This window comes from Elaeis guineensis, chromosome 8, assembly GCF_000442705.2.
Source record: "Elaeis guineensis isolate ETL-2024a chromosome 8, EG11, whole genome shotgun sequence".
NCBI classification, from domain to species: domain Eukaryota; kingdom Viridiplantae; phylum Streptophyta; class Magnoliopsida; order Arecales; family Arecaceae; genus Elaeis; species Elaeis guineensis.
The window spans coordinates 11,380,157-11,524,335 of record NC_026000.2 but is presented as its reverse complement, the minus strand read 5'-3'; the positions used below and the strand labels follow the sequence as shown (position 1 = coordinate 11,524,335).

The following is a 144,179-nucleotide window of genomic DNA, read 5'->3' as shown; positions in this document are numbered from 1 at the left end:
AGATGTGATATTACTTCAATTTATAAGATTAAAAAAATAATCTATTTGATCTTTTGACCAAAGATCTTTTAAAAGCTTTGATATTTGAGACATCGAGGGGAATGGGGCTTAAGCCCATATATTAGTCACCAGAGTGGATTCCTACTTTTACGATTGGAGATCCCAAGATCAAGATTCAAAGGGTAATGATCTTTGAGGTGACATCTGAGAGCACTGATTCTTGGAGTTTGTCTCTAATCCATCCCAATGGTGTAATGCTCTGTGGGTAATGATTAGGTTGAGCATAGCTCTTAATAGATCCAAGGTTGAATGTTCAGCGAGGTATGATTTCATTATACGTACCCTTAGAGGATCTATCTTAGTGAGAGTAGTTGTAAGGCTGCGACTATGGAATTAGAGAGAATCCCTAGTAACTCTTATAAAAATCAAAGCAAACGTATGGCCTAAATAGCACTACCCCGTATTTTGATCAGTTCGTCTTCATACTATATGTATTTTTATACTAAATGCAAGTTCAAATCCAGAAGGTATTTGTACTAAGCACAGTAAAAGTCCAAAAAAAAATATTTGCTGAATTTAAATATTGTTTCGTAAGTTTTTGAAACTTGCAGGAGATTGTTGATTTTTGAAAGTTTCAAAAACTCTTTTCCAAAACACAAGGCCATTCCGCGTGAGATTTGCGCAAGGCCGTTTCGCGGCCGTTCCGCACGAGATCTGCTCAAGGCCACTTTGTGGCCGTTCCGCATTAGCTCTGATCGCGCGGTCGTTCCACTCCGCGAGCACTCCGCGTGCAGACAGACGTTCTGCGAGTGCTCCATGAGCCAGTGGCCGCTTTAAGCCTATAAAAAATCTTTTTTCTCATTTTTCTAATTATTCAACCTGAGAGTTCTCTTTTCATGCAGACGAGAGTTCTTCCTTTTTTCTTTTTAAATTATGTCAAAACACACACACTCTCTCTCATATTTTTTTTGTTTAATTATTTGGACTGAGGACGAATTTGATCGATGTCTGTTCGAAATCGTATCACTGACAGACGTTGGAGTACTTGGCTTTTGGATTATACATTGGAGGAGGATGTGCGGTCCAAATCTTCGCACGAGAAGGGACTGAAATCTTTTTTAGGACAGTGATTTTATTATTTTCCTGATCAGATTCTATTTTTTTTATTTATCACATCAATATATTATTTCACACATATCACAAAAAAAAAAAACCGACATCTGAACATCAAATAGAACCTTTTTTTTTTTATTATGAGTCTATTTAATATTTTTTTTACCTAAACACTCTTTTCAATATAATTTTTTTTTAACTGTTTATTTTTCTGCCATTCAACTTTTATGGTAGTTATACTTTATAATATTCGATAACAGGTTTTACTTCGAGGATGCTTATGAAGAATAATTGATTCCAACAAGCAGCAAGTTGGCGATGGAGGAGGAATTGGGGGGGGGGGTGGAGATAGAGAGAGAGAGGGGGGCGGGGGGGTGGGGAAGGGAAGGAATGAATATGGGGTAGGGAAGGAGTCCAAGAGAAGGGACGAGTGCGAGGGTGGGGTGGGGACGGGGGGAGTCGTATTTGAAGTCGTTACCAAATGCTTCGTGTTGCTGGGTCTTGAAGGAGTCCGTGTATCGGTTTTGATGAGTTGGAGGAGAAAACACGTTTTAAAGTTTTGTTTGTTGACTCCGGGGGCTGGAGTCTGGGCGGAGACAAGAGAAGGGAACGGTTAACCGTTGCACATGGGGTTCGTGGCTCTACTCGGTGACGGGTGATATGCTTCCAGGAAGTGCGAGAGGCAGAAGTCTGGGTCATTACTCATTGGCATGTACGCGGGGATGGCAACAGATAGGGAACTCATAAATTTTACCCTATCCATATCTGAATTCGATTAATCTCTTGACTATCTAGATTCATCCCAAATTTAATTATAAAATTAATCTAAATTTTCAAACCCATCCTACAATAACATCAAAATACCCGCCAGGTATCCATCCCATTATTAATTTTCAAAAATCTACTTCTTATAGTCTCCGTATGATAATATAGAGAGACAAAAAAAATAAACAACTGAGAAAAAAATTCAAATTCCACAGTCCCCCACCCCCTCTTAAAAAAAAAAAACAGAAAAATAATATTTTTCTTGAATGTTTCCCATGATTTATAATTGATGATTCAAATTAAACAGTCAGAAAAATGATGCAAAATGCAGATGAATCCTTTCAAACAAAAATCTCTATAAATTAAAGTTTTGATTCATCAAACAAAAATCTCTATAAAATAAAGTTTTATAGCCAAAGAAGAATCCTTGCAAACAAAAATCCCTAAACCTTATAAAACATCATGCTTCTACCAAGATTAAGCTCTCAAACTCCAAGTCTCAAAAGAATCCTCCAATTGATCTTGTGCTTTCTTTTCTCATAGAACTCCAAAATAGGAAATCCAATGATAGGAAAAAGAAGCAAAAAAAAAAAAAATCATGGAAAAAAAATGAAAACAATCTATGTGGAAAAAGGTCTTACTTTTAATTTGTTTTCATGATTTCTTTGTTTTCGTTTCATGATTTTTTTGTTTTCGTGAAATGTCTGTCGATCGAGTGGGACGGAAATCGTATTCCACGGTTTCACTATTTTTTCCATCCTCTATAAGAGTCTCAATCAGGTGGGAGACTATGGCTTAGAGAGAGTTTGGAGCAGTAGAAGAGAGGTGTGTGTGTGTATATATATATATATATATATATATATATATATATATATATATATATATAGGTCTTACTTTTAATTTGTTTTCATGATTTCTTTGTTTTCGTTTCATGATTTTTTTGTTTTCGTGAAATGTCTGTCGATCGAGTGGGATGGAAATCGTATTCCACGGTTTCACTATTTTTTCCATCCTCTATAAGAGTCTCAATCAGGTGGGAGACTATGGCTTAGAGAGAGTTTGGAGCAGTAGAAGAGAGGTGTGTGTGTGTATATATATATATATATATATATATATATATATATATATATATATATATATATATATATATATATATATATATATATATATATATATATATATATATATATATATATATATATATATATATATATATATATATATATATATATATATGGGTTCGGATAGCGGATACCCGAGAGATGAATCCCAAATCTGTTCCAAATCTATTCAGATTTTAATGTTAAATTTTAAATCCATCCCAAATCTTATAGGATATGCTAAATGGATCTTATTAGGATTTGGGATGGATCAGATACCCGAAAATAACTGTCCGATTGCCTTCCCTACGTTTTGTTTGAATTGAGAGATTCAGAGGAAAAGAAAAAGGAAAGATTTTCTTTCTCTTATTTGGATATTAATTTTTAAGGGAGGAGGAAAAGAGAGGGGTACCCCTCTCCCTCCTTTTTCATCTGGTAAACTAGTTTCTTAATTCCTACAGGTGCAATCATTCTACCATTGCTATCTTGGATAATAAATCCTGCTCTAGCTGTATTTCCTCTCACAATATCATCGAAATTAATCTTCGAAGAATCAGGATGTGGGGGCACCCCACACATAAGATGCATCTTAGAGTTAAGAGAGTTGTTTCCTTGGTTAAGAGGCTTTGTGGATGCTATGGACCATACCATATATTCCTAAGCATGGTTGCCATCTGGATAATCTTAGCAGGCCATTGTCTAATACCTCAGAAAAGGTTCAGAGTTCTGTCAATTCCAGATCATCCATAGCAAGCTGGATGACACGTTCTTTGCATGTCACTCTGTTAGCATTATAAAGTAGGGGAAGTAAGGCATCTCAAAATCTGACCAATGAAGTTGAGAAGCATTCATACCATGGTTTTACGTCCCGGCCATCTTGTCCCTATGAGAAAATAGGATCAGGACGAGCTCAAGACTCCGAAACCCATTCACATAGGGAGAGAAGAAGAAAGGAAAGAAGGAAAGGAAGAAAAGATGAAGAAAAGAAAAAAAATGAAAGGAAAGAAGAAGAAAAATATATAAAAAAAGAAAGGAGCAGAAAAAGAAAGAAAGGGGAAAGAAAAGAAAGAAAGGTAGAGGAAAAAAAGAAAGGAAGGAAAAGAAAGAAAGAAAAGAAGAAGAGGAGAAAGATGGAGGATATTCATCAGGATACATGATCAAAATTGTTGTCGAGATGGGATGGAACAGCAGGACTTCCCGTTTCATGGAAAAACCGAGACACTTTTGTACCACAGGATTTAAAACGTTGATTCATACCAAGCATCCTCTATGTGTTACCCATTCCTAATATTTTTAAGTCGGACAAGAGAAGAGAGCATGAATGACATTTTCTCTGTCCAAGTTACACCTTGAGCAATATCCCTGATCAAGGCCTCTCGCAGAGAGCACATCAGCACAGGGTAATTTATTCGATGATAGTTTCCAACAGAACAATTGGACTCGAGGATGCACATAAACCAGTTGTCATTCCAACTATTTCCTGTAGGATAGTACTTAATATTTCGTTGTATGCACCTCTAGCCACAATCTGAGTCTTATAGGCCATACTCCCACATGGCCAATCAGAAGTAATGTGGAGAGGTCTCGGTTTAGAAGGAAGTTGGGCAACCATACTTCTAGGAAAGATTTATCTGGTCTGAACGTGCCACGTTATTCAAGTTAAAAATTTGAAGGTCACAATGGCAGATATTTAAGTTTGCTTCTCTACAGAAATTTATGTAAGCTTCTTGACAGAAATTTAAATAGGATTCTTTTATCATGGCTTTATCAAATTTAAGTAAAATTTCTTGGCAGAAATTTAAGTAGGATTCTTTTGTGGTGGCTTACATGACCAAGATTTATTCAATAAGAGTTAATGGCTGTGATTTCTTCTTGACAAAAACTTATTGGCACTTTTATATATGGTGCATAAGATAAATATGGTAAGATGTTTTCATGTCAAGATGTTCGTTCCCACATTACGTGTCAAGGAGGCTTTTAATCTTCACTGGTCTTTCATGTTCCAGTTGTAGGCTTTGTATAACATTGATATCTTAAGAAGCTCTCCGATAAAAAGTTAAACATGTTATTGAATTATGTGCATTGGTCATGAAAAAAAGGGCATCCAATATATTTACACATTTCACACTCTGAATTTAATTCAGGATACTCCTTTTAGATGTTCTTCAGTTCTTTTCTTTCTCCATTTTAAGGGATAAGATTCTATGACTGAATGCATTATGAACCTCTCTGATGTAGTAGCCTGAATTTAAATTACAGGTAAGGAAGTCAATGTGCCGGATCAAACATGTTTTGACTGAGAGAGCCATTGCTGAGCCTGATCCGAGAAGGTCTGCAGAGATGAAGAGGATGATTAATATCTTGTGATGCCTTATTGTTTTCCTTCCTCCAAGTTTTAAATCATCTCAAAGTGTTGTTTGTAAATGAGATGCAATTAGTGGTAATAACTCTGGTTTACTATTCTTTCTTTCGGTTGGGATATATTTACTTCCTAGAATGAAAATTATCGCTGGACATGTGCAGCGGATTTGAATGGTATCTTGCATTTGAGAAATGATGATTTAGTGCAATTGAACCATGCTCAGAAACAACACCTACAGTCCTTGTATTAAATGTTGATCCGGCTTTTTCTGTTCTGAAGTAGATGGCAGAGCATGTGGTTGCTCTGAACATGCAGCACTGCTGGTAGTTCTTCTGATGATTGCCGATAAAGAAATGCTAGTGATAGCCGGTTGTACAATTTTCTTAATCCATCCACCAAGCCTTCTCAACTTTGTGTTTTCTAAGCAATCTGAATTTTTCTGAAACCGTGTTATCTTCCGTGAAAGCTGATCCTGTTTTGAGCATACCAGTTTATCAAATTTTGGATGTACTTAATGTAGTTGGCCAAAGAGATGAGGCTTATTTTACCAGATATATAAGCATGAAGGATAATTGGTTCCAACGCAAAAGCAACAGTTGGGGATGAGAGTTTTGTTGACTTTTGGGAGCTTCAAAAACTCCTTTCCGAGGCGCGAGGCCGTTCCACGTGAGATTTGCGAGTGCTTCGTGCGTCAGCTATTCTTTTCTCATTTCTCTGATTATTCAACTGGGAGTTCAGTCGAGAGTTCTTCTTCTTCTTCTTAAATAAATTCTGTCAAAATACACGTACTCTCTCTTATTTTTTTTGTTTAATTATTTGGGTTGAAGACAAATTTAATCGCATATGTTCGAGATCGTGCCACCGGTAAATATTAGAGTACTTAGCTTTCGGATTGTATCTTGAAGAAGGATGTGCGGTTCAAATTTTCGCACAAAAAGAGACCAAAATCTCTTTTAAGACAGTGATTTTACCACCTCCTCAGTCAGATTCTATTTTTTTTATTTATCACATCAATATATTATTTCCAACACATCACAAAAAAAAAAAAAAATTGAATCGGCATCTGAACATCAAATGGAACCCTCTTCTTTTAAGTTATTGTGAGCCTATTTAATGTTTTTTTTTTTACCTAGACACTCTCTTCAATACAAATTTTTTTTAGCTGTTCATTTTTCTGGTATTCAACTTTTCTGTAGTTATACTTTATAATATTTGATAACAGTCTAAAAGAGATTTCATAGATATTTTTTATAGTGCATGCGTATTTTCTATATTAAATATAATTATTATACATAATTATGGTGTTCTCTGTATAATTTTTTTTAATTATCTATGGCATCATTTCTATTGTGCAAGTTAATCAAAGATCCCCACAAAACTTGTATTGTTGCATGCTCAACCTTTAATAAAAGTTATTAAGTCACACTAGTTAATAAAGCAAAAAAAAAAAAAGAAGAAAACTAATAAATTTTTTTCAAACTTCAGTCTGCTTCTCTGAACATTACTTGGACCAAATGGCTACCCTTAGAGATGAAACCATTAGCCTTAAACCTGATAAATTTGACGGAACCAACTTTAGAAGGTGGCAAAACCAAATAAAATTTTGGCTAACCACTTTGGGGCTCTGGTCAATTTTTGACCAATCCTCTGTCTCCTCTAGTTGTTTTGCTACTCCTAAAGCAGTCTATCTTTGTAAGGATAGAATTTTAAGTGCCTTTTCTGATTCATTCTATGATATCTCTCTATCTGCAAAAAGTGCAAAGAAATTATGGGATAATTTAGAGTTTGAATATGGCCTTGATGATGCTGGGGTTAAACGGTTCAACATTGCATCATTTCTTAGATTTGTTATGATAGATGACAAACCTATAAATGACCAACTCCACTAATTCCAAAAATACCTTAGGAAGCTTCAAACCAATGGAACAGTTCTCTCTGAAGAATTTAAGGTCTCAAGCCTTCTTAATAAGTTGCCTCCTTCTCGGGACGGCTTTGCCAATGGTCAGCTCCATAAGCAAAGAGAACTAACCTTAACTCAACTTCTAAATTTAATCAGGATAGAAGATTAACACAGATCCAAAACTCAGCAAACCAAAGTTCCAGATGCCCAAGCTAACTTAATCCATACCAAATCCAAATCAAAATCTAGATTTCAATCAAACCAACAATACCAGTCAAATCAACCTAACCGGTCTAACTCAAATAAATTCAAGCCTAAAGGTAAAAACTTCAAAGCCAATAACACTGGATCTAACAAGCTTGCCCAAGGTCCAAGTGATAAATTTTGCTTTGTGTGTGAAAGGACAAACCATCTTGCAAGAGACTGTTTTCACTGAAAGGAGCCCTTTCCCAAACCTTCTGGTTCCTCGAGACCTCAATCTCATGTAGTTGAAGGTCCAGAAGACACCATCTTTAAGTCAATAAGTTTTGACCCTGAAGTTAATATTTCTTCCTCTAACCTTGATTGGTGGTTGGATTTAGGAGCTAATGTTCACATTTATTTTGACCGCTCCTAGTTCACTACTATTCAGGACTCAAGCGGAGGAGGTATAATCCTTGGGAACAATACAACCGTCAGGATCAAGGAATAAGGACGAATTAACTTGAAGATGACTTCTGAAAAAGTTCTTATCCTGACGGATGTATTATACATTTCAGACCTTAGAAAGAACCTAGTTAGTGGGTCTCAGCTGATTCAGAGAGGATATAAAATTGTCCTTGATTGTAATAAAATTGTGATAACTAAGAATAATGCTTTCACAGGAAGAAGATATGTAAGTGAAGGCTTGTTCAAATTGAATGTAATAAATTATTTTATTAATAAAGCTGAGAATCAAGTTTATTTTGTAAATAAATCTAATAAAAAATTGTGGCATGATAGATTGGGTCATGTACAATTAAGAAAAATCAAATACATGATGGATTTAAAGCTTATTCCCAAATCAATGTTAGATACATCTAAGTGTAAAATATGTGCTGAATCTAAACAGCCAAGAAAACTATTTAAATCAGTTGAAAGAAATTCTTCAATCTTGAAGTTGATACATAGTGATGTACTCCTCTAAAACTGCAACCCGTGGTAGCAATAGGTATATAGTAATCTTTATAGATGATTTTTTCAGATATTGTTATTGTTACCTAATTAAATCTAAAGATGAAACCTTCAATAAATTCTAAATTTATAAGAGTGAAGTAGAAAATCAACAAGAAGAAAATTAAGATTCTTAGGTCTGATAGAGGAGGAAAGTATACTTCAAATGATTTTTTCCTGTTCTGTCAAGAACATAGAATAATTTATGAAGTAACTGCTCCTTGCTCTCCATAGTCCAATGGTGTGGCAGAGTGTAAAAATTGTACCCTCTTGGATATGGTAAATGCTTTGTTGATTAGTTCAGACCTATCTAAGAACTTGTAGGAGGAAGCTCTTCTGTCTTCTTGCTTCATCCTAAATAGGGTCCTGTTAAAGATAGTGATAAGACCCCTTATGAATTTTGGAAAGACATGACTCCTAACTTGAATTTTTTCAAAATGTGGGGGTGTCTAGTTAAGGTGAATATTCTTAAACTCAAAAAGAGAAAGCTACGATCTAAAACTATAGATGCTGTCTTTATAGGCTATGCATAAAATAGCAATACCTATAGATTTTTAGTGATTAAATCTGATATTAGTGATATAAGTTATAATTCAATCCTTGAAGCTAGAGATGCTTCTTTCTTTGAAGATATTTTTTCTTTTAAGACTAAAATTTCTAGATCTCTAATATGTGAACCATCTTCTTCTAGATCTATAGAATTAAAATTTGAAATTGAAATTGAATTAAGAAGAAGAGGAACAAAATTGAAAAAAAAATTGGAAAAGAATTATTTACATACCTTATAGAGGGTGATCCTTGCACATATGATGAAGCTATGTCATCATCAGATTCATCATATTAGAGGGAAGCCATAAATAATAAAATCAATCAATCCTAGAGAATAAAACTTGGATTTTATTAGATTTACCTCCAAAAAATAAAGCAATAGAAACTAAATGAATTTTCAAAAGAAAATTAAGACCAGATGAAATAGTGGAAAGATATAAAGCTAGGCTAGTAGCAAAAGGATACAGTCAAAGGAAGATATAGATTATTTTGATACCTATGCTCCTGTAGCTAGGATAACCACCTTAAGAACCTTAGTAGCATTAGCATCAATTCATAAATTAATGATTCATCAAATGGATGTAAAAACTGTATTCTTAAATGAAGAATTAGAAGAAGAAATTTATATAAACCAATCTCAAGATTTTATAGTCAAAGGACAAGAACATAAGGTATGTAAACTAATTAATCACTTTATGGATTAAAACAAGCTCCTAGACAATGGCATATTAAATTTGATGAAATTATCCTAGGTGATAACTTTAGAATTAATGAACATTATAAATGTGTGTATTATAAAAGGAATAACTCAGATTTTATCATGTTATGCCTGTATGTAGATGATATTCTATTATTTAGAACATCATTAAAAATAATATAAGAAACTAAAGATTATTTGTCAATTAATTTTGAAATGAAAGACTTAGGAGAAGCTGATATAATCTTAGGAATGAAATTTAAAAGAATAAATAATGAAATAGCAATAAACCTAACAAATTCAATAGAAAAAATACTTAAAAAATTTGAATATTTTGATCTAAATCCTGTCTCTCCTCCATTTGATCATAGTTCTCACTTAATTAAGAATTTAAGAGAATCTGTAAGGCAATTAGAGTATTTTCAGGGGATAGAATCACTATTATATGTAGCAAATAGAACACATCCTGATATAGCTTATGCAGTAGGTAGGCTAAGTTGGTATACTAGCAATCCTAGTGAAAAATATTGAAAAGTCCTTGAAAGAGTCTTTAGATATTTGAAGGGAACTGTAGATTACTCTCTTTTGTTCTTCAGTTATCTAGAAATACTAGAAGGATATAGTGATGCTAACTGAATGACAGATAATTTAGATGTTAAGTCTACCATAGGATATCTCTTCATGTTTGGAGGAGGTACAGTATCTTGGGAATCATGTAAACAAACAATAATATCAAGAAGCATGCTAGAATCTGAATTAACTGCTCTTGACACCACTTGCATTGAAGCACAGTGGCTAAAAGATTTAATTAATGATATTGAAATTCTTTCATTTAAAATATCTGTAATACTAATAAATTATGATTGTAGAGCTCTAATAGATCTGTTAAATCAACAGATATCAAACAAAAAGATGAACAATCATATTCTGATCAGATACAAAATTGTGAGAAATAAAATGAAAGATGTGATATCACTTCAATTTATAAGATTAAAAAAAATAATCTGTCCGATCTTTTGACTAAAGATCTTTTAAAAGCTTCGATATTTAAGACATCGAGGGGAATGGGGCTTAAGCCCATATATTAGTCACCAGAGTGGATTCCTACTTTTACGATTGGAGATCCCAGGGTCAAGATTCAAAGGGTAATAAACTCTAAGGTGACATCTGAGAGCACCGATTCTTGAAATTTGTCTCCAACCCATCCCAATGGTGTAATGCTCTATGTGTAATGAATAGGTTAAGCATAGCTCTTAATAGATCCAAGATTGAAAGTTCAGCGAGGTACGATTTCGTTATACGTATCTTTAGAAGATCTATATTAGTGAGAGTAGTCGTAAGGCTGCGACTATGGGATTAGGGAGAATCCCTAGTAACTCTTATGAAAATCAAAGCAAACGCATGGCCTAAATAGCACTACCCCATATTTAGATCAGTTCGTCTTCATACTATGTGTATTTTTATACTAAATACAAGTTCAAACCCAGAAGGTACTTGTATTAAGCACAGTAAAAGCCCAAAGAAAATTTTAAAATATTTGTTAAATTTAAATATTGTTTCATAAATTTTTGAAATTTGTAGGGGATTGTTGACTTTTGAGAGTTTCAAAAACTCTTTTCCAAAACACACGGCCATTCTACGTGAGATTTGTGCAAGGCCGTTCCGCGGCCGTTCCGCACGAGATCTGCTCAAGGCCACTTTGTGGCCGTTCCGCATTAGCTCTGATCGCGCGGTCGTTCCACTCCGCGAGAACTCTGCGTGCAGGCAGACGTTCCACGAGTGCTCCATGCGCCAGCGGCCGCTTTAAGCCTATAAAATATCTTTTTTCTCATTTCTCTAATTATTCAACCTGAGAGTTCTCTTTTCATGCAGTCGAGAGTTCTTTCTTTTTTTTTTTTTAATTCTGTCAAAACACATACTCTCTCTCTCATATTTTTTTTGTTTAATTATTTGGACTGAGGACGAATTTGATCGGCATCTGTTCGAAATCGTATCACCGACAGACGTTGGAATACTTGGCTTTTAGATTGTACATTGAAGGAGGATGTGTGGTTCAAATTTTTGCACGAGAAAGGACTGAAATCTTTTTTAGGACAATGATTTTATCATCTCCCTGATCAGATTTTATTTTTTTTTATTTATCACATCAATATATTATTTCACACGTGTCACAAAAAAAATAAACCAACATCTGAACATCAAATAGAACCTTTTTTTGGATGCCATCACAGCCAAGATCATTTGGATGCCATCACAGCCATCTGATTCCCATCACGTGCACTGCAGGTGTCCAACTTTGGTAGTTTATAAACACACTTCCGCTTTAATTCCTGTACTCCAATCATTTCTACCTTACGAGGATCGACACGCGGAGAACTGAATCAAAGGAGTGCACTTTCCAAATTACGAAGATATCTATAGGGGGCCATCAAACCTAAGCCACGTCTATAGGGGGCCATCAAACCTAAGCCACGTGTAAAGAGACCAGCAACTCTACGGACGAGATGAAGCAGCAACTCTACGGACGAGAGGAAGCAGCATCTCTACGGACGTGATCGAGCAGGGATAGCTAAGTGGTGCTCCGGGCCCGAGCTTGGGCCTATATATAGTCTACCACGGGAGAAAACGAGGGTTTTCGAGGCATCGCTTCTGTTGTTGCGGCTGTGCTTCCTTTGTCGGGAGATATAACCCTAGCCTCCTCTCCGTGATTTCCCCTTGCATTTTTTTTTCTTTTGTTCGAAATTTTGTATTTGGATTTATTTGCACTGTGATCTGGATTCGTTTTATCGAGTTCTTTTGGCGATTTTTGCGAAATTTTCGACTTCTTTGTAAGAAAGCAGGATCGAGATCGATCTACATGGATAGCTTGTGTGGAGTTTATCCGCGGCTTAAAGCAGGTTGCTTTGTTAGGTCTATTGATGGATTAGAAATTTTATTTGTAACTATAGATCTGGATTTTTTTTGGTTTTGATGCTGATAGAAGTATAATTTTTTTGCAAACAGTTGAACTATTTCCTTACGTCTATTTGTGATATTAGTTTGCATGTGGCTTGGTTGTTTCAGCTCCTGGATCTATGTTCTTTACTGTCCTAGAGCCATGTTTGTTATTTAACTGGGGCTCTGAGTTGGGAGGGTTTATTTGGATCTATATATGTTAGTAATTCATTATTGAAATCGTTTTCTGTGCTAAGTTCTACTAAGAAATCGGATTAGGTTTCAATTATTATCGGACTAACGGAAACAGGAAACTAAGTGAGATCTTGTTGATTTTATGTCTATGATATTTCTTCGAGTAACTGTCATAGTTTTGGTGGCTAAGAATTAATTTTATGTATATAGTTGTTTAGTAAATCCGATTGATCCATTTCTAATTATGTTATTTTGAAGAGGTAGTTGCATTTTCCTGAGAAAAATTATCAGTTTTTTGTAGGGGAGTTTGGCGCTCCATATACTAAAGTGAAATGTTTTAGAAATTTTTGTATTGAAACTTTCAAGCATTTGTAGTTTTAGACATGCTAAATGACTTTCCTACATGTTTGTAGTGCTGTGAAGATGGTTCTTGTTCAATCCAAATTCATGTTTCTTCTGACTTGTCTTAACAATCCTTTTGACACTTTTCCCTAATTTCCTATGTGGAACTTGGGCCCCAATTTCGTTGTTAAATAACCTTGACATGTCAGGGATGTATTGAATTCATGACCAGGAGATTCGCTTTTGCAGTATTTGTATTTTCTGTATGTACACATATATATATATATATATATATATATATATATATATATATATATATATATGTATGTATGTATGTATGTATCTATGTACATATATATATATGTATGTATGTATGTACATATGTATCCCACTACTCCTAATCCTAACCCTAACCCTAACCCTAACCCATTTCTTGAGCATGTATTTCGCTTTTGGGAGCCAAGGGCAACGCCGCCGGCGAGTTTCCAAAGGAGGCCATGGAGCCCAACAAAGCCGAAGTGAAGGCAGGCAGGCTCGGGCTGGTTTTTTTTCAAAATAATCGGGCCTAATGTCAGTCCGAAGCTTGCAAATTTTTTGGACTGGGCTTGGCTTGGGGTAGAGCCCGGCCCAGCCCAGTCCAGTTCCAGCCCTAGACTATCAATGCTACACCGGTCCAATTCGTTGAGTCAATTATTGGGCCGGCCTAAAAAGAAGGTAAGGATTGAGTCGAACCGGGGGTACTTCTGGTTCATAGCTCGATCCAGTTCGGAAAATAGTTCACCTCTCTCCACATTAAACCCTACACCATTCCGTTCCCATCGCCTCCTTCCTCCACTCCTCATTCCCCGTTCGCCGTGCACTGGGAGCCGGTGATTCGTCGCCATCTCGGTCATTGGGCTCCGTCAAGCCCCTCCTTTTTTTTTTTTTTTTCTTCTTCCTTCCGAGTGGTAAAAATACGAAAACGCTTCCCATTTACCATTACGAAAGTGTTCCTGTTCTCTTCCTTTCTCATTTATATATGCATTCAAAAAGTTTTCTAGGATCACCTTACTCATAGAACCCTCCTTTAGTATGATTTTTCATTTTCAAAAAGATACGCTTTTGTAATCATCAGGAATCACCACCGCTAGCTGTTGAGCTCTTGGGCTGTAATCTTAGAAATTTCATTCTGATTGGCTAATTGGAATATTTGGAATAATATCACTGATTTAATTATGTAGAAATTAATCGCATGCTGTCATACAATATGCTGCCTGAAGCTTGATTTATTATGTTGAAACTTCTGATGCAGACACCTGATATATCATCATGTTCGTGTCCCGGATTTTTGGAAGAGTTCTCTATGCAGCAGCCAAATCAGAGTCTTCTGCTGCTGCTGCTGCTGCTTCGGCTTCTGCTAAGAAATTGCACAATCCTCTTGAGGAATTTTTTGAGGTGGATAGAAGAACAGATGATGAAAAGCCTGTTGTCTATGGTATATCTCTTATTCTTTTGCTTTTAAATTTTGAGATGTCTCAGAAATATTTCTCTTTTTTTTTTTTTCCCCTAGTTCTTAGATGGGCCAGCTATTTTATCTATCATGGGATGGGGCATTCTCATTCTATATGGCACACTTTATCCTTGTAATCCTTTATTGTACTGCTTTTCTTGTAAAATTATAAATTGAAAGTACAAGTGGTAGCTACTTTTTACTGAATATGGATCTGAAAAATATTTTTTATCTAGGTTCACATCTATCAAAATGGTTAAATTGTGCATGCTGCAAGAATCTGAGTTGGGAGCCTAGAAGTTATTGACTAGTTGATAAGTTTAGTCGATTGTTTGCTGGTGGTGGGACTCACAAAAACCTAAGGGATGAAGGATGTGACTTGGTGAGGACAGTAGTACATAGCATCGTAGAAAATTAGAAGTTGATACAGTTTTATTAATGCATCCTTATAATATTTTATTTCACTGTTACAACACCCGGACATATTCTGAATTTTAAGTAAAAGACATACCAGACCTTTCCAGAGTTAACAGAAAGGAGGTGAAGAGGCTGATTCTCTATGCCATCTACTGATTGATTGATAACTTTGGTCAACTGTTTGCTGGTGGGGGATTAGTAAAAACCTAAGGGATGAAGGATACGACTTGGTGAGCAAGCACAACAGTGCATAGCATCATAGAAAATTAGAAGTTAATACAGTCTTAGTAATGTACCCTTATAACAATGCATTTAATTGTTAGAACACTAGGACATATTCTGAATTTAAAGTCATACATACCAAACCCTTCTAAGGTTAACTAAGAAAAGAAGTGATGAGGCCTGATTCTCTGTGTCATCTATTAGTTGATAAGTTTAGTTGATTGTTTGCTGGTGGTGGGATTAGCAAAAACCTAAGGGATGAAGGATACGACTTGGTGAGAACAGCAGTACATAACAACATAGAAAATTAGAAGTTAGCACAGTTTTGGTAATGCATCCTTATAACATTGTATTTAATTGTTAGAATGCCTGGATATATTCTGAATTGAAAGTAAAAGGCATACAAACCCTTCCAAGGTTAACCAAAAAGAGGGGAAGAGGCCTGATTCTCTATGTCATAGATTGAAGTTTCTCTTTGAACTCTGATACCAAAACCAAAACTGAAAATCTTTTGGTTTCAACCTGAATCACCATGTCAATACTGGGGTCAGTCTTTTAGTTTTGGTTGACAATAACTTATGGGGACAGGTTTATTTTATGCATGAGAAACCAATTAAATCTTAGGTTCGGATAGCTCTGTAAGTTTTTTATTAAGTTTCACAAGAATTTTTGCTGACCTACTTACATAGCCTTTAAATGCAAAGTGATGTATTACATACAGAATGTTTTTTATTTTTATTTATTTTAAAAATTTGGTTGTTTGTGAAAGCATACAATCAGAAGGCCCCAAATAATATAATATCTTTGAGATGATGTGTAACTTATTTTCTTGAACTATTTTGTTTTTTTTTTTTTGTTTCTCCTAATCTTGATTTATACTTTTTTTAAACTTTTTATAGTTTCAGCTGAAGCTAGACCTGAAACCATGGAAATTGCTAAACCAACTGAATTTGAAACTCATTTGTTTCATTGAAGGGGAAACTGAGTTTTTGAAGCTTGCTATACATGCTTCGATCGTGTTTGATTGTTGCTTCTTGATTCTAGGTCTTTCTTATTTGGGGTAATGTGGGCTGTGCCACAAAGATTCTCATTGATTAGATTCAAGGTTAGTTGTCCTGGTGTTCTATTCTGGTACCATACTGGTGTAGTGTTGGTACGCCCAATGTTGGGGCCTGTTCCGCATGCCAAGTCTTGGAACCCCCTCTCCCAGTACGATGGCATGTACTGTTACGGCAAACCTTGATTAGATTCAAGCATGATGTAGTAAAGGTTCTAAAGAATGGGATGTGAACCTCACCACCTGGTATTGGCAGCCTCAACACAACAAAAGGAAAATAGAATTGATTCCCATGGGTGGTCTTTTTTTTTTTGTGCCCATTTTAGCTGTCTCTCCTGAAAATATTGGAAACATATTGCTATAATTACCCATAGGTTACTGATTGGCTCTTAGCCGAATGCTAAATCTTTGGTCTATAACTGTAAACACAATTTTCTAAGGGTCCGTTTGGTTGCCCCTAACTGGGCATCTGAAATCAGTTCAGCCTAGCAGAAGCCCACTTCGGGTGTTTGGTTGGCTCGTAGTGGAGACAAAGTTGGACCTCAACATGGCCCATGAACAGGAGAAATGCCCCAAAGTGACTTTGTCTGGAGCCGAGGTCACTTTGGTGAAGTGGGCTACCACTCAGCCCACTTACAACAAACCAAAAAGGTCTTACTTGTTGGTCTATGCTTGGGGTTACTGGTTGACCAACTATATGTTGATACAATTTAGCAAAATCATTGTGTTATTGCAGCTTCCTGGCATGTTCTTCTTAATCACACTTCCACAGTGGTTGGAAAGCTTGATTTGGAAGACATGGTGAGCTTATCTGCTGTGATTTGCGAGAGCTATATCACTGAGGTGGCTCATTGTTGATTGGAGGCTGTCTTGACTATAAAACTACCAAGCTCAACAGGTATTGCATGAGAGGTTTAAAAGCACAGCTTATTGTTTCCAGGATGATATTCTAGGGATAATCAGTAACAACTTTTCTTTCCTTTCTTTTTTTGTTGAAATGATCTGAAAGTTTCTGGCTTGGTAAGAAATGGAATTTTCTAGCTTACTCTCAGAAATAAGAGTCCATGTCCCTTTCAATTTAACTTAGTTGAAAAATACATAGCAGGACTGTTTCAATTGTATGTTCTATATTGCATCCCTAGTCTTGCAGCAAAAAAAAAAAAAAAAAAAAAAAGGAGAAAGAAAGGTTAGCTTCCTTGACAAAATAGGACACTGGGCATTAGCAATAACCAACATACATAGTCTTGTACATTTGTAGGGCTCCTAGCCAAATTTATGTTTTCAAATTCAGTTTTCTTATACGTGCTGGCCTTTGGTTGCATATTGGAAATTTGATAGCATGAATAGAAATAGTATGAACGTGTGATGTTTCTTATATGAGCTTAGTTGATGTTTGACCTGTGCAGTCACTCACTAATTAGCTGGTTCATGCCAGTATTATGAACTACAAAGTGCTTTAAGAGAGTTTAGCCAAAAAAAATCCCATTCTTATAGTTTTATCCTTTCCAGGTCGTAGCTGGAAAGCTTCTGAATTGCGTCTCAAATCCTGGGATGACCTTAACAAGTTATGGTATGTTCTCTTGAAGGAAAAGAACATGCTAATGACTCAGCGCCAGATGCTTCATGCTCAAAACCTACGTTTTCCTAACCCTGAACGCATTTCCAAGGTATGGAATACCTTTCTCTGTTAATTTCTTTATATCCTTTTTTTGGATATTTTTTCCCAAAATGTTGGATTACCTGTTTATGGTCTTGATCTCATAATGTAAATTAAACATCCGATGTGTGGCGCATTGATTGTTGATGTTATAATCTTGCTTTGAAACTAACAACATTTTTTCTTAAATCTTATAAGAGAGTTGACTCTGGAATTCCATATTTATTAAGAAGATTGTCCTTTTCTTTCATAGAGTTGTCTTAATCTGGTGGCTTTGGTTGTGGGAGCTCCTATAGCATTGCAGTTGTTGATATGCAAGGGACATACTTTGTTGCACTACTGCAATGACATTTTAATACATAGATCATTTCAACGTCTTTATAACCATGTTTAAGCATGTTTGTGAAGGAATGTCTTAGTTCTTAACTAGTCAAATGAAACATAGCATTTCAAATGATCCTTTATGTTTTTGGTTGGAATTTAATTTGTGCAAGACATAGTTTCAAAGAAAATAAATTTATGCATTGATTTTTGCACGTTAACTACATATATGATATCAACAGGCTTAATGGTCTTTTTGGATGCTTGTATAAGCCATACGTAGGATAACTTCCCATCAGCGGGAAAGTGAGAAGGGGCATATAGGTCAGCAAAGTGATAGATAGTCTACGTTGTTTTGGAAGATTAAGATTATCTAATCCCTGAATTTTAGTGATAATGTTAATCACCTCTTAGAAGGAATACTAAATTCCCAAAATTTCAAGATAAGGGAATCTCCACACCCACAATTATCCCACTATCCTGCCTTGATTCTCTAGGATTTGTTCTCATTTTTCCACCCAGCAATGATTTCTGATGGATTAGGGATGCGAGTATCCAATCAGGCCCAAAATTTCGTGGTAGAAAGTTACATTAGATTGACATGTAAGTTAAACAACATGTGATGCTAATGATATATTAATGTTACATAGTGTTTGCATATAAATGTTTTAACAAACTAATGAAAATGTATGTGCAAATGCATGTTTAAGAGAGGATGACAGAAACCAAAAATTATTTTCTTAACTTTATCAAGAACTACATATGAGCCAAATTTCACCAAACTATTCATATTCAATCTAAAAATGAAAAAAAAAAAAATCAAACAGTAGCAATAGTTTGAAGTTGTAATTCTACAATTTTAAAACATCACATTGATAATTCTGCCTAAAGAAGCATTCCACTCCCTAAATATACCATATTCTGCTCAAATTATCACTGTTACCTTGAGTATTTGGTGCTTATTGATTGCTAATTGCTGTATTTTTTACTTGATTAGTAGCAAAAATATTTAGGCGTGCTCTTGATATCACAAAAAGAAGAGAGAGAGAGAGAGAGAGAGGACTGATGATTGTCCTCAGCATAATATTAATACTTTTGGTTTCCTTTGAAACAAAGACAAAGCAACCTAGTAATCATACCCTTCAATCCCAAAAAATATGTCTTTGACAATGGTAAGAAAACTTTCCATAGACAAATCTAACCAAACACATGGAACTAAAATGAAAATTTCCAATAAAAAATGGATCTCCCCCCCCACCCCCCCCCCACCCTGCGCCAAAGGAAAAAAAAAAAAAAAAAAAAAAGCACGCGCGCACACACACACACACACCAAAAAAAAAAAAAATGTTGGTCATATTCCCAGAAAAATAAAAGAGAAAATAACTTAGAGAAAATGTAAACCATGAGAAATTTTCTAGAATACAAAATGAAAATTAATATAAACATTATAAGGAATTAGAAAATCTGGAAAACTTTTTTGGATATACGAAGAAAGTTTCATGGAAAGAAATTATTTAACACAAATTAAAAAATACTTTCTCCTGGGTTTTAGTAATGTTGTTTTGTAAATGTTCAGATGACTTAGGCCACCTATAAAAAGTTGTGAAAGGTGAATTTGGTCCCTTTCACAGAGGCAGTCTCTCATAAACTGTTTTCCATTTGATTATGTGCATCTAGCAAATAAGGATGCCATGAACCTGATTTCGTCTGAGTAACCCAAGATAACTGTAGATGAATCCCCTTCTAAGTAACCATACATCAGACCTTTACAAGCTGTAGCAATGCAGCATAAGCACAAATTTTGCATGAACTAAGCATACCACAGGTGCAATCATTCTACCATTGCTATCTTGGATAATAAATCCTGCTCTAGCTGTATTTCCTCTCACAATATCATCGAAATTAATCTTCGAAGAATCAGGATATGGGGGCACCCCACACATAAGATGCATCTTTTAGAGTTAAGAGAGTTGTTTCCTTGGTTAAGAGGCTTTGTGGATGCCATGGACCATACCATATATTCCTAAGCATGGTTGCCATCGGGATAATCTTAGCAGGCCATTGTCTAATACCTCAGAAAAGGTTCAGAGTTCTGTCAATTCCAGATCATCCATAGCAAGCTGGATGACACGTTTTTTGCATGTCACTCTGTTAGCATTATAAAGTAGGGGAAGTAAGGCATCTCAAAATCTGACCAATGAAGTTGAGAAGCATTCATACCATGGTTTTACGTCCCGGCCATCCTGTTCCTATGAGAAAATGGGATCAGGACGAGCTCAAGACTCCGAAACCCATTCACATAGGGAGAGAAGAAGAAAGGAAAGAAGGAAAGGAAGAAAAGATGAAGAAAAGAAAAAAATGAAAGGAAAGAAGAAGAAAAATATATAAAAAAAGAAAGGAGCAGAAAAAGAAAGAAAGGGAAAAGAAAAGAAAGAAAGGTAGAGGAAAAAAAGAAAGAAAGGAAAAGAAAGAAAGAAAAGAAGAAGAGGAGAAAGATGGAGGATATTCATCAGGATACATGATCAAAACTGTTGTCGAGATGGGATGGGATGGAACAGCAGGGCTTCCCGTTTCATGGAGAAACCGAGACACTTTTGTACCACAGGATTTAAAACGTTGATTCATACCAAGCATCCTCTATGTGTTACCCATTCCTAATATTTTTAAGTCGGACAAGAGAAGAGAGCATGAATGACAGTTTCTCTGCCCAAGTTACACCTTGAGCAATATCCCTGATCAAGGCCTCTCGCAGAGAGAACATCAGCACAGGGTAATTTATTCGATGATAGTTTCCAACAGAACAATTGGACTCGAGGATGCACATAAACCAGTTGTCATTCCAACTATTTCCTGTAGGATAGTACTTAATATTTCGTTGTATGCACCTCTAGCCACAATCTGAGTCTTATAGGCCATACCCCCACATGGCCAATCAGAAGTAATGTGGAGAGGTCTCGGTTTAGAAGGAAGTTGGGCAACCATACTTCTAGGAAAGATTTATCTGGTCTGAACGTGCCACGCTATTCAAGTTAAAAATTTGAAGGTCACAATGGCAGATATTTAAGTTTGCTTCTCTACAGAAATTTATGTAAGCTTCTTGACAGAAATTTAAATAGGATTCTTTTATCATGGCTTTATCAAATTTAAGTAAAATTTCTTGGCAGAAATTTAAGTAGGATTCTTTTGTGGTGGCTTACATGACCAAGATTTATTCAATAAGAGTTAATAGCTGTGATTTCTTCTTGACAAAAACTTATTGGCACTTTTATATATGGTGCATAAGATAAATATGGCAAGATGTTTTCATGTCAAGATGTTCGTTCCCACATTACGTGTCAAGGAGGCTTTTAATCTTCACTGGTCTTTCATGTTCCAGTTGTAGGCTTTGTATAACATTGATATCTGAAGAAGCTCTCCGATAAAAAGTTAAACATGTTATTGAATTATGTGCATTGGTCATGAAAAAAAGGGCATCCAATATATTTACACATTTCACACTCTAAATTTAATTCAGGATACTCCTTTTAGATGTTCTTCAGTTCTTTTCTTTCTCCATTTTAAGGGATAAGATTCTATGACTGAATGCATTATGAACCTCTCTGATGTAGTAGCCTGAATTTAAATTACAGGTAAGGAAGTCAATGTGCCGGATCAAACATGTTTTGACTGAGAGAGCCATTGCTGAGCCTGATCTGAGAAGGTCTGCAGAGATGAAGAGGATGATTAATATCCTGTGATGCCTTATTGTTTTCCTTCCTCCAAGTTTTAAATCATCTCAAAGTGTTGTTTGTAAATGAGATGCAATGAGTGGCAATAACTCTGGTTTACTATTCTTTCTTTCGGTTGGGATATATTTACTTCCTAGAATGAAAATTATCGCTGGACATGTGCAGCGGATTTGAATGGTATCTTGCATTTGAGAAATGATGATTTAGTGCAATTGAACCATGCTCAGAAACAACACCTATAGTCCTTGTATTAAATGTTGATCCGGCTTTTTCTGTTCTGAAGTAGATGGCAGAGCATGTGGTTGCTCTGAACATGCAGCACTGCTGGTAGTTCTTCTGATGATTGCCGATAAAGAAATACTAATGATAGCCGGTTGTACAGTTTTCTTAATCCATCCACCAAGCCTTCTCAACTTTGTGTTTTCTAAGCAATCTGATTTTTCTGAAACCGTGTTATCTTCCGTGAAAGCTGATTCTGTTTTGAGCATACCAGTTTATCAAATTTGGATGTGCTTATTGGCCTTTGAGCATACCAGTTTATCAAATTTGGATGTACTTATTGGCCAAAGAGATGAGGCTTATTTTACCAGCATGCAAAAGCAACAGTTGGGGATGAGAGTATTGTTGACTTTTGGGAGCTTCAAAAACTCCTTTCCGAGGCGCGAGGCCATTCCATGTGAGATTTGCGAGCGTTTCATGCACCAGCGATTCTTTTCTCATTTCTCTGATTATTCAACTGAGAGTTCAGTCGAGAATTTTTTTTTTTTAATTCTGTCAGAATACACATATTTTTTCTTATTTTTTTTATTTAATTATTTGGATTGAAGACAAGTTTAATCGGCATCTGTCAGAGCCACCGATAAATGTTAGAGTATTTAGCTTTCGGATTGTACTTTGGAGAAGAATGTGCGGTTCAAATTTTTGCACGAAAAGAGATTGAAACTCTTTTAAGATAGTGGTTTTACCGCCTCTCCAGTCATGTTCTATCTTTTTTTTATTTATCACATCAATATATTATTTCAAACACATCAAAATTTTTTTTTTTTTTTTTGAATCGGCATCTGAACATCAAATAGAATCTCTCTTCTTTTATGTTATTGTGAGCCTATTTAATGTTTTTTTTACCTAGACACTCTCTTCAATACAAATTTTTTTTAGCCGTTCATTTTCCTATTATTCAACTATTTTGTAGTTATACTTTATAATATTTGATAACAATCTAAAGGAGATTTCGTAGATATTTTTTGTAGTGCATGTATATATTTTATATTAAATATAATTATTATACATAATTATAGTGTTCTCTGTATAATTTTTTTTAATTATTCATAGCATCATTTCTATTGTGCAAGTTAATCAAAGATCCCCACAAAACATGTATTGTTGCATGCTCAACCTTTAATAAAAGTTATTAAGTCACGCTAGTTAATAAAGCAAAAAAAAAAAAAGAAAAACTAATAAATTTTTTTCAAACTTCAGTCTGTTCCTCTGAACATTACTTGGACCAAATGGCTACCTTTAGAGATGAAACCATTAGCCTTAAACTCGACAAATTTGATGGAATCAACTTTAGAAGGTGGCAAAACCAAATGAAACTTTGGCTAACCACTTTGGAGCTCTGGTCGATTTTTGGCCAATCCTCTGCCTCCTCTAGTTCAACCACTTTTGCTACCCCTAAAGCAGACTATCTTTGTAAGGATAGAATTCTAAGTGTCTTTTCTGATTCATTCTATGATATCTATTTATCTGCAAAAAGTACAAAAAAATTATGGGATAATCTAGAGTCTGAATATGGCCTTGATGATGCTGGGGTTAAACGGTTGAACATTGCATCATTTCTTAGATTTGTTGTGATAGACGACAAACCTATAAATGACCAACTCCACTAATTCCAAGAATACCTTAGGAAGCTTCAAACCAATGGAACCGTTCTATCTGAAGAATTTAAAGTCTCAAGCCTTCTTAATAAGTTGCCTCCTTCTTGGGACGGCTTTGCCAAAGGTCAGCTCTATAAGCAAAGAGAACTAATCCTAACTCAACTTCTAAATTTAATCAGGATAGAAGATTAACACAAATCCAAAACTCAGCAAACCAAAGTCCTAGATGCCCAAGCTAACTTTATCCATACCAAATTCAAATCAAAATCTAGATTTCAATCAAACCAACAATACCAGTCAAATCAACCTAACCGGCCTAACTCAAATAAATTCAAGCATAAGGGTAAAAACTTCAAGGTCAATAACACTGGATCTAACAAGCCTGCCCAAGATCCAAGTGATAAATTTTGCTTTGTGTGTGAAAGGACAAACCATCTTGCGAGAGACTGTTTTCACTGAAGGAGCCCTTTCCCAAACCTTCTGGTTCCTCGAAACCTCAATCTCATGTAGTTGAAGGTCCAGAAGGCACCATCTTTAAGTCAGTAAGTTTTGACCCTGAAGTTAATGTTACTTCCTTTAACCTTGATTGATGGTTAGATTTAGGAACTAATGTTCACATTTGTTTTGACCGCTCCTGGTTCACTACTATTCAGGACTCAAGCGGAGGAGGTATAATCCTTGGGAACAATACAACCGTCAGAATCAAGGAACAAGGACGAATTAACTTGAAGATGACTTCTGAAAAAGTTCTTATCCTAACAGATGTATTATACATTCCAGACCTTAGAAAGAACCTAGTTAGTGGGTCTCAGCTGGTTCAGAGAGGATATAAAATTGTCCTTGATTGTAATAAAATTGTGATAACTAAGAATAATGCTTTCACAAGAAGAGGATATGTAAGTGAAGGCTTGTTCAAATTGAATATAATAAATTATTTTATTAATAAAGCTGAAAATCAAATTTATTTTGTAAATAAATCTAATCAAAAATTATGGCATAATAGATTGGGTCATGTACAATTAAGAAAAATCAAATACATGATGGATTTAAAGCTTATTCCCAAATCAATGTTAGATATATCTAAATGTAAAATATGTGCTGAATCTAAACAGTCAAAAAAATTATTTAAATTAGTCGAAAAAAATTCTTCAATCTTGAAGTTGATACATAGTGATGTACTCTTCTAAAACTGCAACCCGTGGTAGTAATAAGTACATAGTAACCTTTATAGATGATTTTTTCAGATATTGTTATTGTTAATTAAATCTAAGGATGAAATCTTCAATAAATTTTAAATTTATAAGAGTGAAGTAGAAAATCAACAAGAAGAAAATTAAGATTCTTAGGTCTGATAGAGGAGGAAAGTATACTTCAAATGATTTTTTTCTATTCTATCAAGAATATGGAATAATTTATGAAGTAACTGCTCCTTACTCTCCACAGTCTAACGATGTGGCAGAGTGTAAAAATTGTACCCTCTTGGATATGGTAAATACTATGTTGATTAGTTCAGACCTACCAAGAACTTGTGAGAGGAAGCTCTTCTATCTTTTTGCTTCATCCTACATAGGGTCCTGTTAAGGATAGTGATAAGACCCCTTATGAATTTTGAAAAAACAGGACTCCTAGCTTGAATTTTTTCAAAATGTGGGGGTGTCTAGCTAAGGTGAATATTCCTAAACTCAAAAAAAGAAAGCTAGAATCTAAAACTATAGATGCTATCTTTATAGGCTATGCATAAAATAGCAATACCTATAGGTTCTTAGTGATTAAATCTGATATTAGTGATATAAGTTATAATTCAATCCTTGAAGCTAGAGATGCTTTTTTCTTTGAGGATATTTTTTCTTTTAAGACTAAAATTTCTAGATCCCTAATATGTGAACCATCTTCTTCTAAATCTATAGAACTAGAATTTGAAACTGAAATTGAATTAAGAAGAAGAGGAACAAAATTGAAAAAAAATTTGAAGAAGAATTATTTACATACCTTGTAAAGGGTGATCCTTGCACATATGATGAAGCTATGTCATCATCAGATTCATCATATTGAAGGGAAGCCATAAATAGTAAAATTCAATCAATCCTAGAGAATAAAACTTGGATTTTATTAGATTTACCTCTAGAAAATAAAGCAATAGAAACTAAATGGATTTTCAAAAGAAAATTAAGACCAGATGGAATAGTAGAAAGATATAAAGTTAGGCTAGTAGCAAAGGGATACAGTCAAAGGAAGACATAGATTATTTTGATACCTATGCTCTTGTAGCTAGGATAACCATCTTAAGAACCTTAGTAGCATTAGCATCAATTCATAAATTAATGATTAATCAAATAGACGTAAAAATTGTATTCTTAAATAGAGAATTAGAAGAAGAAATCTATATAAACTAATCTTAAGATTTTATAGTCAAAGGATAAGAACATAAGGTATGTAAACTAATTAATCACTTTATGGATTAAAATAAGCTCCTAGACAATGACATTTTAAATTTGATGAAATTATCCTAGGTGATAACTTTAGAATTAATGAATATTATAAATGTGTGTATTATAAAAAGAATAACTCAGATTTTATCATTTTATGCCTGTATGTAGATGATATTCTATTATTTAGAACATCACTAAAAATAATATAAGAAACTAAAGATTATTTGTCAATTAATTTTGAAATGAAAGACTTAGGAGAAGCTGATATAATCTTAGAAATAAAATTTAAAAGAATAAATAATGAAATAGCAATAAACCTAACAAATTCAATAGAAAAAATACTTAAAAAATTTGAATATTTTGATCTAAATCCTATCTCTCCTCCATTTGATCATAGTTCTCACTTAACTAAGAATTTAAGAGAATCTGTAAGGCAATTAGAGTATTTTCAGAAGATAAAATCACTATTATATGTAGCAAATAGAACCCATCCTGATATAGCTTATGCAGTAGGTAGGCTAAGTCAGTATACTAGCAATCCTAGTGAAAAATATTGAAAAGTCCTTAAAAGAGTCTTTAGATATTTAAAGGGAACTGTAGATTACTCTCTTTTGTTCTCCAGTTATTCAGAAGTACTAGAAGGATATAGTGATGTTAACTGAATGACAGATAATTTAGATGTTAAGTCTACCATAGGATATCTCTTCATGTTTAGAGGAGGTACAGTATCTTGGGGATCATGTAAACAAATAATAATATCAAGAAGCATGTTAGAATCTGAATTAACTGCTCTTGACACCACTTGTACTGAAGCACAGTGGCTAAAAGATTTAATTAATGATATTGAAATTTTTTTATTTAAAATATCTATAATATCAATAAATTATGATTGTAGAGCTTTAATAGATCTGTTAAATCAACAGATATCAAACAAAAAGATAAACAATCATATCCTGATCAGATACAAAGCTGTGAGAAATAAAATGAAAGATGTGATATTACTTCAATTTATAAGATTAAAAAATAATCTATTTGATCTTTTGACCAAAGATCTTTTAAAAGCTTCGATCTTTGAGACATCGAGGGGAATGGGGCTTAAGCCCATATATTAGTCACCAGAGTGGATTCCTATTTTTACAATTGGAGATCCCAGGATCAAGATTCAAAGGGTAATGATCTCTGAGGTGACATCTGAGAGTACTGATTCTTGGAGTTTGTCTCTAATCCATCCCAATGGTGTAATGCTCTATGTGTAATGATTAGGTTGAGCATAGCTCTTAATAGATCCAAGGTTGAAAGTTCAGCGAGGTATGATTTCATTATACGCATCCTTAGAGGATCTATCTTAGTGAGAGTAGTCGTAAGGCTGCGACTATGGAATTAGGAAGAATCCCTAGTAACTCTTATGAAAATCAAAGCAAGCGCATGGCCTAAATAGCACTACCCCGTATTTTGATCGGTTCGTCTTCATACTATATGTATTTTTATACTAAATGCAAGTTCAAATCCAGAAGGTATTTGTACTAAGCACAGTAAAAATCTAAAGAAAAATATTTGCTGAATTTAAATATTGTTTCATAAGTTTTTGAAACATGCAGGAGATTGTTGATTTTTGGAAGTTTCAAAAACTCTTTTCCAAAACACAAGGCCATTCCGCGTGAGATTTGCGCAAGGCCGTTTCGCGGTCGTTCCGCATGAGATCTGCTCAAGGCCACTTTGTGGCCGTTCCGCATTAGCTCTGATCGTGCGGTCGTTTCGCTCCGCGAGCACTCCGCGCGCAGGCAGATGTTCCACGAGCGCTCCATGAGCCAGCGGCCGCTTTAAGCCTATAAAAAATCTTTTTTTTTTTATTTTTCTAATTATTCAACCTGAGAGTTCTCTCTTCATGCAGCCCGGGAGTTCTTTCTTTTTTTTTTTTTTTAAAATTCTATCAAAACACACACACTCTCTTTCATATTTTTTTGTTTAATTATTTGGACTGAGGACGAATTTGATCGATGTCTGTTCGAAATTGTATCACTGACAGACGTTGGAGTACTTGACTTTTGGATTGTACATTGGAGGAGGATGTGCGGTCCAAATCTTCGCACGAGAAGGGATTGAAATCTTTTTTAGGCCAGTGATTTTATTGTCTCCCTGATCAGATTCTATTTTTTTTATTTATCACATCAATATATTATTTCACACATGTCACAAAAAAAAAAAAAACCGACATCTGAACATCAAATAGGACCTTTTTTTTTAATTATTATTATGAGCCTATTTAATTTTTTTTTTACCTAAACACTCTTTTCAATATAAATTTTTTTTAACTGTTTATTTTTCTGCCATTCAACTTTTTTGGTAGTTATACTTTATAATATTCGATAACAGGTTTTACTTCGAGGATGCTTATGAAGAATAATTGATTCCAACAAGCAGCAAGTTGGCGATGGAGGAGGAATGGGGGGGGGGGTGGAAGGAATGAATATGGGGTAGGGAAGGAGTCCAAGAGAAGGGACGAGTGCGAGGGTGGGGTGGGGACGGGGGAGTCATATTTGAAGTCGTTACCAAATGCTTCGTGTTGCTGGGTCTTGAAGGAGTCCGTGTATCGGTTTTGATGAGTTGGAGGAGAAAACGCATTTTAAAGTTTTGTTTGTTGACTCCGGGGGCTGGAGTCTGGGCGGAGACAAGAGAAGGGAACGGTTAACCGTTGCACATGGGGCTCGTGGCTCTACTCGGTGACGGGTGATATGCTTCCAGGAAGTGCGAGAGGCAGAAGTCTGGGTCATTGGCATGTACGCGGGGAATGGCAACAGATAGGGTACCTTTAAATTTTGCCTACAATTCGATTAATCTCCTGGCTATCTAGATCCACCCCAAATTTGATTATAAAATTAATCTAAATTTTCAAACCCATCCTACAATAACATCAAGATACCTGTCAGGTACCCATCCCATTATTAATTTTCAAAAATCTACTTCTTATAGTCTCCATATGATAATATAGAGAGACAAAAATAAATAAACAACTGAGAAAAAATTCAAATTCCACGTCCCCCACCCCCTCTTAAAAAAAAAAAGAAAGAAAAATAATATTTTTTTTGAATGTTTCTCATGATTTATAATTGATGATCCAAATTAAACAGTCAGAAAAATGATGCAAAATACAGATGAATCCCTTCAAACAAAAATCTCTATAAATTAAGTTTTGATTCATCAAACAAAAATCTCTATAAATTAAAGTTTTGTAGTCAAAAGAAAATCTTTTCAAACAAAAATCCCTAAACCTTATAAAACATCATGCTTCTGCCAAGATTAAGCTCTCAAACCCCAAGTCTCAAAAGAATCCTCCAATCGATCTTGTGCTTTCTTTTCTCATAGAACTCCAAAATAGGAAATCCAATGATAGGAAAAAGAAGAAAAAAAAAAATCATGGGAAAAAAATGAAAACAATCTATGTGGAAAAAGGTCTTACTTTTAATTTGTTTTCATGATTTCTTTGTTTTCATTTCATGATTTTTTTGTTTTCGTGAAATGTCTGTCGATCGAGTGGGATGGGAATCGTATTCCACGGTTTCACTATTTTTTCCATCCTCTATAAGAGTCTCAATCAGGTGGGAGACTATGGCTTAGAGAGAGTTTGGAGCAGTAGAAGAGAGGTGTGTGTGTATATATATATATATATATATATATAGGTTCGGATAGCGGATACCTGAGAGATGAATCCCAAATCCGTTCCAAATCTATTTAGATTTTAATTTTAAATTTCAAATCCATCCCAAATCCTATAGGATATGCTAAATAGATCTTATTAGGATTTGGGATGGATCAGATACCCGAAAATAACTGTCCGATTGCCATCCCTATGTTTTGTTTGAATTGAGAGATTCAGAGGAAAAGAAAAGGGAGAGATTTCCTTTCCCTTATTTGGATATTAATTTTTAAGGGAGGAGGAAAAGAGAGGGGTACCCCTCTCCCTCCTTTTTCATCTGTTAAACTAGTTTCTTAATTCCTACAGGTGCAATCATTCTACCATTGCTATCTTGGATAATAAATCTTGCTCTAGCTGTATTTCCTCTCTCAATATCATCGAAATTAATCTTCGAAGAATCAGGATGTGGGGGCACCCCACACATAAGATGCATCTTAGAGTTAAGAGAGTTGTTTCCTTGGTTAAGAGGCTTTGTGGATGCCATGGACCATACCATATATTCCTAAGCATGGTTGCCATCTGGATAATCTTAGCAGGCCATTGTCTAATACCTCAGAAAAGGTTCAGAGTTCTGTTAATTCCAGATCATCCATAGCAAGCGGGATGACACGTTCTTTGCATGTCACTCTGTTAGTATTATAAAGTAGGGGAAGTAAGGCATCTCAAAATCTGACCAATGAAGTTGAGAAGCATTCATTCCATGGTTTTACGTCCTGGCCATCCTGTCCCTATGAGAAAATGGGATCAGGACGAGCTCGAGACTCCGAAACCCATTCACATAGGGAGAGAAGAAGAAAGGAAAGAAGGAAAGGAAGAAAAGATGAAGAAAAGAAAAAAAATGAAAGGAAAGAAGAAGAAAAATATATAAAAAAAGAAAGGAGCAGAAAAAGAAAGAAAGGGGAAAGAAAAGAAAGAAAGGTAGAGGAAAAAAAGAAAGGAAGGAAAAGAAAGAAAGAAAAGAAGAAGAGGAGAAAGATGGAGGATATTCATCAGGATACATGATCAAAATTGTTGTCGAGATGGGATGGAACAGCAGGACTTCCCGTTTCATGGAAAAACCGAGACACTTTTGTACCACAGGATTTAAAACGTTGATTCATACCAAGCATCCTCTATGTGTTACCCATTCCTAATATTTTTAAGTCGGACAAGAGAAGAGAGCATGAATGACATTTTCTCTGTCCAAGTTACACCTTGAGCAATATCCCTGATCAAGGCCTCTCGCAGAGAGCACATCAGCACAGGGTAATTTATTCGATGATAGTTTCCAACAGAACAATTGGACTCGAGGATGCACATAAACCAGTTGTCATTCCAACTATTTCCTGTAGGATAGTACTTAATATTTCGTTGTATGCACCTCTAGCCACAATCTGAGTCTTATAGGCCATACTCCCACATGGCCAATCAGAAGTAATGTGGAGAGGTCTCGGTTTAGAAGGAAGTTGGGCAACCATACTTCTAGGAAAGATTTATCTGGTCTGAACGTGCCACGTTATTCAAGTTAAAAATTTGAAGGTCACAATGGCAGATATTTAAGTTTGCTTCTCTACAGAAATTTATGTAAGCTTCTTGACAGAAATTTAAATAGGATTCTTTTATCATGGCTTTATCAAATTTAAGTAAAATTTCTTGGCAGAAATTTAAGTAGGATTCTTTTGTGGTGGCTTACATGACCAAGATTTATTCAATAAGAGTTAATGGCTGTGATTTCTTCTTGACAAAAACTTATTGGCACTTTTATATATGGTGCATAAGATAAATATGGTAAGATGTTTTCATGTCAAGATGTTCGTTCCCACATTACGTGTCAAGGAGGCTTTTAATCTTCACTGGTCTTTCATGTTCCAGTTGTAGGCTTTGTATAACATTGATATCTTAAGAAGCTCTCCGATAAAAAGTTAAACATGTTATTGAATTATGTGCATTGGTCATGAAAAAAAGGGCATCCAATATATTTACACATTTCACACTCTGAATTTAATTCAGGATACTCCTTTTAGATGTTCTTCAGTTCTTTTCTTTCTCCATTTTAAGGGATAAGATTCTATGACTGAATGCATTATGAACCTCTCTGATGTAGTAGCCTGAATTTAAATTACAGGTAAGGAAGTCAATGTGCCGGATCAAACATGTTTTGACTGAGAGAGCCATTGCTGAGCCTGATCCGAGAAGGTCTGCAGAGATGAAGAGGATGATTAATATCTTGTGATGCCTTATTGTTTTCCTTCCTCCAAGTTTTAAATCATCTCAAAGTGTTGTTTGTAAATGAGATGCAATTAGTGGTAATAACTCTGGTTTACTATTCTTTCTTTCGGTTGGGATATATTTACTTCCTAGAATGAAAATTATCGCTGGACATGTGCAGCAGATTTGAATGGTATCTTGCATTTGAGAAATGATGATTTAGTGCAATTGAACCATGCTCAGAAACAACACCTACAGTCCTTGTATTAAATGTTGATCCGGCTTTTTCTGTTCTGAAGTAGATGGCAGAGCATGTGGTTGCTCTGAACATGCAGCACTGCTGGTAGTTCTTCTGATGATTGCCGATAAAGAAATGCTAGTGATAGCCGGTTGTACAATTTTCTTAATCCATCCACCAAGCCTTCTCAACTTTGTGTTTTCTAAGCAATCTGAATTTTTCTGAAACCGTGTTATCTTCCGTGAAAGCTGATCCTGTTTTGAGCATACCAGTTTATCAAATTTTGGATGTACTTAATGTAGTTGGCCAAAGAGATGAGGCTTATTTTACCAGATATATAAGCATGAAGGATAATTGGTTCCAACGCAAAAGCAACAGTTGGGGATGAGAGTTTTGTTGACTTTTGGGAGCTTCAAAAACTCCTTTCCGAGGCGCGAGGCTGTTCCAAGTGAGATTTGCGAGTGCTTCGTGCGTCAGCTATTCTTTTCTCATTTCTCTGATTATTCAACTGGGAGTTCAGTCGAGAGTTCTTCTTCTTCTTCTTAAATAAATTCTGTCAAAATACACGTACTCTCTCTTATTTTTTTTGTTTAATTATTTGGGTTGAAGACAAATTTAATCGCATATGTTCGAGATCGTGCCACCGGTAAATATTAGAGTACTTAGCTTTCGGATTGTATCTTGAAGAAGGATGTGCGGTTCAAATTTTCGCACAAAAAGAGACCAAAATCTCTTTTAAGACAGTGATTTTACCACCTCCTCAGTCAGATTCTATTTTTTTTTATTTATCACATCAATATATTATTTCCAACACATCACAAAAAAAAAAAAAAAATTGAATCGGCATCTGAACATCAAATGGAACCCTCTTCTTTTAAGTTATTATGAGCCTATTTAATGTTTTTTTTTTTACCTAGACACTCTCTTCAATACAAATTTTTTTTAGCTGTTCATTTTTCTGGTATTCAACTTTTCTGTAGTTATACTTTATAATATTTGATAACAGTCTAAAAGAGATTTCATAGATATTTTTTATAGTGCATGCGTATTTTCTATATTAAATATAATTATTATACATAATTATGGTGTTCTCTGTATAATTTTTTTTAATTATCTATGGCATCATTTCTATTGTGCAAGTTAATCAAAGATCCCCACAAAACTTGTATTGTTGCATGCTCAACCTTTAATAAAAGTTATTAAGTCACGCTAGTTAATAAAGCAAAAAAAAAAAAAGAAGAAAACTAATAAATTTTTTTCAAACTTCAGTCTGCTTCTCTGAACATTACTTGGACCAAATGGCTACCCTTAGAGATGAAACCATTAGCCTTAAACCTGATAAATTTGACGGAACCAACTTTAGAAGGTGGCAAAACCAAATAAAATTTTGGCTAACCACTTTGGGGCTCTGGTCAATTTTTGACCAATCCTCTGTCTCCTCTAGTTGTTTTGCTACTCCTAAAGCAGTCTATCTTTGTAAGGATAGAATTTTAAGTGCCTTTTCTGATTCATTCTATGATATCTCTCTATCTGCAAAAAGTGCAAAGAAATTATGGGATAATTTAGAGTTTGAATATGGCCTTGATGATGCTGGGGTTAAACGGTTCAACATTGCATCATTTCTTAGATTTGTTATGATAGATGACAAACCTATAAATGACCAACTCCACTAATTCCAAAAATACCTTAGGAAGCTTCAAACCAATGGAACCGTTCTCTCTGAAGAATTTAAGGTCTCAAGCCTTCTTAATAAGTTGCCTCCTTCTCGGGACGGCTTTGCCAATGGTCAGCTCCATAAGCAAAGAGAACTAACCTTAACTCAACTTCTAAATTTAATCAGGATAGAAGATTAACACAGATCCAAAACTCAGCAAACCAAAGTTCCAGATGCCCAAGCTAACTTAATCCATACCAAATCCAAATCAAAATCTAGATTTCAATCAAACCAACAATACCAGTCAAATCAACCTAACCGGTCTAACTCAAATAAATTCAAGCCTAAAGGTAAAAACTTCAAAGCCAATAACACTGGATCTAACAAGCTTGCCCAAGGTCCAAGTGATAAATTTTGCTTTGTGTGTGAAAGGACAAACCATCTTGCAAGAGACTGTTTTCACTGAAAGGAGCCCTTTCCCAAACCTTCTGGTTCCTCGAGACCTCAATCTCATGTAGTTGAAGGTCCAGAAGACACCACCTTTAAGTCAATAAGTTTTGACCCTGAAGTTAATATTTCTTCCTCTAACCTTGATTGGTGGTTGGATTTAGGAGCTAATGTTCACATTTATTTTGACCGCTCCTAGTTCACTACTATTCAGGACTCAAGCGGAGGAGGTATAATCCTTGGGAACAATACAACCGTCAGGATCAAGGAATAAGGACGAATTAACTTGAAGATGACTTCTGAAAAAGTTCTTATCCTGACGGATGTATTATACATTTCAGACCTTAGAAAGAACCTAGTTAGTGGGTCTCAGCTGATTCAGAGAGGATATAAAATTGTCCTTGATTGTAATAAAATTGTGATAACTAAGAATAATGCTTTCACAGGAAGAAGATATGTAAGTGAAGGCTTGTTCAAATTGAATGTAATAAATTATTTTATTAATAAAGCTGAGAATCAAGTTTATTTTGTAAATAAATCTAATAAAAAATTGTGGCATGATAGATTGGGTCATGTACAATTAAGAAAAATCAAATACATGATGGATTTAAAGCTTATTCCCAAATCAATGTTAGATACATCTAAGTGTAAAATATGTGCTGAATCTAAACAGCCAAGAAAACTATTTAAATCAGTTGAAAGAAATTCTTCAATCTTGAAGTTGATACATAGTGATGTACTCCTCTAAAACTGCAACCCGTGGTAGCAATAGGTATATAGTAATCTTTATAGATGATTTTTTCAGATATTGTTATTGTTACCTAATTAAATCTAAAGATGAAACCTTCAATAAATTCTAAATTTATAAGAGTGAAGTAGAAAATCAACAAGAAGAAAATTAAGATTCTTAGGTCTGATAGAGGAGGAAAGTATACTTCAAATGATTTTTTCTTGTTCTGTCAAGAACATAGAATAATTTATGAAGTAACTGCTCCTTGCTCTCCATAGTCCAATGGTGTGGCAGAGTGTAAAAATTGTACCCTCTTGGATATGGTAAATGCTTTGTTGATTAGTTCAGACCTATCTAAGAACTTGTAGGAGGAAGCTCTTCTGTCTTCTTGCTTCATCCTAAATAGGGTCCTGTTAAAGATAGTGATAAGACCCCTTATGAATTTTGGAAAGACATGACTCCTAACTTGAATTTTTCCAAAATGTGGGGGTGTCTAGTTAAGGTGAATATTCTTAAACTCAAAAAGAGAAAGCTACGATCTAAAACTATAGATGCTGTCTTTATAGGCTATGCATAAAATAGCAATACCTATAGATTTTTAGTGATTAAATCTGATATTAGTGATATAAGTTATAATTCAATCCTTGAAGCTAGAGATGCTTCTTTCTTTGAAGATATTTTTTCTTTTAAGACTAAAATTTCTAGATCTCTAATATGTGAACCATCTTCTTCTAGATCTATAGAATTAAAATTTGAAATTGAAATTGAATTAAGAAGAAGAGGAACAAAATTGAAAAAAAATTTGGAAAAGAATTATTTACATACCTTATAGAGGGTGATCCTTGCACATATGATGAAGCTATGTCATCATCAGATTCATCATATTAGAGGGAAGCCATAAATAATAAAATCAATCAATCCTAGAGAATAAAACTTGGATTTTATTAGATTTACCTCCAAAAAATAAAGCAATAGAAACTAAATGAATTTTCAAAAGAAAATTAAGACCAGATGAAATAGTGGAAAGATATAAAGCTAGGCTAGTAGCAAAGGGATACAGTCAAAGGAAGATATAGATTATTTTGATACCTATGCTCCTGTAGCTAGGATAACCACCTTAAGAACCTTAGTAGCATTAGCATCAATTCATAAATTAATGATTCATCAAATGGATGTAAAAACTGTATTCTTAAATGGAGAATTAGAAGAAGAAATTTATATAAACCAATCTCAAGATTTTATAGTCAAAGGACAAGAACATAAGGTATGTAAACTAATTAATCACTTTATGGATTAAAACAAGCTTCTAGACAATGGCATATTAAATTTGATGAAATTATCCTAGGTGATAACTTTAGAATTAATGAACATTATAAATGTGTGTATTATAAAAGGAATAACTCAGATTTTATCATGTTATGCCTGTATGTAGATGATATTCTATTATTTAGAACATCATTAAAAATAATATAAGAAACTAAAGATTATTTGTCAATTAATTTTGAAATGAAAGACTTAGGAGAAGCTGATATAATCTTAGGAATGAAATTTAAAAGAATAAATAATGAAATAGCAATAAACCTAACAAATTCAATAGAAAAAATACTTAAAAAATTTGAATATTTTGATCTAAATCCTGTCTCTCCTCCATTTGATCATAGTTCTCACTTAATTAAGAATTTAAGAGAATCTGTAAGGCAATTAGAGTATTTTCAGGGGATAGAATCACTATTATATGTAGCAAATAGAACACATCCTGATATAGCTTATGCAGTAGGTAGGCTAAGTTGGTATACTAGCAATCCTAGTGAAAAATATTGAAAAGTCCTTGAAAGAGTCTTTAGATATTTGAAGGGAACTGTAGATTACTCTCTTTTGTTCTTCAGTTATCTAGAAATGCTAGAAGGATATAGTGATGCTAACTGAATGACAGATAATTTAGATGTTAAGTCTACCATAGGATATCTCTTCATGTTTGGAGGAGGTACAGTATCTTGGGAATCATGTAAACAAACAATAATATCAAGAAGCATGCTAGAATCTGAATTAACTGCTCTTGACACCACTTGCATTGAAGCACAGTGGCTAAAAGATTTAATTAATGATATTGAAATTTTTTCATTTAAAATATCTGTAATACTAATAAATTATGATTGTAGAGCTCTAATAGATCTGTTAAATCAACAGATATCAAACAAAAAGATGAACAATCATATTCTGATCAGATACAAAATTGTGAGAAATAAAATGAAAGATGTGATATCACTTCAATTTATAAGATTAAAAAAAATAATCTGTCCGATCTTTTGACTAAAGATCTTTTAAAAGCTTCGATATTTAAGACATCGAGGGGAATGGGGCTTAAGCCCATATATTAGTCACCAGAGTGGATTCCTACTTTTACGATTGGAGATCCCAGGGTCAAGATTCAAAGGGTAATAAACTCTAAGGTGACATCTGAGAGCACCGATTCTTGAAATTTGTCTCCAACCCATCCCAATGGTGTAATGCTCTATGTGTAATGAATAGGTTAAGCATAGCTCTTAATAGATCCAAGATTGAAAGTTCAGCGAGGTACGATTTCGTTATACGTATCTTTAGAAGATCTATATGAGTGAGAGTAGTCGTAAGGCTGCGACTATGGGATTAGGGAGAATCCCTAGTAACTCTTATGAAAATCAAAGCAAACGCATGGCCTAAATAGCACTATCCCGTATTTAGATCAGTTCGTCTTCATACTATGTGTATTTTTATACTAAATACAAGTTCAAACCCAGAAGGTACTTGTATTAAGCACAGTAAAAACCCAAAGAAAATTTTAAAATATTTGTTAAATTTAAATATTGTTTCATAAATTTTTGAAATTTGTAGGGGATTGTTGACTTTTGAGAGTTTCAAAAACTCTTTTCCAAAACACACGGCCATTCTACGTGAGATTTGTGCAAGGCCGTTCCTCGGCCGTTCCGCACGAGATCTGCTCAAGGCCACTTTGTGGCCGTTCCGTATTAGCTCTGATCGCGCGGTCGTTCCACTCCGCGAGAACTCTGCGTGCAGGCAGACGTTCCACGAGTGCTCCATGCGCCAGCGGCCGCTTTAAGCCTATAAAATATCTTTTTTCTCATTTCTCTAATTATTCAACCTGAGAGTTCTCTTTTCATGCAGTCGAGAGTTCTTTCTTCTTTTTTTTTTAATTCTGTCAAAACACATACTCTCTCTCTCATATTTTTTTTGTTTAATTATTTGGACTGAGGACGAATTTGATCGGCATCTGTTCGAAATCGTATCACCGGCAGACGTTGGAGTACTTGGCTTTTAGATTGTACATTGAAGGAGGATGTGTGGTTCAAATTTTTGCACGAGAAAGGACTGAAATCTTTTTTAGGACAATGATTTTATCATCTCCCTGATCAGATTTTATTTTTTTTTATTTATCACATCAATATATTATTTCACACATGTCACAAAAAAAATAAACCAACATCTGAACATCAAGTAGAACCTTTTTTTTTTTCTTTTTTTTTTAATTTATTATGAGCCTATTTAATATTTTTTTTACCTAAACACTCTTTTCAATATAAATTTTTTTTAACTGTTTATTTTTCTGCCATTCAACTTTTTTTGGTAGTTATACTTTACAATATTCGATAACAGGCTTTACTTCGAGGATGCTTATGAAGAATAATTGATTCCAACATGCAGGAGTTTTACTTGGAGGATGCTTAAGCAGACTCGAGGAAAGCCATCAAAAGGTTGACTAGACTCTAATCTGTTTCACTGTTGAAGGTCGTCTTTTCGAGGAACCTCCTTTGTATCTATCTAACACCCTCGATAAATTATGTTTAATAATCTAATATCTAACACCCTCGATAAATTATGTTTAATAATCTAATGTTGATGCTGCAAAGTCTCCTATGTGTTAGATGCAACCCATTTGATGCTCGATGACGTGGATATAGGAAAAAGAAGGCGACAGCCTGCTAATCAATGGTAGCTTGGAGAAGCGATATCCTAGGTACATCATTTCAATTCTCAGATATTTGCCCGCACCGGCTAATGTTGCACAACCTAAGAAATTCACATCAAATTTTATTTAATTTTAAAATAATTCAATAAATTTATATCAATCATCTAATTCATGATAAATTTTATTTCAAATTAAAAGATCGATAAGAGATATTGTAATAAATAGAAAGCGTAGAATTGACGTTCTTCTAGATGAAATATGAAATATTATTTATTTTTTATTTTTTTAATTATTATTTCATCTTCTATCAAAACACTGTGGGGAAGAAATGCAAACAGCGTATGCGAAAGAATGATCACGATTAGGGAATTGATTGTTGACAAAAAGCAACTCTCGTGAAGTTTTTCCCATGCAAACGAACAGCAAGCGTAACGTGTTGCAATTAGCATTCTCGGCTTGATATTCCGTTAGCGACCTCCCCTCCTATCATATCAGACGTGGGCCACGTGGCCATTATCAGCTTGGATGCTGGGACAGCTGGAATACACTGCAAAACATCCATCACCTACGGCCCCACCCTCCTCCTTGATTAAACCGCGTATGGCGACAATTCTGCTCCACTATTTACTCGATTCCGGAGAGCGTTGGCTGTCTCCAGCCTGTACGAACGGACCTACTTAACCCGTCGGGCACCTCAGGAATCCAAGAAGAACTTTCCAGCTCATGAAATCAAAGAGATCTTTTTTATTAAACAATCCAGATCAATTCGATTTTAATATTAATATTATTATGCTTACAAACACCAGCTTTTGCGATCCATCATCCAGATTTCAAATCGAACAGCAGAGAATTCACCAACCGTGGTTGGCGAGCATCAAACTCCACCATCCCTCAACCCATCTATCATCAGAGGATGAAAATAGTTTTTTTCCAAAAGAATTCAAGAAGGATAACAAACTCAAAAAATTTTTATCGACAAGAAATCAATCGAACTCATCCCTCTCTCTACACATCAATGAGAACTACACATCAATGAGAAAGAAAAAAAAAAAATGAATGATGTAATCAAGCAGTGTCCTACATAGATCCAGATCAAAAAGAATCCGATAATCGAACCAAACGAACAAACGAGATCAATGCTCGCCTTCTGCATCTCCACTGCGGCTCTCTCTCTTTCTTTGCTGTACAGCGCCGGCGGAGGTGACGAGATCACCCCCCAAAAAAGGGAACGGAATCTAGCGATGTTATCTACAAAGAAAAGAGAGCGGCGGCCGAAGAGTCGGAAGCGGAGGACGAGGACGGCGGGATGTAAAGATCGTAGGGCGCCCAGAGGTGATCGAGAGGGCAGGGCTTGCCGGCGTCGAGGCGGGCCCATGGCTTACCCTTGCCGCTCCAGTGCATGAGGCTCGCCGGCCCCGGGTGGAGCGGCCGGCAGTTTCCGGACAGGTTGTCGCCGCCGAGGCCGTGCTGGTTCCAGCGGTGGTCGACCCCCTCCACCTCGCCGGCGAACACCAGCAGGAAAGGCGGCAGCGACCCCAGCTCGTAGAACCGCCTCCTCTGCTGCATCTTCATCCAGTGCTCGATCTTCTGTCGGTACTCCCCGGCCCGCCACCGCTCCATGTCCATCACCATCACCCCGGTATTGAAGTAGCACGGTGTCCGCCGCCGGCCGAAGAAAGTCCTCTGCCCGTCCCCGCTCTCCCAGAACTCCGCCGTGAAGTATCGGGTGAAGTTGGCGTGGCAGTACTCCGGCGCGGCGATGACCGCCGACTCAGGGAGGTGCATGTCCCAGAGGCGGCGGATGTCGTCGACGACGATGAGGTCGGAGTCGAGGTAGATGACCCGCTGGACGCAGGGTTCGAGGAGATCGGCGAGGTAGTTGCGGGCGTAGTTGAGGGGGTTCTCGAGCGCCTCGCGGACGGAGGCGGAGATCAGGCCGCGGACCAAATTCTCCTGGAAGGGATAGATCTTGAACCGGAGGGAAGGGAAGACGGAGCGGACGGTGCGGTAGAGGTCCGAGGAGGAGGGGCCGGCGGAGGCAACGAAGTGGAAGAAGATGGATTCGGGGCAGGAGGCGTGCTTGAGGATGGAGAAGACGGCGGCGATGGAACCGCGGAGGTAGTGGGAGTCGAGGGTCATGGCGATGTGGACGTGGGAGGGGTCGCAGGCGGTGACACAACCGCGGAAAGTGGAGGCCGGGCAGCCATCGCCGTTCCGGAACTGGGGCGCCTCCGCGAACCGGGCGGCGGCGGTGGGGAAGGAGCGGATCGCGTCGGAGGGAGAGGTGAGGAGGACGAGGGCGAGGAGGAAAGCCGAGGACACGATCTCTTGGAAAGAAGAAGGCATGGCCGCGGCGAAGACGAAGGAATCGATCGCTGGGGATTTCCTTTCTGTTGCTTCGTCTTCTTTGGCGATGGAGGAGGAATGGGGGGGGGGAGAGAGAGAGAGAGAGAGAGAGGGGGGGGGGGGGAGGGGGAGGGAAGGAATGAATATGGGGTAGGGAAGGAGTCCAAGGGAAGGGACGAGTGCGAGGGTGGGGTGGGGACGGGGGAGTCGTATTTGAAGCCGTTACCAAATGCTTCGTGTTGCTGGGTCTTGAAGGAGTCCGTGTATCGGTTTTGATGAGTTGGAGGAGAAAACGCGTTTTAAAGTTTTGTTTGTTGACTCCGGGGGCTGGAGTCTGGGCGGAGACAAGAGAAGGGAACGGTTAACCGTTGCACATGGGGTTCGTGGCTCTACTCGGTGACGGGTGATATGCTTCCAGGAAGTGCGAGAGGCAGAAGTCTGGGTCATTGGCATGTACGCGGGGAATGGCAACAGATAGGGTACCTTTAAATTTTGCCTACAATTCGATTAATCTCTTGGCTATCTAGATCCATCCCAAATTTGATTATAAAATTAATCTAAATTTTCAAATCCATCCTACAATAACATCAAGATACCTGTCAGGTACCCATCCCATTATTAATTTTCAAAAATCTACTTCTTATAGTCTCCATATGATAATATAGAGAGACAAAAATAAATAAACAACTGAGAAAAAATTCAAATTCCACGTCCCCCACCCCCTCTTAAAAAAAAAATAATAATAATAATATTTTTTTTGAATGTTTCTCATGATTTATAATTGATGATCCAAATTAAACAGTCAGAAAAATGATGCAAAATACAGATGAATCCCTTCAAACAAAAATCTCTATAAATTAAGTATTGATTCATCAAACAAAAATCTCTATAAATTAAAGTTTTGTAGTCAAAGAAAAATCTTTTCAAACAAAAATCCCTAAACCTTATAAAACATCATGCTTCTGCCAAGATTAAGCTCTCAAACCCCAAGTCTCAAAAGAATCCTCCAATTGATCTTGTGCCAGAAGCTCTCAAACCCCAAGTCTCAAAAGAATCCTCCAATCGATCTTGTGCTTTCTTTTCTCATAGAACTTCAAAATAGGGAATCCAATGATAGGAAAAAGAAGCAAAAAAAAAAATAATCATGGAAAAAAAAAATGAAAACAATCTATGTGGAAAAAGGTCTTACTTTTAATTTGTTTTCATGATTTCTTTGTTTTCGTTTCATGATTTCTTTGTTTTTGTGAAATGTCTGTCGATCGAGTGGGATGGGAATCATATTCTACGGTTTCACTATTTTTTCCATCCTCTATAAGAATCTCAATCAGGTGGGAGACTATGGCTTAGAGAAAGTTTGGAGCAGTAGAAGAGAGGTGTGTGTATATATATATATATATATATATATATATATATATATATATATATGGGTTCGGATAGCGGATACCTGAGAGATGAATCCTAAATTCATTCCAAATCTATTCAGATTTTAATGTTAAATTTCAAATCCATCTCAAATCTTATAGGATATACTAAATGGATCCTATTAGGAATTGAGATGGATCAGATACCCGAAAATAACTATCTGATTGCCATCCCTATGTTTTGTTTGTAGAAGAGAGGTGTGTGTGTATATATATATATATATATATATATATATATATATATATATATATATATATATATATATATATATATATATATATATATATATATATATATATATATATATATATATGGGTTCGGATAGCGGATACCTGAGAGATGAATCCTAAATTCATTCCAAATCTATTCAGATTTTAATGTTAAATTTCAAATCCATCCCAAATCTTATAGGATATGCTAAATGGATCCTATTAGGAATTGGGATGGATCAGATACCCGAAAATAACTGTCTGATTGCCATCCCTATGTTTTGTTTGAATTGAGAGATTTAGAGGAAAAGAAAAGGGAGAGATTTTTTTTTCCTTATTTGAATATTAATTTTTGAGGAAGAAGAAAAAGAGAGGGGTACCCTTCTCCCTCATTTTTCATCTGTTAAACTAGTTTCCTAATTCCTTCCATTTGGGAGAATTGGGAGGAAATGGGATATGAGATAGATAAAGGACAAAAATATCTATAGATATTTAAATAAAGCTAGGATTTAATGATCTTTTTAATTTAAAATATCTATCCTCTTTCTTCTTTTCTTTCCCGGACGAGGACTATCCAAATAAGGATAATATTCCCTCTTCCTTTCTCTCCCCTTTCCTTCCTTTCTCCCCTTTTTTTTCCTTATGAGGACTATCCAAACAAAGCGGTAAAGATTGAGGTGGTTTCATCACATTGGATGGTTTGGCATCCTTTACCCTAGGATACTTTTTTTTTTTCAAAACAAAAAAATATTGCACAAAAGGCCACTAGATATAAAGAGAGTAATCGGGCTAGATCGGATGTAAATTGGATTAAAATTTAATTAAATATAAAATTTATAAATTTATATCTAAACTCGATTTATTTATAAAATAATTATCCAAGATCTGTTTGTTAAATAAATCAAATCAGATTAAATGGTTAAGCAAATCAAATTAAATATGACAAAAAATTATTAGGTAGATTTTAAATGGTTAAATATGTTAGATGAGGATCCAACCTAATTACTAAATAGGTGGACATGAGTAAAATAGGTCAGAAGTTTGAATCTAAACTTGATCGATTTAATAAATATATATAAATAGATTGAACTGTTTATGTCTAAATTTATTTATATCAAATCTAAATTTATTTAAAGAAGATCGTTTGCAGATAAAGCCTATCATTTGTAGGACAGGTTGATGGATCGAATTATAAATTGTCAAAAGTAGTAGTTATGATAAGGATGGTATTTTAATTGTTTTCTATTTTATACCACATTGGTGTCATTATATAATTAATTAAACGGTGGACCATGGTGAGAGGTCAGGTGGATTGCAGGAAAGCAGCCAGTTGTTTACGTCTGAGGGATGGAAGTCTGCGATGATGACTGGTTGGGCTGAGGGGATGAGCAAGCTTAGCGATTAAGCATGGCATGGTTCTGGAACACGGCTGCAATTGCTATTCCTGATTGTGACAGAATCTGTTTTCTTACGGAAATAAAAATAGAAGATTTGAATAGGTCTCCTTACAGCTTTCAATACATTGTACTTCGTTTACGAATATGCGCTCGTTGTTATGTGTTCCAAAGTTTAAAAAGAGCTGCTATTTTCTATGTAATTTTAGAAACATAAAATATATTTCACCAAAAGCAAAAGAAACATGAGATGTAAAAATAAATCTTCAATATGAACAGTTCAATATGATTATTGTATATGAATTTTTTTTTTGCATCACTAAAGCATTTTTCTTTGGATGTTGTCATTATTCAATCCTTTTCCTTCTCATCCTTCAACATCTCTAGATCTTCATGTTTCAAATGCTCACTCTATATCTTCCACTTAAGGATCTAGAAGGAGATGAAAGGAAAGGTAGAAAAGAAATCTCAGGCTTAAGCAGACAAAATCAACATAACAATGTTCGGTAAGGACAAGTGCCGAACGTGGATTCCTTTTGACATCTTCAAATCATGCTCGTGTCCTCCTACTTTATCGCTTTATACTTTTCATCTCCGGATACGCCTGTCGCATCAAAGAAGAGATAAAGAGTCGATGATATTTGAGGGAAAAGCGAAGCCAACTTACGTTAGCAATCATCTAGCATACGCCAACCATTTGCAACGAAGATTTACCTAAAAAAGCCCCGAGATATTTCACATAGTTGTCCTAATAATCCAAGAAAAAGAGAGGTCTACATGGTATTATTATCTATGAGCTTGATGTAAATGTTTTACAGTCAGATCCATCATATGATGTGGCACTTTTTTACTGGCCGATGTTTTTCTATGCGTAACAATGACAACAACGATTATATTACAATTTAACTCCTTAAATGCTTCAATATTATTCATATTGAACTTCTTAAATTATTACTATGCATCAGTTTACATACAAAACAAAATAATAGCAATATTTTATAAGATTTCCCTTGCACTGCTATATATACATAGCTGCTACTGTAGTCCCGTATTTGCTGCTGTAGTGGTAAAAATTAATACTGCAACTTCATAGACTAGCTCTTTGAATGTTTACTTGCCAGATAATGTTCTATTATAATGTCATGCAGTCACGACAATATTGTTCTTTTACCTTAATAGTCACAAGGTATAGCTGGAATCTTGAATGATCTCATAAGAGTTTTGAGCCCTCAAGCCTTGTGCAACCCTAACAGGGATACTAAACCCACTAGGCATGCAGCTTGCGGTTGATTTTTTGGATTTATTAACTACATGTTTTCAGGTCAAAGCTAAATGGGAAAGCATGCAGCCTAGAATGTGAACGGCGCAATTGAGAGAATGCAGCCTAGAAGACTTTTGTTTCGATGCATTATTTGACTGGTTTTCCATAAAAGAGGCGAGATGGTTCCTCAAGAAAACCAACCTCTTGTCTTTTCCTTCCTCGCAATGATATAGTCGTAGAAACATGGTAACTCCACAAACAACTTCTTTCAAATTCTTATTACTAGATAATAGTGTACTGCAATGTCATATGAAATAGCTAATTGCAGTTCTAAGTTAAACAGTCATGAGGAATTGGTTTCTGGATCTCAGAAGTCACAACAACATCATTTTTGGGGATCATAGAGCTCACATAAGCATGGTTAAAAATCATGATTTTTATAAAAAAAAATCAATAGTAGTTCTGAATGGGGATGGCAATTAGATCAGATAAGATACGGATCGGATCAGATCGGAGATACGAGCGATTAAAATCTATTAATTGAAATCCGAACTATTTATTAATAGATAAAAATACATGTTTGAATCTGACCATTTTACTAAACGGACAATCTAGCTCGATTTAATAGGTTCCAATAAATTAAACGGATTACACCGTTAAACACTGCCACTCCTAATTTTGAACCATAATGGGTTAAAAAACCGTAGGGCATGCAACTGATGGTTGATTTACAATACTTATTACCGGCCTTACGCCGTTCTTCAGTTGAATTGAACACGGCAATGGAGAACACGCATTCTCAAAGAGTCCTTCGTTCTCCTTGACTGGTATTCCGCAAGAAAGAAGAAATTCAGATGGTTACTCATGGACCTCAACTCTCTATTTACGTTCCTCGAAGCTCTTTTGAACGGGGAAGGACTCGGGAGCAAGTGGACAGGTTCTGCTTACAATGCTTTACGCGACGATCACATGTTCAGACCACCGAGACTAGTCAAAATAACCTGCTTTCATTGACCAAAATCCTGCACCCATCTAGCTCTCTGAAGAATCTTATTGTTTTCTTTATTGATGCTGCCAGTGATAATGTGCCATAGTGGCTTAATATTTAAATGCAATTATGATGCTCTTGGCATAATTTTTTGTTTTTTGAGCTACAGACATATAAAATGGAATATAAATATTAGAGGTGAGTTATGAATATATCTAACAGCATGCTTATGAAAAAAAAATGGTTATATTTAGCAGTATATAAATTAATCAATGTTATGCGCAGCATGCCGACCATGTCAGGCATATATGATGGGCACGGTGATTGTCTAATATCCTAATATAAATATTCTATATTGATGCTTTAGATGATGCATATTATATCATTATCTAAATACAAGACGTTCGGACACAGCGATGGGTTTTTAAAAACAATGACGTTACAATATCTATCAGTGACCATTCAATACTTGAATTTTCTTAGAGAAACAGTGAATTCAAAAAAAATATTCCTCCATTTTTTTCTTAATCATTAGAATGTCATAATTCTTACAACAATTCACAATAATCATGGATCAGTTCTTGTTAATTACACGTAATTACCTTGTTAGCAAATCCATCCTCTTTGAAAGTTGAGTCTTCAGGCTGCAAGTGTATTTCTTAAGCATTAGAAACCAAATCATTAGATTAGCAAAAATGGAGAGTAGAAAGAGTTGAACTCTTGAATCATGGGTTTCCAATAGACAGATACATACCTTTTCTGTCAGTAAACCTGGGATACCGCCCATGCATGTCCAACGTACAGAGATCGGCCAGCCAATGCTGGTCATAGTCTTGGATTTGTCTAAGCTGGGCCTTGGTGCGTGAGCATGCACCCCATGTTTATCTGAAAAGACAATTTTTCTACCTGTAATATATTTTTCCACAGAGGGGCTGTTCATTAATCTGTTCCATTGTCTGTACTAAAGCAAGGACACCAGTTGCTACAGAAAGCACTGGGTGCACGCGGAATAATCTATGCAAGCATTCCAATATGCAAGCCTCAGCTATTTCATCATTTAATTGACTTTGATAGTTTGAGTCCTGGGCATGCTTGCATCTGTTAACAATGAAGCAAGGTTTTATATTGAAATTCACGGACTGCAATAATCAATTATAACCATCACCTTGCATGGCAACGATAAAAATGTGATGAGGTGGCACCATGATCCCAATGCTAATAAGCACGGGTTCTAGATATCAAACCAGATATTAATAAGCAAGAGTAATCATACTGGAGACATGACATATACAGCGATGTGCTTAATCTGCAAGAGAGGAATAGATATGTCGAATTCTTGGAAAATGTCTCCAAGAACATAGGTCATTCTGCTGACATAAATCATTCAGGCATGCCTTGAAAATGTAATAATTATGCAATGCTGTCAATTTTATGACTATAATTTGCCTCACACCATATGCCTGTGATGACATCTAGAAAAACAAAATTTGGTGTTCTTATTAAAATACAAAATAGAGATGTCATATTTAAAGAGGAGTTTTTCTATACAAATTTGAATAGTGGAGAATGCTACACTTTGTTAGAATCTTAAGCTTCCACCTGTATTTTTTCAAGACATCTCTGAGATATATTTTCCTTGCAGAAGTACAGGATGTTTGCTGAACATTACTGTAATTCACTTCATGGAAGAACACTTTTCACCTCCTTCCTATCTGCACCAAATGCCTGAAATATTGCAAGTTTAGCTCAGTCATAGCATACCAATAGTTCTATGCATAACGCAGCAATAAACATTACTGCTTACCCTCCCAACGTCCCAACCATTACCTCATACTTTTTCAGCCTAAAAGGAAAACCTCCACGCAGCCAAAATTTACATAAGTACCACAATAGCACAATGTATCCAAAACTTAATTCCCAATCATAATGACCATATAACAAGCCTGTTGCTGGAAGCTACCTTACAGGAGAAGGCATAAACTGATCCACATATGTGCTAATACAATATAAAAGGGCCACCAATGGAATGTCTAGAATCTCACACAAGGAAGAACTAGATGGTATATACTAAGGTTTTCCACAAGGCTGTCAAACTGCATAGGCAACCCAAAACAGAACCATTGAACAGCCTAGGCAACTAGGTGGGTGCTTGGATGAACGGATTCATTTTCTTAGCAATACTAGACAATCTACAATGATATGATATCTAAATTGGTACATAATTGGATTGCACTTTTATTCTTCCAATACACTTTAATACAAATCTGAGTCTTCATGACAATCATCGCTTGAAAATCATTATGACAATATTAAGGAATTAAAATGTTTCAACCGCCATGCTCTAAACTACAATAGTAGCAACAGAGGGAGGCAAGATCCTTCCCCGATTGGCCAAAAATAATATGCACGTCATGTTCCAAAGCTGCTTTTCTTTTTTCCAGCAATGAGAAAGGAAAATATATGTCCTGAGTACCAAAATAGAACAGCACAAGATATGCAAAACTTGGTTTCTAATCACAATGACTGCATAACAAGCTTGGTGCTGGAAGTTACCTTAAGGAAAAGGCTTGCACCGATTCATCTATGTGCTAATACAATCCAAGAGGATCCAAAAAAAAAGGTCTAGACTCCCACATGAGGAAGAAATAGATAGCTTATACTAAGTTTTCCACAAAAACTGCCTAGGCAACCCAAGACAGAACCATCTGACAGCCTAGACAGTTAGATGGGTGCTTGGACGCATAGATTCATTCTTAACAATACTGGACATACAAATACAATAATGTGAGATCTAAACTATTAGTATAATCAGAGTGCACTTCTGTTCTTCCAATAAACTTCAGGACAAATTCAGATCCATGACAAACACAAAGGCTTGAAAATCATCATGATAGCATGAAGGAATCGAAATATTTCAAAAGCCATGCTCTAAGCTATAATAGTAACAATGAGATGGTGTTGGTTGAAGGGGGGGAGGGGTGGCGAGAGCTTTCCCTGATTGACCAAAAATAATATGCAACTCATGTCCCAAAGCTTCATCTTTTTTTCTTTTTTTTTTTCTTTTCTTTTTTTTTTTTTTTTTGCAGGAATAAAGAAGGAAACCATCAAATTCTTCTTGAAAAAGATATTCTTTTAAGGAAAAAAAATAGAAGAAGATGATGAGAAGGAATAGAGAAATAAAGATTTTTAAGGGAACAAAAAGTAGAATTAGATGTATAGAGAATTTGTGGAAATTCATTTACCTCCACGCCATAACCCTTTACATATACATCAGCAAAGAGCTCAGATGGATCAGGCATAGGGCTTTCCTGCAAATGGTAAAGAAGATAATTTGTTAAGAGCATACACATGATGAGCTTAAGGAGCAAGATGTAATGACCAGTTGAAAATAATAAATCTCAGTGCACTTGTAACCTTGAATTGTGCAATCGCTTCATCTACTTTTTTTCTGATTTCTTTCTCAATATCCTACACATAATAAGATGGTCAGAGGAAATATGTCGAGCTTACTTGTAACGGTAATGCAAATAATCTATGTGCTGAGTTATCCTACATCTAGAGATGAAGTTTTAATTGATTCTGGAACAATATGTAACTCATTCTACTAATAAAAAATACCTTGAGTTCAGAGGCAGATGCTATCTCATGGGTTAAAATCAACTTTCTAACCCTTTCAATCGGATCACGCTCCTATGAATTTGTATGGAACACAAAAGTTAGCCTTCTTAAAAAGTGAAGTTGCATGAATATAAAAACTACTAGTTACTGCCCGCAATCAACCAACCTGTCTTATGCCAGTGATCTCATCACGAGTACGGTATGTGCTCCCAGGGTCAGACATAGAATGCCCATGGTACCTGTAGGTGTCCATTTCAAGAATCTGAAAAACAATCATAAGAAGAAACATATATCAGTGCACCAGTGGATTCCTCATCTGATTAAAAACTGAGAGCAACTGATGCAGTAACTATAGAAAACAAGATGTCAAATATGCAACTCTTTTGGCGGCTATGGTAAGCTTTTAAGTTTCTGATCAAAATGCAAAAAAGAAGTTTCAAAGAAACCGAACATAACCAAGCATGGAGGAAATATGAGTGCACTGGCATTCATAGAATTCTGCATTTAGGTGGCATTTGGTACATTACATAAGTAATGTTCCTATAGTAATGTGATTGCAGAGAGAATGTGATTATCTAGTAAAATTACAGGGAATCCTATATTGCAACATTTGGTATGTGCAGTAATATTGTTGTAAAATTACAGAAAATCCTACATTGTAGTGTTTGGTATACAATTTAGATTACATAGAATATAAGCTAATTGATGATTGATTATTGATTATATGGAATCCTTGCTTATTGATTATTGTCTATTTTCTAGAGGGACAACTTAATTTTGAGACCAACTATTTTTCGTGACATCACCTATTATGTTTTCTTTTCTATTTTCACCAGCTGGGGCTACCCATAATTTATTTTGATTTATTTTGATGGGGTAATTTTGATCCTGAAGTTATTTTGTTGCAAGATTGTAGGATTGTAAGATTACATGTAATCACATAGCCACCTCCTCCTAGGCAATCAGATCATCTCTTTTTGAGGTAATGCTGCATTATATGTAATGCAGCATTATCCGTAAAATTAACAAAACAAACAGTATAATATGATTACCTGTTGCAAAATTACATGTAATCTCGTCAGGATTACATGCTACCAAACGCCCCCTTAAAGCACAGTGTTGATACCGATAAAAAGGAGTACTGTAAAATGACCATTGTATATCATGGAGACAACATATTTGAGAATTAACAGAGTGTGTCAGGTTACAATTCTGTCACCAATGTAAAGAGATCCACAAGAAGAATCTGCCCCAAAAATACAAGTATTTCATAAGCTGTACTATCTATGTTTAAGCAGATCACACAAAATTATCTGTGACATTCTAAGCAAGATATGCAACTTTAAGAATACTATAAATCGCCTAGGTATCAGAACTGCCATCATTACATATTTTCAAAAAAAGAAATAATCTATGGCATATGTTATCAACATTCAATAAACAAATTTAAGAGCGCAGATTATCTTACACATGCTTTCGCCAGTATGTAAATGATCATTTTTATGTTTCGACTCTTTCCTTTTCATTACTTCAAGTGTAACAAGTAAACTTAAGTTTCCTCAAGTAAACTTAAGCTTGCATTAGAGGGTTAATCTCATACATGAATATTATATTGCTAATAATAAACTTCATCTCTTCAAGATAATTAATATTAGGTTTTATCATTTAAAAGCAAAACATAAATTAGCAGATCGGCTCATGCATCATGACAAGGAGGAACAAATCTAATCCAGACACAAGTTAAAGGTGCACCAGTCATGCATCAAAGAACTTCATGGGTGCTAACTTCTTTTCATGACATTAATTTGTGGTGGTCAACTCATCATTTTTGACAAACAATAGCTGAACCTAAACTCAAGTATTCTAGTACTTGTTGGAATGATAAGAACATATGCAGCAGCCAAGTTCTTATTCCACATATGAATGAGCATCAAGGCAAATGACAAGGAAAAATGAAGCATGAATAAAACAAGCAGCTGCCTAGGCACTCACAATGGGTCCATTCTTTAGCGCATGTTCCCTAGCAAATTTGCATGCTTGCTTCACAGCAAGAACATCCATTCCATCAACCTGTTTAGGAAAAAAAGAAATACAATGAACATCACTGACAAGCATATGTACTTGGTGATCAAGAATCAATTTCTATAACATGTACTTTACTGGCAGTTTTTTTCCTGGTTGAGGGAACTCTGCTCAATGAGTCAAATAGCCACCGCATTATTAAAGAAAAAAATATATTAGCATATAAAACTAAAATTGCCAGCAAATGTTGCTCACTCTGATCAAACCAGTCTTTATCACATGCACAAGAAAAGCAAGAAAGTAATTTCTTGAACAATTTGCTTTATATTCTGGTAAAAAGTGAAATATAAGCATGAAATTTAAAGAGCGCATCCACTTATAAATTTAGTGTAAGGTTTTTCATAAAGCATACAAAATTGGCAATCTTAATATTTTTTTAGTGATAACAGTAACCAAACAATATGAATTTCAGGTCTTCATACATGTCTTTGTTGTTTACATGTGTTTCTTTGTAAGTTACTTAAAACAGGGTTTCTAAAGGGGGGACTTCAAATATCAAACCACCAAACTTTGGGGGATTATTGGTGTTGGTTAAAAGTGAACTAGGAAAGTAAAAGTAAAACAATGGGGCATGAACAGTAGATCTAAGCATCTCCTCTTGCACAAGAAGAATTCTGCAAAAAGGATTGTTCCTCAATGCACGGTAGAAAATAGTAACAAAGCATATCCACATTTTCTCAAACAAAAAATTTTGCATAAATACATATAGACACACCAAATCATATAAACATTCTCTATACATGTATTTATTTTTGTATTTGTATGTATTTACACAAGCCACACATCTTATATAACGGCATGGAAAATTGAAACTGTCCATTCAGCAACACTATATCACAGTGAGCTAAAAGTTAGCATGAAGAGTATAGAAGCCATCTGGAACAATTGAACTTTCTTAGACAGTCCTTTTGGCAAAAGCACTTAGCAATCACTAAAATCACTTCTCATCAATACACTTTCATTGGTCACACAAAATATGAAGTCCGACGCACTATCAGATTGATACCTAATAGGCATTTATTGCATTGAGTCTTTTCAGGAAAGAAAAGCATAATTTGCACAATATACTTCACTATTTGCCTGTATGCAAATTTGTTTCCTATGAACTACTAACAGCTGTTGTTTCATTCCACATCATGTTGATGACTATGTCAAACAATATGAAGTTAAACATAACATCCTCCTAATATCCAAAAGTATGAAAAAAAAAAGGCAATGAACGAGAGGCTATCTTTAAAACTTTAAGGATGCATGGTCAAGAGCTGAAAATTAATTAATCTAATTGCATGAGTGCTAATTTATGGTTTCTGGAACCTAACAGAAAATGAAGTATGAGAAAGTCATGTCATTACAGTTAGGTAACTACAAGAAACAGTCGATATTTGTTTTCAAGACAGATACCATTGTAATGACTTTAAGGAAAACTATATTTGAGAAACTAAAAGGAAGTGACATAGAACTTCTCAGAAATGATGTTGTTGCATTAAAGTAACTATCCACAGATTAGGCAACCTGGTTAGCTGGAATAGTTAATACCAGGGTTTTACGTCCCGACAGGATAGGGGGTGTCCTGGCCGTTCCATCCTATTCTTGTGGGAAAACGGGACCGGGACAGGCTCAAGGCTTCGAAACCATCCTTGCGGCGAGAGAAGAAGAAAGAGGAAAGAAAGAAATGAAGAAAAAATGAAGAAAAGGGAAAAATGAAAGGAATGAAGAAGAAAAATGAAAAAAGAAAGGAAGGAAGAAGAAAAAGAAAGAAAAAGGAAAGGAAAGAAAGGAAAGTAGAGAGAAAAAAAAAGGAAGAAAGAAAAAAGAAAAAAAGAAACGAAAGAAGAAAGGGAGAAAGATGGAGGATATCCACTGGGATGTATGACCGAAACTGATATCGGGATGGAATAGAACAGTAGGACATCCTATTCTATGGAGAATTCAGGACATCTTTGTCCCATGGGACTTAAAACCTTGGTTAATGCATCTATTCAAGAATACATGCTTCTGTAAAGCCTCTAAGATAGACAACTTTTGCACCTAAAAGAGAGTCCCTGATGTCAAATCTCTATCATTCATGCAAATACAACTTGTAGGGAAACATTAATCATATTTGGCAAATAACCTTGACATCAGTCCTCCTATCCTTTGAGAAGAGGAATATAATAAGCACTATGTTCAATAAGATGGTAGACAGTATGCAGGTATATGAGCATGCCTCGCAGCAAACATGTCTGGAACAGATATCCTATCCATGGCTGAAGGCTGATAATCAATATATACTAGTATGATAAGTCGCATCCCTCTTATATTTGATGTAATATGCAATATAAATGACTATTAGAGTAAATATGCATACACAGTATGACTTATAATGAATCTAACATCTCCTCCAAACTCATGATAACTCATAAACGAAGAGTTCGCCCAGCAAATAGTGAAAGAGCATGGCCAAACAAGTCTTTATCAATGTCTGTGACATGCCTGGTGGATTACATATATGAAGAAGTGGTGGTGTACATTGGTGAATTGTCAAATGGACTGGTTGTCATTTTTGATTATCTCTGTCCTCCTCTGATAGACTAAGTGGTAAGATGCATGTGTTTGGTACTTCAACAAACAGTCAAAATATTAGGGGATAAGTGATCACAACATCCAAGCAGGAGAAAAATCATAGGTAGAGGACACCTCAACTGGTGATAGACCATAAATTAACCCACATCCTTGAATATACAGCAAGAAAAAAGTCACAGCTAGAAATAGAAACTAGTATGGATTGGAGCATTACAGATGTCCTCGATCTACAGCAAGCAAGAATTTCTACCATGCAAGGTATGCTATACCGTACCAAACTAAGCAATATGGGACATACCATATCGGACAGGTTTGGGGGGGGGGCGGTTTGGGTACACCAAACTAGCACCCATACCGGGCACACCGACACAATGACAAGGTTGCACCAGTATGGAACCCAATACCGAGACGACATATCTTGCTACTACGTCTCAACCTTAGACCACACTCCTCTTTACCACAAGGCCAAGCAGATCTCTATTATGTAAACGTTTAAGCATAAGACACATGCTTCATACTCCTAGCAAATTTCACGTATTAACAACTAGGGTAAACCTGATCACCTTCCATAACCACTGCCTATCTTCATCTCCATCAGCCATTCTTTTCTCCTATCATTCCCTTCCCTTTCAACCACATAGTCCTCGCAACTGTCAAATTTGAATCGATGACCCTTGTGAACAATATTATTCTCTTCTTTTGCCATCCCAATCGTTACTCTCCATGGTCAATCCCCCATTTGCAATACGAATTCTTGAACCACTGTCTTTACTTTTCTGTAGTGGAAGATAGTGAAAACAACGGAGCATCAGCAGAGGCACCAAAATGATTTGTCACCCACCATAGCAAGTTGAACAAGATTTTCGGTGACAACACATATGGATATAGATAGACAGGAATGAGGGATTATGTGAATAAAACCCAAGGGGCTAGTAAAAGCATAAGATTAACATGATGAGAATTGAAATCGGAACAGATATCAATAACCTTTACATAAACATTAAATGCATTAACTTTCAGATGAAAATAGAAAAATTTTAAATTTTCATTCCGAACCTTCAGACCAGGAACATAGTCACCACGCTTGTAGTATGCGGCGCTCTTCGCAGCCCTCCATTCAGCAGTCCCCATACCATCTGGAAGGTACAAGAAAGAAAGGAAGAAAGAAAGAAAACAATGAGCGCCAGAGATGACAAAAAAGAAAAAAGATAACTAGAATATATAATCTACTTCGTTTTACCACTCACAGTGATTGTTCTCGCAGACCAAGATAACCGGCAAATCCCACAGCGCTGAGATATTGAGGGCCTCGAAGAGCTGCCCCTGGTTGGCGGCCCCATCACCATACAGAGCAAAGGTCACGGTCTCGTCCTTAAAGTACTTCTGGGCAAAGGCCAGGCCGCAGCCGAGGGGGACCTGGGCTCCGACGATGCCGTGGCCGCCGTAGAATCCGGCCTCCTTCTTGTAGAAGTGCATCGACCCGCCCTTGCCCTTGGAGCAGCCAGTGCGGCGGCCCATGAGCTCGGAGAAGGCCTCGACGAGATTGCCCCCGCGTCCGAGGAAGGTGCAGTGGTCGCGGTAGGCGGTGATAATGGAGTCGCGCTGGGTGATGGCGGCCTCCATTCCGACAGCGACGGCCTCCTGGCCGTCGTAGAGATGGCAGAAGCCACGGATGAGCTTGGATTTGTAGAGGGAGTCGGCGGCGATCTCCATGCGGCGCATTACGGCCATGTCCTGGAAGAAGGAGAGGAGCTCCTTCGGGGTGGCCTCGACGGAGCGGGAGGGTGGGTCGATCTTGTGGCCGGTAAAGGGGACGCTCGTCTCGATGGTCAGGACGGTCTGGTCGTCTCCGGCGGCGGTCCCGGAGAAGGGTCGGGAGAATGGCGGGGCGGAGACGGGGTGGAGGAGAAGCTTGGAGAGGGTGGAGGCAGAGGGGGCGAGACGGCTGACGGCCATGATGATTGCTACGGTGCGGGAGGGTCTGGGATGGGGTAAAGGGGAGGAGGGAGAACGAAGAGAGCAGTTAGATGGAACGAGCCAAGAGGGGGTTTGGTACTACTAGTCTTACTGCGAAGCACGTGTAAGGAAGGTGGACTTGGTAGTTGGAATGGTCGTGATCCTATCAACCGGTGAGGTGCGGCATTTTGCAGGTGGACGAGCTTGGCTGCCTGTCGAATGTCGATCCTGTATTTAAGATTTTGTTGCAAGTAATTCAGGACTCAGCTGTTATTATTCTTTATTATGGATATAATTTATATCAGGTAGCGGAGAATAAGATAGGATAATCTGTAACTTCCATCTCATGCTTGCATGACCGTTGTACCAGCTCACGAATCAAAATTTTATAGGCACATCTCTATAACGGATCACATTCAAGCCCCCTAAAATACGCCCGTCAGTCAGTTCACGAATCTCGAGGCAGCAACTGGAAGAAAGAAACGATAGCAAGTTTCCATCTCCGCCGACCTCCCTCCGTTCTTCCATCTCCTCAATCGGTGCGGGTCAAAACCCTGCAACCCCGGCCGTCGGCATCTCCATCCCGCCGACAGAGCTGGCCCATGCATCTTATCGCTTCCCAGTCTTCAACGCCGAGCTCTCCCGGCTAGCAAATTTCTAGTCGAGGGGAGAAAAGAACAACAGTCCAAAAAGGATATCTGAATACAAATCTCTATAAAAACTTGTTTTGGAAAAATTGACAAGCCCTAAAATCTGAAGAATAAGTTCGATGAAATGAAATCTCCCTCTTTTTTTATTGAATTGCATAAAGACCAGGCTTGATGATCACAAAAGTGAAACAACCAAACAGTTGCTTATCCTTCATATGATGGTATAACATGATCATGAATCTTACAGTCGAATGTATTAAGATGAAGTTAGTTGTTTCCACATTACTTGGAGAAAAATCACACTACAAAAGAAAGAAATGGAGAAAGAAGGGGGATTCTTCTAGTGACAGATGCCACCAGGAGGCAATTCCATGAAATACTGCAAGAAAGATAATATCCAAATCAAAGTAGATGAAACACTACATTCAAATTAATGCCCAACAGGTGTTCCGCTAACTAAACCATCAAATTTCAGTCTCCCGATGTGACTCTTGTTTACCAATACTATCTCCAAAATGTATATATCCGATCCTTTAAATATTTTTTAGGCACCAGAACTCAAAAGATTCTGGCAGCTAGTCAAATGTAAGAATTAAAAAGTTTGATGAAGTCACAATAGCAGGCTGACATAATCAAGAAGCAGACCAACCAATACAGCTCTTGTACATAAGATGAAGCGACAGCCTTCCGGGTTCCTGTATTGAGAGAATACAATAAAACCCAAAGGCATCTCCCACAATTTGTGCTCATGAAAGTAAAATCCTTGTACAGATGGAATGGGTTATAAAATCATGGACATAACAGCAGGGGTCATGATTGTTTTACAGAAGTTAGTTAATGACCGACTTGCATGGCTGCTGTAGTTTCCTGCTACCTTGAGCAACTTCTACGTACCACAACTTCCATGCCTCCATGTAATGTCCAAAAAGTTCACTCAGCGCTGCAGGAGAAAAAGCATATGACAAATGATTACACCAATGCAATCCCTATATGAAAAGTTCCTATCATCTGAAGTTTTAGAGCACTGCAACTGCAATAAGAAAAGGCAAAGAGCCTGAATAGCAGATAATGGGCTTCGCCCTATGTTGCATGCACATCTGAATGAATGTCAAGACCTTTATTTGACCATGCTTTTTTTTCATATTTAGTTTTTTTCTGGTTAGCCCATAATAAAGAAGAAAGCTTCTCATAACAAATCTAAACAAGCAGACAATTTGAAAAGCTAGTAAAGGAAGATTCTCCTTGTAGAAAGAGTTGACACTCTTAGGCTCCAAAGATATGGATAAAAAGGTGGTTTTGTTTCATTAATAAGAAATATGGGGGAAAATTCAAACCTTCAGTATTCCACTATTCAGTTGACACCAAATAGTAGCTCTTAACCATCCAAGAAAGAAACAAGCATTTGCCCTAGAAATTTTAAGAAGACAGTATAGGAATGAAATGTTGTTGATTTAGTGGGTGTGACTGAGACTATAAAGTATAAACACACCATACAGGTTCAATATATTCAAAAGGATTAAATCATGGGTGCAGTATATTAAATAAAATAATATCATAAATACAGTTACTCTTTTGATGAGATAAAGGGTTAAAGCCCAGCGCATGTACTCTATGTGCAAGTAGGAGAAGAGTTATTGACATCAGAATCAGATTACTGTCAAGAGTAGCATAAAGCTGAAAGATGTTTCATCAAAGACAGCTCTTCAATGTTAGTCCATGCATCTGTCATGACAGCAGTCAATCTCTGTTTTCTTTTTTTTTTTTTTGCCTCAAAAAAATCTTAAAATTAAGGTTTTTCTTTGGACGAAAGCCCTGTAACGCAAGAAGAATTTGAGCATGAGCTGCATGACTACAGCAATCAATACCCCACTTGAGACATGGAGATGATCAGGTTAACAAAAAAAATGATGTTACAGCAATTGACCACATGAAAACAAAAGCAAAAGGTGATGCATTTGTACTCGGTTCATATTTAAAGTAGGGGTGTTAACAAAAAGGATGAGGCAACTTAGCATATTTTTCTAAAGTTCCTGGAACCTGCACTACAATTTGGAGAATGAAAGTTTATAAGCTCCAGAAGTAAAAGAGTGCTGAGTTAAGTTCAGCTCCAAAGCAGTTAGTGGAACAGAGCCAATGTGAATGCAGCTGAACACAAAAAACGAATAATATAACAATTGAATTGAGATAAAGAACACAGAGAACCAACAGTAGTTCCATTATGTAAGCAATCTGATCGGGACAGACACCATAGATAAAAGAAAAGTACCTAGATTTTCCCTCCTGAGAGAACAAGCAAGATAATAAGCTTCAATTAAGGCAACTTATTATTATTTATAGAGAACAAGTGAACCTTATCAGAAAACTGCAACAAGCAGTAACAAATGAACCAAGCTTCAGAATTCAGAGTGAGCAAAAGAAAGAAGCAAATTCAATTAAATCTTTGAGGACTTGTTGAGCAAACCTTGGTTGTGATATTGAGGTCTGAAAGAAGAGGCCAAGCTCTCCCAGTCCTGAAGTTTGTTTCCACCTTTCTCCTCAACATCACCACTTCCTTTCGACACTCCATCTGGCTGGAAAGGCCCAAAAACATATCCACCCTTAGAGTTCTGTAATTGTGTCTGTCCCATCAGATTGCATTCCTTCGAATCATCAGTTCTCAAGCGTGCTTTACTGGGCTTCTTATCAGCAGGGGGATTCAACTTGCTCCTCTTATAATCCGCATTGGTAATGTCAGTCCCAAAAGCTCTCTTGCTCCTCTGCTTTGTACTTGGGGTTATAGCTACTGCAACATCATTATCTGCCCTTGGTTTCCCCTTGGTTCCTAACCATCGGAGTGCTGGCTTCCTCGTATCCAATTGCTGTGTCTGCGAAACCAATTTAACAAAGAGAAATACATAAGCATGCAACTTCTTTACCCAATCCTTCCTAATATAATTGTTGAAGCTCAAAGTAGTACCTTCTCAAGGAGATTTATAGAAGAAAGCACATTAGCAATGTCATACAGACGCCGGACTTTAGCTGCATTGTTATCTTAAGATGAGACAATCAGCCACCGGAGTTAGAAGAGCGGGGAACTTAAGTGGGAAAAAAAATGTTAAAGCAAGAAGAGAAAGGTTTACTACTTCTCATTTGAGATGAGTCGCAGCCATCGCCAAGCAGCAGCCTTGCAGCCTCGTCAAGCGAGACCATTTCTGCCTGTTGAAAGAATGGATTATTAGCCAAATACAGAAATAAGATAACAACAAGACACTGAGGCATTATTATAGTTCTATAAACATCTGGGGTAAGGGCAGTTGTAGGCTTACATCTGTGGTAAGAAAGAGCTTAACAAAATTCTGAGTGAGAAGACCCAGTGATTTCTCCCTTCTTTTGTCAGTAACTGCCATTCATATGAGATCAGATGCAGAGTAAGGTTATCAGATATCAGAGATAATCCAAAAACATTTCTTAAAATTGTGATCAAATTAATATATTATAAAGTGAAGATCCAACGAATGTTACAAATATATAGAAGCATACCAGATCTGGCCCTGCAAGCAGCACTACACAAAGATGAAGCAGCATCCATGGAAGCTGGGCTCAGTTTGTAGTCAGCAAAATCTCCATTTTGATCTGATGATCTATCATCTTCCTCATCCTCCAAAACCTTCTTTCCCCAAATAGAAGAGAATCGATTGATGAGAATCATGAAGATTACCATTAGCCAATCTAAACCTTCTATGGATTACCGAAAAAGAGAAAAGAACAATTTACCTACTTTCACACACGGGCTATCAGTGCCAGACATTTCCTTCAATGCCTCCTCCTTACACAGATCAAGAAGAAAAACTCAAATTTTACGGTAAAAAATGAAGAAGGGGTAGATTATAGGGGCATGAACGAAATAAACCTTGAGTTCAAACAGTGCCTTCGGGATCCCGGAAAACCCTATCCAAGAATACCGATTCTTGGCGTTCCTCGCAAGAACCTAGCCCGATCAAAAGCAATTTTTAAATCCCAAAAAGAAAACCAGAAAATAGTTTCTTTTTCCAAGAAAATAAGAAAGAAACCCAGATCTCACCCCCACACTCTCCAAGACATTGACTATATCATAGATCCGCCGCCTCTCGACACCTAGCCGCCTCGCAGCATCATCCAGACTCACCGACTCCACATCATCCCGATCATACAAGCTCACGAATCTACACGAATCCACCCTCAAAATATTCAGGGAAAAAAAAAAAGAAAAAAAAATTCGAAGAAGAATTATGGGAAAATTTTTCTTAAACAAAATACTTGGAGCACAAGAGGCCCAAAGATTTTTGCTTCCTGCTGTAGGTGTGATGCCTGTATCCTGATTCCAGGAAGGGTGGAGGAAGGGAAGTCATCCTCCAGTTCCTTTTCGTCTAAGGAGGAAGAAAGAGGGAATGATCAGAAGATTCGAGATCCGGAAGGAGAGAGTGAGAGAGAGAAATAGGACTCGATTGAAAAGGTTTTCATCTATCTATAACTCAAAAGGGGAAGGGGAAATGGCGACCGTTGATAGCTAGGGCTTTGGCGGGGTTGGGCGATTTGGAATTTTATTTTCCAAAAGAATTCGTCTACGCTCCGGGCTCGGGCGCTCGGCTCGCTGGCCCGCAACCCCGCCGCCACATGATTCAAATTCCGGCTCCACGCTCGCCTGCAATATTTTCCTGACGAGAATACGCCTCCACTTTCAGGGAAATTACGAGGAATGATCGCTTCTGTGTTAAGGATTGGGAAATAAGGGCAGGGGTGTAATGGTCAATTCAGGGATTAGAAAGCGGCAAAGCTTCGCGTGGGGTACGTACACCAGTCGGTTGCTTGGGCACATGATTGGCTCCAAGCCGTCGATTACCCGCGCCCATTTTTTTTCCTTTTTTAAAATTCCTTTTTTTTTTTTTTTCAAAGAACACGAGATTTAATCTGGTCCGTCCTGGATGAAATGTATTTATCCGTAACTCGTTTTCTGAAACAAGTTCGTGAACATAAAACTACATTTAATTCTAAGATTTTGGTGCATGGATTGCTGCAAGGTAAAGATTTAATTTATTGCAGTGATATTAGAAAAAATTTATGAAAAGCTACATTTAATTCTAGGATTTTGATGCGTAGATATGTTGCGGCATACAGATTTAATTTAGCATCGAGTGTTATAGATTGCTAGTTAATATATCGCACCCGTAGGGGATGCAGTTTTGTTCATTAATTTTTGGAGTACGATGTAGAATAAATATAATAAAGGAAGTAACAACAATAAAACTATATATAATAGATATAAAAATCTAATTACTTTTTAAAATAAAATTATATTAATAATATTATTAATATGAATATGCATGCAATAAATGAAGAGCTCAGATTAAATCTCCATTTTAATTATATGCAGTAGATGATAGGCAAAATAAATTATAAAACATATAATCAAATAAAACAGATATAAGATTCATATTTATTATCCAATATAAAAATCATATTATATATTAATGATATCATTAATATAGACATTTATATGGTGAATGAAGAGCTCAATCAACTAAGCCTCTATTTTAGAATATATATTATATATATATATATATATATATATATATATATATTTATTTATATTAGATAAGTATTGCTACAAATGATTAATCAATTCACTAAGAAAGAACATTGATCTTTTTCTTTTGTTTTGTTTTGTTTTTTTTTTTTTTTTTGGCAGGTAGGTGACCCAAAGGAAGGGCTCAACAAGTTGAAAATACAGTTATGATACTACCCATTTTGGCGTTGAACTTGGGAGATGCACTTCTACAATCACAGATGTGGTACTAGCAAGAAAATACAAATCCTTTAACTGGAGTGAGCACTGAAATTGGAATGAGCAAAATTTCACCAAACTTGCCAGGCAATATCATAGAATATGAGACTGGAGAAGAGAAGCAGGTCATTGGCATAAGTCGGGGAAACAAAGGCCTAGCAACACCGAAGCAACAATTAACAAAACTTCTCCGTATAACACATGTTCCTCACATTGTTTTAAAAAAGTTAATCACCTACAACTCCAACATTTTAAAGATTTCACTACAAAGAACAAGAAAAACAATTTTCACCACCCAAGCTTAAGAGCTCCTCCAATCCTCACAGATCTTCAACACTGAGACCTGAAAACAGAAAATAATATAGCACATTCAATCCCCTATAGATCATATTTCATTCAAGAATTAAGAAAGCATTCAGACTAATGGCAAGAAAATCTTTATTCAGATATTCACCTATGTAACAACATGGAAATACAGTATGCATCTTCAGCTTGAGATAAATTAAAATAACAGCAAAATTTCTTCGCGGTTTTCTTCAGACCACATTCTGGCATATTCTAGTTCTAAAAGTAAATATTAGCTACCATTGTTCACCTGTATCTGGAAAGCATACATGATATGGAGACCATGGGAAAACTATCTTCTAGATGCACACATGGAAAATTATGCAGGCACCAGATCTGCTATCTGTTTCTGACTATTTGCTTGAGCAAGCATCATGCCAGCAGAACAAAAGAAGCTAGAGTTGAAAGTCCATGATGCTGTCATACCTCATGATGGTTGTCATAGCATTCATGCTAGGTATATGGTGTGAGAACTGAAAGCTGGAAAATGTCAATTCAGAGAACTATTCATTCTACATGACTGTGTGGTGTCTTATCCAAGAGTAGGAACTTTATGCAAACAGAAGACGGATTTCTTGATCATTAGAAGAACATGTTTCCACTAGCTTTATTTTCTTTTCTTTTTTTTCATATTATGTCAGATGGCATGAAAATTGCTTCCCTTTATGCTTCAAATTTCTCAGAGCTTCCATCCATTACCCCCCTATTTGGATTGAGAGGCCTAGAGAGAAGAGAGGAGGAAAAAAAAGAGAGAAAGTATGGATCCCTTGTTTGGTTATGAAAGAGGAGAAGAGCAATTTATTTCCCTCATTTGGTTGGAAAATCTAATAAGAAGAGGAGACTCATTTTTCCTCATTTGGATGGTCAAGCCAGGAGAGAGAAGAAAAGAAATAGAGAGAAGCGGTTTCTCTCCAAATGCCTCTTTTCAACCTCTCCAAAACTGGATTCCCCTTTCTATTCTCTTTTTTCTCTTATGTCCAGAGATCTTTACTCTTCCCTTCTGTTGGATCCAAAGTTCTCTTACCCTCTATTCTCTTCTCTCATTTCTTTTTTTTTATTTCTCTCCTCCCCTTTGTATCCAAACAGCATGTAAATTGTTATATTGGTTCCCAAAAAAGCAAACTGTTCTTTATAAGGTCATTTATGGACATTCGGTAGCAGTTGTAGATAAAGTATCACAAAAAACTAAAACATGTAAGGCACAGTAACTTAGGTCCTTCTCCACCTCAGGTGACATGGAATCTGCATCGATTTCTTTGATGTTAGAAATCTAGAGACATGTCTATAAAGATTTTGTGAGATATTGGATATTTAGTGATCCATTGATTTAGTTTTCTACCGATGCAACAATATCAACCCTAAGAAAGCTGCACCATTTCATTCATTGTTCATCAAAAAATCATTTATTTTTATAAAAACAATCTTTATACTCTCTGTGGTCTGCTGTTTACTTTGCTTGCATGGTTCCAGATAACTAGCCTGCTGGCAGGTGGTGACTGAATTATCTAAATCACAAATGTAGTCATAGTCTTGAATTTGCTTCTTAGAAGCAAGCTTTACTGCACATAAATCTACAATATAAACAGCTATATAAATATAATAATGCGTCTGATGGATGTTTCGGTCTCGTCCTGCTCACCAGCTATAATTGGTAGATAAGCGCATAAGAAAGAAAGATATATAACAGATTCTAATGTTAGATAATGTCTTGAAGCTTAAAATCATGATTTTAAAGATTTTTTTAAAAGTCAAGTATCTTTTTAGGTGGTTGGTTGTTGAATAAGGAATATCTAAAATTAAAAATTATTCCATGATTTAAGAGAATTCATGATTTCCACAACACATCAAAGGCACAAAATTGGAAAACAATGAACTTTGACTTCTCAAATTAAAAATTAAATAAAATAAAAAAATCAACAACAACAACTACAACACGATTGTAAGGTATATACAATGAATATATATATATATATATATATATATATATATATATATATATATATATATATATATATATATATATATATATATATATATATATATATATATATATATATATATATTCATCTTATCACCATAGGGATTTAGCAAATGACCTGGAGGAAGTGATTGCTTCAACTTATCAGCCTTTTCAGAGTCGAAAACGCAGAGCGTGTAGAGGTATTTCGAGCATCGGACTTTGAACTTCACAACATCCTTGCTCCTCTTGATCTTGATGGAACGAGCATCCTTTCTTCTCGCTGTGAGAAGGAAGTCCTTGATCTCATGTATTTGTTTCGGCTGTAAAATTACAGGAAAAGTCATAAAACACACAGCTTGTTGGAACTCCACCGACAGGCATGGAATAATCCATGGTTCTAATGAAACATATTGAGGAAAAATTTACAGATAGAAGAAGAAGAGGATAGAAAGTTAGATTCACAGGAGAACGATCGGCGAAAGAAATTCACCATTTTCGGTAGATGTCGTCGACTTGTCCGGATTCGAGTCTGGAGTCGGCGGCGGAACCTCACCCTCACGGCCTCGCCTTCCCGAAATTTATACGGTGACAACCCAAGCTCTTCATTGATGCCCTAATGACGAAAATACCCCAACGTGTGGCGCGCTGGCACGTGCTACTCATTATCCTCACGATTAGCATCTCATTGGATGGAAGCCCTGCAACGTTGAGATAGGAAGTATGTGGACAAACACAAACAATTGTTCCGATATGGCTGATAAAAAATAATAATAATAATTACTTGGGGCATACTGAGAATTTGCAGCGGAAAATAAGTGTTGATTTGCGAATATGTAAAGGATGGGTTTTTGTGTGCAATTTAAATGCGGGAGAAACGGTTACGCGAAAAGGATCCATGGTCCAAGAATTTTCTTTTGCTATAATTAGAAAAAGAATAGAACAGACTCCAAAGATTTACCGCCATCGTAATTTTTTTAATAAAAAATAGATCATTTATATAATTTTTATATAAATATATTTAAAAAGATTAGAAAAAAAATCTTTGAGGAAACGTGGGGCAACTTGGAGTCTGTATCTCCTGAATGCTCCACTACAAACGCTGCCATCCAATTCGTTCACTTCTCAAAAAGTGTGTCTATTAATCAGGACAGTATACCCAGTGAACAAAATCGCCATGTTCTGAAAGAAGGGATGAGCAGCAAACCCTCTCATACCCTTGAAGTCAGGACACCACAATCATAAAGTCATCCTCTACAATCAGCTGATTAGCTCGCAGGATATGCCTTATAGGTAATCCCAACCCAAGTAGTCCGAAGCTCAGCACCAAGGACCGTGGGCTCGAAGAGGTGGTAGCTCTTGATCATAGATCACAAACACTGCTCCACTATTTCCATCTTTGACACTGCCATCAAAGTTAATCTTAAGACACATCAGAGGAGGAGCTCCCAAGAGATAAACACCAAAAGTTTATTCATAAGACGTATTTAATGCATCTAATTTTCTTAACACATCCTATTCCACGTGTGCAGAAGCATGCACTATAGGAAATAGGACTTTTGCCAATGCAAGATTTACCTATGAAAAATTTTGCAAAGATAAAGAGCACAATTAGCTACGTAAAGAAGTAAACATTAGTAAAACTAAAATAATTAGCTACGCTACTAATATACGTCGCAAAAACTAATTATCAACGAATAATTAGCATCAGAAATTAACATAATTACCTACATAAAAATTAAGCATGAAAAAATACAATTATTGCTTATGCAAAATTAACATCGATAAATATTTATCTAAAATTAAAAAATTAATCAAAAAAAAAAATATTTTCCGACGTAAACTTTGCATAGGCAATAATTTAATTACCTATGATTAATTTATACATAGGTAATTAGGATAATTACCGATGCTACTTTTTCATCGATAAATGTGTTGCAAAATTAAAAAATTTAATAAAAAATAAAAATATTTTGTAACATAAAATTAGCATAGGTAATTAAGCTAATTACCTACGATGAAAAAAAGCATAGGCAATTAGGAACTATTGTCTACTCAACATTTGTGTTGGCATATATTGTCCAAAAATAAAAAATTAGCTAAAAAAATATTAACCGACTCATATTTAGCATCGATAATTAAATAATTATCTACACTATTTAGATGCACAGGCAATTACCATTATTGTCTATGTAAAATTAGCATCAATAAATATTTTTTAAAATAAAAAATTAATTAAAAAAATAGTTGTCGATATAAAATTTTACATCGGTAATTAGCCTAATTGCTTACTCTTACGGCTTACGTAGGTAATGAAGTTAATTTCCAATGCTAATTTTTCATTGAAAAGTATTTTTTTAATTATTTTTTTATTAAAAAAATATTTTTTGATGTAAAATTAGTTTTGGTAATTATATAATTGCCTACGTAATCAGTATACGTAAGCAATTAAGCTGATTGCTTACTTAAAAATAATGTAGGAAATAAGATATAATTTTTTATACTTATCTCGTCCGTAGCTAATTAAGATAACTGCCGACGCTATTCTTATGTTGCTAAATATTTTTTTAAATTAATTTTTATATTTTGAAAAAATATTTGTCGATGCTAATTTTGCATAGATAATATAGCATAATTGTCTATGCTTTAGTTTTTCATGAGAAATAATTTCAAGTGTTGACGCAAACTTAGTGTCGATAAATATATTTTTTTTTAATAATTTTTTTATTTTGTGACAATATTTGCCGACGTTAAATTAGCATTGGAAACTAACATTATTGCCTACGTAAAAGTATAGCGTAGGTAATTAGGCTTATTGCATACGAAAAATTAACATCGAAAAATATTTTTTAAAATAAAAAAATTAATTAAAAAAATATTTACCAACACAGTTAGCATAGACAATAACACTAATTGCCTATGATTATGACTTACATAGCTAATTTTTTTTAATTAATTTTTTTTATAAATAATTTATCGATATAATTTTAAAATTTAAAGTCCATCTTTACCATTCATTATCTAAATAATTACCGTTAGAGTATCATCATAAAAGTCTGTCTCGATCTGGTAGCCCTAGCTACGTCAATTAATAAAATTTGATTTCGATGGCCTCGAACAACCGCATGATGATCTGATAGATAGAGACTATCAATGGGTCCAAAAATTTACAACGATAATTTCGATAACATTTGTATCATACTATCAAAAGTTCACTTCAATCGGACATCATTATCATGATTAATTTAGCACGAGATGATTTCGGCCATTAAAAGAAAAATGAATGATCAAAAGACCAAATAGTATCCGACTAAGGTGATCTTTTTGATAAATAATTTTTGCTACTACTTTCATCATTTGTACGGTGGTGATCGTAAAATTCAAACCGCATGTATATAAATGATCCAAAACTATATGTCTTTTGATATTTATTCTTAAAGTCCTTAAATAATTATACTTGCGCTTTTGTAAGATCTGCTCAACAAATATGGTTCATATATGTATGGTTTGAATTTTACAATCACCACCGTACAAAAGATGAAAGTAGTAGCAAAGATCATTTATCTAAAAAATCACCTTAATCGAATACCATTTGGCCTTTTGATCACTCATTTTTATTTAATAGTCAAAATCATCTCGTGTTAAATTAACTATGATAATGATGTCCGATTGAAATAAAATTTTGATAGTATGCTATAAATGTCATCAAAATTATCATTATAAATTTTTGAACCCATCAATAGTCTCTATCTATCAGATCATCATACAGTCGTTCGTGGTCGTCGAAATCAAATTTTATTGATCGACGAAGCTAGGACTACCAGATCGAGGTGGTCTTTTGTGACGATACTCTAATGATAATTATTTAGATAATGAATGGTGAAGATGGACTTTAAACTCTAAAATTATACCGACTATTTAAATAACGATAAATTATTTTTTTATTTAAAAAATCAAATAAAAAAAAAAATATTTGTCGACGTATAGTTTTCATAGCAAATGAGCATAATTACCTATGCTTAAAAGTTGTATAGATAATTGAGACAATTTCCTAAGCTAAATGAGTCGGCAAAATTTTTTATTTTGTTTTAATTTTTTAATTTAATTTAGCATAAGTAAATATTATATTTGCTAACGATATATACTTGCATAGGTAAAAACGATTATTGCCGATGTAAAATTTGTATTGATAAATACTTGCAAATATAAAATCTGATGAATCTATTTCCCTCTGCGCGATTTCGTCTCCCGCCCTCGCCCTCTTATTTTCCCCGAACTGGCTCCCTACCGAACCCACTCCTGGGCACCCATTTCCCTCCCTCCCTCCCTCTCCCTCAGTCATTGCTGCGCTCACCATCGGTCACTGCCGTCGCCATCGTCGCTGCTATCGAGTGCGCTGTCATGGCCATTGCCGCCGACTTTAAAGGTAAACACTTTTTTTTGTGCTTCCGCAGGGAAGAGAGGAGCGAGGGGGGGATGGCCACCGGGGCCAGGGGTAAAGGATCGAAAGGGGGCGGCATTTGTGTTCCTTCGGACGGCCGTCGGGGCCTAAAGGGGAGGGCACAGGAGGAGGGCTAGTCGTGCAGAGGCCTGGGGTGGACTGTTGGGGCCCGAGGGGGAGGGGACGGCCACTGGGGCCGGGGGCGAAGGACGGGGGGGTTTGGGTTCCCGTGGACAGCCGTCAGGGCCCAAGGGGGAGGGGACAGTCGAGGCTAGTGGCGCAGAGGCCGGGGGCAGACCTTCGAGGCTCGGGGGTGGAGGGGACAGCCGCTGAGGCCGGGGGCGGACGGTCGATGGTGGAGCGGTCGGGTTTGGGGGGTTGTGGCATGTGGGGGAAGGAGGGAAAAAAATAAAAGAATTATTTTTTAAAAATTAATAATTTATTAAAAAATAATAAAAATAATAAAAATAATAATAGGTATTAAAAAATAATAATGATAAAGTTGTTAAAATAAAATATTCAAAAATACTTAAAAATAAATTATTTTTTGTAATAAAATTAATTAGATTTTTATAATAATGATAAAATATTATTTTTAAAAAAATAATTTTAAAAAATATGAGGGGGCACTAACAAGGGGTGAAGCACCGGGTTCCAGGAGGGCTAGTCGTGCGAAGGTCGGGGGCAGACTGTAGGGGCTTGGGGGGAGGGACGGCTGCCAGGGTCGGGGGCGGAGCAGCCGATTTGGGGGGGGGGGTTGTGGCGTGCGAGGTAAGGAGGAGAAAAAAAATAAAAAAAATAATTTTTTTAAAATTAATAATTTAATAATAATAATAATAATAATAAGTATTAAAAATAATAATGATAAAGTTGTTAAAATAAAATATTTAAAAATACTTAAAAATAAATTATTTTTGTAATAAAAATAATTAGATTTTTAAAATAATGATAAAATATTATTTAAAAAAATAATTTTAAAAAATATGAGAGGAGCACTGACAGGGGGTGGGGCGTTAGGGCCCGAGAGGTAGTCGCACGGAGGCCAGGGGCGGACCACCAAGGCCCGTGGGAGAGGGGACGGTCGTCGGGGTTGGGGGTAGAGCGGTCGGGTTTGGGGGGGTTGTGGCGTGTGGGGGAAGGAGGAGGAGGAAAAAAATAAAAGAATTATTTTAAAAAAATTATTTTTAAAAATCAATAATTTATTAATAAAAATAATAAAAATTAATAAAAATAATAACAAGTATTAAAAATAATAATGATAGAGCTGTGAAAATAAAATATTAAAAAATATTTTAAAATAATTTTTTTTTTGTAATAAAAATAATTAAAATTTTAAAATAATGATAAAATATTATTTTTAAAAATAATTTTGAAAAATGTGAAGGGGGCACCGACAGGGGGTGGAGCGTCAGAGCCCGGAGGGCTAGTCATGCGGAGGTCGGGGGCGGCCTGCCAGGGCCCGAGGGGGAGGGGACAATCACTGGGGCTAGGGGTGGAGGACCAGTTGACACTAGTATCAGCCTGCGACCAATTGGACATGTCATTTCTCGATTGATACCCCCGAAAAGTAGCAGTAGAACTATCCTGAAAATACTCCATATCACTGCCTCGCTGAATGCTTGCATTATTGGCATTTACATTATTTCATGCACATTACTTTTGCTTGTTATAATTTAATATTTTTGCTTGTTTAGTCTTTATGTTTTATTGTGATCATGATTTAATATTTTAACTAGGATTAGCCGAATCCTTCAGTGAATTTTTAATGCATATGAACTGTTGTTATTGATGAATTTATATTTTATAATTATTTATTAATTTAACTAATTAATTAGGTGTTTATTTTTATAAAATTTACATTGCATAGAACTATAGGTCTGGAATTTGGGTCAGAATCCGATCTGGATCTGGGTTGGGATCCGGTCCGAGATTCAGTTTGGATTCGGGTCACGATCCAATCATGATTTAATGCATGTATTGATATAATTTTAGACTCCCGTTCAAGAATCGTTTCCAGAGTCCCCAAAACGATCTATGTGAACAACTCTTGAATGCCCCGATTTGGACAGTTCAGAAATGCATCAATTTTTTATTGTTGTCATGGTGTTCTTTGTTCTATTGTAGAAAATTCTGTCATAGTTATCTCATTTGTTCTCCGAGTATATATTAGATATGGTTAAAATATGATTCATCTATATCATGTATTTGGAGAACTGTAGGAAGATGCTGTCAGATTTTCTCCGGATATGAAACAAAGAACAAAACTATAGCAATAATAAAAGTGAAGCATTTTTGAAAAGGATAAGACCACACATATTAGGAAGGAGTTGGTTGAGTTAGTATTCATTAATCTTATTATTATTATTGAAAATGGATAGGATTATGCATTTTTAAAATCTTTTTTATAACACATACTTTAATGATGTACATTTCTCATGGATGACATTGAATCTGTATCATTTGTTTTTAAGATTAATATTCATTTCATTAGTGGAAGAAAGTATAAATATATGGATATAAAAGAGCGCGACCTGGTGCATTTCTATGTACTAAATAATTACAAAGAAATCTATCATTTTATGGAGTAAGTAATTTTACATAATCAACATTATATACTTTTCATGAGGTAAAATAAATAATAAGCATATTTTTATTGTAGAGAGCATAGAAATATATTATTGTGATAAAATAATAGAGATATCGAGAGACGACATCGAAAGAAGTTTGCAACTTGGTTCAGATAATGTGTAAGCACTATAACAGTTTTATTCAATTTTTATTATATGTAATGTATGTAGATGATTTATCGTAATTTATATGCATACTGTTGCACATGATGTTAATGTATCATAATAAGAAAGATAGTGCAATCGAGGAACTATATGATTTAGCATGCCACCTCGATCCTAGGGTTTCATGTTATAGCTCATGTATTGTTGGTGGCATGAGATTTCATACAAGAGATCTTGATATGCAGAGGCAGACTCAAAATAGTGAAATTTTAACATTGGAAATCGACAAAGATAATGAGATTGAAAATTATGGCATCCTAACGAACATTATACAGTTAAGATATAGGTCAAAATAATTTGTTTACTTATTTAAATACCAATGGTGGGATATCAGTAATAATATGACTGGTATTCACCAAGATGCATACTTCATAAGCGTCAACTTTACGAGAACATGGTACCAATTCGATCCTTTCATACTCGCTAGTCAGGCAAAACAGATAATATACCTAAAGAATACGAGATATAAAGGTAAATGGTTTGTTGTTCAAAGGATTGTACCAAGAGGTGTTTATGACATAAATGTTCATTCTGAGATACAAGCAGATGGGAATTTCTTTCAGGAAGAACAGAATACAACTGATTTAGGAAGTACAATGTCGATATTGGAAGCACACATCTTCTTAGGAATGACATGCAACTTGATAATATTAATGTTAGTGAATTAAATCTGAATGTGTCGGAAGATAATGATCACAATGATGACAACTTCATAAATGATGGCGAGGAAGATTATACATTGGTGGATTATGATGATGAAGATGTTGATAATCCTCATGATGAAGATACAGATATTGAATAATAATATATAATTTTTTAAAAAAAAAACTCATATATCTTATATTTCATATATCATTTAGTATCAATGTAATTTTTATCCATATTATATTATCTTTAATATACTGTTTCATACAGACATGGCACCAGGAGGATGACTGCGCAGGGTGGGCCCATATAGAGATGAGGTAGCCACATCATCTCTTATGATGATAGGTTGATTTTACATATTATTATTTTTTATATTTAATTTATTTTATTTTTTTATTATGTATAAAAATAAAGAGGTTGATTTTATTATTTTACAACCATCAAGAGAACCATCTCACAGGAGAGGGCCACATGGAGATATCGACGCATCTCCATCTCAGCTGTAGTCGGGCATCCAGAGGCAGGCACATCATCTCTTGCCATGACAGATTGATCTTATGTATTATAGTTTTTTATATTTAATTTGATTTAGTTTTTAATCATGTATAAATAATAATTTTATGCTATGCGACTAGGAAGACCATCTGAGAGGAGCGACCCATATGGAGATGTCGATACCTCATTTTCGTAGCTGTCTATCAAGGCAGACACATCATCTTCTATCATGATAGGTTAATTTTATATATTATAATTTTTTTTATATTTAATTTATTTTAAATTTGTATCATGTATAAATAACTATTTTTAAGCTTTTATTTTGCTATAGCTGATAATATCATTATCGAATTCATGGAGCTGCCAAAAATGAGAAGCTTGAGGAGTGGAGGAGGGCACATCTCGAGGAGAGGATGAGGGTTGTCATCCCACTGGAATATGTCATGCCAGTTCAGTGCCACGTCAGGGATCCATACGTATGCGAGATTGGCATCATTATTCGAGCATACACTCCCCTGATGATTTCGATTGATGGAAGATTTCGAGGCCGCAGAAGAAGTTCCTCCTCGATCATTTATAGATAACTAAATATAAATTATGTTATATTTTTAAATATAAATATTTTTATTTATTTTATATTTAATTTGATATATCTTTAACTTTTATTTTTTTAAATCTTATATGTTGTATATTATCTCTGCAGCACGACTTTGATATCGAGGAAATTGATATCCTGCACGTGTGGGAGGCTATCTTTAGGCATATGGAGAGATTCCTTAAGATATTTAGATATGAGCTCCATAGCCATTAGAAGGAGATCTTCGATGCATGTGGGCCGGGGGGGCATGTGAGACACCCCATAGAAATATTTCATGCCCCGACTGGGATATCCTCTACAACAAGTATGAGGACCCTACATACCGAGTATAACTATTATATATAATAAAAATATGAATTATCAAATTGATGTGGTATAATAAAAATAATATATTCACTAATATCTTAAATACATTTGCTTATTGGGTCTTTTGTGATAGAAATGCATAGAACCGATCAAGGCTCACGGTGATGTATTGTGGTGGATCGAAGTCATTTGCGCAACATCAATATGAGCTGATAAGTACACATACATATATCTCCAATAATTTTTTAAAATGTGTGTGTCTGTATACTTACATTCATAAATTTTAGAGGAACATCGAGGCAGGACCGCTGTCCTGACGGATTGATATCTACCAGAAGACCCATCATCGGAGACAGAGGAGTGGCTTCCTGGGACTAGGGAGAGGCATGTAAGTATTAATTAATTAAGTTCTGTTTCAATTTTATTATAAAGTTTAGACTTTTGATTACATTTATTTTTTTCTTTAATTAGGATCGGATGATGGAGATACGATTCCAGCCCACTGTTGAGGGCTCCACCCCATCCACAAATGATGATATCTATGATGAGGTGATTGGTAGGAGACCCAATTATATTACGAGATTGGGATATGCGGTTGTAGCCCCCAGCTTCTTTAGAGCATTACATGTTTCTTATGATGTTCGTCTTCGTGAGGCGAAGAGGAGACATGAGGAGGAGATGCATCAAGTGGAGAAGAACCGCCGTAGATCCCAAGAAGACATAGCGGCCCTACAGCATGACAATGTTGAGCTTAGGTTCCAGCTTGTAGTATGTGGGATAAAGCTCGATGAGTTAGTTCGCCGCATACCCTCCACCGGCTCTCAACATCCCTACCATGGTTCGCCGTACCGGGCCGAACCGTTCGGTACGGGGCATACCAAGCCGGACCGATACTTTATCGATCTGGTTCGGATTTTTTTTTGAAAAATCCTCCCGAACCGCATCGAACCGCTGAGTTCGATCCGGTTCGCATCCATACCGTCCGAAATCGGACGGTATGGTCGGTTCGGTACCGGTTCGGCGTGAATCAAACTGTGCCGATATCCCCACATGAAAAAAGTAGAGAAAAGGGAGGGGAGAGGGGGTAGGATCGGAGAGTTTTTAAATGATTGAGAGACGTTAGAGTTCTCTGAGAAGTCTCAGAAGATAATATGTTATTTTCTTAGTAAATATATATTTTTTATTTTTATTGTTAAAAATAGGATAAGAATGAGAAAGAATGAAAATAAGAGAAAATCATACCAAAATCTTATGATTTTGGTATGATTTAATTATATATGATAGATCTTTGAAAGATCTACACGATGACATTAAAATTATTAATTTTTATTAATTATATATTTTTTTAAATATTTTTAAATATTTATTTATTAAAAAATTAAAAAAAATTAAATTTTAAAAAAAATCAGAGTTTGAGAATCATGTTTAGAATGATTCAAGCTACTTAAATCTAATTTTAAATTTTTTTAAATATTTAAAATTAAAAAATTATTTTTTTAATTATTTAAATTAAAAATTTTAATTATAAAATAAAAATATATAAAAATAGTATTATATTTTAGTTAATTTAAAAATATTATTTGAAGTATATAATATATTTATTTTAAATTTATAAGTTTTAAAATAATTATTAAAATAATTAATAAAATTATATATAATTATTTTAATTATCATTAAACTATCATATTTTGTTATACTTGTATATATTTATAAGAAAAAAATTTAGAGCATGACGTTCGTTCACTTTAATTAATCAGCTATTTTATAGTATATATTTATTTATATAAAAAATATTAAAAAATTAAAAAATAAAAATCAGAGTTAGTTTTGAAATTGAGAATAATATTTAGAATGATTCAAAATAATTGAAATATTTGAATCTAATTTTAGATTTTTTTTGAATTTTTTTTATAAATATTTAAATAGTAAAAAATATTATCAAATAAAAAATATATGTAATTAATGTTATATTATAGTTAATTCAAAATAATTAGTATTTTATTATACCTACAGAAATGAATAAGAAGAAAGATCCAAAGCATGACATCGATTGGGATCATGGTGAGATGCTCTCGGCTCGGCATCATTGGAGATGCAAATGGTGCAGCATAGAGTTCAAGGGAGGAGGGGTGACTAGGTTGAAGTAGCATCTAGTTGGTGGTTATCCTAATGTGTCCATATGTCAGAAATATCCGCAAGAGATCCGACAATTGATGAAAAAATACTTTGCTAATTCGAAAGCAGCGAAGGAAAAGACAAAGCAGAAAAAGATCGAAGTAGACCGTCGAGCTGCAGAACCACCTTCTTATCACTCTAGAGAGTCAGAGGAGGCTTCTGCTCTAGATGATGAGGAGGCACAGATTGACACTGCCATTCAGGCGAGCTTGATAGATCAGTACCAGCAGGAGGAGATGGTCCGATACAGAGAGCGATTCGGACCATCATGCTACGAATCAGGATCTGGATCAGCGAATGGTGGGGGAGAATTCGAGTTAAGGAGGACTACCTCAGTCAGAGAGCCTGGTGGTAGAGGGAGCAGACGCAGCATGTCTTCTTTGTTGGGAGCTTTTGGCAGTAGGAGGAGGTCCTCCAGAGATATTCCAGCAGGAGCCAGCATTCAGGATTTGGATCCACATGCTTTGCCCAACAAGGATTCAAAGCAGCAGAGAATTGACAGTATACTGAAAAAAAATAAGAAGAAGGATATGTGGCGAGCTATTGGATCATGATTTCATTTCAGCCATATTTCAACAAATGCAGCAGCCAATCCTTACTACCGATATGCTATTCAGCCATAGAGGCTGCCGGCCAGGGTGTAGATCCTCCAGGACCTAAGGACATCTATGGTCAACTTCTTGACAGCAATAAGGAGGATTTGCAGAGATGGATTGCTTCTTACAAAAATAAATGACCTACATACGATCTGACAGTGATGTGTGATGGTTGGACAGGTCCTACTAGGCAGAGCATCATTAATTTTTTGACATACTATGATGGAAAAATATTTTTTCACAAATCAATTGATACTTCAGATAAGATGCACGATGCCACATATACTCTTGGTCTGATGGAGGAGATGATTGATTCAGTGGGTGAGCAGCATGTCGTGCAGATCATCACAGATAACAGACCGTAATATAAGGCTGTCGGAGAGTTGCTGATGGAGCAGCGACCGCAGATATATTGGATCCCATGTGCTGCACATTGCATTGATCTTATATTGATGGATATCGGAAAGATTCGCAGGGTGTAGCAGGTAGTGGAGATTGTCCAGACCATTACTAGATTCATCTACAACCACACATGGGTTCTTTCATTGATGCGGATGTATACTGGAGGAAAGATCTTACGATCGGATATCACACGATTTGCTACCAACTACATAGTACTTGATAGTCTTCTTCAGAAGAAAACAGTCCTACATCAGATATTTGTCAGTGCCGAGTGGCAGGAGAGCAGATATGCGAGGGTCGGCACTGATAGAAGTCATATGGAGAATTTGGTGACGAGTCAGTCATTTTGACAGTGGACTGAGAAGGTAGTGAAAGCTATCAAGCCTTTATATAAGGTGCTTCACACCGTGGATAGCAAGAGATACTCCCAGATGGGCTTCCTATATTACATGATGGAGAGGGCAAAGAAACAGATCAATGAGAATAATTCCAAGCATGCTCAAGAATTCATTAACATTATTGAGCACCGTTGGAACTATCAGATGGACAGAGATTTGCATCTAGCTGGTAAGTTTGGATTCAAGAATGTTTTAAAATATTTTTACGAAGCATGAAAATAAAAGTGTGCTTAATCAATCTTGAAATTTATCTGCAGCTTATTACTTGAATCCAAGATTTTAGTATACTATTTCGAGGATAGATATGGATAGCGAGCTTCTTGCTGCTCTTCGCAATGTCATATATAAGATGGTGTCCGATCCAGAAATTGCACCATTGTGTCTGCAAGAGGTATGCTAGTTTAAAATAAATATAATTATTCAACTCAATTCGATCTGATATATTTATAAATAATAAATATATTTTATTTCAAATGAAATAGTTTAGAGATAGATCAGACAGTTTTAGAGTTCCATCAGCTGTCGTAAATAAAAAGCAGATGAATCCAGATAAATTACATATCAATAATGAGCAATATAGATTGATATGTAATTTTGCTTAATAATATCATCAAATTTGAAATGTAATTTTACTTTTGTAGCTGAATGGTAGATTTATTTTGAAATGTCAGTAGAAAATTTGAGACATATGGCTATTCGTATTCTTTCTCAGACGGTCTCTGCTAGTGGCTGTAAGCATAATTGATCCACTTTCGTCCTTATCCACAGCAAACAGAGAAATCGTCTGACACAAAAATACCTCGACAATCTTATATATGTTCACTATAATCTGAGATTGAGACTAAAATGTATTCAAGAAGAAGTTCAGTTGAAGTACACTGATCCGACGTTGGATGATTATGCCGACGAGGATGACAATCCGATCATCGGATGGCTTGCAGGTCAGCAGTAGGAGCCAGAGCTTGATGAGCCAGGATCCCCTCCACGACTAGCCAGTGTTGTGGCGAGAGAGATCAGGGTGGATCCAGGGCAATGGGCAGAAAAAAATATTCTACATAGGGTTTTAACTGATCAACTACAGTCTGAAGGGACACAAGGGACTCATTCATCACATGACTCGCTATCCGATACATCTTTTCAGAGATTCGAGCGAGAAATGTATAGACGATCCTCCCGGCAGCCAGCAAGAAGGCATCCATCCTCTCAATCATAAGAAACTCAGTCACAGAGGGGCACAAGGGGGGAAAGAAAAAGACAGTTGTATGTGAACCACTCTCAAGAGTACAGGAGCTATCTGGTTCATATACATATACAAGGGAGAGTGATGATGATACTGGTACTAGTAGCCATGGATCTGATAATCAGGGAGGAACTGGAGGACAGAGAACTACCGTTTATGAGATATAGTCACAGGATGATATTCGATTTACCGGTGAGTCTCAGTTTATGCATGTCATACAGGATAGAAATGATGGTGGACGAGTCGATAGAGATCGTGGGGAGCCGATTTCATATAGACAATGGGCTCTTAGAGGTCGTCCAGCATATGATGCAGTTGCGGACGATCTTGCACGTGGAGTAGGATCCATGGATGTATCTGAATCATCCTCGCATTATGGATTCTATTATCCACAGCCACATTATGATCCATATGCATATGGTGCATCCGAAGCATCATCTTCTAGTGGTTACTACCCTATGCAGCCTGGAGCATCTTACGGATCAGATTTTGCTATTGGTATATTTGGATGGGCTCTTCCACAACCATACCATCTTTTCGAGGATACTTCTCAAAGTCAGAATTTTAGCGAGAGGTTTGAGATGTCTTACAATCTAGAGAGGATGCCTTATGGGATGATGAATATTTGAGAGTACGGTGCAGCTTGGCTAGAGAATTGGACTGATATCCCTTCAAACTATGTTGATGATCAAGACATCTACGAGCGTCGCAGATACTCGACAATAAATTAAATGTAGAGTACATCTTAAGGTTCGTATATCAGTTATTGTACTTTGTACTTAAATATTTAGATATATTTTAATACGTATTATATATATATATATTTAGTTTTAAGATGACATAGTTGAAATATAATGTAAATAAATATATGTTTGAAATTTTGGATCAAGAGTCTTTGTACCGTAATCTAACTCCAAATTGAACCCAAATATGTCAATAATATGCAATATAATACTATTTTGAGATTGTATTTATCAATTATTAACTTCAAAAATTTCAAAAAAAAATTTAAAAATTAAAAAAAATATTATGTACTGGTATCGGACCGGTACGTCTAGGCGTATCGTGTGTCGGTATGGTACCGTACCGATATCGTACTATACCAGTCCAGCACCGGCACGCCGTCCGGTACCGGTACAGCGAACTTTGATCCCTACTGATGCCTATGATGATAACTCCATCGATGATAATGATGGGTGTCCTCCTGCGATTGATATTATTTTATATTACTTTTAATCTATATATTTTCATCATTTAGTAAATAATTAGTTTGCTAACTTAATTTTTTAATCTATTGCAGGTCCGTGATACGGCTTGGCATATGTAGTTTTATTTTATATGAATGTATATATTTTTATATGATATTTTATATGGTTGTATATATTTGTTTTGCTATATGTGTGATTGTAAAAATAAATATAATATTTTGAGATATATATATATATATATATATATATATAGATTGTGTTGTTATTAAAGTGAAAAGAATTTGATTATGACATATGTGTGAATGAAGAAGATAGTGTACATATTGTGTATATATTATATATATTTGTTTATCTACAGATTTATAGAAAAAATTATAAAAAATTATTATAAAAATTATTATAAAAATTATTATAAAAATAATTATTTTTTTTGTTAAAAAGATAATTAGCGATGCAAAATAAATGTAGGTAAAATTTTTTAGCGACGCAAATTAGCATCAGCAAATAAAATATAGCACCGCTAAAGGCGTGCTAGGGTGACGGGCGTGCCACTATCAGTGATGCTAAAAGTTTTTTTCAACATTTTTTTTCCATCACTAAATCAATTAGTAACACAAAATAAGCGTAGACAAACCCTTTAGCGACGCTAATTAGCATCGGTAAATTATATATAGCATCGCCAAAAGACGTGCCGGGATGCCGAATGTTTCACCATTAGTGACACTAAAAGTTTTTACCTACACTTATTTTGCATCGCTAAAATAAATTAGTGACGTAAAATAAGCATAAGCAAAACTTATTTTTGGTGATACAAATTTAGCACGCTAATTATTTGTTTTGGCGAAACTTTAGCATCGCAAAAAATTAATTTTTGTGATATTTATTTAGTATAGGTAAACATTTGTGTCGCTAAATTCTTTTACAGATACTTTTTAAGCGTAGATAAATTAATTTTTTTCAATACAAATTTTGTATCGCTAAAAAGTTTGACGTTTATTTTAAGTGTAGATAAATAATCAACGATGTTAAAAAAATATCGATAAAAGTTAATATTTTCTGATGGAAAAATTTTTTCATCGGCAAAAGGAATCAACGACCCTCCTTTTGCCAATGCATATTTGCGGACATATTTTACTTCGGTAGTTATATTTAGCTACATTTTTTTTTGTTATTTAGCTACACTTTTTTACATAGCTAATTGCCTTATTTTTTGTAGTGATGACAGGTTGTTGAAGATGATAATTTGTGATTCTAGTTGGATTGACGTCAGGTTGAGTGTAGGGCCTAAGCTGAACTCGACTTAATCTATTAGTATGTAAAACATGTACTTCTTCTTCATCGAGTGATTTTTCTCAGTCAGAATCTCTTTTAACTCACAACCGATGTGGGATGAAAGGGGTCATCCCTCCACAATAAGTAGTATGTAGATGAATGAAAAGAAGTACCATGATTTAGGTATTTGATAAGAAGGAGAAGAGGGAGAAGAAGAAGAGGAAGAAGAAGAAGATTAAGAAGAAGAAGAAGAAGAAGATTAGAAAAAGAAAAAGTACAAGAAGAAGAAGAAGAAGAAGAAGATTAGAAAAGGAAAAAGTACAAGAAGAAGAGGAGAAAGAAAAGATAGAAGAAGAAGAATAAGGGAAAGAAAGGAAGAAGCTAAAAGCCCAATGTCTTTCAACTCATGGGCACACATCCTTGTTCTCTCTCTCAGAAGAAATTATTGCCTGGATCACGTCTAGATAGACCACCTAAATCCCATGGTGGATAACACGCATATTGACCCTCATATTTAATAAATTCTTGATTGCATGTTATCCACCGACATATGCTTCGAGATTTGTGCTGGTCTACTTTGGCGTGATCCACGCAATTATTTCTCCTCTCCCAGACATTCTAAAACACAAGGAGTCTATGGTCATTCACGGCAATCTATCAACAAAGCATAGTCTAAATTTGCTTGCAAAAAGAAGATAGGATAAACCCCATATCAATCCCTCTAGTTTAGTCTAGGTCCACATTAGTCCCTCTAGCTTTAATTGTAGCAATCAAATCTCTTAGGTTCCCTTTAACTTTCAATTAAGTCCTTCTGGTAATCCCCATGAGAAGAACTAACAAAAATAAATAAATAAATAATTATTTACTGCTGACATAACAATCTTTTGAAATAAAAAAAATGACATGACATGTAAATAATTATTTTTTATTTTAAAAAACTATCATATCAGCTGTAAATAATTATTTTTTATTTATTACTAATTAATAGAAGGATTTAATTGGGACTAAAAAAGATTTAGGAGCTTTGATTGCTACAATTAAAATTAGATGGACTAACGTGGAACCTGGACTAAAAAGGTAATACGTGGATCAGGAAAGTTGGTGCCCTCACTCTTCAACAAACTACAACATTTCAATGAATGCATCATTTATTACCCATTTATCATGGAGATAAATTTTGGAATAGATAGCCAGTCTCTGGCTGGATCTGGGAAGCGTCAAAGGTGAAAGGACCGCCGGATAATGTACCGCCTGGTGAACGGAATCCTGCAGTCGGTGGGGAAGCATTTTTTTTTTCCAGCTACCTCCACGTTATTTTCATTCACAGAACCCGAAACAGACTTCCATGGACTCTTTGGGAAACGGTTCATAGTAGTAAAATGGGTTTTAATGGTTATTTGATTCCTTCGACCAAATGTTTACCTTGCTTCCGTTATTTTGATGGGTAATTTATCTTTTCACAACTGCTCTATGTGTCTACAGAACAAATCATGAGTGTATACAACACCGATGCTTCGAGCTTCGACCTCTATATCACTGACGTACGTCTTCGAGAAGGGGATCATGGGAGTCTTTCCGCAAGCTCCTGCACCTCACCCTCGGGAAGAAGACAAAGCAGGGGAACGTAAAGCAAATGCTGCTGGGCCTGCCCCAGAAGTTCACCAACGTGTTGACGAGGACAGGGATGGATCTGGTAAAAGAAGTCCATGCCCCGCCCTGCTTGTAGAGCAAAGTGCCATCTTTGAACCAGCTTAAAAGGTTACTGATTTGATTGTTAGTACCCTAAAAATTCAAGGTACAGAAATACATTTTACCTTTTTTTTTTTTGATGAAAGCTTTTTCTTGAATTGATTCGTGGGAAGTATCAAAAACTAAACTTCTCAAATAGCTGCCTGTCTTTCCATCCTAACATAGCTTTGTGTCGCAAAATCACCTAAAGCTAAGTGTTGCATGATTTTTAAACTTTACACGGTGCTAGTGTAACTCAAATAAATTACTAATCAAAATCACTTAAATCACGTGCCATCGAGCTAGCATGATGATCGTTGTCTACCTCATACGGGAAACCGTACTTCGACCGAACCGTTACCTTTCTTCAACTGAGAGGAATCCAAAGTGGAGGTTGTCAGCTTCTTCGTTCTCATCTTGTTTCCAAGCATCCAAGCTTGGTTTAGTTCGTTTCTCTTTCTAGCATCCCCTTCCTCTGTTTTACTTCTCTCTTCTTCCTTCTTTCCCACACGGCCCATAGCTTTTTTCCCTTTTTTTTTTTTGTTGCAACAGCCGTCCACCCACACCAGCCTCCCATTCTCTATTATGTTAGCCCACCCCAACTAGTCCTTCCTCTTCTTCCATCTTTGTTTTGACATCTTGCTGCATTAGCCCTCCTATCCACTTCCTTTCCACACTAGCTCACCCAACCTCTGCCCCCTACCTTATCCTCTCTATCGCAAGCTCTTCTTTCCAAAGATTAGGAGGAGTCAATACAAAGTCCATGATATTGTAAGAAATTATTAGATGGATCATATCCAATCAATCCAAACCCTGAGGATGTGTACATACGGCCGATGAATTCTCACCCATATTTTGATCTTGAATGGTTTAAATTAAAAAAAAAAAAAAAAAAACATGACGAGTAACGTTTGAATTGGTCACGGGACGAGATAATTTCTTTGTATTGACTTGGGTTTGGGTTTACATGTGAAAGAAAAAAGTTTTTTTTTTTTAAATCTGAGGGAGGGGTGAGTTATAATGATTGGAAAAAAAAAAAAAAAAAAGATATATTGACTTGGCCTTGGATATACATGTGAAAGAAAAAAGTTTTTCTTTTTTATCTGAGGAAGGGGCGAGTTTAATGATTAAAAAAATGATAATAGCAAACAGTTAAGGGATATATATAATTATATAAAACTCAGAAAAGGAGGGCATAGATACGAATTCTCTTTGATGGCAAAGATTAGGGGCAGGTTTGGTCTGAGGGAAGTGGCCTATAGGATGGGAACGAGTCACTCCCATTCTAACCATTTCATTTGGAGAGAGAGGGAGAGCAAGGTCTTTTCCGCTTGACGAGAAGGATACAACCGCGATGGAAATTCCAAAGGGACAAAAAAAAAAAAATCTGGACTACTGGCTCACGCTTACCCGCGGGACCACGACCACCTCCAGGCTCGAAGTCTTCCTATTCGCAACACGGGCCTGGAAGAGAACACCCTTGACTTGACATTGAAGAAGAAAATCAATTAACAGTGCCCACCGCTCGTCCGAGAAGCAGCAGGCCGTCGTTAAAAGCGGCAGCAGCCGGCAGCTGTTCGCCTTTCGAATCCATCCCCGATGGCCTTCTTCTCCGGCGGCCGGCGAGGAGGAGGCGGCGGCAGCCTCCTCCCTTCCACCTCCAAGCCCAAGCCCCTCCGCAAGCCCTCCTCCACCGCCGCTCGCCGCCGGAGCCTCCTCCGCGACCTCCTGTCCCCCACCTCCACCTTCTTCGCCCTCGGCCTCTTCATCTCCGTCCTCTTCTTCCTCGCCGTCGTCGTTGGTTACGGCGTCCCCAGCTCCCTCTCCTCCTCCTTCCCCTCCCCCTCCAAGCCGCGCCTCCTCCGCCGCCCCCCCATGCGGAGGTCCGTCGACACTGGCGGCGCTGGCGGCGTGAAGAGGGGCAAGATCGCGGCCGCCGCCGTGGACATCACCACCAAGGATCTGTACGACCGGATCGAGTTCTTGGACGTGGACGGTGGCGCGTGGAAGCAGGGGTGGAAGGTGACCTACGCTGGGAACGAGTGGGATAAGGAGAAATTGAAGGTCTTTGTGGTGCCCCATTCACATAATGATCCCGGATGGAAGCTGACGTTCGAGGAATATTACAATCGCCAATCCCGACATATACTGGACACCATCGTGGAGTCGCTTTCCAAGGTGAAAATTTGCAAGAATCTTGTTTTTCCTTCAGATTTTAATTTTTTTTTTTAAATGATGGATGTTATGATTTTGTTATACGGAACTGTTTTTGCGTGAAGCGATTCGTCAAAAAGATCTTGCCCTTTTTCTGCACAGATGTTTCCTTTTACTGATCGACTGATCAAATCACTCTTTTACTAGTATTATTTGCTCAATTTAGTGTCGCGAGGATAGGCGTTTGATTAATCTTGCTGAGTGGGCTATATGTCTTGGTTGATGATGGTCACTCATGGTTTTGGGTGACTTAGTTTTTCTTGTTTTGAGGCTCCTCTAAGGTCTTTGTTGGGGCTAATTTCTTTCAGGACACAAGGCGCAAATTCATCTGGGAGGAGATGTCATATTTGGAAAGATGGTGGAGGGATGCCTCAGAGCTCAAAAGGGAGAGGCTCACGAAGTTGGTCAAGAACGGGCAGTTAGAGATTGTGGGAGGAGGTTGGGTGATGAACGATGAGGTAAGCCAAAAGACAATTCAAATGAATGGATATCATGTAATACTATTGGAGGAAAATGAGTTTTAATTCACATAGTTATGTACTCACATATAATGGTCTCACACTAGAAGCCTGAAATTATCAAAAAAATAAATGATTTCCTTTTTATTTCTCATGATAACTTTGTTATCAACATGAAAATGATGGAACTGTATCTTTCTTATTATCTTCACAAGGTATAAACTTATAAATTCATTCTTGTTTTGTCTCATAAGTTCATTCTTGTTTTGTCTTATAAACTCATTCTTGTTTTGTTTAATTTAGATAAATTTGGATGAATTCCCGAAGATGACCTTATTAAACAAAACAAGAATGAATTTATAAGTTTATACCTTATGAAGATGATAGGAAATATACAGCTCCATCATTTTCATGTTGATAACACCATTATCATAAGAAATAAAAAGGAAATCATTTTTTTGATAAATTTCATGCTTCTTGTGCGAGACCATTATATGCGAGTACATAACTGTGTGAATTACATGCATGTATGCATCCATGTCTAGAATACCTTGCTTAAACTCAAATGTTTTTAGGATATTTGGTTGACAAATGACCAATATCTTTTTTCTTTACATGGTTTCTTTATGGGCTTATGTTAATTGATGCTTGAGCAGTAGAAGTTTGATTGTACCAGGATTATACTATTTTAGAGGAAAGTATAACTAAAACCATAATATTTAAGCTAACTTCAGTGGATCATTCAAGCTTTCTTGTTGATGTTGTGGTCACATAGGAACTTAAACTTTGGTTAGACCACCTTGATTTGTTGCCAGCAACCACTAGGCTTCTGCCACATTTCATGAGATAGTGTTCAGGAGCTTGTGAGCTTTACTGGAACTGAATCTGTAGTTTGGCATCTCTTGTGAAAATTTATCTGCATAGTCATATGATATGATGCCATGTTGGCAAGTTTTTTTCCCACATTATTGGATGGTGATGGTTGCACTGTGAATTGTGAAGGTTGGGTGCAAATGGTACTTGGTCGATCGCCAAGCCTTTGCCATATTCATTCATTTAACCATCATTAGGTTGATAAGTTTTCGGAAGGTTCTGTGGAACCACATATAGGGGATGTATATATAGAAGGCCATGCAGGAGGTTGATGGTAGGCCATTAGGATAATGTTAGGGCACTGCTTGAGGGTTTAATTATCATTCAGCATGTGGCAGTTGGGGTTCAACACTTCAACTTGTATCATTGAGCATGGTCCTGATCAACCATCAAATGTCGATGATTCATGGCCTTCCAAGCAGTGCTTGAATTGAGCTCTCGTATATCACACCCTAGTTCTTCATGTACAATCTTGATATGATGAAAAAGAGATAGATATAAGATCAATTAGCCAGAAAAAAGTTTATAAGGCTGTTCCATAATAAACATGATATTACTTCTTTTTTTTTTTTTTACAGTTGTGCTTGTAAAAGCATTTTTCCTCTAAAGTTGATTTCTTTCTTCTACGCAGGCCAACTCTCACTATTTTGCCATCATTGAACAGGTATATTCTTTATCTTTATTCAGTTAGTGTCATGATGGACTAATCATTGTATATTTTCAAAAATAATCAAAAAAATTGCTTTCACATGTGATGAAGTGGTTTGTGTCACTGATATGTTTACTTGGAGTGATTTGAACATGAGAAGCCTCTTTCTTTTGCTTCAAATATGGTGGCAATATATAATATGAAGATGCTTGGAATATGCTGGGTGCGGTTAGAAAGTTTATTTACTGAAAACATATCAATGTATTTGAGGGCATAATATAGTTTTTACAGGTATTCATTGATCACATTTTTGTCTTTGTGATTCATGAGCATTATGCTTGGGCATGCAAACTATTGTGCATGCTTATATGATGCAAGCAAACCTATCAATATGCTTATATGCTCTGCTATGTTGGAATTAACCTATAAAGTTTGGTTGTTCATGTGAATATGTTTAGCGGCTGAAAAGGGGGCTCAAAAAGTTGAAAGAAACGGTCAGTGTCTATCACTAGTCCATATTGTCTTGGCGGATTGGAGAACACTTGTTAAGATCATAGTTTCTGAGATGATTAACAGCCAAGAGCCAAGATAAACTTCCGAGATTGGAAATATTACAATTGATTTTGAGAAAAGACTTATGTGTAGAAAAGAAAAAAATTTAAATATATCTCCAATAAAATTCTAATTTACATGCTAATCTTTATAAGGAAGCTTTTATCAATGACTTTCCTCTGGGAAAAAAGCTTTCGTTGATGCTTATAACTTCACCTTTCAGGTCTTCACTATTTTTGATGTTTTATAATTGGGATAAGTATGAAGGCATTTTGAGTTCTTGGGTCTAAACAAATGTTCTTATGACTTTCTTGGGGTTTTCAACAGTTTATGGTGGAAGGCTTATAGGTTGTCAACCTCTTAATTACATGATGACTAATTTTCCTTGACTATAAAGAAGCATGACCATTGAGGGACAAAATCCTTGGAAACCAAGCATTTGACATTTCGAAGAACCTCAATATTCCAATTTTGCTAGAATGCCAAGGTTTTCTAACTTCCATTAAAATACTAATGAGAGGGTAGAGCATTTTGAACTTTAATCTGGAAAATAAAATGTTGAAGTCTAGCATAGTGCCCTTTAAACTAGTAGCTTGTAAGTGTGTTGTCAAATGTGTTTGCTTGATTATATATTACATTATCCTTAAAATCCTCAAATAGCATGATCTTTAGGAAACTGTTACCAACTTCTTAGGATAATTGAAATTCATGCATCCAAAATTTAGAGAACAACACTGATTTAAGCATCACTAGTTAGAATACCCACGTAAATGCATGTTCTTACTACTAAAAATTTTACATGTAAGATAAATTTTAGAAAGAAATAATATATCATGATTTTTCATCTAGATAAGCTTAAGTTTTGCCATGAGCAATCACTTTGAATTTGAATTTTGGAGATCATGGGTTGGGATTCTTCTTAAGTTACTATGCTTATGATAACAGAAATCCCAACTCAAGGTGAGTTTCCTTGGACTCCCTAGAGTCTAGCAATGTTAAGATCCTTTGTTTATAGAAATTTAGTATGGTTTAAACTTTAAACCTCTAAAGGAGAAATGTAAGAAGGGGTTGTTATGGGAATTTTAAAATATTATGTTTTTAATCTAGATAAGTTTAAGACTATGACCAACAAGCATTATGATTTTATTTTATTTTATTTATTAGTTTTCGAGAACATGAGACTCAAATTATGCAAATAATCATAGAAATCCCAACTCAAGCAGAGTTTTCTCTCAGATTCCTCAGAGTCAGCAATGTTAGGATTTTTGGTAGAAATTTAGTATGGTTTAAACCTCTAAAGAAGAAATTTAGTAAGAATTATTATGAAAATTGAAGTTGGGAAATATAGCCGCTTTAATAGTGTTAGGATCAGCCATCGTCAATGGAGTAATCAGTGAACCACTTATTGAGGGCCATTAATCATTTCCCTACAATAACTGGCTGCCATATTACCATCGTTAATGGGAAAGGCTTTGTAACTAGTCTTCCCTCCTCTGTTTGTTTCTTGGTTGTGGCATATAGTAGTAGTGTAATATAGTGTGGGGAACTGTGTTTGAGATTTTTTTTTCCCCTGTATGGACTATCTGTCTCTCTTTGTATTTCACTTCTCATATTGCACGAGGAAATCTATCTCTTTTGCCACATGGGTCACTTTCCTTCCTTATATTCATTCTTCTTTTAATAAACATACCAGTCCGAGTTTGCTCTATAATAAAAATATAAGAGAGAGATATGTACTGCAAAAAAGTAAAGAGAGAATTATATACTATGTAGCCATATCCCATTCCCTGTTTTTGTTTGCTTGATTATGTTATGTAATAGGCAGTTAATATTGGCATGGGAAACAATGTTTAATAATTTAGGTTAGCATGGGGCCCATTTGTCTCGATTTGCATCTTACTTCTCTTGTATAAATAGACTATTTTTTTTTTTTGCATAAACATACCTCTCCATATTTACTCTTTAATCAACTACCATGCAAGAGAGATACACACAAGCTAAAGTGGATCATGTATCTATCTCCAAACCATCATGATTGTTTGAATCCCAAGTGACTGTTCCCTCATCTTGAATAAACTACAAGCATCTCATACCCAAAACTAGCAATGGATAAGTGAAGAGAATCAAGGATAAAGGCTCATCCTTGTGACCATTCAACGTTCCTACGTTCTTTTCCTACTACTATCTTCCTTTCTCAGGTGATCTCTATCACCATTTTTCTTCCTTTCTTGTTCATATTCTTGTGTTTTGTGTGGGACAGTGCATCCTGGTTTGCTCATCCCAAAGGAGATTGTTAATATTCTCTCTCAAAACTGTTAAAAGGCCATATATCTTAACAGCAACATAGATGAGACTGTTTCCTGTAATCTTGTTTGCTTTATGAGTACTGTTATCATATTCTTTTCATTGAAAGTTTGCTACTGTAGCTTTGATCAATGATTATTTTCAGCATAATTGTCAATCATAATTATTAAGAATAGCATCTTTGTATTTGGATGCTTTTCACAACAGGCTTCATTTTATTTCACTATCTAATGCAAGGTTCAAAACTCAACTTTGGTTTTAGTTTCCGCAGAAACAAATGACTTTCTGATCTAGTAGTTCAACAATGTCGCTAATTCCACTTCTGATCTGGCAGCTTCAATCAAAAATTACAAAAGAATAAAAGACAGGGATCAACTAAAATTCGGAAAAATCAGCTAAACACAAGACTAAATCAAGAAAATAAATTAGGATCAATTTATAATTTGTAATATTGTGTAGGACCTGTGGATGCATCAATTCAGTGATTTCATGCTAAGAGAATCTCTTTTTTTTTTCTTTTTCAATTTTTTAAAACCTATATAAGGTAATATGATAGTTTAGCTATTTGATGGATATTTAGCACGTAATCTTCTCAAAACCTGCCAATTATAAGTTTATTTTAAGGTAAATAAATACTCCTTACATTAAAAGAGATGAAAAGATAACAAAAACATTTTCCTAGGCTGCTCATGTATAAAATATATTTGTCCTGGAAGTTAGTTTGGGTCAAAGCCCTAAGCCAGTTGCAATCGGGGGTGGAAATGAATGAAACATGATCCAAGCTAGTGCTCATTCTATAATCGAGCCAAGCTTGAGCTTCTCAAGGAGAGCTTCTTCAAGATATCCAGCAAGAGCTTAAGATTATTTTAGGCTTTCATTCAAATAGTTTGGAGTAATAATTTTTGATTGTATTTTAATTTTATACTTGGTATACATTCTATTTTGCATAACCTATTTTTTTTATAATAAATAATTATAAATAAATTATTTGTATATAATTAAAATAATATAAAAATTATCAATTATTTATATATTCATATCTGGAGCTACTTCAAGCCTAGCTCGAGCAAACTTAGTCTAGTTGTAGCCTGGCTTATTTCCTAACCAAGCAAGCTGAACTTGAGTCAGTTGCTGAAGTTGCTAGCTCGTAAACAGATGGCTTATTTGCCAGCCCTAGCTGTCGGTTTGGATCGATTCTGGCAAGACTTGATAATTTTGGGTTTGGTTTGGAGTTATGGGAGAACTTCAGACCGTGGTCTAGTGTTCTGCTGTGACATATTGGGTTGACCTTATAATCCTGTTTAATCATATGCGTGCTTTATAGGTCACTTATTTGGGATCATTCATCTTAAACTAATTACGTCCTTATGCATTTTGCATTATATTGATTCATGCACCAATCATACACTTTCGGTCGTATTGATTTTGATTCTTCTAGTTCAATGTTGAATTGAAAATATATTTTCTTTAACAGACTACCAAGTTTTCACTGACCTCTGTAAAACTGATTCAGATGATGGAGGGTAACACATGGCTAAATGATACCATCGGTGTTGTTCCAAAAAATTCTTGGGCAATAGATCCTTTTGGTTATTCAGCTACCATGGCATATTTGCTCCGCCGTATGGGTTTCCATAACATGGTTATACAGAGGACGCACTATGAACTGAAAAAGGATTTGGCTTTGCATAGGAACCTCGAATACATATGGAGGCAGAGCTGGGACACAGACGAAACGACTGATATATTTGTTCACATGATGCCATTCTATTCTTATGATATTCCACATACCTGTGGACCAGAGCCAGCTATTTGTTGTCAGTTTGACTTTGCTCGGACGCGTGGCTTTGGTTATGAGTTCTGCCCATGGAGATTTGATCCAATTGAAACTAGTCCAAGTAATGTGCAGGAGAGAGCAACAAAACTTTTGGACCAATACAGGAAGAAATCAACTTTATACAGAACAAATACACTTCTTGTTCCTTTAGGGGATGATTTCCGTTATGTTAGCACGGATGAAGCAGAAGTCCAGTTTAGGAACTATCAAATGCTTTTTGATTATATAAATTCTAGTCCCAATTTGAATGCTGAAGTGAAGTTTGGCACTCTTGAAGATTACTTCCGTACCCTTCGGGATGAAGCAGAAAGAATAAATTTTTCCCATCCTGGTGAGTTTGGATCTGGAGAACTAGAAGGTTTCCCATCTCTTTCAGGTGATTTCTTCACATATGCTGACAGGAATCAGGACTACTGGAGTGGTTATTACGTTTCAAGACCATTTTTTAAAGCAGTTGATCGAGTATTAGAACAGACACTTCGTGCATCTGAGATGTTGGCTGCATTAGTTTTGGGATATTGTCAGAAGTCTCAATGTGCTAAATTACCAGTCAGTTTCTCCCACAAATTGACAGCTGCAAGGAGGAACCTAGCTCTTTTCCAGCATCATGATGGGGTAACTGGTACGGCTAAGGATCATGTGGTGGAAGATTATGGTATACGAATGCATACTTCTTTGCAGGACTTGCAGATATTTATGTCTAGGGCTGTGGAAGTCCTTCTAGGTGATTTCCACGATAAATCAGATCCTACCTTATTGTCGCAGTTTGAGCCGGAGCAGACAAGATCAAAATATGATGTTCAGCCAACACATAAAGTCCTCGATGTGCATGAAGGACGTGCACAATCTGTGGTCTTCTTTAATCCGTTGGAGCAAACAAGGGATGAGATCGTAATGGTGGTTGTAACTAAGCCTGACATATTTGTTCGGGACTCCAGTGGGTCATGTGTGGAGAGCCAAATTTCTCCTGAGTGGCAGCATGATAGCAAGGGAAAAATTTCCACTGGGCGGCATCGTCTTTATTGGAGAGCTTCTGTTCCCGCCATGGGGTTGGAGACCTACTTTATTTCCCGTGGACAAAAAGACTGTGAAAAAGCTATACCTGCTAAGCTGAAAATGTTTCCAGAATCAGATTCATCATCTTGTCCTCCTCCTTACATCTGTTCAAAACTAGAAGGGGAAAAGGCAGAGATCAATAATCTTCATCACACTCTCACATTGGATGTAAAACATGGTCTCCTGCAGAAGATAAGCCGAAGGGATGGCAAACAAACTGTTGTTGGGGAAGAAATAGGCATTTACAGGAGCTCCGGTGGGGCTTACTTGTTCAAACCAGATGGAGAAGCTCAACCGATTATTGAGAAGGGTGGGTCCCTGATTATATCTGAAGGTCCTTTGGTGCAAGAATCTTACTCTCTTCCAAAGACCATGTGGGAGAAAACTCCAATCTCTCATAGCACACGGATTTATAGTGGAGAGAATACTGTACAAGAATTGCTCATTGAGAAGGAATACCACGTTGAACTCCTTGGTTCTGATTTCAATGACAGAGAACTGATAGCTAGATTCAAGACAAGTATCGGCAATGAGAGGGTTTTTTACTCTGATCTAAATGGCTTTCAGATGATCAGAAGACAGACTTACGATAAAATCCCTTTGCAGGGAAATTACTATCCCATGCCTTCACTGGCATTCTTGCAGGATTCATTAGGTCACCGCTTCTCAGTCCATTCTAAGCAGTCATTGGGGGCAGCAAGCCTTAAAAATGGTTGGCTTGAGATCATGTTGGATCGCCGTTTGGTCTATGATGATGGCCGTGGTCTGGGTCAAGCAGTAATGGATAACCGTCCTACGAATGTGCTCTTTCATATCCTTATTGAGCACAATGTCTCTGCATTGCCTTCTGCACATGCATTGTTGAATCTCCAGCCATCTCTTCTCTCCCATCGACTAGGTGCCCACTTGAACTACCCAATGCATGCATTTGTAAGCAGGAAACCACAGGAAAGCTCCCTGAAGACATACAACAAATCATTCACAGCATTGGCTGCACCCTTACCATGTGACTTACATATTGTGAATTTCAAAGTCCCACAGCCTCTGAAGTTTCCCCAGGTTCAGCCTTCAGATTCTAGATTTCTTATTCTGTTGCACAGGAGGGTGTGGGATACTTCATATTGTGGAAGGGGTGGACTTCAGTGTTCGACTATAGGGGATGAGCTTGTGAATCTGTCCTACATGTTCAAAGATCTAGTTGTCTCTAATGTGAAGGCAACTTCCTTGAATCTCGCACATGATGATACGGAGATGCTAGGGTACATAAAGCAGTTGGGTGATGTAGCTCAAGAAGCTAATGTGCTAATGTCTCCCATGGAAATACAAGCATACAAATTTGAGCTGCAGTCACCGTCAGGAGTATAAGCGGAACGCAAGCTTTAGATTCTATCCCCTGGAAGGTGATGGACTAAGCTTCAAGGAGGTCTGCTACTCACCAATCATACCTGGTATCACTAACTCGGACACGAGTTTGGAAGGTGCTAGCACCATTTGTCTGAAGTTTGTGGAAGTAAGGTTACCCATATATGTTCTTGTAACGATATTGAGCTTTTGCAAAAGACTAAAGAATAAGATCCATAGAGAAGCAATTTACAGGTTCTTGGATTGGCGGTGCAGCATGTGGAGCTTGTTGGATGCCGATCGCCGGTCAACCTTTAAATCATCGCAGGAACAGCTTCTTTTTTATTTTTATTTTTATTTATTTCTCTAGAAAAATTAGGTGCTCTTGCAACTTATATGCTAATCGCACTGTATGGAATTGCTTTACAAAATATGCTCTTAGATAACGAAGAGGTGATGATGACTATGATTATGTTAATTTATGATGAGATGCAGGTAATTCTACATTCACCATGTAACGTGACTTTTGTTTCAATGTGCTGTTCTTAGTGCATCATAAAGTTTTTGCACCTGCCGTTTACTCGGTGGCCGCGAATCTTGATCAGATTTACTAGAACCTCAAGTTTTTCTGTTTGCAGGACATGCCTGGCAAGGTTGGGCATCAGGATAAACCATGACCAAGAGTTGGGATCTGAAGTGGGTCGCAGCCCTTCTAATAATGTCTGTTCCTCCATTGTCGCTGTATCAGAAGCAAAGCCTCCCTTCAGCCTGCTTCTTACTCCACCTAGCCACAAAAAGCATACTTCCAAGCAGTTCCAAACTCTGTAACAGGTTTTCGTGTACCGGGAAAGACAGGTCGTCGTCCTTTTTTCTGGGTGAGCAATATTGAGACAAGGATGAACTCGTGGTCTCTATGATCTCCTCCTATGTTGCTTGTCTGCCTCCACCTCTGATCTGCTACATTGCTTCATCTTCACCACCCCTTGATTCTTCCTTCTCTGCCTCTTTGTATCTGTCACCTACTTGTGAAAATAAGCTAAGTTAACATAATCAGAAAACAGTGAACGGTGTCTGATTTACAAAAGGGTTGGAACTGGCCGGGTCATATCCCTATCCGAGTTTGACCGAAATTTTTTTGGGTGCGGGGTCGGGCTTAGGCTCGCAAGTTCTGAAATCTCAGGTCTGAGCTCAATCCAAGCCCAGGCCCAAACCTGATTAGGCCAATCCAACGATGTTCTCCTTCACTGTTCTCTATCCTTAGAAAAATTAAAAAGAGAAAAAGGATACCCTAATTCCATTTCTCTACTTGGTCCCATTTCTCTCGTCTCTCTGATAGATGATTTCTTCTGGACCTATTGGGTCTCCGACGGCGACGATGGCCACGGTCTCAGACCCGCACCATCCCGATCCTCCGGTCCTCCCTTGTGCATTGTGCTACATTTGCCAACTTCGCCGCAAACCAAATTCTCCTCAATGCTCTTAACATCACCACCACCAGATCCGGTAGAAGAGGACATAGCTTCGTCCACCTTATCGACCGAGAGATCGGGCTCGGGGGCAGTGGTCCTCTCTCCCACACCTCAGAGATTCGATATATGGAGGATGCGAAATTCTTTGTACACCATCTGTGGTATAGAAAATTCGGCTTGAAGTGCACCATCTCATTCGATTAGCACGTATAGCTATAACTTTCTAACGCACGTCCAATACCTATTGAAATATTGAATGATATAAATATTTTATTTTTTTAAAAAATTATAATATTTTATATCGATATTATGATATTTTATATTGAAATTATGACTTTTTGTATAGAATATCATAATTTATTTTACAAAATATCACAGAGAGAAAGATATGTTCGTTATTAAAAAATTTATAAAATTTTTAAATAACGAAAATATCTTTATCAGAATTATAATATTATATAGAAAAATTATGATATTCTATGTAAAAATTCATAATTTCAATATGAGATATCATAATTTTTTTTTAAAAAATAGATATTTATATCATTCAAAATTTCAAACAAAAAAATTGAACCACGAATATTAAAAACATGTTTAAAAATGATGGCTGTGTAGCCCAGTCGATTGAGGTAATACACTCCACGTCGGATGGTCTACACCGCAAGCAGTGTTCAAAGAATTTCTCATGGAGGATTGGAGCGAAGAAAATAAAATTATTAAAAACTAGATCCAGGCCCTTCCTACTGTGAATGGGCTCAGGGTTGGGCCGGGCTAATGGTACATCCGAAGCTGATCCACAAATCAAACAGGCTCTATTTGTTACCTCAAATCCATGCCAAAATTTGTCGGCCTATCTTGACGCCCGACTCAAAATCAGCCCGGCCAGATTTAAGCCCAATTCCAACCTTATTCACGGTGTACACGTCTGGAGAAAGTTTTATCGGGAAGAAAGTAAGCTGCACAATTCAAGATGGGGATCATCAGTTAATCTGAAGGTTGCAAGTTTACGTTAAAATGCAAAGAAGGAAATTGGAAAAGGGTGTTCTTGGATAGCAACAATAACTTTGTTGTACTTGTTGAAACTTCCACCCATTTTTCCCCTCTAGCCTTTTTCACGTCAACATGATGTTGTTTGTTTGGTGGTGGAACAACAACAACAACAACAAAAAAAAAAAAAAAAATTCACATGGAAGATTCCTATTCCGGTCAGGTATGCAATTGTTCCTTCAATATTTAGCTAAGCTTCCTGGAACACAGAGGGGCCATGTCTTTGGTATGCTACCTACCATGAGTCGCTTAAATTGCTTTCACAGAGGATCAAGAAGGTGCATTCCTCACTTATAATTTTGCAGAATGAATTTTGGAAGAAGCAAACTACAGATATCAGATATTTAGATATAGACATAAACTTCAATAGAATAATGGTCTAATGAATCATGGGTCAGATTGCAAATAATATCTTGAAATTCAAGCTTGAAAGGGACTAGATTCGAGTCCGCCTCAAGTGTACCAAGTTGTAATTGAAAGATGTTTGTTTTCAATATCTCTCATGATTAAGCTCCATCTAGCTAGACCATTTATTAAGACGATGTTTTAAGTGCAACAAAAACTACATGTGCCAGAGCACGTATCTATCAAAATTTTTAGTGCAATTTGCTTCTTCTGGCATTTATTTAAGTTGCAATGTATCTTATGTGATGACTCAAGCCAAAAAAAAAATAAGGGAACCGGGAAGAAGACTCTCGATAGGAGTCTTCTTTCCCGATGAAGCCGCGGTGATTGGGAGTCGTAGGATCAGGAGTCTTAGGGCTCTCTATAAAAAGGCTTTTCCCTTCCTAAGAACCCCCCATCGGTTTTCCTCCCCTCTTTCTCCTTAATTCCTCCGATTGAAGCCGCGACCTTTGATTCGCGCTCGTCGTGATTTTTCGCCGGTGGGACCACCGAAGGCTGAGGTAAGCCTTCCTCCTCTTCCTCTCTTCCCTCTCCTCCTCCCTGTGCCTCTGTGCATGACTGCCGGTGACGGGTGTCGCCGGATTTCGTCGAAGAAGGGACCCTGTTTGGTTTCTTCTTCTTTTTGATTCTCCGGCGCCGGCGATCCCTGCCGACCGCCGGTTTTGGCCTCTCTGAACTCATGAGAGTTGCCCCCCTTGCCGCCGGCCTTCGTCGTGACGGCCACAGTCCGAACGGTCGATCAAAGGGAGGGGACTCCGATCTCCTGTTTCGGCCAGGAAAGAGCTCGAGAAGAAAGAAGAAAAAGAAGAAAAAGAGAAAAAAAAAAGAGAAGAAAAAGAAGAAAAAGAGAAAAAAAAAGAAAAGAAAAAGAAAAAGAAGAAGAAGAAGGAAAAGAAAAAGAAAAAGAGGAAGGAAAAAAAAGAGAGAGAAAGAGAGAGGGAGACTTTCTCTCTCTTGAACTTTTTAGGATTTATGAATTAAAAAATAATGATAATAAATAAATAAATAATAATAATAATAAAATAAAAAAATTTTGGACGCTGTCATCTAGTCGATCCGTATCAGGACATTGGATTTTAAGAATTTTTATTATTTTTATTTGATGAAATTTTGATCAAAAATATGATATTTGACGTACCAGATTCGGAGAAGGATTTTTCAGATTTTTAAGATCCCTAATTTAGATTTTCTTTTGAGATAAGTAGTGTATTACTTTTATTGAATTTATCTGGTTAATTATAAATTTGAATTATATTAATTCATGATATGCTTATGATTGAAAATATTTGTTGAAATTGATTGTGATTGAAAATAATTATTGAAAATTATTTATGATCGAAGATATTTGTTGAAAATTATTATTATGCTGTATGATCATGAAGAATGATATGATTGATTTACTCAAATATCACTTATTTATATTATTTTTGAAATAATATATCAATTGAAAGATAATATGAATTGATAACCTGACTATGTAAAGAACCCCGCCAATGGGGGCATATATGTTGACAATTTATTTGTCCTGAGAATTTATGTCGCCAGCGAGACCAGCGACATATCGTCAGAGAGACCAGCGACAAACCGTCAGTGAAACCAACGATTCTAAAGAACTTGCTGTCAGATGATTCGCAGCCTACCGCAAGAAGATACGCGGTATTATGACCCTGCCACGAAAAAAATATGGTCATAGTCATAGTTGATAAGAAGAAACTTAAGAATTTGATGAATTCAAGATAATAAGCATAATTTGAAATTATGATGACTTAAAATTTTATACATGATTGATAGTGTGATGAATTAAATTATGAATTCATGAATTTACATATTATTTATGTTATTATCAGTAAATCAATATGTACAGTATTATTGTCTGATTTATTCAGTTAAAGGTATATACTGCTTACTGGGCTATTTAACTCATGATGAGTTTTATATTTTTCTTACTGATCCAAAAAATTATCATGATGTGGGATTTTGGTTGGGAGAGCGATTAGAGATAGAAATTAGCTCATTTGATTTAGAATTTTCTTAGAATTGATGCAAGACTTTTATTTTAAGTGTTGACTTGTCAGACAATTATTTTTCTTTTTGGACATTGAGTTTTGATTTGTTATTTGAACTAAGGTTTGATCGTTAAGACTGAAATTTATTTAACTTTATATGTATGATGTCATGATGAGAAGCCTTGCATGCTTATAAGAAAAATTTTCTGAGTATGCGGCGGTTGCCATGACCTTTGACTCACAATCTCGGATTGGGGGCGTGATAATTAATATGATATCAGAGCATAAGTAGATAGATAAAGGTATGTAGAATAAAATCAGCGAGTGATGGGTAAATATTAGAAAATTTGTAAGGTTAGTTATAATGATTATGATCTGATCTGTCTTAAGTAAGTTTATAACTTTATTAAGAATAAGTTATCATCTCAAATTTGTCATAGGTCAATATGCCTCCACGACGAATGAGGAATACTCAAGGAGCGGTAGGAGGGACATCAAATCCACTTGGTGAAAACACTCTCCATTTGAATAGTGGCACATCTCAGCAGGACGGAATCATTGACCCTACTGGAAATACTCCGACAGTACAAGAAGAGCCAAACATGACTCAACTAATGCAAACTCTGATCGGAGTAGTTCAAACACAGCAACAGTTACTTCAACAACAACATGCGCAGCCGCGTCAGCATCCTCCACCGACACCTGGCCATGGGAACATCCGATGCAGCAAAACAACATCGTCGAGTTTAAAAAGCTAGCTCCCCCAGCCTTCCAAGGGACCATCGAGCCACTGAAAGCTAACAACTGGATTATGGAGATGGAAAAGGCATTTGTCGTGCAAGAATGCCACGATGATGAGAAGATTCGCTGCACAGCATATCTGTTATAAGATGAGGCAAACAACTGGTGGTGTATACTTGAACAAAAATATGAACACGATGGGATACCACTCACTTGGGAGAGATTTCGAGGTAAATTTTTTGACAAGTACTTTCCTTGAAGTGTCAAAATACAGAAAGAGTAGGAGTTCATTCATCTGAAACAGGGGAACAGATCCATTGCAGAGTATGAAGCTAAATTCACGGAGTTAGCCAAGTTTGTTCTAAGATTAGTTGAGGTTGAGCAAGACAGAGTACATAAATTTAAAATGAGACTGAAGACGAAAATTAGAAAATAAATTGTACCCTATGAGTTAACTACTTATGCCTCAGTTGTGAATAAAGCTCTAATAATTGAGAGAGAAGCTAATGAAGCACATGTGGAGAGAGAACGGAATCAGAAGAAGAGAAATAGGTTTGGTGAAATTCAAGGATGAAATCAGAATAATAAGAGTAAATCGAAGAAGCCAGCAAATGATAAGAATCGTGAGAATGAGATGGCTAGATATTCGAGATGTGGCCAAAGAGAGCATGATTCTTCCAATTGCCCATGGAATACTGGTTCTTGTTTTAGCTGTGGATAGAAGGGACACAAAATTATAGATTACCCTCAGAGGAATGAGAATAGATCCACACAAATAAAGGATGGAGGTCAAAGGTCAAAAACTCAAGGAAGGATCTATGCACTCACACAACAAGATGCTCAGACCTCTAATGCTGTGGTGACAGGTATCATTCCTGTATCTGGTATTTATGTTTCAGTTTTGTTTGATTCTGATGCTACGCACTCCTTTATATCCACTACTTTTATTAGATAACATGATATAGTATGTGAACCTATGAAAACTAAATTATATGTTGAGACACCAGTAGGTGGTATTTTGAGTATTGAAAGTGTGTGCAAGTCATGTAGTATCAGAATAAGAGAAAGAGAATTATCGATAAATTTGGTGGTCTCAGATATGCATGATTTTGATGTCATTCTAGGAATGGATTGGCTTGCTACTTATCATGCCTCTGTGGATTGTCATGGAAAGAGAGTGAACTTTCAAATACCGAAAGAATTAACATTCAGTTTTGATAGAAGTACAAGAACCACCCCTCTACATATTATTTCATTTGTGCAAGCTAGACAAATGCTAAGAAAGGGATGTAGAGGTTATCTAGTATCAATAAAAAATACAGAACATGATGAATTGAGGTTACAGGATATTTCTATCGTAAATGAATTTTCAGATGTATTCATTGATGATTTATCCGGACTACCACTAGATAGAGAAATTGAATTTACCATTGAATTGGCATCCAATACTGGTCTGATTTCTAAAGCTCCTTATTGAATGGTCCCCATGGAGTTGAAGAAGTTAAAAGATCAATTACAGGATTTATTGGATAAAGATTTTATAAGACCTAGTGTGTCTCCTTGGGGAGCTCCAGTCTTGTTTGTGAAAAAGAAAGATGGTAGTATGAGGCTTTGTATCGACTATAGAGAGTTGAATAAGAACACTGTCAGAAATAAGTATCCTTTATCTCGAATCGATGATTTGTTTGATCAGCTGTAAGGTGCACAAGTTTTTTCAAAAATTGATCTTCGTTCAGGATATCATCAGTTAAAAATCAAAGCAGAGGACATACCAAAGACTGCATTTAGAACTCATTATGGACATTATGAATTTCTAGTGATGCCATTTGGGTTAACCAATGCTCCAGCGGCCTTCATGGATTTAATGAACAGAATATTCAAATCCTATCTTGATAAGTTTGTTGTCGTATTTATTGATGATATCTTGATTTATTCAAAAAGCAAATTGGAATATGAAGAATATTTACGGTGTGTACTACAAATATTGAGGAAAGAAAAGCTTTATGCCAAATTAAAGAAGTATGAATTTTGGTTGGACAAAATAGTCTTTTTAGGACACATCATATCTAAAGATAAAATTTCTGTGGATCCAACAAAAATGGAAGCTGTGATGCAGTGGAACAGACCTACAAATATTTATGAGATTCGGAGCTTTCTGGGAATGGCAGGTTATTATAGACGATTTGTAGAAGGATTCTCCCGCATAGCTACACCTTTGACTCGTCTTACTCAGAAAGGGATTAAATTCGAGTGGACCAAGGATTGTGAATAAAGTTTTCAAGAGTTAAAACAATGATTAGTTTCAGCCCCTATTCTTACTATACCAACAGGAGATGAAGATTTCACAATATATAGTGATGCATCTAAAAAGGGATTTGGCTGTGTATTGATGCAACATGGTAAGGTAGTGGCTTACATCTCAAGACAATTGAAACCATATGAACAGAATTATCCGACACATGATTTGGAGTTAGCTGCAGTGATTTTTGTCCTAAAAATTTGGAGACATCATTTATACGGTGCGTAGTGTGAAGTGTTTACCAATCATAAGAGTCTGAAGTATATTTTTACACGGAAGAAATTAAACATGAGACAGAAAAGATGGTTAGAACTGTTGAAAGATTATGATTTAACAATTCATTATCATTACGAAAAAGCTAACGTTGTCGCTGATGCCCTTAGTAGAAAATCAATAGAAAATTTGGCTATTTTAATTACACATCAAAGTCAATTATTGAAGGATATAAGAAAACTGAAATTAGATATTCGAGTATATGACTCAACAGTACGATTAGCCAACTTGAGGGTTCAACCAATGCTCATTAAAAGGATTATAGTTACCTAGAATGGTGATCCACAATTAACGAAAATAAGAGATTCAGTGGAAGCTGGTGTTCAATCTGAATTCAAGATACATGATGATAGCTCGTTGAGATTCGAAAATAGAATTTGCATACTCAATGATTCGGTACTCAAACAGAAAATACTTCAGGAAGCACATTAGACCGGTTATACAGTTCATCCAGGAGGTACTAAGATGTATAGGGACTTGAAGGAAATACACTGGTGGAATAATATGAAAAGAGAGATCGCTCAATTTGTGGCTCAATATTTGGTGTGTCAACAAATTAAAGCTAAACATCAGAGACCTGCAAGATTACTTCAACCTCTCGATATTTCAGTATGAAAGTGAAAACATATCACTATGAATTTTGTAATTGGACTACCTAAGACTCCAAGTAAAAATGATGCAGCTTAGGTGATTGTGGATCGATTGACAAAGTCTGCACACTTTCTACCAATTAGAGTTGGATTTACTTTGGAAAGACTAGCAAAATTATATATGAAAGAAATTGTAAGGTTACATGAAATTTCAGTGACCATTGTATCAGATCGAGATATCAGATTTGTATCACAGTTTTGGAAGAGCTTACACAAGATATTAGAAACAAAATTGAACTTTAGTACAGCCTTTCATCCACAAACTGATGGCCAGTCAGAGAGAACTATTCAGATCTTAGAAGATATGTTGAGAACTTGTATTTTAAATATGGAAAGTTCTTGGGACGAGCATCTACCTTTGATTGAGTTCGCTTATAATAACAGTTATCAGGCTAGCATTGGTATGGCACCTTATGAAGCTTTATATAGTAGAAGATGTCGATCACTGATTCACTAGGATGATGTTGGTGAGCGAAGAATATTGGGCCCCGAACTTATTCAACAAGTAGTCGAAAAGATTCAATTAATTAAAGAACGACTTCAGACAGCACAAAGCTGACAGAAAAGTTATGCAGATAACAGGAGACGAAAATTAGAATTTTAAATTGGTGATCATGTATTTCTCAAAGTATCTCCTTCAAAAAGAATCTCAAGATTTGGCATTCGTGGCAAATTGAATCCTAGATATGTTGGTCCGTTTGAGATTTTGGAAAGAATTGGTGAGGTGGCGTATAGACTTGCCTTACCACCTTCATTTGCAGGAGTATATAATATTTTTCATGTTTCTATGTTGAAGAAATATTTACCAGATCCGAGTCACATCGTGGAGCTTGAACCCTTGCAAGCTAAAAAAGATCTATCATATGAAGAATATCTGACACAGATCATGGACCGTAAAGAACAAGTGCTGAGACGTAGCAACATTCCTTATGTCAAGGTACAGTGGAGTCAACATTCGGAAAGAGAAGCTACTTGGAAACTAGAGGAAGAAATGAAGCAAAAATATCCTCAGCTCTTCGAGACCACAGGTATGAAAAATTTTACGGACGAAATTTCTTTTAAGAGTGAAGAATGTGATGACCCAAGCCAAAAAAAAAAAAACAGGAGAATCGGGAAAAAGACTCCCGATAGGAGTCTTCTTTCTCGATGAAGCCGCGGTGATTGGGAGTCCTAGGACCACCAGGAGTCCTAAGGCTCTCTATAAAAAGGCTCTTCCCTTCCTAAGAACACCCCCACCAGTTTTCCTTCCCTCTTTCTCCTTGATTCCTCTGATTGAAGCCGCGCCCTTTGATTTGTGCTCGCCATGATTTCTTGCTGGCGGGACCACCGAAGGCTGAGGTAAGCCTTCCTCCTCTTCCTCTCTTTCCTCTCCTCCTTCCCATGCCTCTGTGCACGACTACCGACGACGGGTGTCGTCGGATTTCATTGAAGAAGGGATCCATGTTTGGTCTCTTCTTCTTTTTGATTCTTCGACACCGCCGATCCCTGCCGACCGTCGGTTTTGGCCTCTCTGAACTCATGAGAGTTGCCCCCCCTTGCCGCCAGCCTTCGTCATGACGGTCGCGGTCCGAACGGCCGATCAAAGGGAGGAGACTCCGGTCCTCTGTTTCGGCCAGGAAAGAGCCTGAGAAGAAAGAAGAAAAAGAGAAAAAGAAAAAGAAAAGAAAAAGAAGAAGGAAAAGAAAAAGAAAAAGAAGAAGGAAAAAAAGAGAGAGAGAGAAAGAGAAAGAGAGGGAGACTTTCTCTCTCTACTCTCTCTCTTGAATTTTTTAGGATTTATGAATTAAAAATAAATAAATAAATAAATAAATAATAATAAAATAAAAAATCCTGGACGCTGTCATCTAGTCGATCCGTGTCAGGATATTGAATTTTAAAAATTTTTATTATTTTTATTTGATAAAATTTTGATCAAAAATATGATATTTGACGTACCAGGTTCGGAGAAAGATTTTTCAGATTTTTAGGATCCCTAATTTGAATTTTCTTTTGAGGTAAGTAGTGTATTATTTTTATTAAATTTATCTGGTTAATTATAAATTTGAATTATATTAATTCATGGTATGCTTATGATTGAAAATATTTGTTGAAATTGATTGTGATTGAAAATAATTGTTGAAAATTATTTATAATTGAAGATATTTGTTGAAAATTATTATGATGCTGTATGATCATAAAGAATGATATGATTGATTTACTCGAATATCACTTATTTATATTATTTTTGAAATAATATATGAATTGAAAGATGATATGAATTGACAACCTGACTATGTAAAGGACCCCGCCAATGGGGACATATACGTTGGCAATTGATTTGTCCTGAGGGTTTATGTCGTCAGCGAGACCAGCGACATGTCACCAGAGAGACTAGCGACAAATCGCCAGCGAGACCAGCAATTTCGAAGGACTTGCTGTCAGATGATTTGCAGCCTACCGCAAGAAGATACGCGGTATTATGACCCTGCCACAGAGAAAATATGGTCATAGTCATGGTTGATAAGAAGAAACTTAAGAATTTGATGAATTCAAGATGATAAGCATAATTTGAAATTATGATGAATTGAAATTTTATACATGATTGATAGTGTGATGAATTAAATTGTGAATTCATGAATTTACATATTGTTTATGTTATTATCAGTAAATCGATATGTACAGTATTATTGCCTGATTTATTCAATTAAAGGTATACACTGCTTACTGGGCTATTTAGCTCATGATGAGTTTTATATTTTTCTTTACAGATCCAGAAAATTAGCATGATGCGGAATTTCGGTTGGGAGAGCGATTAGAGATGGAGATTAGCTCATTTGATTTAGGATTTTCTCAGAATTGATGTAAGACTTTTATTTTGAGTGTTGACTTGTCAGGCAATTATTTTCCTTTTTGGATACTGAGTTTTGATTTGTTATTTGAACTAAGGTTTGATCGTTAAGACTGAAATTTATTTAACTTTATGTGTATGATGTCATGATGAGAAGCCTTGCATGCTTATAAGAAAAGTTTCCTATAAGTATGCGGCAGTTGCCATGACTTTCGACTTACAATCTCGGATTGGAGATGTGACAATTAATACATCTACACCATGCTCTAGGCTTATAATGAATGTCCAAACTTTGATGATGTTTGACGCCACCGATCCTCGGCTTCAAGCAGATATCATGCCTGCACTGATCCATTCCCCAAGGTTCATCTGAGGTGTACTCAGTCCCTTGCTTCACCCTGACATAGCTCTCGAGCCCCCTGTGGTGAAAGAAGGACAAAAGATACAGGCTGAAAAAGCACAGTTATCCATGTTTAGAGTGGCCACCATTCGTCAAGTTCACGACCAAAACCACGGCGCTTGGTGTCACGCCCCAAATCCAGGACATAACACGGCCATGCTACCGAGGGATGGAACCCACGATAACACGAAGCCAATTCATCATAATCATCTAAAATCCATCAAATAAAAAGATTCAATTCTATTATTCATCAAATAATCGAACCAATATGGGTTCAGAGCATCTAAATCCAAAAGCAAGTACTAACCCGAATCTCAACATTCATAAATAACTACAAATTCATGATTATAAAATAAATTAAACTTCTGTTGTCAAATTTTTCAGCTTGCTATGCCGATCTTCAAGCTTGGATTTCTTTTGCCGATCCTAACCTTATTTCTCTGTTCAAACAAAAAGAAAACAAAAAGAATATGAGCTACACTAGCCCAGTAAGTAGAACTTGCACTTCCTTATCGGATCAAGCATAAGTTTTTTCATAATAATGTAATATTTAAAAAATAACAGATAATACAAAATAAAGTATTTCGTAGAGCATATAACAAAACAAGTTATAAACTCATCGTGCATGCATAAATCATGTATATTTCACAATCATGAATCGTAAATCATTTTTATCATGTATTCATGTCATGTTTCAAAACATTGCTCACAGATATTCGTGCTAAGGTCACTATTATATCCGTGACAGGACCATGTTTCTTAATCGACAGAGTTCTTAATTTATGTGCCAACTTTATACCTGCTGGCAGGGCCATGTTTCGTGTGGATGCTAGCTCCGGATGTCGACCTTCCCGAAGGAATTCATTCATAGCCATCTGAGAGCCTTTGAAATCTTTATATCTTTTTCTTAAAGCATACATATACATAGATGGAAAAATAATGAAATTCATGCTTCATAATCATGCTATTTTTATAAAACATGTTCATAAAATCAATGCTCATAATAAAACATGCTCTTTCATATCACATATGCCGATCCTTATTTTATGAAAAATTATGATTTCATCAATAGCAATTCTTTGCATAAAAATATGATCATTTAAAAATAAATAAGGAGCATAAGATCCACTTACCTCGTTCATCTTAGATCTTCGAACTTCGTTAGAAGAATCAGCTAATCCTATTTAAAATATCAAATCATTATCAAATTCTATTCCATAAATATAATAAGATTAAATCATAAGTAAAGAGGACCGTTGACCGAATGTGTCGGACCATCCAGATACCAGGGCAATTTAGGATCTTTGATCTGAGGGTCAGATTCAAGTGACTTGATCAAGAAATCGTGAAACACAGATCGAATTAAGATAAAGTTCAATCAATAGGGTTCTTTAATAATAAATTTGAAAGATCTTTGATACGATCAGATGAGGTTGACATACAGCACGGATATCAAAGCAACTTCAGATCATCTTGTTAGAGTCAATATAAGCTTCTAAAAGATGAAGGCATGACTCAATACAGGATTCATAGATCTTTTTTTTTTAGAGAGAGAAAGTCAGTCATGAGAGAGAAAGTAGAGAGAGAAAGTGGAGAGAGAATCTTCGTATCCTTTAAAAGTGGCAATCATGATTGAGATCATCAGAGATCATATCAAGGTGACTTAATATAGATTAACCATGATTGATATTATCAATTTCGAAAAAGAATCAGATCGGGATCCGATCTACTGCACGAATTTCGGAGCAGTCTCAGATCATCATATTTTTATCTCAAATTTATCCTAGGGTCTGTGATGCAATCAGAGAGAGAATGACCCTAGAGAGACGAAATCCATAAAAAGAGATAAAAGGTCTAGAGAGAGAAAATAAGAAAAAAATCTAGAGAGAGAAAATAGAGAGAGAAGGTAGAGAGAGAAAGTCCAATTCTAGAGAGAGAAAGACTTAAGAGAGAGATGAGAAAAACTTTCTCTCATATATATATATATATATTTTTAATTATATATATATATTTTTTTTCTTTTTCTTTTTCTTTTTCTTTTTAGAGAGAGACAATAGAGAGAGAGAAAGAGAGAGAAAGAGGGAAAAAGAGGGGAGAGAGAAAAATTTTCTCTTTTCTTATTATTTAATTATTTATTTTATTTTTCTATTTTACATTTTCTTTTCTTTTCTTTTTCTTTTTCTTTTTTCTTTTCTTTTTTCTTTTTCTTTTCTTTTTCTTCTTCCTTTTTCTTTTCTTTTCTTTTCTTTTCTTCTTCTTCCCGGGCTTTCATTGGGCCGAAACAGGGGACCTAGAGGTCTCCGTGCCTTGACCGACCGATCACGGCCATATCATGGCCGGTGGTGGCCGGTGGCAACGGCCGACTCTCCCGGGTTCGGAGAGACCAGAGCCGGCGGTCGGCGTGACCGTCGGCTTCGAAAAATCAGAGGAAAGAGGCGGCGAACAGGGGGTTTCCTTTTCCAACTAAATCCGGCGACACCCGTCGCCGGCCATCGTGCTCACAGGCACGGAAAAGAAGGGAGAGAAGAGAGGGAGAGGAAGGGGACCTTACCACAACCTCCGGTGACCCCTACCGGCGTGAAATCGCGGCGAACACAGGTCGAGGAGTCGCGGCTTCAAACGAAAAAATCGGAGAAAAATCTCCGACAATCATCGGTGGCTGCAGGGTCTACCCATAAAGGAGAGGGGAAGGGTTCTTATAGAGCTCGTCCTAGGATCTTTCAATGGCCCTAGGACTCCGATTCTTGATCGGGGAAGAGGAAGACTCCGATCGGGAGTCTTCCTGCTCTGTTTTTTCTTTTTTTTTTTTTTTTTTAACAGGGCTAGTGGGCCGGACTTTCACATTCTACCCCCCTAAAAAAAAAAATTTCATCCTCAAAATTTAACATACCTTCATTTTCAAATAAGAGTGGATATCTCGTCTTCATATCGTCTTCAAGCTCCCAAGTAGCCTCTCTCTCTTCATGATTACTCCAATGAATCTTTACGTATGGAATGGTACGCCATCTTAGAACTTGCTCTTTTCGATCAATAATTCACAGAGAAAATTCTTCATAGGTTAGATCTTCATGAACTTGCAATGGCTCATACTTTATCACACTGTTTGGATCAGGTACAAATTTTCTTAGTGGTGAAATATGAAAGACGTTGTGCACTTTAAATAATTCTGGTGGTAAAGCTAGTTCGTAAGCAACATCTTCTACTCGGCTCAAAATTTCAAAAGGTCTAATAAATCGCGGACTCAGCTTGCCATGTCTCCCAAACCTCATGACATCCTTAGTAGGTGATACTTTTAGAAAACATGATTACCGACCTGAAATTCTAATTCTCTTCTTTTTCTATCTGCCCAACTCTTTTATCTATCCTATACTGCTTTGAGTCTCTCCTTGATCAGATAGATTTTCTCTCTAGCATCCATTTATTATCAGTAAAATCCTTCCTTATTTACAACTAACGTATTTCATAATATCTTTTGATTTAATGGACTAATATTTCTAATCAATTCAGACCATCACGCTTTTGCTGCGCACTCTGATCTCAACTTACCAAATTATCTAAGTCTATCAAAAATATCTTTGTATATTAAATCAATCAAAGATAGATCCAACTTTCAGATTTCATATACAATTTAGGATAAAATTTAAGATTTTCTTGTTATTACTATCTCTTAGACATAGCACATCAAAATTAAATCCTCAACCACCTTCTATATTTGAATTTATTACATAAACTTCACCACTCCTCAAGAATCCAATATGTCTAGAATTAATTTGAGTTAACCTTCGATTTACCTTACAATCATTTAGACAACTTCCAAACTAACTTTTCTTTGCAAAGAAATCAAAATCAGCAAAGTTATCATGTCCTTTATCCGTATAGGTTTAGCATTCCAATATCATCAAATATACCTAACATAATATATCAATACCTCCCACTTCATTCTAGGGTCAACACTTCTCGTGCTCAGGTCAACCTTGCTAATTGAAATCTAGGATATCACTCGTCAATTCTATTATAGATATCATATGCCACTTATGCATAAATTTCATCATAATACCTATTGATTCGAAATCAAATTATTGAATCCTTTCTTTTATATCTATCATGTTCCTCATGATCTTAGCCTCAAATTCAAATATCACTAAAGTCACAATCCCGAATAATGATAACCTTAAGCTCAAATATCACTTAAGTCATATTTTCTAGTGATCATGATCTAAACTTTATATCATTCTATCACGTCCTTAATGATCATAATCTTAAGCTCTGATATTATCCATTATACTCCACTCGGTCACATCCTATTAGTCATACAGAAAATTTTGATATTATTTTATAATCTCAATGATCTTAAACCTAAGCTCTTATGTTAATCTATCATATCCTAATCATTTATATTATTTATATCATAATCTCCAAAGATTATAACCTAAGCTCTCATACCATAAAATGTCACGCCCCAAATCCGGGACATAACACGGCCATGCTACCGAGGGATGGAACCCACGATAACACGAAGCCAATTCATCATAATCATCTAAAATCCATCAAATAAAAAGATTCAATTCTATTATTCATCAAATAATCGAACCAATATGGGTTCAGAGCATTTAAATCCAAAAGCAAGTACTAACCCGAATCTCAACATTCATAAATAACTACAAATTCATGATTATAAAATAAATTAAACTTCTGTTGTCAAATTTTTTAGCTTGCTATGCCGATCTTCAAGCTTGGATTTCTTTTGCCGATCCTAACCTTATTTCTCTGTTCAAACAAAAAGAAAACAAAAAGAATATGAGCTACACTAGCCCAGTAAGTAGAACTTGCACTTCCTTATCGGATCAAGCATAAGTTTTTTCATGATAATGCAATATTTAGAAAATAACAGATAATATAAAATAAAGCATTTCATAGAGCATATAACAAAACAAGTTATAAACTCATCATGCATGCATAAATCATGTATATTTCACAATCATGAATCGTAAATCATTTTCATCATGTATTCATGTCATGTTTCAAAACATTGCTCACAGATATTCGTGCTAAGGTCACTATTATACCCGTGACAGGGCCATGTTTCTTAATCGACAGAGTTCTTAATTCATGTGCCAACTTTATACCCGCTGGCAGGGCCATGTTTCGTGTGGATGCTAGCTCCGGATGTCGACCTTCCCGAAGGAATTCATTCATAGCCATCTGAGAGCCTTTGAAATCTTTATATCTTTTTCTTAAAGCATACATATACATAGATGGAAAAACAATGAAATTCATGCTTCATAATCATGCTATTTTCATAAAACATGTTCATAAAATCAATGCTCATAATAAAACATGCTCTTTCATATCACATATGCCGATCCTTATTTTATGAAAAATTATGATTTCATCAATAGCAATTCTTTGCATAAAAACATGATCATTTAAAAATAAATAAGGAGCATAAGATCCACTTACCTCGTTCATCTTAGATCTTCGGACTTCGTTAGAAGAATCAGCTAATCCTATTTAAAATATCAAATCATTATCAAATTCTATTCCATAAATATAATAAGATTAAATCATAAGTAAAGAGGACCGTTGACCGAATGTGTCGGACCATCCAGATACCAGGGTAATTTAGGATCTTTGATCTGAGGGTCAGATTCAAGTGACTTGATCAAGAAATCGTGAAATACAGATCGAATTAAGATCAAGTTCAATCAATAGGGTTCTTTAATAATAAATTTGAAAGATCTTTGATACGATCAGATGAGGTTGACATACAGCACGGATATCAAAGCAACTTCAGATCATCTTGTTAGAGTCAATATAAGCTTCTAAAAGATGAAGGCATGACTCAATACAGGATTCATAGATCTTTTTTTTTAGAGAGAGAAAGTCAGTCATGAGAGAGAAAGTAGAGAGAGAAAGTGGAGAGAGAATCTTCGTATCCTTTAAAAGTGGCAATCATGATTGAGATCATCAGAGATCATATCAAGGTGACTTAATATAGATTAACCATGATTGATATTATCAATTTTGAAAAAGAATCAGATCGGGATCCGATCTACTGCACGAATTTCGGAGCAGTCTCAGATCATCATATTTTCATCTCAAGTTTATCCTAGGGTCTGTGATGCAATCAGAGAGAGAATGACCCTAGAGAGACGAAATCCATAAAAAGAGATAAAAGGTCTAGAGAGAGAAAATAAGAAAAAAAATCTAGAGAGAGAAAATGGAGAGAGAAGGTAGAGAGAGAAAGTCCAATTCTAGAGAGAGAAAGACTTAAGAGAGAGATGAGAAAAACTTTCTCTCATATATATATATATATATTTTATTATATATATATATTTTTTTTTCTTTTTCTTTTTCTTTTTCTTTTTCTTTTTAGAGAGAGACAATAGAGAGAGAGAAAGAGAGAGAAAGAGGGAAAAAGAGGGGAGAGAGAAAAATTTTCTCTTTTCTTATTATTTAATTATTTATTTTATTTTTCTATTTTACATTTTCTTTTCTTTTTCTTTTTCTTTTTTCTTTTCTTTTTCCTTTTTCTTTTCTTTTTCTTCTTCCTTTTTCTTTTCTTTTCTTTTCTTCTTCTTCCCGGGCTTTCATTGAGCCGAAACAGGGGACCTAGAGGTCCCCGTGCCTTGACCGACCGATCACGGCCATATCATGGCCGGTGGTGGTCGGCGGCAACGGCCGACTCTCCCGGGTTCGGAGAGACCAGAGCCGGCGGTCGGCGTGACCGTCGGCTTCGGAAAATCAGAGGAAAGAGGTGGCGAACAGGGGGTTTCCTTCTCCAACTAAATCCGGCGACACCCGTCGCCGGCCATCGTGCTCACAGGCACGGGAAAGAAGGGAGAGAAGAGAGGGAGAGGAAGGGGACCTTACCACAACCTCCGGTGACCCCCACCGGCGTGAAATCGCGGCGAACACAGGTCGAGGAGTCGCGGCTTCAAACGGAAAAATCGGAGAAAAATCTCCGGCAATCATCGGTGGCTGCAGGGTCTACCCATAGAGGAGAGGGGAAGGGTTCTTATAGAGCTCGTCCTAGGGTCTTTCAATGGCCCTAGGACTCCGATTCTTGATCGGGGAAGAGGAAGACTCCGATCGGGAGTCTTCCTGCTCTATTTTTTCTTTTTTTTTTTTTTTTTTTTTTTAACAGGGCTAGTGGGCCGGGCTTTCACACTTGGTCCCTCCCATGGAGCTTGACAGAAGCTGGGAGCAGTTTATCCACGCAACTCAAGCTTGAATTGCCCACAAAGCTGCAATAAAATCCTCCTAATATCCATTAATTATGAACTTTTATTTTATCGCCCATTTTCTGGTGGGAATATTTTATTTCCAACGTTGAATATAAGGCTAACATCTGGAGAAATATTATGAAGATAACAAAGAGTAATTATTTGGGAAAGCAGTCATAGGTTTCTTACCCCTGCCTGCACTCATGTTGACAGTCAGTTTTTTTTTTTTTTTTTTTTTTTTTAATTCTTTTTTTTTTGGTGTGGGGGTTCAGCACTGGCTGAAATATTTGATAACTTGTACAGTGCAGGTTATTCTCTCTCACAATTGTTCTATTTGATAATAGTCATCAGCAGAACAGTGTTTTGTTTGGTTTATTGACTTTGTCGCTGGTGCAACAAAATGGAAAACAACATATCACTAAATGCATTTCATATGAGTACAATTCATACAGCAAGCTTTAACTTCTTGCCACTTCATCTAAAAGCTGGATGGAGTGCTGAAAAGTGCTCCTTAGTTGCATGAGTTCAAAATATAAAGCTGCTAGTTTGCCTTCCTATTCCAGGTTGCATGGCAGGCCTCTCCCTTAGCTTTTGGTTGCCTTGACCAAGTAGTCAACATGGCTAGCGGTCAACATTAAGCTGTTATTCTTGTTAGATGAACTATATCTATATCAGTAAGAGAGTGATTAAGACATTTGTTCTTGAAGAAATGCCCTTCAATTGAGAAATTGCCTACTGAGGAGCACCTGCTATGGACATACTTGATGATTTCAGTTTGGTTTCAATAAGCCCTCAATTATGTACATGTGTGCCACTCATTTTCTCGAAGGATGTTTCAGCAATGCGAGTGATGCCATTTATATTCCAAAGGTTGTAGGCCTAAAGTGCCTCACTGGAAACATCAAAATGCTTTAGAACTGAAATTTATATTCCAAAGGTTCTAGAACTTGATGCGCTATGGAGGAAGATCATGTTTTCCAATGTTCAGAGCTTTCATCGATGAGGGATGCTGAATTTTATTACCTTGAAGGAAACACGATACAATAATAAACTGCAGAATATAGAAGTTCACCACACTAAGAATGCTGATCTTTTAATAGCTGCAGGCCCCCCAAACAAGAGGATCATTATCATAATATCTAAAACCAGGCATTCATGATGATCTAATCAATAAGACTGTCTGAATCTAAAGGCATTGAATGCAGAAAATATGAACTTTCATTGAATGCAGGATGGCTTAGCAGTCTTCTACTCCCCTCTTTCAATTTCCTGCAAGGGCTCCACACATCCAGCTTTGAGTTTCTGAGGAGGAATTCTAATACAACAAACATCTGTATAATTGCTCTGCCCTCAACCATGCAGATCTGACAATTAAAGGAAAATGTTAAACAGATTTTACTAGTCGTCAAATGAAAACAGAAAACATGAGGCGGTATAGAAAACGTATATAGAGGATAACTTAAAAAGAGTGTGTTAACTCTTTAAACCAGCTGATCTGTTTTGCCTCACCAACTTGCCAAAGTAGCCTCATTGTGACTTAAGCTGCAATGCATGTTTAGCATCAGTTTTTCCTCCCTAATCTATTATCAAAATGGTCCTCAGGGTGAACAACCACACATAACAGAACAACTTCACAGGATCTGGACAAATCCCAAGACAAAGGGTTAGGTGTGAACAAAATGAGAAATCAATTATTCACCTCATGTTTTGTGAAAACTCATCTTGCTTCTTGCCAGCTTGCTTGCATCATTCCAGTGTCATAAATTACACTCTTTTAGCATTTTTGTGAAGCAACATCTGTACTCCCTCCTGACTGATGGTTCTTATCTGCTAATGAGCTGACAATGAATCCACCATGAAGTCCAAACCGTTGCTTATCCCACTTATAAGGTCCCCCTGCATCCTCCTCAGCTAGGTTCTGCATTCCAGAAACAGATAACCTGGACGAATTTCTGTCTTCACTTCTGCAAAACTTTGAGCATAGGAATCCTGCACCAGGTAATCTGGTGCACGTATTCACTGCATGACCATTGTTTGATATCCTTCCAGAACATCGTGCTAAATCATGAGAAATCACATTTAATGCCATCTCTAGGCCATGCACTTGAGTCTCCAAAGAATGAATGCCATTCTGAGATCTCCCAATAAGCCTCTATAAAACCCAAAAGAAAGAAGAATTGTGAATTTAGAAAATGCATTTACGATTCATGGTCAAGTCAGAAAAGAATTGATATCTCAGCAAAATGATGGAATACAACAAAGTTTAGACATTTTAACCTCTGCACTATATCAGAACAAGAGGCAAGGCCAACCGACCAAGAAAAAATTCCAGATATAAGGAAAAAAATAAAAAGCTTGGAAAAGGAAACTTTAGATGACTACAAAAAATAAAACAATGCTCCAATACCTACTGTATATACCATTTATAATGGTATCTGTGTCATTATAGCTATACTGGTACGTACTCTAATGAAGCAATTATAATGAACTGCACTGAGGGACCTAGCAAACAACCAGAAGGCAAAGGCCCATCATAATGGCAATGGGCAAAAGAAGCAATTATTTTCGTAGATGTGATTTCCTATTAACTAGCATGGAGAACAAATTATTTGGTCCTGTCCCAAATACAACAAATTTCACGTTTGCTTCTTCTCTATATTTTCACTGTACAAGACCCTACCCTCCCCAAATAGTTTTTCAGCATACACAGAGATTAGCTCCAGAATATCTAAGGTACAGAATCAAAAATTCTCATCAGAATCCCAGCATGCCTTATACTGCATTCTAGATTCACATTTTTGTTTTGACTTTTGAATTGGTATCACTAACAAATAGCAGAGAGCTATCTACCTATCTGCTACTTGTATAAACCGGCTACAAGCTATGATAGCCATGGCATTTCACAGAAACTGGATCAAACACTCCTGCTGGAAGTTTCTTGGTACTGGAAAAAGGACATTGTATTCTTGGAGTTGCAAATGATAATATTCTAATCAAATAGGAAAGTTATTTCACATTCTGATTCGTATAATTTGATTACATGAGAAATTAATAAGGAAATGTTACTCCAAATCATAACAGAATAACAGGACTCTCTGGAAATTGTTGTCTGGTAGTTCTTTTACTGGATACTTGTGGACTGCTTGCAGCTTTATACCAGGAGTTACTACATCCCACATATCTTCTCTCACTAGATGTTCATGATTTTTTTTTTTTTTTGGAGTGTTTGCTGGGGATCATCTCCAAAAAGTAGATCTTTCTATTAGTATATAAAGTCTAACAGCCAGATACTAAACCTTTGCTACAAATTGAAGCATTAGCTTGCCAGTACATCGGTTCCTGTTGCCAAAGAAATGTTTTCCAAATTTTCTAACAGACTTCACCATTGCAGCTTGTTGCTGGTTTAAACTTAAACAGAACAGAAAATCCTAAAACCCTGCCTTGATATGACAACATTATGAATTTTTTCATGTGAATGCATGAATCAAGTATGTTTGGATTGTTATACTCAAAAAAGTAAAAAAGCGCCGAATATTTCTCAAGAAATAGTATACATAAACAGGTACTGCATTATTAAGTGGTAGCAAGAAAGAAAATTGTTTTCTAAGTACATTTGGTACATCAAGTTTTGAAGTTAAGTGAATCCTAGGTCAAAACCTATGTCTTAGATCGACATTCCAGGTCTTTTTATGCTTGTAAGTTTCATATTTTATCTTAGTAATATAGCATTTAGAAGCAATAGAGCGAGCAAAGTCTAGATTCTCTAAGATCTGGTCCATAAAATTTTTGGTTTCTTTACAGTTAACTAGCAATAATATGAATATTGTAGCAAGAGGCTTTTTTGATTGCGGAAACTGTGGCAGATCAACAGCATCACCTGAAATGTGTCTCATGCCAATCAAGATCAGCATAATTCAACTTTCAATTGGGCAGATACAAAATTTGTACGACCAAAGTGATTCCAGCAGCAAACCAAGATACGATTACATAGTTTGGATAGTGTTAATATGGAACAAGATGCTTGTAACTAGTCAAAAGAGGCCAAAAATGCTGTAAAGTTCCTAAATAATGTTTACATCTCAAAGACATAACAACCTCAAAACTATCTGGCTGCATATTAATCAGAAAAGACAGACTGAAGTACTAGCAAACAGTTAAAATCAGCTTGATGAATAAAAACAACAATAGCGAAAGAGATTTATGTTACCATGTCATATTTAACATCATATAGTTAAGCAGACAATTATGGAAAACAAGCAAGAAGCATAATTTTACCACATTTCCAATGATATGCAAAACTCTTCAATAGCAACTAAGAAAATCTAATGCTAGTTGACAGGAAAACCATTTGGCATGTCAGAGAAGTTACCTGGAGAAGTTCTAACAGACTGGACTGTTGGTTCTCAATCTGAACCAACTGCATGCGAATCAAAGACAGGTCACCATCCCTGTGTGCTGCACTAAGATCATCACTAGTATTATCAGCCACTGCAGTTGATTCCAAGCTCCTAGTATCTTGAAATGGAACCACACATGATGCATGCTTTAACCCAGCCAACTTGTTTCCCTTATCCTCACTGTTCTTTTCAAAAAGCATTCTTCTTGCCTCTAACCTGGATCTGACATTACCCTCTACTTCTTCTAGTCCCTGAACTTTCAGAATCATATCTTCACTCTCAACTTTAACCGAATGCATGTTGGGAATAGCAATTTCAACTCGCCAATCAGAGTTTTGCTTATGGTCAGTTTTACAGAACAAAGGAGAGGACAATTTCTTATTCCTGATCGGAGTGTTCTTTCTGGTGGTAGGAATTGGTGAGGCAGCAGGTGGAGGCGATCGGCTGGATAAGAATCCGCTCTTCCTTGTTATTGAAGGAGAAGAAGATTGGACAGGACTAGAACTTACTGAAGCTGTTGGGTATCTCCCATCACTTGCACTTTCTGCCCCATCCAAATTCAAGCAGAGAAGAAATATTCAGAAATACATTATTGGATATCAAAACTTCATTTATTTCATATAATTAGTTGACAAAAATTGCACACAGAATAACAGTAAAGTTAAAGGATCATGCATTCATATGATCTGGAATATTTACATATCAGATGCGGCTAAATTCCCCGATATTATCATGCCAACAGAATATGGCTACTATGTTCAAAATTCATATAAATTAAGAGAAAAAATTGAGAACCATCCTATTCATTTGATGCAGAATACATATATATACACACAGACACACACACACATCAGATGTAACAAAACTTCTCAAGTATTATAATTGTCAAGGAAGCAGGTAATCTTCAATTGCCGTACCTGGAAAAGATGAGAATAGACTTGGAGAGATAGAGAAGTTATAATACACATACATATACATGTATATACATATATAAAAATATGCAGACACAGATGCATACTAAATACATAAATACACATACATACATACAATACATACATACATACATCTATACATACATACATGCATATACAGTAGATGACTCATCCATCACCTCTGGGAGAAGGTTTGGACGGTGACTGGGATGGCGGCAGGGCATTAGACTCAGTATCGAAAGCTGTTGGAATATCCTTCCACACCTCCAGCATCCGATTCATCGATTCACGAACGATCTTCACCTGCATTGTCAAAATAAGATCAGAATGTCAAGCACACCAAACGGATGTACGGATCCGACGGAAGTTTAGGTATCGATTGGCGAAATCTTGGAGGGAGGAGAGCAAACCTTATCGAACCTCCGGTTCTCGAAGGACGAGAGGCAAGACGACTTGAATTCAGCTAACCGATCCTTCTCGGAGATGGCGAGGAGCGAAAGAGCCTCGGCGGCGGCCTTCCGAGCGGCCCAGTCCTCGCTGGCGAGGAATTCGGCGAGGCAGGAAACGAGGAGACCGAGTAGGGTCGGTGTTGAGGCAACACCAACGCCGGCGACGCTGCCGAGGAGGGAGAGCAGGGCGGGCTTGGCCTTGAAGGCGTTGCTCCGGAGGAGCTTCACGAGGCGGGGGAGCAGACGCTGGAGGTGGTGGGCGAGATCCCGGTCGGTGGATGCGGCGTCGACGGCGGCGGCGAGGCAGAGGGCGGAGGCGATCTGGGCGCAGCGGTCCTGCTCGTGGAGGAGGGCGTCGGCGAGGGGGCGGAGGAGGACGGGAGCGACAGCGGCGGGGTGGGAGGCGGCCATGGAGCGGACGGCGTCGACGCAGGCGGCGCGGACGGAGGAGTCCGGATCGCGGAGGCGGCGGAGGGCGGCGGCCAGCATGCGGGGGAGGTGCGGCGCGAGCGACGAAGCCGGATGGGAATGAGAAAGAAGCGATATGAGTCGGAGGGAGTGGCGGCGAAGCGGAGTCTTATCGGTGGGCCGGGTGTCGGCAATGGCGGAGAGGAAAGGCGAGAAAGAATCCGGCGTTAGAGACTGAGCAATGGAGTCGAGCTCGGAGGCGGCCCTGGCCTCGGTGTCGCGGTCCGACAGCTTGGTGAGGCAGCGGTTCACGCGCTGCCTTACGCCGTCGCCGCAGGCGTTGGGGTGTGGTTTGGACGCCATGAGGAGGACTCCACTTCACTCCAGTCCAGTGGCGGTGCGTCGGAGTATAGAAGAAAAGCTAGAAAGCTGGAGCTTTCTTTGTTTTTTATTCTCTCTTCTTCTTTCTTTGTTGCCTAGCGATGCGTTGGCGCCATCTGCTTGACTTCACGTCGTTCTTAGATGAGGAGGGTGTGAGGGGGGACGAGGGCGAGGCATTCGCGGCGCTGTTGGGGTGGCTGGCAGTGGTGGTGCCGGGGGTGGTGAAGCTGGCGAGCTCTGCTTTAACTACCAAGTAGGTTATTAGGAGGTGGTGGTTGGGACTTGAAGACAGGAGGGCTGCGTTCCCTTCCATCGATCCAGCAGTAACATTGCAACTCCAAGATGGGGAAGGAAGGGTGAAATTGATGGTCCTCCTAATTAACTATTCTTGTTTGTATTTTCCTTTTTAAAATCTTATCTTCTTGGACGTACACATACGTAAACAAGATGGCGCATGTGAGGAGAATGTTAGATTAAAAAAATAAAGGGTATTGCTTCTCAAAAAATAAATGAAGGGGATTGGTGATGCACTATGTTGCTTGGAAGGTGAATAAACTGTTTGGATGTACCGAATGTAATTTGCTTAAAAACTATTGATTTGATTGTTTCTACCATGGACACAATTTTAATGGTTGATTGAGATGACGTGCTAGGTTGGAGATGTTTGATCAAATGTGTGCAGATTAATTGGTGTTAGGCTGGTCGAGCGACATGAGATTGATTTCTCAACAAAAGAAAAGGACTGCATCATTTTAATAAAAATACATGCTAGACAAATTCAAAAAAAGGTAAAATTTAAAAGATAGTTGAAAGTACTGAATGGCTACATGGGATGTGGTTTGCCCACAAAAAAAAAAAGTGCTTGAGATTTTTTTCCCACCAAAAGAAATTTGAGTTGAAAACTAACTTGTACGCGATATAAGTAAAAGACTCATGAAATTTTCTTTCTTGATGAAGTAATGATACTAAAATATTAGAGTTATGGAATCGGAATAAAATTTTGCAACATATATGTATGGTGAATCGAAAAATATAGAAAATTCCTATCTTACATGTGTCACACCAATCTCTATGTTAAAAAAGAGGAATCTTGTAGCTAAATAGCTCATGGTCCCACTTAATAGCAGTGACATTTTGTTCTTAATTGGCTAAAGCAATGGAGCAAACCCTTTCCATAGCTTGTGATGCCTCATCTTGCTTGTGACAACTCAGATGGAAAAAACCATCATTTCAATCAAGTTGCTTGGTCTGGTTGGTAAATCTAGTTTTTAATAGATAAATTGGGAACCTCTACCACGTATAAAAAAGAATGTAACCATTATAAGCTTGGCATGCCATCAGTGTTCATCACAATTTAAAGCCCCCATAGAAGAAAATTATTATAGCCAAGCTAGCCAAGTAAATTGTGGAGTTATCCAATTTACAGCTACAGTCCATTTTTGCCATTCAATTCTGGATAAATAACAGCTAGGTTGTGGTTCGACAACTTTTGCATATCTAATAGGAAAAAAAAAAAAAAAAAAAGGGATATAAGTCTCCAGCCATTAATCTTTGAGTTTGCGATAGCTTCTATCGGCTGGCATGTTCAATTTTTTTTGGACTAGTCTATGCTAATATGGTAGATTAAATTTATCTAAAATTTTTTTTTTTAGCGGTCTTCTTTTCCTTTCATATTTTTACCTATCATGTGAGAATAAGATAAAACATGAATCCTCTGCAATACAAAAAAATTGCACCACAAGAGTACTATGCAACCATTGACCGGATCCGCATCTAATATTTTGGATTCAACAATTTTGATAAAATCAATCACTTGAAGCTTCTAATAGATTACCTTAGCCTATCTCGGTCTAATGCCTCTTCTTCCATATTTTGATTATTATGTGAGACTAAGACTATTCTATTGACAATTAATAGACTAATTGTTTCATATTTTGATCCATCATGTGAGAGTTAGATGCGGCTGCAACTACGGTTGGTAAACTGCCGGTGAGCTGAAAGCAAGAGCCAAAGGCCCATGGGACGGTAGAGTTGTTGGTCTTTCCGAGTCCTAAGGGGTTCTCAACCAATGCATCTGTCCCAGATCTTGCGTACAAGCTCATATCTCAAGCTCCTTGCCCCTAGTTTCTACCTTCTAGAGGGATCCCAGTTCCTTCACGAAGTCTCGTTTTAAGTTGCGCTGTCAACCTTCTAAGACTGCTGAAGAATGGAGGACCCATGCATAGAATGTGACACTACTTTATTTAGCATAATATTTAAGGTGTGGATAAATGCTATCTATTTATACATCAAAAGCATCTCTCCATCTAGAAACAATATGGCAGATTCTCTGACTTCATTTAAGGCATGTTTGGTTGAGAAAAATTAGACCCTCGAAGGAGAATAAAAATGAGTAGCTTTCTTTACAGCCATTTGGTTATTTCCAGCTTTATTTGAGGAGAGAATTAAAATATTCCAATCCTTCGAAATTTAGTTTCCAACTTTTTTTTTTTTTTTTTTAGCATTAAAAATTTTTTAATCCAAATGCACCCTCAATGTTATTAAATGTTGCTATAAACGAGGCCTCCCATAACTTCATTTCATTCTGCTCCTTTCTTTCCACAAGTTATACAGAAAAAAAAAAAAAAAAAAAAAGGCAGGCTTGCCCAAGAGTCGGAGGAGCAGTTGTCTCCTCTAAAACCTAGAAGGGTAATATTTCTTGGTCTCACGTTGGCGGGTGGGGATTGATGATTTAGAGTATTTATGATGGGAGCAGAATTCGAGACTTGTCAAAAAATTAAAAAAAAAAAAAGAAAAGGGCTTTATAGAGTCAAATAGAAGGTACATTTGGCATGCATAGCTTTAAATCAACAACATAATAGATCAGTTGGACATCGTTTGCGGTTTGGTACAATTGGTTCTGCAGTTTGGTACAATTAGCATGCATGACTTCAAGAACAAAGCTATTATATATCAATTGTACATTATTCTGCAGTTTTGTCCCCTCTAGGCTCCATTGCCAGGGTACCATGGTTTGAATCATCATCATGTGCATCAGGACTACATATAATATTTTTTGACGTAAGACTACATATAATATTCAAAATCAAGTATTAGAATGGAACTCTAAACGATTAGTTGGGCTAGTAATAGCTACATAAGGTCCTATGCATTGTCAAGGAAATGAAGTTCAAGATGATCAAGAGCTCTGCCTAAATACAATGCCATGAGCAGCGAAGTGACCTTCTCTTTGGCTGGCCAAGATTGTCTCATGCCTTTGGAGAAGCCAAAAAGGAGCTCGTGTTTTCAATAATATTTTGAGAATTTCGAGCGCTTAGGACATACCCCCTTCTTCTGAAGATATTCTTCATCATTTATAAGCTACATCGGTCTCTTTTGTTTAATTTTTGCTTTTTATTCTATCCTTTCTGTCTCGAGGTTTTTAAGCTGAGAGACGTTGGTTAGCTTAATGGGTAGTTGACATCAAGATTGATGAAGGTTCTTCAAGTAAAGGTGATATTGTTATAGATATTATTTGTTTGGACCTATTTTCATATCTGAGTCAAATTGAATATAGATAAAAATTTGAGGATCGAACTAATATCCATATTCATATCTATATCTATTAAAGAAAAATAGATATAGATATAGATAGACAACTATTCGATTCATATCCGAATCCACATATAATCCTATATAATTTTATATAGTACTTATTAGTTTATAAAAATATATATATAATTATATAAATATATTATTAATTTAATTTATCATTTATTTAGTAATATATTTGATTATGTAGTTATAAAGTTTAATTATCTAAGTTATATTCATAATTATATCCATACTTTCAGTATCTAAATTGTATCCATATCTATTTAAAATACATATAAGCTTGAATTGTTGTGTCTCAATAATATCTGTATCCATATTTATATTTATTATATAAAATAAATATGAATATAGATATGCTAGTATCTAATCCGATTATAGTTCTATCACCAAAGAATGTGGCTTGAGAGAAACAACCCCAAAATCGCCCATTTTTTTGGTCATTGATGCAAGCCCTACGCTGTATACCGTCGAAGGCATGTTCGATTGTTTGATCTCACATTCTGCTCGTTATCTTCTAATGGCCCATTACTCCTAATTAGTAAGCAAACGCGATGCGCAAGAACTATGTACCCTCAAAAAGTTGCATTGTGATCCTGTTATGACCCGACCCAATTACCCAGCCCACAAAAGCCCAACAAAAAAAAAATTGAAGAAGACTCCTGTAGGGAGTTTTCTTCTCTCGTTCTCTCGACCGGCTCCTAATCGGAGTTTGAAAATCTTATCGGGGAGGAGTCAAACTCTTCTCCTCCAATTCTATTTAAGGGGGAGATCCCTTTTCCCTTCTTCCCACCAAGAAACTTAGAGCGAAACGGCGAGGATCATCGAAAATCACTCGCGGAAGCCCTTCATCGTGCTTGCATCAATTTCTCATTGGAGATGTCATCGGAGCTCGAGATAAGTCCTGGCTTCCATTCCTCTCTTCTTCCCCTTCCTTTCCATGCCTGTGTCCATGATCGTCGGTGACCGGAATCGTCGGATTTTATTAGAAAAAATATCCTCTGTTTTAGCTCCACTTTTTCTTGATTTTTCGATACCGGTGGTCAACCTCGACCATCAGATTTGCTTCTTTCGAGCCTCACCATCATCGTCCCCTTGTCGTCGGCCACCACCGTGCTGACTGCGACACCTGATCGGCTGATCAATGGGGGGACCACATGGTCCCCTGTTTTGCCAAAAGAGACCACAAGAAGAAGAAGGAAGAAAAAAAAAATAAAAAAAATAATAAATAGACTCTCTCTTTTTCTCTCTTTAGACTCTCTCCACTTTCTCTCTCTATTTTCTCTCTCTAAATTATTTCTCTCTCCTAAGATTTTTAAAATTTTGAGAAGAATGATGATGAATTAAAATTGATCCTAATAATGAATTTTGATCTGTGATCGTCGGATGGTATACCGGCATCCACCTTGATCAGGCCTAATATTTTTTAAGATTCTATTTTTCATGATTTTATTGAATTATCCACACAATAATTTCAGCATGATTTGACCTGATCGATCGGATTTGTTGAATCATATCGTCTGAAGAGTCCAAGATGAATTTTCTCTCTCTAAAATTTTTTCTTTTTAAAACTGTTTCTCTCTCTTGATTGATTTCTCTCTCTAAAAAGATTTATCAATGAATTTTTTTTTTAATATTTTTGATTTGATGAAGAATCCTAATTCATGATTGTCGGACAGCATACTGGCACTCATCTTGATCAGACCTGATATTTTTCAATTTGATTATCCATGATCTTGATTTAACCATAACTTGATTAGATCATTTTGATTTCATCAATCGAGATGTTGGACTGTGGCACCTGATTAATTTGGATTGTATCTCATAAAATCTCTCTCCTTTGATTTTTTTCTCTCCACTTGATTTATGAAATCAATGAAAGATTTTCAATCCTATCACTTTGAATCTGATTTGATCCGATAGTCAAATTTTGGATCATTTATGTCCTAATTAGATTTTGACCAGATGAAATTAGATGATCAAACCAATCTGGACGATAGAATATGGGTGTCCATCAATTATATTTTTTTTAATTATTCTGATCTTTTCTAATTATTGAAATTGATCCTGTATAGGATTGTAGATGTTTGATCATGGGATATCACGATATAATCTACGAATAAAATTTCTAAAAAAAATTTATAGAATTATATGGATTATTGGAATGCATTCGAGATAAGTAATATTTCACTTTTTTTAGATATATCGATAAATTATAATATATTTTTTTGACATAATTTGTGAAATAATACATAAATTGGATGAATGATATTTTGTTATGAAAATATCATATTTTGATATGTTATGATGAAGTATGATTGAACATATTGATTTCATGATTCATTATATTGATTGATTTCGATACTACATGATTATATTTTCTTATCAAAATTAGAATATGAAACATGATGTATGAAGAATTCTGATATAAGAACAATATAAATTGACAACCTGACTATGCAAAGAACCTCGCCAATGGAGATATATATGTTGGCAATTGATTTATCTTAAGGGTTTATGTCGCCAGCGAGACCAGCGACAAACTGCTAGAGAGATCAGTGATTTTAAAGGACTTTGTTGCCAGATAATTCGCAGCTCACCACAAGAAGATATGCGATATTATAATCCTGTCACAGAAAAAATATGATCATAGTTCATGGTTGATAAAAAAAACTTAAAAATGAAAGAAAGTTGAAATCTTGAAAGAAACTCAAATTTTTTATAAAAAGAAAAATTTGTCATGAACTATGTTGCATAATCGAAATTGATTTTGAATTGATGAACTCTATATGGTTATTTTTAATAAATAATTATTTACTTAAATATCTAATGAAATCTGTTGAAAGTGATCATTGCTTACTGGACTGTCTAGCTTATTACCTCTTATTTTTACTGTTCTTACAGATATCGAGAATTTAAGATGATACAGGATATGAGTGGAAGAATGATTAGAAGTAAAATCTTTATATTTTTATTTTAGGTTGAAAATCTTATTGAATTTAATGTAAGACTTATTGGACATTGTAAAAGTTATTGAGATATTAAAGTTGAAATTTGAATTGTTATCTTTTTTATTTAAATTATTAACTAATTGTTCCGCTGTGAAGTATTGGTATCGTGATAAGATGCCTTGCATGCTTATAGAAAGAGTTTTCTATGAGTATGCGGCGGTTGCCATGACTCTCGATTTACGATTTCGGATCGAAGGCATGACAATTAAAGTGGTGTCAAAGCATAAGTGGATAAATTATGAAACATAGAATCAGATATAGAATGAGTGTAAGTAGGTAGACACTAGGGTCATTATGGTGTAGATCTATAATGATTGTAGTCTGAGAAATCTTTATAATTTTTAGTTAAATATTGAGATTATGTATAAAAGGATCATAAGAGATTATGACATATAGAATTTAAAATATGATGGATGATCTATGGATCATGATATGATTAGTTAGATTTTGATCAAAAATAATTACAAAAGGATTGACATGAAATTTTATTATGCATTATGGTTATTAATTTGATCATTGATTATTCAAGTAAATCGTAAGTTCAAATTTAATATGAGAATAATACTATGATATTACTTCTAGTTGAGAAGTTGACTATTATTGGCAAGATAAAAATTTGATGATAAAATATTGTTCCAAGATGGACTAAGAAAGTCTTTTATGATGCTTGATTGGAATATTTATTGAAATTGAACTCGACATATGGATCATGTATAAAGTGGCATATTAGAATGAATGCATATTTGGAGATATAAAAAAGAAGTCTATTTTTTATTGATAAAATCGATTGTGAGATTGTAGGATATTTATTGTACTGGAATCTTTAATCATCATTCTTGGATCTAAATAATAGATCTTATTGTGTCTCTTGAAGACTATATGATGTGTATAAAATTTTAATTTAAAGATTTCGTATCTAAGTTGATTAAGAGATTTTTTGATATTATTAGTGAGATTGTTAATGAAAAATTGATATTTTTAGATTAAGATAAAAGATCTGATTTATATTTATTTAAGAATATAGGATCCATGTGAATTTACAATTTAGAAATTTTAGATTTAGAAATTGATATGGAGTTTTTTTACTTTTGTTAATGAGGTTTCTGATTGAATCTATTAAGTAGAGAATTAATTTTTTGAGGCTTGTATGATTATTATGAAAGGATATTTGATAGATATTGAAGATCCTGATGATAGAAACTTTAGAAAAGATAATGATTTGAAATTCTTATATATTCTGATTGTGTCCTAACTTAATGGAGCATCAAAGGATTTTTTCATTGATTTGACTTATAAGAATTTTGATTTGAAATTATTGAATTGAATTAATATGAGAATTAAGATTTGATTCATATTGATTATAGTAAATCTATATGATGGTTTTAAATGTGATATTGAACTCAAGGGTTAATCAAGATTATTGTACATCAGTAAAAGTATGAATGAGAATCGAAAGTTAATCTTTGGCTTCAATTGAAATTTTAAATTTTAAATTTTTTTTATTGATAAAATAAAAAAATAATTTGATCAAAATTTTTTGATAAACCTAAAAAATTTTGATTATTAGAATAGAGTGCGTAGTGAAAGTATGGTAATCTAAATTATTTTGAGTAAGTCAAGAATGTTGACTCTTTGAATTAAAAAATTATGATAGATGATATGATTTGATACAAAAAATTTATTGATATTAGAAAGAATAATATTTTTAAAAAATATTTTGGATATCTTTAATATGATTTTTAAAAGTAGTGCTTCCACCTACTATGCTACAAAAATATTTAGCATCCTAATTCTAGGATGAGTGGACCCTTGATTTTTGACTTTAGATTTAGAATATTTAGAGATAAATTTTTTTTATCTTAAAATTAAATAATTTTTTATTTATTAGAAATAATTTGAGATTATTTATTGAATAATGATTTTGATCTTAAATTTTTTTTTTACTCAAAAGTTTATCTATAGAGAATGTAGTAAAATTTATTTATGATCTTGTGATAAATTGATTAAATCATGAGCAGTTAAAGATTTTTGATGAAAAATTTGATATCTTTATCCAGAATTGAAAGATTAATTTCGATGATCAGAAATAGTGATATTGATTCTAATCAATATTAGTGATATTGATCTTTTCTTTATAAAATAATTTAATGATGAATTTGTATCAAAAAAAATTAAAACATCAAAAGTTTGAGGGGTGAGATTGAAATGATAAATCTTCAACCTTTGAAAGCACGAATAAGAGAAAATATTTTTTTGAATTTTGATTGATTGAGATGTCATCATATGATTCATATAAGTATGTTTTTCTATCTTTTAACAGATTGATTAATCAAGAGTGGTTAGTATTTTGAAGAAAAAAAAATGATGATGAATGAAATTCTTATCCCATAATTAAGACATTGATTTTCTTCTATCTACAAGAGATAGGTTTGATTTTAATTCGAGTCATAAGATATTGAACATTATTTCTATAGAAAATGAGATCATGATTTTGAAATCTTAAAATATTGAAAATCTATGAGGTGTTAAGTTTGATAATAAGAAAATGAATGGTTCTGTTTCATATCAATATTTGATGTATTGATCTTTTTCTTATGAAATGATTCAAGAATAGATTTGTATCAAGAATTAGAATATTGAAATATTTGTGGGTGAGATTTTTACCATAAATCTCAAGTAAGAAATTATGAAGACTTAAGCAAAAAAAATTTCTAGGATGAAATTTTTTTTAGAGGGGAAGAATGTTATGACCCGGCCCAATTACCTAGCCCACAAAAGCCCAACAAAAAAAAATTGAGGAAGACTCCCGTAGGGAGTCTTCTTCTCCCGATCAGCTTCTAATTTGAGTCAGAAAACCTTAGCAGAGAGGAGTCAAACTCCTCCCCTCCGACTCTATTTAAGGGAGGAGACCCTTTTTCCCTTCTTCCCATCAAGAAACTCGGAGTGAAACGGTGAGGATCGCTGGAAATCACTTGCGGAAACCCTTCACCATGCTTGCATCAATTTCTCGTTGGAGATGTCATCGGAGCTCGAGGTAAGTCCAGGCTTTCATTCCTCTCATCTCTCCCTTCTTTCTCGTGCCTGTATACATGATCGCCGGTGACCGGAGTCGTCGGATTTTATTGAAAAAAATATCCTCTGTTTCAATCCCTCTTTTTCTTAATTTTTCGATGCTGGTGGTCACTGTCGACCGTCGGATTTACTTCTTTCGAGCCTCACTATCGTCGTCCTCTTGCCGTCGGCCACTGTCATGCCAATTGTGGCATCTGATCGACTGATCAATGGGGGGACCACACAGTCCCCTATTTTGCCAAAAGAGGCCACGGGAAGAAGAAGGAAGAAAAGAAAAAAAAAGAAAAAGAAAAAAAAAAGAAGAAAAAAAATAAAAAAAATAATAAATAGACTCTCTCTCCTCTCTCTCTCCCTCTTTTCTTCTCTCTCTAGTCTCTCTTCACTTTCTCTCTCTATTTTCTCTCTCTAAAATTTTATCTCTAGATTATTTCTCTCTCCTAAGATTTTTAGAATTTTGAGAAGAATGATGATGAATTGAAATTGATCCTAATAATAATTTTTGATCTGTGATCATCGGACGATATACCGACATCCACCTTGATCAGACCTAATATTTTTTAAGATTCTATTTCTCATGATTTTATTGAATTATCCACATGATAGTTTCAGCATGATTTGATCTAATCGATCAAATTTATTGAATCATATCATCTGAAGAGTCTAAGATGAATTTTCTCTCTCTAGAATTTTTTTTTCTAAAATTATTTCTCTCTCTTGATCAATTTTTCTCTCTGAAAAGATTTATCAATAAAAAATTTCTTTTAATATTTCTGATTTGATGAAGAATCTTGATCTATAATTGTTGGATAACATACTGGCACTCACTTTGATCAGACCCGATATTTCTCAATTTGATTATCTATGATCTTGATTTAACCATGACTTGATAAATCATTTTGATTTCACTAATCGAGATGTTAGACTGTGGCACCTAACTAATTTGGATTGTATCTCATGAATTCTCTCTCCTTTGATTTTCTTTCTCCACTTGATTTATGAAACCAATGAAAGATTTTTAATCCCATCACTTCGAATCTGATTTGATCCAATAGTCAAACTTTGGATCGTTTATGTCCTAATTAGATTTTGATCAGATGAAATTAGACGATCAGACCAATTTAGACGATAGTATACGGATGTTCATCAATTTTATTTTTCTTAATTGTTTCGGTCCATTCTAATTATTGAAATTAATCCTGTATATGATTGTGGATGTTTGATCATGGGATATCGCGATATGATCTACGAACAAAATTTTTGAAAGAAAATTTATAGAATTATATGGATTATTGGAATGCATTTGAGGTAAGTAATGTTTCACTTTTTTTAGATTTATCGATAAATTATAATATATTTTCTGACATAATTTGTTAAATGATGCATGAATTGGATGAATGATATTTTGTTATGAAAATATCATATTTTGATATGTTATGATGAAACATGATTGAATATATTGATTTCATAATGCATTATATTGATTGATTTTAATACTACATGATTATATGTTTTCTTATCGAAATTAGAATATGAAACATGATTTATGAAGAATTCTGATATAAGAACAATATGAATTGACAACCTGACTATGCAAAGAACCCCGCCAATGGGGGCATATATATTGGTAATTAATTTATCCTGAAAGTTTATGTCGCCAGCGAGACCAGCGACAAACCGCCAGGGAGATCAACGATTCTGAAAGACTTTGCTGTCAGATGATTCGCAGCTCACCGTAAGAAGATACACGGTATTATGACTCTGCCACAGAAAAAATATGGTCATAGCTCATGGTTGATAAAAAGAACTTAAGAATGAAAAAAAGTTGAAATCTTGAAAGAAACTCGAATTTTCGAAAAAGAAATGAATTGGCATGAACTATGTTGCATAATCAAAATTAATTTCGAATTGATGAACTCAATATGCTTATTTTCTATAAATGATTATTTACTTAAATGCCTGATGAAATCTGTTGAAAGTGATCATTGCTTACTGGGCTGTCTAGCTCATTACCTCCTATTTTTACTGTTCTTACAGATGTCGAGAATTTAAGATGATACAAGATATGAATGGAAGAATGATTAGAAGCAGAATCTCTGTACTTTTATTTTAAATTGAAAGTCTTATTGAATTAAATGTAAGGCTTATTGAATATTGTAAAAGTTATTGAGATATTAAAGTTGAAATTTGGATTGTTATCTTTTCGATTTAAATTATTGACTAATTGTTCCGCTGTGAAGTATTGATATCGTGATAAGATGCCTTGTATGCTTGTGAGAAGAGTTTTCTATGAGTATGCGGCGGTTGTCATAATCTTCGATTCATAATCTCGGATCGGAGACTTGACAGATCCCTGATAGATCTGTAGATGGGGCATATTTACATTGTCGTAAAGGATCCTAGATGTGGAGGGGGATAAAATCTTTCTTAACAATCCAAGTCTCACCAAACTCTTTTTGACTTGGCAGATATATCTACAAGTAAACCATCTCCATTAGTGTTTGTCATTATATACGGAGAGACACTTGCTAGCTAGTGCAGATATATCTACAAGTAAACAAAACAACCGACCTGACTAGTTAAGAGCAATGGTCCACGGCACCTACTTTGACAACAACCGAACTCATGGTGGGCCTCGCCTCTACCTACAAGTGTGACGAAATCTTGGGTACGCGTTTGATGTTTTCAACTAGGGGACTGGACGAATTCTTGCAGTTTGGACATAAACGAGCTCCATATCAGCTATTCTAGATGTTGAAACAAATGCAAAGTCTGCAAGTAGCCAAGATGCACGTCATTGAGATGACCCGTGTTAATCATGATGCACCACCAAGATTATCATAGACATTCGATTCCTGTATCCTTAGAGACAGTAAGCTATACTTCCGTTATCTGGAAGAAATTTCTTCTAGCTATATTTTGATTGCAGCCTAGTTGATATCACCCCCTAATATAGCTTTATGTACTATATATATATATATATATATATATCCTTTCAGCTTTACATGTGCCTTCCCCAGAGGCCGTCCATAGCGTTATTAGGCGTCCGGACCAGGACAGAAACTAGGCCTTTCCTACGACAGCCCCTTGTGCCAGCCCCACTACTCAGGCACGTGCTTACCACATGGTTACACAGTCGGTTGTTTTATTCACCTCTCTGAGTTCTCACCGAGAGAAGGTCCTGCGCACCCAGTGCGGTGCCATAAAGTTGGCGTGAAACACATCATTCAATCGCATTTGAATATATAGCCATCATTTTTCATCATATATATATATATATATATATATATATATATATATATATATATATAATATTTATAATTTTATTTTTTATTTAAAATTTTAAATAATAAAATATTTTTAAAAAAAATTTATAATATATATATATATAATAATATTTTAATATCTATAATTTTATTTTTTTATTTAAAATTTTAAATAATAAAAATATTTTTTTTAAAAAAAATTATAATATCGTATAGTCGTATTATGACAATTTATGGTTAAATTATAACTTTTTTTCACAAAAAAAGTGTTATAATTTTTTTTTCAAAAATTATGAAGAGAGATATTTTCATCAATAAAAAATTATAAAATTTTAAAATGATGAAAATATCTTTCTCTTCTGTATGATATTTTGTATGAAGAAAGTAATAATTTGACCGTAGAATGTCATAATATGATCACGAGATATCATAATTTTTTCAGAAAAAAAATTATTTTTATAATTCAAAATTTTAATAAAAAAAATAGACTTACAAATATTAAATACGCATTAAAAAGTAGAAGCTACGTGGCCCAATCAGATGGAACGATGTATTTTTTTTATATTGGATGCGATGTATAAAGAATTACTTTTCTGACCGATATGCAAGTGGGTCTTTTTTTTGCTTTGGGGTTGAGACACCTGCGTTATGAGCCCATCAAGGTATGTACCCATGAGAAAGTTTTAGTGTATGTGCGGTGCAATAAAATTAATGTGGAGCACACCATCCAATCATATTAGAGCACGTAACCATTGTTTTTTAATGCATATTTAATAGCATATTTAATGTCTGTAGTTTTACATTTTTGTTTAAAATTTTGAATGACGAAACTATCCCTCCTCTTCTGAAAAAATTATGACATCATGTGATCAAATTATGATTTTCCGCGTACAAAATCTCATAATTTTTCTTTCAGAAGTCATTAGAAGTTATAAAAAGAGAAAGACATTTTCATCATTGAAAATTTATGAAATTTTTAAATGATGAAAATATATTTTCCTTCTTTATGATAATTTGTGTGCAGGAAATTATAATTTGACTGCAGGATGTCATAATATGGTCACGAGATGTCATAATTTTTTTAGAAAAAGAAAGATATTTTTATCATTTAAAATTTTAAATAAAAAAATAGATTTATAGATATTAAATGTGTATTAGAATATGGTAACTATGTGATCAATGTATTTTTTTTTTATACCGGATATGGTGTGCAAAGAATTACTCACGTACCTATTGTGTGGCCTTTGCCTCCAAGGTCGCCGGAATCACCTAGTGGGCGCTGCTCCTTCGTTTTTGGTTGGGTTGGTTGCTCATGCGGGCTGGCTGGTCCCTGGCGAGCCGGATCATAAGGAGGAACCGTTAGGTGGCATTAGATTAATACTTGAGCTTATTATTTATCGCGTGTTGTGAATGCAATCACCGCAAAAGAGAAAAGACTGTCATTAATGGTTTTATCAGAAGTTACTTATTTTTCACCATTATACATTGACGACAGTAACACCAGCGAAGCGGGATGAAATACACGCATGGGTTCAAGCATAAGATGACTTCTATAGAGCAAAAAAAAAAAAAAAAAAAGCATAAGATGACGTGGAATAAAAAAAATCCAACATAATAGCAGATTACTGGTCACGAAACGAATGGCAGGGGGGCATCATAGCAATTAAAGAAGCTATAGTCACGGCCAATCCAGACAGTTTAAAGGAAAGGTTGATGTAGATTGAATTTCCTTGAGAGGTAGTGATCTTACCTTTTCCTAATGTAGTGATTATTGCTGTAGTATATTTTTTTGCTATAATTAGCCAGATGTTATTTTTTCAGTTAGGGGATCTTATTTTGGTTTTTGTACTTTCCTAGCTTAGTTTCTTACTCTAGAATGATCTCTCTCCATAGGAAGTTTCTTATTCTAGAGGGAGAATATCTCTATCAATACTCATTATGACCACTCAATTAAGATGGTTCGGCATTGATAAATTTTCCAGAGATTTTTTCTCCAATTTTCAAGACTTGTCCAAGTCTTTCTATCCCATCGCATTTTCGTTCTACATCAAAGGGAGTCCCAAGGGTGTAAACCCTCAAGCATGTATTTATGCATGCAAGCACTTAGGGATCAACTTCGGAGAACACCAGATGCCCAAGGCCACAGGAGACAGATACAGACTGCACCATTCCTTCAAAGAAACTAATTTGTGTTGACGTTTTTGTTCCGAAGCAAGACCTTACGAATTTGAGATTCTGAAGAACTTCACAGTAACTGAAACCATGTCATAACTGATAATTCCACAAAAATCAAATGTTTATCTCCAAACCCTAATCCCTAAAGTTACTGGCAGTTTCGAGCCAAGCCCCATATTTGCTTCATCCACCAAGAAGGGAGAGAGGAAGGAAAAGATCGAGAAGAGAGAAGAGTATGGAGCAGATAGGAGAGATTGGAGCAATGTGATCGATTTTACTCTCCTTTGGCAGTATGTGATCGATTTATTCAGCCAGGCTGCATGACTGCAGTCGCGCAGGGACATCACCAACTGGTTCACATTTGCTCCTAAAGTTATTGAGAACGGTGCCACTCCTCGTTTTTTTGATCAAAGTGGACTGCAGGAAGACACTCAAGAAACCAGGAACTCCCAAATCCACCAGTTATTCGCCTGACAGATTAAGCTGGTGCCGTGCCATGATCCACACGAGCCATCATTTCATCCCAGATCGATACCGAACTAATCGTACCGTCTACTTGGAATTAACAAACAATTGGATTCCAAAACAGATTTTCTTATAAATATATTGTATATCATATCTACAAAAATATGCAATAAACAATAAATATGGTACCACAGTGAAATCATTACACGATTGTCAAGTAAGCTGCCGGGGCAGTGATAAAAGTGGACTTCATCACCCCACAACACCATGGTCAACAACTACTGGTACAGAAGAACGTGAGAGAAGAAATGCGAGCCAGCTCCACTTCCTCAAGCAGTGAATGAACCACCACTGTACACATAGCACAGCAGGTGCTGAATAACCGGACCTGTAATATATGTCGTACAAATTATACATAAAATTTTAAAAGTACCAGAAAAGGGATGAAAATTGTTGCATTTCTGATCAGCTTCAGGTATTGTAATCCAAAAAAATAGAAAACTGAACAAAAAATGATCACCTATGAGTTTACAGGTTTGCCATTCAATCTGGGAAAGGGATCTTGTTTGCTGAGGACAACTACTTTGCTTTTGTGAGCAAAGTAACCCTTAATTAGATTCTTATAAATGAGAATGGCCATAATACACTCCACCTGAAATGGGGGAAAGAAGTAAACAAACGGATTATCTTCGTTAAAAACAAAGATTAAGGCAGACATTGCAATCAACAAGATTACCTCATCAACATCCATGTCCATTTCGAGCCATTTCAATGCTTTTGCTATCACTTCCAACTTCATTTGATGTGCTCTGCTAGGGTCCTTTTGTTTTTGAATGATGTAGCTGGCAAAAAGAAATCATAAGCTAATATTTCTAGAGATTGGAACCACGCTGGTAGAAAACTTGACCATTTGGTATGTCCGATAGAACTTACATCTTTTTGACCAATCTTTGGTAAACTTGGAGCTCCAGCTTCTCCAGAACAAGGTAAACACCTGATTTCAAGAATCTAATGGACCAGAAGTATCAGAAACAGAAGTCTTAAATTATGTTTTATGTGTAGTGATGAGGGAACATACTGGTCCTCATGCTCTCGCAGGGCTCGTCTGAGAAGTCTGAGATCTCCCCTTTTAAGCGCATTTATAACATCTTTATACTGAAAATGACAAACAAAATAACCCCTAACGATCTAAAACCTTATGAAATAACAAAACTTATAACTACTGAAGGTCAAGTTTGGATTTTGAAAGAACAAATCCCAATTACAAGATCATTGTCCGCCATGCGGATAGCTCATGACTTCCTGGCAGGCTCAGTAGGAGCCTTAAAGCTCATTTATATTCAATATCCCTTTCAATAATCCACACTAAGATGGTTTGTTTTGGCTCTTATATATGAAGACATGCAGTTTTACATAAAATCCAATCATTCTTTCAAATTTAGCATTTAAAATATATATATATATATACGAAACATTTTATGATTCTCTTCCTTTTTTTACTCTCCCAGCAATCCATCATCTTTAAGCAGAGAACCCTTTTATCTAACTGAACACACAATATAATGACACAAAAACAGCAGCCATCCAGGAAATAGGAATAAAAGGAAACCATTAAATCTGTACTTACAGAACGATGCATAACTGAGGAAAAAAAACAAAAGCACTAACCACAGAATGGACATGCCGTGGATTGGATGCCAGTAAGGCCGTAAACCTGCTTCTCAAAAGACATAGTTATTGTAGAACCTAGACAACTACTGACATCATCAAACTTGTACAAACCAACATAAATGCCTATGTTTCGAAGGTGGTTGGAAACAAAAACCAAAATAGGATTTAACTTGAGTCAGCCCCTCTATGAGTGGTACATGCAGACAACATCACATTAAATCCAACTGAATAAGCAGGGAATGGTGAAATTATTGTCTGCAGGTCATTCTACATGTCATCATAATACAACTAAAATGAAGCTCAAAACCTTGGTCCAAAAGCAAATTACCCAGTGAAAAGTAAACGCTGGAAAATGTTACCTCCGAAACTTAAATCAGACAGACAAAATGCAACCTGGCAGGCTGGCACATGCCTTCATATAATAGTATAGGGCTAGGAGTACGCATGCTTCATATGGGTTTTGCTGGCTACCAGGATCCTCGAAAGTCATTTGTAAAATTCAGTAGATTATTATGCAACTTAAATTATCCTTGGAAAAGGAGAAGTTCTGCTTCAAAGAGCTTGGTAAAGAGCTTGGTAGACAGGAAGAGGAAAAAAGAAGCATGTTTTATTTAGATTTCTGAGGTTCAGAATACTGGAAATGGAAGGACAAAAAGTACCCTCATTTTCCTCTTCCATAAGGCCATTGATATTACTTTTTTTCAAGAGGATTTTGATAGAAACCAAAAGGTTCGGGTTTCCAATCATCTGGAAAACGGTTTTTGGATTTTAGATTTTTGTTGAACCAAATTAATAGTACGCTGTGTTTTCTGGGGAGTGTATTCTTCTGTTTTTCTTCCTTACAACCAGCAAGACTTTTAAAGAATATGCAATAAATTTTTGGTTCTGAGAAAGAAGGTGAATATGAGAAGCAGGGTCACTGGTCATAATGCACAAATGACATGCATGGTGACTCGATCAAAAAAAAAAAGCTAAGTTTTGCGATAATCTGTACAACTAGTAGCATATGTTTAGAACTTAATTCTGATTCATTTTCTATTTGTTAATTGATTTCAGCTACAATTTTTAGGGATCATAACTTTAGATCCATGAATTGTTTCTTACATATAGTATACGATCTGGGGTTTCTTAGTAGGATGCATCTTTTGGATGTACTAAATGCCATAATTTGGCCATTCTTAACTATGTGCTTATGGATTGAAATTGCTAGATGGAATCAGGGTTGCAGTTTTCTTTTTTTCTTTTTTAGTAGAGGAGGGGGGATCATTAGTGTACTTGAAGGTCTAAGTAGTACTGTCAAAATGGACTGGTCCGGCCGGGCCTACAAGGGCCTAAAATTTGATGGGCCGGACCGAGCTAGGCCCAGCCCAAAAATGGGACACAATATAGCCGGCCCAGCCTAGCCTTTTAAGGGCCGTGGGCAGGGCCAGACCAGCCCAGCCCATGGGCCTTAAACCTCAAATAATTGAAGAGTGAAGAGTGAAAAAAAGAGAGGCAGAGAGTCCAAAAGAGGGAGAGCCTCGAGCAGTCGAGCCTAGAGAGTAGAGAGAGATCGATAGAGCCTGAGGAGAGGCTGGAGGCGGTGCAGATCTGACTTAGAGAGTGGAGAGACCGGAGAGCCAGAGAAGGAGGAGCCGCGGCCAGATTTGACACGGAGGTGGCGGCGTCTCGAGCAGTCGAGCCTGAAGAGTGGAGAGAAACTGAGAGAGCCCGAGGGGTGGCAACGTGGATCTAACTCAGAGAGTGGAGAGATCGAGAGAGCCCGAGGAGGAGGAGCTGCGGTCGGATTTGACTCGGAGGTGGCGGCGCCGACGAGGAGGAGGGGGTTCATTCGGAGGTTGGATGGAGGGGCGTTCGTCGGCGAAAAGGAGGGGTCCGAAGGAGGGGGATCGCCTGGAGGTTGGATGGAGGGAAGTCCGTCGACAGAAGGGAGAAGGGGGCCGGCGTATCTTGATTCGTGATCGAGTTCGGAGGCTGGAGGCGGCGGCGGCGGCGATAAGGAGGAGAGATCTGTAGAGCTGGGAGGCAAAAGGGAGAGAAACTGGCGGAGATGGTCATCCTGCTGGTCAGCGGCAGCGGCCGGCGATGTGGGGCAGCAGGGCTCAGGAGTCAGGGATTAAAAAATAAATAAGATTTCTTTTTTAAGTTTTCATGGCCCACTCGGGCTAGCCCGGCCCAACCTATATTAGCCCTTGGGTTGATGTGGGACGGGCCAAATAGGCCCGATTGTTATTTGGGCTATTCATATGGCAGCCCAGCCCACCCCATTTATAGGGTTGGGCCGGGCCGGCCCTGTGGGCCAAGCCCATTTTCACAGCCCTAGGTCCAAGAGAGGGCAGGTCTTGGTGCAACGGTGAGACTGCCGAACATAGTTCGCCGAACCACCCCGAACCAACCGTACCGACAACTAACCGACACGGTTCGAATGTCCGATTCAGAATGCTAGCGAAGATGGAGTGAGGGAGAAGGAAAGAGAGACAGAGAGAGAGAGAGAAGAGAAAAGTAAAAGAAAGAGAAAGGCCAATGATGGCCCCCCAACGTCGCCGGAGGGCAGCCGAATATCCGAGCCTCCGCGGTCCTCTGTGAGATGCAAGAAGAGAGAGAGATAGAGAAAGAGAGAAGGGGGGTGAAGGGAGGGGAAGGCCGCAGCCCTCCAATGGCTGCCGCCAGCATCTCGACCGGCCTCTCTTTCCTTCCCTCCATCTCCCTCCCTCCTCCCTCTTTCTCTCTCTTTTCCTCCCCAGTTCATCCCCCATTTTCGCGTCGATTTGAACATGATATGATCCAGTACGATGACGTACCAACTCATACCGCCGGTTGGCTGACAAGGGATGCGATTCCGAGTCGGCAATTCTTGCTGCTAGACTTTCAAAATATGGAAACAGCCTCTCTACAAGCAAGGATAAAGTTGTTTATGCCTGACCCTCAAACCTGCAGTCACAGGAGCTTCGTGCACTAGGACGTTCTTTTTATTATTATTATTATTATGCAACTAAAATTTTGCATCGAATCAAGCACTAAAGAAAGCATATTCATTAACCCAGACAGCCCAAGCAGTTTGCTACCTCTTGGAGTGGTAACAGCCTCAAAGTCAAGCCAAGACAAGGCTATCCATTCAGTCATGTACTAAGTTAAGGTAATGATCTATCAAGACCCCTAGAAAGACCTCATGAAGCCTCCACTAGGTAGGTTGGGCGTGATTATCTGGATGGAGTCTGGGAAAACATAGGGAAGGAACTGCTGCTTGGCTGCAGTATGATTGGCAGCAAGGTACCATCACAGTTACACAGTCCAGGCAGGCATAACAGTCCCTTTCAGTTTAATCTAGTAAAAAGGCATCCAAGAGACTCAATACACCACCCATAAGCAAGCTATCTATGTATCTATGTATATAAATATATGTATAAAAAGCTATTAGCTTTTACTAAGTTTTGGCCAAAAAGATCAGTTCCAGATGTAACCAGAGGAACTGGCCTTGAATTGGATCAAAATTCAATGAAACTATCAAAAATCAAGCAGTTTCAGGCGGTGAAAAGTTCAACCTTGGCGCATTATCTATAGTGAGCTTCTTGACATGTGCCTCAACCTATCACAAATAAATCAGGATTTTTTATTAACTTAAAGGTCATTGTATCATAGGATATATTCTCATTTTTTATGACAGTTGAGATTTCATTTTGAATTAGATCTTATAAAAATCTCACTATATCATCACTGTTTCAGTTCATTATCATTACCCATATTACTCTAGCTCGAATAAGAATCTGTCACTATCTAGCTTTATGCATCACAGCGATGCTAAATTGGTTTGTTAGCTTAAATCAAACAATTAAGGTGGAAAATAAATGACATAAGTGTGAGAATAACACAAGAATTTATCTATATAAAGCTTTATATAAAAGTTTTAGAATAGGCTCTCGCTCAAGGAAAGAAAGAGCCTTAACTATCTTTGGAACATTAAACTTTTATTAAAAAAAAAAAAACTCAAACAATAATCAGCAAAGAAATCTAGGATGATCTAAGTCCTTTTCAAACACAACTAAAAATATGGTAAGGAAAAAAAAAGACATTTCAAGCTTTCAAGATTCAGTCTTCTCCAAACAAAACAAGATACTTCATTTAATAATGCAGAGGGGTAGAAAATAGGAGAAATAAAGATCATACCTCGAGCAGATTATACTTCTCAAGAAGCCCCATTTTAGGCAAGATACCTATTGAAAGCTTTACCGGAACGAGATACTTCAGAATCATCCTATTTCCAAAAAATTAAACAAATTAGTTTATGAATTTGACAAAATAAATATAGGTATTAAAGCTTATTCCTACCTAGAGATATGCCTGATATTATTACTACTACAATGACATTTGCGCTTCCATAAAGATAAATGGCAGACACCACAAAAAATGTGCACCTGGTAGTGAGACATACCTTATGTTAGCTTCGCTCCGAGGATCGCAATGCATTAGGGCATACATTAGTTTCTGATCAGCCTGTACATCATGAAAAGAGAGGGAAAAAGTTTGTCTAGATGTAGCCTAGTCTTAGACAGAGAACTTAGGATGGTCCGAAAAGTGCTCTCATTTACTAATAATAAGTTCCTCAACTGTTACATCATTCATGCACCCACTAAAGATATGTATAAATATACATACACAAATATGTGTGCATTTAATGTCACATCATGCATGCACTGAGCTATATGTACATACATATATGCATACATACATGCACACACATACATATATACATACATGCATCCATCCATACACATACATCCATACATAGATACATGCATACACATACATATGTACAAACACACATACATACATACACCCATACATGCGTACACACATACACATAAAACAGATGCATGTATCCATGAACTAGAACTTTTTGAAAGTACCTGAAAGGAAAAGAAGAAGAAGGAAACATCGGATCAAATATAGACAAAGACAACTGGTTCCATCATCCTATTGACATGAAGAATTGGGATGCCCATTGTCTCTGTTGTTTGGGATCTATCTCTAGTAATTACAACACAAGCTTCTCTTACATGCAATAATCACAGCAATCCACACTTCCACCCACCATTATCACAGACATGCAAGCTTCCTCTCACAAGCATTGCATGCGTTAGAAATTACTATAAGCATACTAAACAGCTAAAAAATCTCACTTTAGTTTAAATATCATGCATGCATTTTGATTTAGAGTTAAAGTGAATATATCATTCAGCTTTAACATCTATTTGATGATCTTGGTCTGAAAAGCAATAGAGGAAATGGAATGTCAATGAAAGTCAAAAAGTTAAATTTTAAACTTTACTTACAGCAAGAAAATTTTCATTAAAAACTTCCAAGCGGCCTGTATAATACATGTAGGTGACCTGTTGAAGCATTGAGATAAAAGTGGATTGAGTGGTCAGCACAGCAATTGCAAGTCAAAAGCAAGGAAACAGAACGAACGTCACCACTAAACTTATCAGCAAAACATATAAAATAACTCTGCCTGACCTTGTCTCTAGCTGGAAATTCCTCAAAATCAAATATTCGAGCAGTCTCAATACTTCTTATGACACTGCGACACAG

The 144,179-nt window shown here is 36.2% G+C and overlaps 9 protein-coding genes and 1 pseudogene across 20 annotated transcripts in view; 4 read left to right on the top strand and 6 right to left on the bottom strand.

Annotated features, from left to right (window-relative positions):
- Positions 1-5,511, top strand: part of LOC109504729 (uncharacterized) — an 18,801-nt gene extending 13,290 nt beyond the window's left edge. Inside the window, exon 3 of the mRNA XM_073261972.1 lies at positions 5,238-5,511. Coding sequence (XP_073118073.1) covers positions 5,238-5,345 — 108 coding nt within the window. The 3' untranslated portion in view covers positions 5,346-5,511. The remainder of the gene's footprint in view (positions 1-5,237) is intronic.
- LOC140851025 (uncharacterized) overlaps positions 1-32,438 on the top strand; it is a 41,928-nt gene extending 9,490 nt beyond the window's left edge. The window contains exons 1-5 of one of the 6 annotated variants that reach the window (XR_012143391.1): positions 12,331-12,574; positions 14,440-14,622; positions 17,843-18,000; positions 28,719-29,148; positions 32,144-32,438. Coding sequence is in view for 5 of the 6 variants with exons in the window: in XM_073261970.1 (XP_073118071.1) it covers positions 14,457-14,622; positions 17,843-18,000; positions 21,941-22,048 (432 nt within the window). In the remaining variant the exon portion in view is untranslated. Of the gene's footprint in view, positions 1-12,245; positions 12,575-13,526; positions 13,863-14,439; positions 14,623-17,842; positions 18,001-21,940; positions 22,215-28,718; positions 29,149-32,143 lie in introns of those variants that run through there. The other 5 variants (XM_073261968.1, XM_073261966.1, XM_073261967.1 and 2 more) reach the window with 5 other exon arrangements.
- A 7,769-nt stretch (positions 32,439-40,207) lies between these two features.
- On the bottom strand, positions 40,208-41,699 carry LOC105037183 (probable galacturonosyltransferase-like 6). The gene has a single exon (XM_010912875.4). It carries the CDS (start codon positions 41,603-41,605, stop codon positions 40,508-40,510), a length of 1,098 nt encoding a protein of 365 aa, XP_010911177.1. The 5' UTR covers positions 41,606-41,699; the 3' UTR covers positions 40,208-40,507.
- A 5,672-nt stretch (positions 41,700-47,371) lies between these two features.
- Positions 47,372-57,409, bottom strand: LOC105050071 (pyruvate dehydrogenase E1 component subunit alpha-1, mitochondrial). Of its 4 annotated transcripts, none has more exons than XR_012143390.1 (9): positions 56,389-57,409; positions 56,198-56,277; positions 52,490-52,567; positions 50,664-50,759; positions 50,498-50,569; positions 50,294-50,347; positions 50,122-50,187; positions 47,634-47,785; positions 47,372-47,523 (listed from the first exon to the last, which is right to left on the bottom strand). XR_012143390.1 is itself a non-coding variant. In XM_073261965.1 (8 exons), the coding sequence occupies exons 1-8, from the start codon at positions 57,095-57,097 to the stop codon at positions 47,933-47,935; spliced, it is 1,200 nt and encodes a 399-aa protein (XP_073118066.1). In that variant the 5' UTR covers positions 57,098-57,406; the 3' UTR covers positions 47,792-47,932. The 4 variants fall into 4 exon arrangements, 2 of the variants coding, with proteins under 2 accessions (XP_073118066.1, XP_010928234.1); XR_832951.4 differs by having other exon boundaries at positions 47,634-47,764; positions 56,389-57,406; XM_073261965.1 differs by lacking the exons at positions 47,372-47,523; positions 47,634-47,785 and adding an exon at positions 47,792-47,977 and having other exon boundaries at positions 56,389-57,406.
- A 924-nt stretch (positions 57,410-58,333) lies between these two features.
- LOC105050070 (E2F transcription factor-like E2FF) lies at positions 58,334-62,911 on the bottom strand. Of its 2 annotated transcripts, none has more exons than XM_010929931.4 (10): positions 62,023-62,911; positions 61,808-61,928; positions 61,637-61,714; positions 61,505-61,552; positions 61,267-61,393; positions 61,053-61,126; positions 60,870-60,942; positions 60,704-60,765; positions 60,209-60,611; positions 58,334-58,687 (listed from the first exon to the last, which is right to left on the bottom strand). In XM_010929931.4, the coding sequence occupies exons 1-10, from the start codon at positions 62,112-62,114 to the stop codon at positions 58,578-58,580; spliced, it is 1,188 nt and encodes a 395-aa protein (XP_010928233.1). In that variant the 5' UTR covers positions 62,115-62,911; the 3' UTR covers positions 58,334-58,577. The 2 variants fall into 2 exon arrangements, with proteins under 2 accessions (XP_010928233.1, XP_010928232.1); XM_010929930.4 differs by having other exon boundaries at positions 60,704-60,777; positions 62,023-62,904.
- A 745-nt stretch (positions 62,912-63,656) lies between these two features.
- LOC109506150 (large ribosomal subunit protein eL38z/eL38y) lies at positions 63,657-66,501 on the bottom strand. Its single transcript, XM_019852196.3, has 3 exons — positions 66,343-66,501; positions 65,989-66,172; positions 63,657-63,890 (listed from the first exon to the last, which is right to left on the bottom strand). The coding sequence occupies exons 1-3, from the start codon at positions 66,343-66,345 to the stop codon at positions 63,868-63,870; spliced, it is 210 nt and encodes a 69-aa protein (XP_019707755.2). The 5' UTR covers positions 66,346-66,501; the 3' UTR covers positions 63,657-63,867.
- Positions 66,502-75,609: 9,108 nt separating this feature from the next.
- On the top strand, positions 75,610-80,671 carry LOC140851159 (uncharacterized; annotated as a pseudogene).
- A 4,904-nt stretch (positions 80,672-85,575) lies between these two features.
- Positions 85,576-95,938, top strand: LOC105050069 (alpha-mannosidase 2). The gene is made up of 4 exons (XM_010929929.4): positions 85,576-86,326; positions 86,671-86,820; positions 88,325-88,357; positions 92,712-95,938. Exons 1-4 carry the CDS (start codon positions 85,748-85,750, stop codon positions 95,454-95,456), a joined length of 3,507 nt encoding a protein of 1,168 aa, XP_010928231.1. The 5' UTR covers positions 85,576-85,747; the 3' UTR covers positions 95,457-95,938.
- A 19,254-nt stretch (positions 95,939-115,192) lies between these two features.
- LOC105050068 (TORTIFOLIA1-like protein 5) lies at positions 115,193-121,698 on the bottom strand. 3 transcript variants are annotated; one of them, XR_012134026.1, is made up of 5 exons: positions 120,515-121,698; positions 120,284-120,407; positions 119,145-119,716; positions 116,285-116,927; positions 115,193-116,139 (listed from the first exon to the last, which is right to left on the bottom strand). XR_012134026.1 is itself a non-coding variant. In XM_019852259.3 (4 exons), exons 1-4 carry the CDS (start codon positions 121,322-121,324, stop codon positions 116,550-116,552), a joined length of 1,884 nt encoding a protein of 627 aa, XP_019707818.1. In that variant the 5' UTR covers positions 121,325-121,698; the 3' UTR covers positions 115,193-116,549. The 3 variants fall into 3 exon arrangements, 1 of the variants encoding a protein (XP_019707818.1); XR_002165277.3 differs by having other exon boundaries at positions 115,200-116,139; positions 116,475-116,927; XM_019852259.3 differs by having other exon boundaries at positions 115,193-116,927.
- A 15,329-nt stretch (positions 121,699-137,027) lies between these two features.
- LOC105050067 (enhanced ethylene response protein 5) overlaps positions 137,028-144,179 on the bottom strand; it is a 10,232-nt gene continuing 3,080 nt past the window's right edge. The window contains exons 6-14 of the mRNA XM_010929926.3: positions 144,105-144,179; positions 143,921-143,977; positions 143,020-143,081; positions 142,755-142,842; positions 137,998-138,074; positions 137,853-137,927; positions 137,656-137,761; positions 137,440-137,571; positions 137,028-137,307 (exon numbers count right to left, since the gene is read on the bottom strand). The exon at positions 144,105-144,179 is cut by the window's right edge and continues 15 nt beyond it. Coding sequence (XP_010928228.1) covers positions 137,440-137,571; positions 137,656-137,761; positions 137,853-137,927; positions 137,998-138,074; positions 142,755-142,842; positions 143,020-143,081; positions 143,921-143,977; positions 144,105-144,179 — 672 coding nt within the window. The 3' untranslated portion in view covers positions 137,028-137,307. The remainder of the gene's footprint in view (positions 137,308-137,439; positions 137,572-137,655; positions 137,762-137,852; positions 137,928-137,997; positions 138,075-142,754; positions 142,843-143,019; positions 143,082-143,920; positions 143,978-144,104) is intronic.

What these genes read in the sequence shown, in the direction of transcription:
- LOC105037183 (XM_010912875.4), bottom strand. Translation starts at nt 41,605, where the DNA reads ATGCCTTCTTCTTTCCAAGAGATCGTGTCCTCGGCTTTCCTCCTCGCC.
- LOC105050071 (XM_073261965.1), bottom strand. Translation starts at nt 57,097, where the DNA reads ATGGCCGTCAGCCGTCTCGCCCCCTCTGCCTCCACCCTCTCCAAGCTT. An exon ending in AGATCACTGGCATAAGACAG is followed by an intron (nt 50,570 to 50,663) that starts GTTGGTTGATTG and finishes ACAAATTCATAG; the next exon opens with GAGCGTGATCCGATTGAAAG. An exon ending in AAGCGATTGCACAATTCAAG is followed by an intron (nt 50,188 to 50,293) that starts GTTACAAGTGCA and finishes TACCATTTGCAG; the next exon opens with GAAAGCCCTATGCCTGATCC.
- LOC105050070 (XM_010929930.4), bottom strand. Translation starts at nt 62,114, where the DNA reads ATGACTTCCCTTCCTCCACCCTTCCTGGAATCAGGATACAGGCATCAC. An exon ending in ATGTCTTGGAGAGTGTGGGG is followed by an intron (nt 61,715 to 61,807) that starts GTGAGATCTGGG and finishes TGATCGGGCTAG; the next exon opens with GTTCTTGCGAGGAACGCCAA. An exon ending in ACCTCAATATCACAACCAAG is followed by an intron (nt 58,688 to 60,208) that starts GTTTGCTCAACA and finishes TTTCTCCTGCAG; the next exon opens with CGCTGAGTGAACTTTTTGGA.
- LOC109506150 (XM_019852196.3), bottom strand. An exon ending in GAAGCAATCACTTCCTCCAG is followed by an intron (nt 63,891 to 65,988) that starts GTCATTTGCTAA and finishes TTCTGTTTTCAG; the next exon opens with GTCTCAGTGTTGAAGATCTG.
- LOC105050069 (XM_010929929.4), top strand. Translation starts at nt 85,748, where the DNA reads ATGGCCTTCTTCTCCGGCGGCCGGCGAGGAGGAGGCGGCGGCAGCCTC. An exon ending in TCGTGGAGTCGCTTTCCAAG is followed by an intron (nt 86,327 to 86,670) that starts GTGAAAATTTGC and finishes AATTTCTTTCAG; the next exon opens with GACACAAGGCGCAAATTCAT. An exon ending in ATTTTGCCATCATTGAACAG is followed by an intron (nt 88,358 to 92,711) that starts GTATATTCTTTA and finishes AAACTGATTCAG; the next exon opens with ATGATGGAGGGTAACACATG.
- LOC105050068 (XM_019852259.3), bottom strand. Translation starts at nt 121,324, where the DNA reads ATGGCGTCCAAACCACACCCCAACGCCTGCGGCGACGGCGTAAGGCAG. An exon ending in GTCCAAACCTTCTCCCAGAG is followed by an intron (nt 119,717 to 120,283) that starts GTGATGGATGAG and finishes TGGATGGGGCAG; the next exon opens with AAAGTGCAAGTGATGGGAGA. An exon ending in GTCTGTTAGAACTTCTCCAG is followed by an intron (nt 116,928 to 119,144) that starts GTAACTTCTCTG and finishes TGGGTTTTATAG; the next exon opens with AGGCTTATTGGGAGATCTCA.